The 108,119-nt window shown below is 35.9% G+C and overlaps 1 protein-coding gene and 1 long non-coding RNA gene across 4 annotated transcripts; both read right to left on the reverse strand.

Moving 5' to 3' along the window:
• Positions 1 to 28,204: 28,204 nt before the first annotated feature.
• Positions 28,205 to 92,375, reverse strand: LOC142339226 (mucolipin-3-like). Of its 3 annotated transcripts, XM_075389080.1 has the most exons (17): positions 83,632 to 85,079; positions 82,301 to 82,550; positions 81,375 to 81,933; positions 78,834 to 78,947; positions 78,360 to 78,520; positions 74,282 to 74,469; positions 70,911 to 71,061; positions 45,908 to 45,986; positions 44,025 to 44,124; positions 43,079 to 43,175; positions 42,305 to 42,404; positions 38,800 to 39,068; positions 36,133 to 36,234; positions 33,119 to 33,273; positions 32,316 to 32,490; positions 31,475 to 31,617; positions 28,205 to 28,653 (listed from the first exon to the last, which is right to left on the reverse strand). In XM_075389080.1, exons 1-17 carry the CDS (start codon positions 84,147 to 84,149, stop codon positions 28,581 to 28,583), a joined length of 3,234 nt encoding a protein of 1,077 aa, XP_075245195.1. In that variant the 5' UTR covers positions 84,150 to 85,079; the 3' UTR covers positions 28,205 to 28,580. The 3 variants fall into 3 exon arrangements, with proteins under 3 accessions (XP_075245195.1, XP_075245197.1, XP_075245198.1); XM_075389082.1 differs by lacking the exons at positions 81,375 to 81,933; positions 82,301 to 82,550; positions 83,632 to 85,079 and adding an exon at positions 91,210 to 92,375; XM_075389083.1 differs by lacking the exons at positions 78,834 to 78,947; positions 81,375 to 81,933; positions 82,301 to 82,550; positions 83,632 to 85,079 and adding an exon at positions 91,210 to 92,374.
• Positions 56,198 to 62,348, reverse strand: LOC142339227 (uncharacterized). Its single transcript, XR_012759013.1, has 2 exons — positions 60,301 to 62,348; positions 56,198 to 56,743 (listed from the first exon to the last, which is right to left on the reverse strand). It is a non-coding gene; the product is annotated as an uncharacterized LOC142339227 (long non-coding RNA).
• Positions 92,376 to 108,119: the final 15,744 nt, after the last annotated feature.

A 108,119-nucleotide genomic window follows, 5' to 3' on the forward strand; every position in this document is an offset into this window, starting at 1 on the left:
TTTGAGCTTTAAACTTTTTGTATTTCAAAAGATTTTCAAATTAATCCAAAATGAAAAAAAAAATATTTGGAAAATCAAATGATAAACAACCGATAAATTTTATGAAAAAGAGAACGCAAACACCTTTAATTTCCGTTTTCGTTGAAGCTATTAATGAAATTTTAAAACTGTCTATTGCAGTATAGTAAGTTTTTCTGATGCTTCTTTCCACACGCAATATCAAAATGAAGTGCTGTGATACTATTTGTATTTCAGAAAACTACAGAAGACAAATTTTCTAGAGAAAAACGAAAAAATTTAATGAAGTTAAAACATATTGTTTATTTTTTTGGTGGGTTCCCGCCCCCTCGAACAAGCTATTTTAGTTTTTGGTGAGGTTGAACTTAAATTTTTGTTGGTGGAAAAAATCTTTCCGAATTGCAAAAAGAACTCCTGAAATTTCTTTTGCTAAAAAACACTTGCTAAATGCAATTCCTGCAGTCAATTGCGGTTTTTCATGATAAAGTGAAGTCAAATTGATAAACTGCGTGGAAACTGTAACCACAATAACATAACGACAGTCACTTCAGAATACAGAAAAAAAAATAAAATCTTTGACAACACTGCAACATTCTTCCCAATTATTTCGTTTGGCTGAAAATTTGACTTCTACAGTTCACTCAAAATTAGATGAATCATCATCTTACAGAATACACAAGCATAAGCCAGGAAAATTACAATGAGATTCACTAATCCAGTGCAAAACATGAACCAAAAAGATTTTTTCTAACTTTTTTCATTGTTACGTAATTTTTGAAAAGAATAATTTTATATTTTGTTTGATAAGACTTGTTCTGATTTTGAAAATGGTTAATTTCAGGAGCAATGAATTGAAGATCATTCCATACACATCTTTTATCTAGAGGACAAAACTTGACATAAATAATACTAATTTTGTTATTTTCTTGATGTCTTTTATCACTTATTAAAATTTTTAATTGGATCAACTTGAATCTAGCTAAATGGTAAACATTTCATTAGTTAAACAGTTTTTCAAAGAGATAAAATTAGATGAGACAAAATATCAATTAATTTTTTGCTACTTCTAGCGTATACACCTACTTGTAGTGATGCCTTCACTTTTTGACATTATCTGTGTCAATTTAGGGGAAGTTCTCTTTGCGAATAAATGCTCTTGTTGAGTAATTAGTGAGGCTTCCTCAATTTTGTGAGAAACTTCTTTATGGTGCTACATATTTGACAGTACATGTGGTTTAATGCATCTTAAAATTATGTCAAAATGAGAGTTGTGGTTTTTTAAATTTCCATATTGATGAAAATTTTTATTAAGAATGCTCCAAAAAGTTTCTTCAATCTATGATTTTTATGAGTGTTAATCAAAAAAGAGTTTTTCCTCTCAAAACAAGAAAATTATGAACGTATGTTGGAACACTCTGTGCTACGCACGGTGTCGAATTAGCCGTCTTGTTAATCTTTACAGGACGATAGTGAATGAAAAATATATCAAAAGATACGAAAAATGAAATGAAGAAACATCAAGAAAACATCGATAAATATAGAAAAAAAATCAAAACAGGCAATAAATTTCCCAAACATATAAGAAAAGAATACCCAGGTTATGCAAAAAAAAAACATTTTAAAACTAAAATCACATAAAATACGGTTACTTGACAACATATGAACGGAAGCGGGACGCTAGACAGATAGACGCATGCCAACAGTTCTTCAGAGAAAGACTACAAGAGAGTTAGAAACTTCATGCGAGTACTGAGAAACACAAACAACACATCCATCACAAGGACACCATAATAATACATTGTGGGCGAAAACAAATTTATCAACAGCATTTGTTATATCACTTTCTGATACTGTAGCCACCTCTCACATACCCGGGCCGGTTATTTCCCCCAAAAATAACGGGTAGAAGAGTGTCAAGAGTTTAAAAAAAGTGAAATTTCCTCAAAATTACACTCCTACACTTCAAACTTTAAATCAATAAATAATTTAGACCAGACACTGACAATAAACAGCCGTAAAATCAGAACAAAAACAGCCATAATTCACAGCTGTAAAATGTGACATACCAAAAAATCAAAATACCAACATTAAAGTCACATTAATGCAAAAATTTTACGACACGTAAGAAAAAATACAACAAAATAAATAACCAGAATGTATATGCCCTGAAAACCACAAGCGCAAAAAATGAAATTAAAAAATATTATTGGAAAAAAAATCAAGCCTAGAAACACTGGAGAACATTCACGAACAGAGCAAATTGCCAATAGAGGACCAAACTACAGAACATCCCTGGCAGCTTGGCATCTATACGATCGAGAATCATCTCAGGCGCCCGCACGTATGTTAGAGAGGGGGAGAAAAAAGAACAAACTTTTGTTGATAGTATTTGTCGTTTTTTAGTCGTAAGGCTTATTCATGATAATGAATTGTCTCAATGGCTTCCTTTGGCATTAGGAAAACCCGTATAATAATTATAGCCGATAGCCGTTGGTTTCCTTGTTTTCTTGGAAGTTTTTTTCAAAGATATAATCGTATTTCTTTCATCTTTGCACTTTTTAGATTTTTTTGTAAGTTGCTACCTAGTCTCATTAAGGACAAGTCCCATATCTGTTCTGTGAATGAAAGATAATTAATTTGTTAAATCAGGGTTTAAGTGACGCTATTTCGACTTTGTTCAAGTTTTATTCAAAAAAAGACATTGAGCTTTGGTCGTGACTAAAGTTTGTTTTGTTATTTGATTGTGTTGTTTGTCTTGTCTTGTAGTCACATTAATGGCATCTCATCAACCCTCAAAAACATCTTCATTCATATGTTTTAATTGTTTGAGTTAAAGGCGTTTTTTATTCATACACCAAACTCTAGAAAATTTTCCGTCTCTTCCTCTTTTGGAAGACAACGAAATCAAAAATCAGGATGAGCGAGGTCGGAACGTGCATTACCAAGCCTCCTTGTTATCAGTTACGCTTTAAATAGCCAATAGCCAACTTTTTCCATTTGGTTCACAGAAAATTTAAGAAGATTGCATTCTCAAAGATTAAATTTGTTACAATGGGGGCCTTTAAAGTTTTTGCGTTTTTATTTTTTCCAATTTTGTGTGATCATTTTAACAACAATTTTTGTTTGTATTGTAAATTATTCAAGTGATGGAAATGTTTTATTTCTATATAATAAGTGATGCACCTGCCCAAAATAACTAAACTCATGCTTGGAAGTTAGTAAATATTCTATTAACAGCTGTCATTTGAAATATATTATAAGTTTCTATTCACTTCCTATTTACTGTCGTTCTCTAACTTTACCGCTTTCAATCTAATATCCTTTCGATTTACTACTCGATTACCCAAATATGGAGGTTTACAATATAGCGGAGGTATACAGGCACGTATACAAGCAGGTTTACAAGCAGCGGAGGTATACAGTAAATCATGCCTAGAAAAACTGGAGAACTTTATGCACGTGAAAAAAAACAGAATGAGGAAAATCACAATACTGCAAACTGAAAGTTCTCACAAAATCTAAAAAGAGGATTTCACGTCTCAAAAATGATAGTGCAATTCATATGCATATAATTAAGAGACAAAACTACAAAAATGCAGACTAAGGAACAGGTGTTGCATGCATTATTGGACATATCTGCTCCGTTCTCCTTTTAAATACAGCTCACGAACAGAGCAAATTGCCAATAGAGGACCAAACTACAGAACATCCCTGGCAGCGTGGCATCTATTCGATCGAGAATCCTCTCAGGCGCCCGCACGTATGTTAGAGAGAGGGGGAGAGAAAAAAACGAACTTTTGTTGATAGTATTTGTCGTTTTTTAGTCGTAAGGCATATTCATAAGAATGAATTGTCTCAATGGCGTCCTATGGCATTAGCAAAACGAGTATACTATTTATAGCTGATAGCCGTTGGTTTCCAAGTTTTATGGGAATTTTTTTCAAAGAATTAATCGTATTTTTCTTTATCTTTGCACGTTTTAGTTTTTTTTTGTAAGTTGCTACCTAGTCTCATTAAGGACAAGTCCCATATCTGTTCTGTGTATTGAAGATAATTCGTTAATTCAGGGTTTAAGTGATGTCATTTTGACTTAGTTCAAGTTTTTTTGAAACAGATTTTGAGCTTTGGTTGTGACTAAAGTTTTTTTTGTTATTTGGTTGTGTTGTTTGTCTTGTCTTGTAGTCACATTAATGGCATCTCATCAACCCTCAAAAACATTTTCATTCATATCGTTCAATTGTTTGAGTTAAATGCGTTTTTTATTCATACACCAAACTCTAGAAAATTTTCCGTCTCTTCCTCTTTCGGAAGACAACGAAATCAAAAATCAGGATGAGCGAGGTCGGAACGTACATTACCAAGCCTCCTTGTTATCAGTTACGCTTTAAATAGCCAATAGCCAACTTTTTCCATTTTGTTCACAGAAAATTTAAGAATATTGCATTCTCAAAGATTAAATTTTTTACAATGGGGGCCTTTAAAGTTTTTGCGTTTTTATTTTTTCCAATTTTGTGTGATCATTTTAACAACAATTTTTGTTTGTATTGTAAATTATTCAAGGGATGGCAATGTTTTATGTCCATAGAATAAGTGAAGCGCATGCCCAAATTAGCTAAACTCATGCTTAGAAATTAGTTAATAATCTCTTAACAGCTGTCATTTGAAATATATTTTAAGTTCCTGTTCACTTTCTATTTACTGTCCCGTTTCTGTATAACTATACCACTTTCGATGTAATATCTTTTCGATTTACTATCCGGTCCCCTAATTATGGAGGTTTACAATACAGCGGAGGTATACAAGCAGTTTCATTTGTGATAGCATTCCTTTTTTTGCAAACCGATTGTTATCTGTAAAATCCCAATAAAAAATAGCTGTGTTTTGTTTTGATACCACCTGCTTTTATTCCTTAATCGCGCGTTCTTACAAAAACCTATTCAAACAGAGGTCACGTATATTATTTTACAAATTGTGATGGCTGTTTTTATGGAACAAGCAAGCAACGCTTACCTTCTTAAACGAATAGTCGATGAGAAAAAATTAGACGCCAAAGCGGACGAAATGATACGAACTCGGTCGGAGCAAGCCGAACTGAAACTAGCGGAGTCGTACAAAAGCCAAAATGAGAAATATTTGGATGACAAATTCGACATAACCTATGACAAACTTGCCGAAATGCGGCGGGAAACAGAAGGTACGGATTGTACGGAGGAATGTTTGAAAAAAGTTGATCCGATATTGAGAAATGATAATAGAAGGCTGATCAATAGACTTGAAGTGTTCAAATTCAGGTGTGGGAACCGAGCGGACAGAACACATTGTTTGTTCAGCAAGATGAGACCAGTCGGCTTCAAAGATATTCGCACAGTTTCTCCTTGATCACATCATAGAGGAAAATTTAGAAAAACATTATGTCAAATATTGAATGTCGAATATTATTTCAGTTTCACTCCCCGTGAATTATCATCAATGAACAGTGACAATTCAGTTATCAAAAACCGCTTTCAAACATTTTCAACATTTCTTCAGCTTGTGTTATTGTTTTCGGTTGAACTGTGAAATTCTAAATTAAAACAATGTTGGTTTTCCAAACACTGATGACCCATAATCAGTTATACTTGAAATGTCTATTCATAACATAAATTAAACACAAAATCATTCATTCCCCATCACATTTCTTTCTCATTTTGCAGCGCTTTTTTCATTCCAACTATTCGTTTTTGATTTGAGAATTGATTTCGCCATTCAATTTTATATAATTGCTCCACTCTTCAAATTTATATTGGCGCTAGAAACTTTACATTTTGGTTGACTCAATCCTTGCAGAGACTTTTTAAAAAATTATATATATTGAAGAAAAAAATGAGCATCAAAAACGAAGAAAGGGTACCAATTGTCAGCTTTTTCTTCAAAGGTCATAAAATGTTCTAAACCAAAATAAAATTATAGGTAGAATACAAAATTATATTGTTGTTTAATAACAATGCTCGACATCTTAAATTAAACGTCATTAAGCTCACTATTATTAACAGCTCGAATTTGCTCTAAGGAGATCTGAAAATTTAATAGACAACGTCAGCGGGTTTCATTAGTTTACCCCGTTTTTGATCACCTGACTTTGGCCGCAACTACTGTTTGAAAAAATAATTTTCGCAACTAATTGTGAACCTCATTTATTCGAAACAGAAATGAGTCACTACTCAAGCGTAAAAAACGTGAATGGTGTGAACTGAAAAACGTGAGCTATAGGTAAAGCAAATTTAAAACATAGACGGAACACACTAGAATGGATTCAAAGCATAACTTGACTATAATCAAAGTCGGAAACCCTAATCCATTCATTCCTTTGAACTAGTTAGCGTTTTGTCAAAAAATTGGAAAAATGAATTGAAAACTCGAACACAAAACCCGATAGTTCTTATTACAAAATTACAACAAATGGATATCCCAAAAGCGTTAACTTGAACGAATAAATAAAAGAAATTTAATCAAATTTTGACAATGAAATAGGCAAAGCTGTAAACACGTGCTAGCTATTAAACGTTGGAAACGCACAAATAAACTAAAATCATTGAAAGTTAAATTAAGCAGGTCTCAGCAAGTTTCGATGACTCATGATTTGTCTTCTGATAACTTTTGTGACTGGTAAATAACTACCTATACAACACAGATGGCGCACTCAGCTAAAATAATCGCAGTTAAAATTATTTGTTCTTTGTTAAATTAAAAACGGGCCCATAGTAAATCCAATTATCTCCTTTTAGTAAAAAGAATAACTGAAAACATTTTTTCAGGACTTATGCAATGCAAAAACCACAAATAATAGCTAAAAATTGGTATTAAATCATAAAGTGAAATAAACCTTTTAAAAAAGGTTTATTTGTACACCAACGTTCCAGTTTGTACACCAAAGTTCCAGTTGCAGAGGCTATAGAAATTGCTCTAAGAGAACTGTATTCAAGCAACCTGGCTCTAGATATCCCATGGTCCGCCATGAAAAGTTTGTTAAAGCTTGCACTGACAAATGTTCATTTTAAATCTAATGGGATCTGGTATGTACAATCAGATGGTCTGGCTATTTGTGTACCATTGGCCGTAATACTAGCAAACGTGTGGATGAAAACGTTTGAGGCATCACTGCAAAAACCAGAGCTCTGTGAAAATATCTCCAGATCCGACCAAAACAGGATGCGCAAAGACTGTAAACAAAGAGAGACTTTCCGAGGAAGAGGAGTAGACAAAGGCACCCGTAGAACTTTTCCACAGGTTCTCCTTTCATTTTTTTTCCGAGTGAGAAACGTGTATCGATCAAATGTGATATTTCTTTGCTTCGTGAATACACCATCAAGGCAATCCCAAAGGATTTTTGTTGTCACTCTATCTATCTGGATATTCGGTTCTTGTGAACCGAATATTCGTCTCCCTTCTATTCCCAAGCTGAGGTATATTAGAGAGACTGCTTTACTATCGCAGTACTTCCAAGGTTTTTCTCCACATAGTATGCCAACAAGTTCTATATTTTGACATCTATTGAGCCACGAATTTTTTAGTTGCTCGTTTCTAGTACGTCGGTCTCGTTCACTTTGAGCCGTGCTATTTTCGACATCAGCTTCGTAAATGGGTTCTGGAGGTAGAGTGATTTTGTCCGGAGGATCGTCAAGGAGAGTGTCAATTGATATTCCTTCTTTAGCCATGATAGCCAGTTTTAACATAATCTGCCATCTCTCCCATCGCAATGGAGGTTCAAGTGTTGGTTTGTCCCAAAAGGGTTCGATTCCCAAGAGTGCACGTTCTTTAGTTGCTGACTGCGCCAAGTGATATCTCTGACTGTAGAGATACAATTTTGTGTCACTAATCCACTTAGATTTAGGTGAATGGATTCGAGGCGCGAATCCAACTTTTACTGAATTAGTGGATTACCACTTTTAGAATTAGTAGCAATCGTGTTGCGAATGCAGACCAAATTACTGAGAGTGGATTTCCTTCTCAAATCCAATAGGACTTCGACTAATGCAAAACAGACTAGATTGAATGCAACTTAATTCAGTAACAAGATTCAAGAGAATGAATAATAATCAAAAGTGGGTGATGTGAACAATATGAAATATTGACTTTTTAGTCGGCGGTAAAATACTTGTATAATGAAATGATGACTTTTAGTCTGACAAGGACAAGAATAAATTATTTAGTATAACTTAATGAATATGAACTAAAATAAAGTACAACCTTACCACAGAGCGCAACACCAAAAGAGCATCAAAAAAGCAAGACTAGATCTCATGACAAGCCAACAATTTTTCTACAATACAGAGGCAACCCTACGTAAAACTTTGCAAGCAAATTGAAGAAACTATGCGAAGTGCGAGTGGTTTTTATAACGCAGAAAGTAGGACCATGCCTCCCTACCCTGAAATCGTCTTTTGATAGAGACCTGAAATCCCACGTGGTATATAAATACACGTGGTAGATAAAATATAATGGATGCGGATCCATCTATGTTGGGCAATCAAGCCAGCATGTTACCACAAGGATAGCAGAACAACAAAAGAAGGATTCACATGTGGGTCAACATCTGGTTGAATGTTGTGGCGCCACGAATGACATTGAATGGAAAATTCTGGACGCCTGTCGAACGGTAGAAAAGCTAATGACTATCGAAGCTATATACATCAGCAAGCTGAAGCCGGCACTAAACACACGAGATGAATATAAGGGCTAGGAACTCACGCTAAAATATTAGTTCAAATCATAATTTTGACTAGATAAGGATACATAGGGCAAAAAACATTTTGTGCATGACAAAACAAAATTTGCAAAACCTCCAGAGGGATACTTAGGGTTAGGCCAAATTCGGAATACCCCTAAAAATACAAAAACATGGCCAAAATCGAAAAATCCGGAATAGGAATGTTTTAAAAGAAATTGATAACAGATGTAATTATGAGATGTAAATAGGCTAAATATTGTATTTGGAAAAAATTTTCGATTGAATTTTTTAGAAGAGTTCATAGAATTGTTTTAATTGTGGTCTCAGACAAATGTAAATAAATATTCATTTTATCCTTTAACAATTTGTGAAACAGTTTTAACCTGACGATGAACTTAAAGTTCGAAAACGTTTGTTTTAAATATCGGAAGTAATTTTAATTTGACAACTTGGTTTTTTTCACATTTAAAAATTTAATTGTCTGCAAACAACTCAAAAAAATTCAACACGAAATACCCAATTCAATCATAGATTTTCCTCCAGTTGTAGCGATGCTTCTTCTAGGAGCAAAAAGTATAACAAATATCTCGAAAATTTTGAAAAGTTGTTCACAATGGTAAAACATTGAAGATAGATCAAGTTTGCATATAAAAGTATGGTTACCCGTACCGAAGCCCTTCAGGCCTGATTCAGAGATTTTGCAGAGACCAATTCTTGACAGAAAGATGCCAAGACTTAGGTAGTGGAGCCAAGACTTGAGACCTCTCTGGGCAGCGTAGAACCCAAGTTTTGGGTTTCTCGGAGCAGAGTTAAGGTCGACATCATGAAGATCCGATGTTATTAATTTAATGAGCGCAACTCTCTTACAAAGTTGGCACTCAATTACACGTTTTGTGTCACAAAAAAATCATTTGCAGGGGAAATCCGTGAACTTCACCCCACGACTTAGGGCCTCTCTGAACATCACAGAATCTCCAATTGGTGCAACTAATTACTGAAATAACTGAAAAAGTCACTTCGGCCAAAAGCATTTGGAATACTGGAACAGAACATTCTTTTCGCGCCGCAGGCAACTCTTGTAAACCTTTTTCTGGCTTTTTCAGTTTAATGAGGGACAGAAACCGCTGTCGATTTCGAGAGTCGCAAAAAACAGAGCCTAAATATGTTAATAATTGTTAGCATCTGATTAGCCTATGGTGGGTTATTAAAAACGGTTGGTTGTTAGATTGGAGCGCTTCTTGCGCAAAGACGATGTCCGCTTGTTTTGGATCTCCCCGTTCATTGGGTGAGAAACACTTTATAAAAAAGATTAGATAAAATCATCTCGTGTGGCTGACATATGGGAACATACTATGCTCTGTTTTAAGATTTTTGCTTTTTCAAGGATCTTGCTTCGAGCAGTATTATACCTGATCCACGTACAGTCACCATAGATAATAACTGAATCAAACTGTCGAAAACAATGGACTGCCCATGTTTTTGACGAGAATTAAAGCCATAAACCCTGTGCATTAATTGCAGTAAAAAATGAAGTTTTTGTGAAACTTTCTAGGCATTCCAATGCAATTGTTCACAGTTTTCAAAACTTTTCATTGAAACAGTGAGCAGTAGTTTGAAATGCATAATAACACTGTTTCAATTTCTTAGGAGCCGGCCGAAAAGGCTGAATTCCAGGGTTAAAGTGAATGGTATTTAACGTGACTTGTTTGTTTTACGCTGAAGTGATCTATCTATTCTGTTTCCTCCCCCCCCCCCCCAGCTTAGTGAGCATAAATTTTTTATGACCCCCAGCTGCACGTGCTATTTTCATACATAGTAACGTGCTATATAATAACATATAATTTGTAACTGGGGGTCATAAAAAACACTGGGGGGGGGGGGTTGGGGGACAGAATAGATCCCACTGAAGTTATTGATCAGAACCATTTTTTGTTTCAAAAAAACTGTTAAAAATGCAAAATTATTTCAAATAGGTTTCTGGGTATTTCGTTTCAAAGTTTTAATTGAAAACGCTTCATCACTTTGAATTGAAGAAAGTGATTTAACAATCAATAAAAAACAACCAACTGAAACATTCGTTCAAGCTGTAACTTCGGGAACAGCAAAGCATTGTGTTAATTGAATTAAGAAGAAGGGTAACTCCTCTACCATTAAAACTCTGCTATAGAAGTTGCAACCCCACTCGGATTTATTTCGGTGACCATCTCTGTATCTGCTCATCTCGGGACATTGAGCTGGTTTTCTACAATCAGGTCTTACCTGCTGATACAGGTTGTTCCGAGAGAAAAACAAGTTTCTCTTCCACTACCACCATCCTCTCAGTTGTTCTGTTTAGCACTCGTCTCAATCTCTCTCAAACAGTCATTTCACCTGTACTAATCATCCTCTTGACATTGAAGTTCAAATTATCAATTAAGTTGTGATCTTTCAGTTTACGAGACATTTATGAAGTCACAACTGGACAGAATTACTTTGCATGAGACATTCATACAGTCGGACCAGTGGAACATGACTTGCACTGCTATTTTTAACAGGGCTCCACCAATGAGCATAACGGACGTTTTTCATGAACGCCATTCTTTCCACAATACGCACACAGCCAATGTCCGATTTTGTCATTATACTAACTCGATTTCGTAGAACTTTCTTACGACACTTGATTTAACGTTAGAGTTGTAAACATGTGTGGAAGCAATTGACACTAGTCTAATTTAACGCAAGTTCTCTTAAAATTACTGTTCAAGCACAAGCTTGATTTTCCTTAATTTGTTTTGATTGTTTTGATGACTTCTGATTTGTTTTGATTTGTAAAATTTGCGGGTTTTATGTTTTACCCACGTGTGCAACCTAGCAATTCAATGTTATCTGGAAATCTCTTGTGAATAAGTAGTAAACATTGGTGACCTTTTTTAACGACAAACACATTGAAAGCAACCAAAATTCTGAAACTGAAACAAAAAAAGTTAACAAAATCAGGGAGTACTTTAAAAAATTTTCTCAATACCATTTCCATTGTTCCTATAACTCAAAATGTTTGCTGTATTTTAGAACCTTTTAGAAAGGAGCCGTCACTTCGCGACAATAACGAAGAACCAGAATAAAGAAGATAGAGAGTTGAAAAAAAGAAGAAAGAAAGGAATAGATAAGTACAAAAATGTGTAACAAGAAATGACGTCTACAGAAGATTGTCTCTCAGCAACCAAATAGTTCTAATTTCATTTTCAAATCCTAACGAAGAACAAAGTTAACAAAAAAATCAAAGGGTCTTCATCCGAAGTAACATTTACATAATTATATACCTATAAAATACCTACTAATATCATATTTATATACTAATATCCTATTTATATACCTGTTATCTAAAATAAGAAAACTTGGTCCACGCTCCTGTTTAAAAACAAAAACAAGCTTTGCACTTTTTCGATTTGCAACAAAATATTCCATATTCCTCGATGAGATTAGCGTTCAACAACGTTTTTTAGTTCTCAGGAAGCGTGTACATTGTTTTCAACTCTGGAGTAGATAGTGTTCATACACATTTACACATATTAAAAAAAAATAGAACAACACTCACAATTTGTTTTTATCGTAGTTAATAATCAAGTTTCCGATTTTTCGATTCAAAAGGAATGTAAAGCAAGAAAGAACACAGCAATTACAGTCAAACGCCTTCTACTTCAGAGGGCACGTTAAAGAAAAAAGAAATTTCGGATTTAGGTTGTTCGTTGCAGAAAAGATTTAAACGTCAAAAAATAACGGTCAGCATCAAAGGCGATAACAAACACATTTTGATATTATTTTTTCGTAAAAAAAAAATTGACGTTCTCTGACAATCTGCAAAGTTCAACAGACCCAACAAAGTTTAGGTTAAAAGAAAAATCAGACCACAACACACTTCACTTCATTAAAAACAAAACAGGTCTGATTGCTTTTTCACTCAAATTTCAGAACAAAGGAGTTTTGTATCGAAAAGGTAAAACACTTAAATCTGTAGCTTACGTATAAAAGCAGTCATATCTTCCTCCCACAGAGCAGTAACACCCTCAAAACATTAACAGGACAACAAGAAAAAAGCGTCTAGAGCGGCTGTTTTAATGCAGCAAACAAACTGAATACTCTTACGCGAGTACTCTTAAGTTGCTTTTGATAATACTTGTTTCATTCAGCTGTTACAAAAACTTTATAAAAACTAAAACTGATAGATCAAACAAGAACAAAGTTCAAAACTCTTGCAAAAAGCACCTGTATCAATATGCCTGGCGCCAATAATAAGAAAAAGACTATACAACAACAGCTGCAGAGGAGAGAAGCAGAATGGGCAGTCAATGTCGACTACCTTGAGGCAATGATTCAAGAGGAGAATTTAGAGGGCATCAATTTGTCCTATGAGTCCCTTTCTCAACAAAAGCTGCAACTAGACAAACTCTGTGACGACCTTTTTAAATTCAACCTCACACAAAATGAATTGAAAGAAATAATGGAGAGATCAGCAGAACGAAGTCTAGTTATCTTGAAATGGAAAAAATATGGCAAAGACCATTCAAGAGAAATTACTACAGACTCCGATAGCCATTTGCCAGAGCAGCAAAGAAGAGCACAACCACATCAAACTAACACCCAAAATGACGAACCCTCAACAACTCTTAAACCCTTCTACAATAGACAAAAAACGTACAATTTGAGAGGCAGATCAAAAGCAGAGAACAGAACAGATAAAGTACCTACACTTTCAGATTCAGAAAAACAAAAACAACAAAGCAGCAGAAATCCCCAACATGGACAGAGATATAACGATGACAGAAAACAAAGTAACCAATTGATAATGAGCGCTACCCATTCAGATACAACGTCATTGGAAGGAGGAGACTCTGACAACAAAGACAGTAACAACCAGTGTAACCCGAATTCTTACATTGAGTTTCCTCTGAGAAATTTTGGGTACAGTCAAAAACAGAGACGCACCGATCCAAAAACCAACTTCACACAAGTCCACGAGAGAACATTACAGCTGAATGATGAGTCAACAGAATGCACTTCGTCAAAGATGATAGCGAGTTTTCCAAACAATAATGGTGACCATCACATAAGAGCAGATTAAGGAAAAGGCAATGGTGATGAGAACTCGACAAAATCCCGAGAAACAATTGAAGTTAACTACAAAGAGCAAAACATCGGACCAATCACCATAAGACGCGATGTTGGTACCACTACATCAAACGACAAACCCAAATTCTATAAACACGCTACAAGGAAACAAAAAATACACCAATCAGATGTAAGTACAGAATCTGATTGCAGTTCAAATCAGACATTTGATACTAACATTCCAGACCAACGGAAAACACTAAAGAAAACACAGCCACATCAGCAACAATCAAGACAACGAAACTTACACCCTTTCAACAGGAAACAATCATCAAATAAAATCACGCCTTTACACAGAAGAAATCAACAGACAACAGACTACGACAGTAATTATCTACAATCAACAGACGATGAAAGCGACGATCATCAACAAATCGACAACATCAGACTAAGCAGTAACCCAACGCGTTATGGACTACAACCAAAAATACAAGGAGCCAGAAAAAGAGAAAGAAAAATAGACAAGATCCATGATGTTAACCTTGCTTCAACAAATACCCAATTTCAGGAGACCCAAATTCAAGGTACTTCAAATATTCACGAACATGTAAAAAATCAAGAACAGCAATGTCTTCAAAGCATCGATTTCTATCAAGATGCGAACAAAATCAATAGAGGTAACCAATTAAATGACAGATAATTGAGAAGAAAAGCCGTCAACAACCTAATCCCAGAAACGAACAACAATCTTTGCAATTTTAATCTCAACGCACAAAAGCAAAGACTACCAAATTACATCAACAGAACTGTCCAACAACCAGACAGACAGTTCCAACATACACAGACAACAGAAAACCCTTTCTTGCCACGACAAGCACAACAACAACCCGTCACTTCCAGCATTAATCTTCCGAAAACTCAACTCAAATCCTTCAGCTGAGATCCATTACGATGGCACGACTGGTTTAGTTTTTTCAAAGCCACAAAATATGACAATATAATACTGACAGATGCGCAACGGATGACATATCTTCAAAAAGCCCTCAAAGACAGAGCCAAAGATAGCATTATTGGATACTCATACAACGGAGAGTTTTATAATGAAGCAATGCAAGAATTACAAAAACGATTCGGGAAACCACAGCATGTTACAGCAGCTTACCTTGATAAGTTGGAACACTGGCCCAGACCGACAATTAATAACCCCGAAAGTTTTGTATCTTTTGCAGCGTTTCTTAGAAAATTGGTTCAAACGTTTATACTTCACAATTTCACATCCGATCTTCAATCTTCAGCTATCCTTAAGATTGCAAAAGATAAACTTGCGCCAACAATGATAATCAGATGGAACGAATACGTCCTGAGGCAAGCTATTGTTCAACCTAATTTAATACATTTTAAGGACTGGATCGATAATTACGCAGAAGCTTGCGAAGATTTGTCAACATCACAAAGACCAACCAATCAAGAAAACAGTTCATCTAGAAGATCAAACAGACTCTTCCAACAGCAAAGTAACAAAAGATGTCCTCTATTTGGATACAGTCACAACCTAGGAAAATGCAACCAATTCCTCAATAAAGATATTAACGAAAGACAACAAACAGTAAGACAACTGAAAGTTTGCCCAAATTGCCTCACCGAACACCCAAGAGGACAGTGTAACAGTAATTACCGATGTCGAATCGAAAACTGCAACGGATTTCATCACTCAACAATTCACAGAAACAACTTTAACAGCTCACAGACATTTTCACCAACTCAACAACAGCAAAGAAACCAACAGCAACAACATCAACAACAAACAAACAACCAGGTTCAAAACCAATCTGCAAACAATTATCACAACAATCGTGGTCTGCAAAACAACGGACACCAAACACAGATAACCGCAAACAGATCACAGTTTCAACCACATGGATTCAACTATGGAAGAATGGCTGGTTACAATCATAACAACAACACACGTAATTCGTTTTGTCAAAACAATTACACTAACCGTTTCAATCAGAATTACAATCCCAACAACAACAATGGAAGCACCTTCAATAGAAACTATAACAATCCGAACAACTTCATGCCAAATACAAATTCACGACAACAGAACACCGGACATTCTCATAACCAAACAGACACACAAAATCAAAGCCAAAGGCAACAGAACTTTAACAACAACAACAGCAACCTACGACCACAAAATCACACATGCAGCAACAACCAAATCAGTTCGTGGATACGACCTCAAGTTCAAATTCAAGCCATTCCGGTTATCCTTCACACAGAAGACGTATCAATAGAAACATATGCTCTTTTGGATAGCGGGAGCGACAACACACAAATAACAAACTCAATGGCAAAAGTACTCGGAATAAAAAACACAGATCACATTGCAGTACCAATTTCTTCACTTTACGGAGAACATATCATAACATCAATTGAAGTTCTTCTGGGAATTGGATCACTCAACAGCACCCGACCTCTTTTCAACCTACCGGTGTACGCCACGTCAGCATCTGACTTTCAAATGCCGAATGTACCCGTTGAGATGTTGAACTCTATCTGCGCCGACTACGATCATCTTAACAACATCACATTTCCACAAATACGAGATAACAGAATAGGAGTTTTAATCGGAGCGGATGCCTTCATAGCAACAGTACCACTTAAATTCACAACAGGACCACCAGGAACCCCATACGGAGTCTTGACGCAGCTTGGATGGACCGTTACAGGACCAATACCACAGAAATACAAGCAAACCAGTAATAAACAAGAAGTCAATTACAACATCACGCTTTGCAACAGAATTAAGAACCCAGAACAGGAAATAGAGAACGACATGCTTCAAATGTTTTGAACAATGGAGTGAAAAAGTTTAGTGAGCGGAAAAAAGGACACTGACAGCAGATGACAGGAAAGCTGGTTTTCTACAATCAGGTCTTACCTGCTGATACAGGTTGTTCCGAGAGAAAAACAAGTTTCTCTTCCACTACCACCATCCTCTCAGTTGTTCTGTTTAGCACTCGTCTCAATCTCTCTCAAACAGTCATTTCACCTGTACTAATCATCCTCTTGACATTGAAGTTCAAATTATCAATTAAGTTGTGATCTTTCAGTTTACGAGACATTTATGAAGTCACAACTGGACAGAATTACTTTGCATGAGACATTCATACAGTCGGACCAGTGGAACATGACTTGCACTGCTATTTTTAACAGGGCTCCACCAATGAGCATAACGGACGTTTTTCATGAACGCCATTCTTTCCACAATACGCACACAGCCAATGTCCGATTTTGTCATTATACTAACTCGATTTCGTAGAACTTTCTACGACACTTGATTTAACGTTAGAGTTGTAAACATGTGTGGAAGCAATTGACACTAGTCTAATTTAACGCAAGTTCTCTTAAAATTACTGTTCAAGCACAAGCTTGATTTTCCTTAATTTGTTTTGATTGTTTTGATGACTTCTGATTTGTTTTGATTTGTAAAATTTGCGGGTTTTATGTTTTACCCACGTGTGCAACCTAGCAATTCAATGTTATCTGGAAATCTCTTGTGAATAAGTAGTAAACATTGGTGACCTTTTTTAACGACAAACACATTGAAAGCAACCAAAATTCTGAAACTGAAACAAAAAAAGTTAACAAAATCAGGGAGTACTTTAAAAAATTTTCTCAATACCATTTCCATTGTTCCTATAACTCAAAATGTTTGCTGTATTTTAGAACCTTTTAGAAAGGAGCCGTCACTTCGCGACAATAACGAAGAACCAGAATAAAGAAGATAGAGAGTTGAAAAAAAGAAGAAAGAAAGGAATAGATAAGTACAAAAATGTGTAACAAGAAATGACGTCTACAGAAGATTGTCTCTCAGCAACCAAATAGTTCTAATTTCATTTTCAAATCCTAACGAAGAACAAAGTTAACAAAAAAAATCAAAGGGTCTTCATCCGAAGTAACATTTACATAATTATATACCTATAAAATACCTACTAATATCATATTTATATACTAATATCCTATTTATATACCTGTTATCTAAAATAAGAAAACTTGGTCCACGCTCCTGTTTAAAAACAAAAACAAGCTTTGCACTTTTTCGATTTGCAACAAAATATTCCATATTCCTCGATGAGATTAGCGTTCAGCAACGTTTTTTAGTTCTCAGGAAGCGTGTACATTGTTTTCAACTTTGGAGTAGATAGTGTTCATACACATTTACACATATTAAAAAAAAATAGAACAACACTCACAATTTGTTTTTATCGTAGTTAATAATCAAGTTTCCGATTTTTCGATTCAAAAGGAATGTAAAGCAAGAAAGAACACAGCAATTACAGTCAAACGCCTTCTACTTCAGAGGGCACGTTAAAGAAAAAAGAAATTTCGGATTTAGGTTGTTCGTTGCAGAAAAGATTTAAACGTCAAAAAATAACGGTCAGCATCAAAGGCGATAACAAACACATTTTGATATTATTTTTTCGTAAAAAAAAAATTGACGTTCTCTGACAATCTGCAAAGTTCAACAGACCCAACAAAGTTTAGGTTAAAAGAAAAATCAGACCACAACACACTTCACTTCATTAAAAACAAAACAGGTCTGATTGCTTTTTCACTCAAATTTCAGAACAAAGGAGTTTTGTATCGAAAAGGTAAAACACTTAAATCTGTAGCTTACGTATAAAAGCAGTCATATCTTCCTCCCACAGAGCAGTAACACCCTCAAAACATTAACAGGACAACAAGAAAAAAGCGTCTAGAGCGGCTGTTTTAATGCAGCAAACAAACTGAATACTCTTACGCGAGTACTCTTAAGTTGCTTTTGATAATACTTGTTTCATTCAGCTGTTACAAAAACTTTATAAAAACTAAAACTGATAGATCAAACAAGAACAAAGTTCAAAACTCTTGCAAAAAGCACCTGTATCAATATGCCTGGCGCCAATAATAAGAAAAAGACTATACAACAACAGCTGCAGAGGAGAGAAGCAGAATGGGCAGTCAATGTCGACTACCTTGAGGCAATGATTCAAGAGGAGAATTTAGAGGGCATCAATTTGTCCTATGAGTCCCTTTCTCAACAAAAGCTGCAACTAGACAAACTCTGTGACGACCTTTTTAAATTCAACCTCACACAAAATGAATTGAAAGAAATAATGGAGAGATCAGCAGAACGAAGTCTAGTTATCTTGAAATGGAAAAAATATGGCAAAGACCATTCAAGAGAAATTACTACAGACTCCGATAGCCATTTGCCAGAGCAGCAAAGAAGAGCACAACCACATCAAACTAACACCCAAAATGACGAACCCTCAACAACTCTTAAACCCTTCTACAATAGACAAAAAACGTACAATTTGAGAGGCAGATCAAAAGCAGAGAACAGAACAGATAAAGTACCTACACTTTCAGATTCAGAAAAACAAAAACAACAAAGCAGCAGAAATCCCCAACATGGACAGAGATATAACGATGACAGAAAACAAAGTAACCAATTGATAATGAGCGCTACCCATTCAGATACAACGTCATTGGAAGGAGGAGACTCTGACAACAAAGACAGTAACAACCAGTGTAACCCGAATTCTTACATTGAGTTTCCTCTGAGAAATTTTGGGTACAGTCAAAAACAGAGACGCACCGATCCAAAAACCAACTTCACACAAGTCCACGAGAGAACATTACAGCTGAATGATGAGTCAACAGAATGCACTTCGTCAAAGATGATAGCGAGTTTTCCAAACAATAATGGTGACCATCACATAAGAGCAGATTAAGGAAAAGGCAATGGTGATGAGAACTCGACAAAATCCCGAGAAACAATTGAAGTTAACTACAAAGAGCAAAACATCGGACCAATCACCATAAGACGCGATGTTGGTACCACTACATCAAACGACAAACCCAAATTCTATAAACACGCTACAAGGAAACAAAAAATACACCAATCACATGTAAGTACAGAATCTGATTGCAGTTCAAATCAGACATTTGATACTAACATTCCAGACCAACGGAAAACACTAAAGAAAACACAGCCACATCAGCAACAATCAAGACAACGAAACTTACACCCTTTCAACAGGAAACAATCATCAAATAAAATCACGCCTTTACACAGAAGAAATCAACAGACAACAGACTACGACAGTAATTATCTACAATCAACAGACGATGAAAGCGACGATCATCAACAAATCGACAACATCAGACTAAGCAGTAACCCAACGCGTTATGGACTACAACCAAAAATACAAGGAGCCAGAAAAAGAGAAAGAAAAATAGACAAGATCCATGATGTTAACCTTGCTTCAACAAATACCCAATTTCAGGAGACCCAAGGTCAAGGTACTTCAAATATTCACGAACATGTAAAAAATCAAGAACAGCAATGTCTTCAAAGCATCGATTTCTATCAAGATGCGAACAAAATCAATAGAGGTAACCAATTAAATGACAGATAATTGAGAAGAAAAGCCGTCAACAACCTAATCCCAGAAACGAACAACAATCTTTGCAATTTTAATCTCAACGCACAAAAGCAAAGACTACCAAATTACATCAACAGAACTGTCCAACAACCAGACAGACAGTTCCAACATACACAGACAACAGAAAACCCTTTCTTGCCACGACAAGCACAACAACAACCTGTCACTTCCAGCATTAATCTTCCGAAAACTCAACTCAAATCCTTCAGCTGAGATCCATTACGATGGCACGACTGGTTTAGTTTTTTCAAAGCCACAAAATATGACAATATAATACTGACAGATGCGCAACGGATGACATATCTTCAAAAAGCCCTCAAAGACAGAGCCAAAGATAGCATTATTGGATACTCATACAACGGAGAGTTTTATAATGAAGCAATGCAAGAATTACAAAAACGATTCGGGAAACCACAGCATGTTACAGCAGCTTACCTTGATAAGTTGGAACACTGGCCCAGACCGACAATTAATAACCCCGAAAGTTTTGTATCTTTTGCAGCGTTTCTTAGAAAATTGGTTCAAACGTTTATACTTCACAATTTCACATCCGATCTTCAATCTTCAGCTATCCTTAAGATTGCAAAAGATAAACTTGCGCCAACAATGATAATCAGATGGAACGAATACGTCCTGAGGCAAGCTATTGTTCAACCTAATTTAATACATTTTAAGGACTGGATCGATAATTACGCAGAAGCTTGCGAAGATTTGTCATCATCACAAAGACCAACCAATCAAGAAAACAGTTCATCTAGAAGATCAAACAGACTCTTCCAACAGCAAAGTAACAAAAGATGTCCTCTATTGGGATACAGTCACAACCTAGGAAAATGCAACCAATTCCTCAATAAAGATATTAACGAAAGACAACAAACAGTAAGACAACTGAAAATTTGCCCAAATTGCCTCACCGAACACCCAAGAGGACAGTGTAACAGTAATTACCGATGTCGAATCGAAAACTGCAACGGATTTCATCACTCAACAATTCACAGAAACAACTTTAACAGCTCACAGACATTTTCACCAACTCAGCAACAGCAAAGAAACCAACAGCAACAACATCAACAACAAACAAACAACCAGGTTCAAAACCAATCTGCAAACAATTATCACAACAATCGTGGTCTGCAAAACAACGGACACCAAACACAGATAACCGCAAACAGATCACAGTTTCAACCACATGGATTCAACTATGGAAGAATGGCTGGTTACAATCATAACAACAACACACGTAATTCGTTTTGTCAAAACAATTACACTAACCGTTTCAATCAGAATTACAATCCCAACAACAACAATGGAAGCACCTTCAATAGAAACTATAACAATCCGAACAACTTCATGCCAAATACAAATTCACGACAACAGAACACCGGACATTCTCATAACCAAACAGACACACAAAATCAAAGCCAAAGGCAACAGAACTTTAACAACAACAACAGCAACCTACGACCACAAAATCACACATGCAGCAACAACCAAATCAGTTCGTGGATACGACCTCAAGTTCAACTTCAAGCCATTCCGGTTATCCTTCACACAGAAGACGTATCAATAGAAACATATGCTCTTTTGGATAGCGGGAGCGACAACACACAAATAACAAACTCAATGGCAAAAGTACTCGGAATAAAAAACACAGATCACATTGCAGTACCAATTTCTTCACTTTACGGAGAACATATCATAACATCAATTGAAGTTCTTCTGGGAATTGGATCACTCAACAGCACCCGACCTCTTTTCAACCTACCGGTGTACGCCACGTCAGCATCTGACTTTCAAATGCCGAATGTACCCGTTGAGATGTTGAACTCTATCTGCGCCGACTACGATCATCTTAACAACATCACATTTCCACAAATACGAGATAACAGAATAGGAGTTTTAATCGGAGCGGATGCCTTCATAGCAACAGTACCACTTAAATTCACAACAGGACCACCAGGAACCCCATACGGAGTCTTGACGCAGCTTGGATGGACCGTTACAGGACCAATACCACAGAAATACAAGCAAACCAGTAATAAACAAGAAGTCAATTACAACATCACGCTTTACAACAGAATTAAGAACCCAGAACAGGAAATAGAGAACGACATGCTTCAGATGTTTTGGACAATGGAGTGAAAAAGTTTAGTGAGCGGAAAAAAGGACACTGACAGCAGATGACAGGAAAGCTCTTGAAACACTAAAAAGGACGACATGCCAAAACGGTTCTCGTTATGAGATCGGACTACCTTGGAAAGATGACACTAAGCTACCGAACAACTACTTTCTTGCTAAAGCACAATTACAGTCACTTGAAAACCGACTTCAACAGGAACCAGACCTATTTTGTCGTTACAACCAAACCATCGAAGCAGACATCAAAAATGGATCTGTGAAGAGACACAACGTCAACCCAGTTTCATGAATTCACAACTTTGGTATCTCCCACACCACCCCGTTGAACATAAAATGAAGAAAAAAGTAAGACGGGTCACAAATGCAGCTTCAGTATACAAAGGAAATTCACAAAGGAAATTCACAAATTGTCCGGTCAAAAGCTCTTTTGACCGGACAAGATCTACTATGCAGCCTTGTTGGACTTCTTCTGAGATTTCGGCAGTACAAGATTGCAGTAACCGGTGATATCGAAGCGATGTTCATGCAAGTTGCCATCAGAACAGAAGACCAAGACGCACTAAGATTCTTGTGGAACAAAGATGGAGAAGAAACAATTTTCCAGTACAAGAGACTAATATTTGGTGCAACTTGTTCCCATTCATGTGCAATCTACATACTCCACAGATGTGCGGAAGACAACAAATTAAGTAATCCCGAAGCCTACTCAGCCATAAGAAACAATTTCTACATGGATGATTACCTTCAAAGTTTCAACACAACCGAAAACGCAGTAATCACAACAACAGAGGTAAAGGATACATTACACAAAGGTGGCTTTAAACTTACAAAGTTTTGTAGTAACGACCCAAACACAGTCATGAAAATAACTGGAGAAAATGCAGACACAGCGATAGAGCAACGCATTTTAGGACAAATGTGGAATGCCAAGGAAGATAATTTCATCTTCAAAAGACCAGACTTAAAACTGGATGTCAAAAGCATGCAACAACGTTAATTGCTCTCACTCGCCGCATCATTGTTCGATCCCCTTGGAATCATCACGCCGTTTTCCATTAGAGTACGATGCATTCTTCAATCAATAGTGAAACAAGGTAACAACTGGAACAATCAGATTCCAAGAGAGTTCCAACACGACTTACAGCAATGGGTCGACGAATATGAGCAGATGCCAGAGATTTCTATTAGCAGATGTCTGATCCCCAACCCAGATGGTAAGCATGAACTTCACATATTTTGCGATGCATCAAGTACAGCAATAGCAACGACATCAGATCAACAAGCGCAGAAGAAATAACAACTCAATATGTTGTTAGCAAAGCAAGAGTTGCCCCCATTAAAACAACAACCATCCCGAAGTCAGAACTAGAAGCAGCAGCTATGGGAGCAGAACTTGCTTCTTTTGTTCGAAGCGAAATGACAGCACAGTTTGACAAAATTCAGTTCCGGACTGACAGTATGGCCACATTAGGTTGGATTAAATCAACAAAACACAAAAAAGTTTTTGTAGCAAATAGAATTGCAAAAATTTTAGCCAACTCTAAGTCAGAACAATGGAATTTTGTACCTGGTAAAATCAACCCTGCAGATCACGGAACAAGAGGACTTTCTTTAACAGACTTGAAAGAAAAATGGCTGTCAGCGCCAAAATTTCTCCTAGAAAATCCCGTTCCAAATTTCCAAAAAGACCAGCAATTTACAGCGATAAAAGTTTTACGTACAGAAACTTCAAACACAGTTATTGACACTAATGATTTCTCTAGTTGGAATAAACTTATACGACGGACCGAAACAGTAATGAAAGCAGTCAATATCTTTCGAAAACGACCAGTCACAAACAGTTATGAAGACGCACGACACCATCTATTGAGACAATCACAGCATAAAACTTTTTCTGAAAGCATAGGAAACCTTGAACGGGAAAATGAACTAGACAAAAAGGACAAGTTATTACAGTTCACTCCCTTCCTGGACAAAGATGGTTTAATACGAGCAAGAGGCAGACTAAAGCACGCTAAAATACCCTACAGCCAGAAACATCCAATTATTCTTGACAGTAAGAATAATATTACCAAATTAATAATTGAGCAAGCCCACAACGACTGTAGGCATCTTGGAACAGAGTTTGTCCGAGCACACCTGCAACAAGATTTCATCATTATTGGTCTTAGACGATTTTTGAAACAACTAAGTGAAACATGCTTCATTTGCCGACGTTGGAGAGCACAAAATATCACCCCCCTCATGGCCGACCTACCCAGTTTCCGATTCGCAGAAGCATGAAAACAATATCCTTTTCTAAATGTTGGGTTAGATTTTTTCGGACCCTTTTTCATTGAGCACACAAATCGCAAATTGGAAAAACAATACGTATGTCTTTTCACCTGTCTTGTAACTAGAGCTGTGCATCTGGAGGTTTGTCAGACATTGGACACAGATAGTTGACTACTAGCCATTAGAAGGTTTATTTCGCGATGAGGATATCCCGAGTTAATCATCTCTGACAATGGATCGAACTTCACATCAGCGAAAAAAAATGTTGGATCTGAGCAAAATCAATGTGGACAACGATTACATCAAGTCCCAGTTACAGCAGCAAAATATTACATGGAAACTGAATCCACCTTTAGCCCCTCACTTCGGCGGGATATGGGAAAGGCTAATGCAGTCTGCTAAACGCACTTTGCTCATAATTTTAGGCAGCCAACAATTGAAAGCTGAAGTTTTTCAGACAATTGTAGCCGAGACTGAAGGACTTCTCAACTCCAGACCATTTACATATGTCTCCTCAGACACAAACGATGAAGAAGCACTAACCCCGAATCATTTCTTATTAAGACGCCCTTACAGCCCTTTAGCACCGTTGACATCAACCAGCCGAACATTTAGTAAAAAGGAGTTCATTTACGCACAAACATTACTGGATCATTTTTGGAAACGTTTGCAAAAAGAGTACACATCAGATCTTATCAGCCAACCAAAGTGGAGAACAGAATCAGAGCAATTGAAAGAAGGCGATTTAGTCTGGTTATTGCATGAGTTTACTCCGAGAGGTATTTGGCCAATGGGTCGAATTGCGAAATGCCACAATGGATCGGACGGACGAGCACGATCTTTCGATATCAAGACATCAACTGGAGTGCTCAACAGACCAGCAGTCAAATTAGCTAAAGTTTTACACAATACTTGAAACCATTAAATTTTAAATTTCAAACGACATATTGGTTTTAAATTTCCATAATCATCGTGTCCAAAGTCAGCGTATCGAATATTCAACTCACACAAGCTCAAACAATCGAGCACATGAAGAAGTAACAACACTGTGAATCTACAAAACGAAAAGATATTTTTACCTTCCCTTAGTCCTTAACTTCCCTAAAGCTACGCGGAGTCCAGCTCAAAGTTTTTTTTCCCTCACCGACAACAGTGATCATCAAGTTTTCGTTATTTTGCCCCCATTTGCTAGTTCGACAAAAACTAACGTCTCCGGAATCCAACCCACATAATTTTTGATCGACAGAGTATACAACTTCACATCAACAGAGTTTACAGTATATGCTGCCAACAATCTTCGATTAAACTTCAACTTTCACAGCCCCCATGAAGCCTAATAACTACTTTCACATATTTGTCATTCAACAACACAATATTCCAACTACCACGCATCAAATGAAAACGTCGAAGCAAATGTATGATCACCAATTTTCACCAACATATAGACGTGTATATGTGTCGCCCCGGAAGAGTGTACAACAAGTTTATACACACACACACACACACACACACACACAGAGAGAGAGAGAGAGAGAGAGAGAGAGAGAGAGCCAAAAATGCATTCAATTTTGACAGCAGATCATCTTTACAACTTCGACATTACAAAAGAATCTTGAAATTACAGATCAGCAAAAGAATAATATAAACTTGATTGTCGAAAATCTTAAATTGTAAAATACAACAAGAGTATTCAGTTTTACCCTCATGCACGCGGCCCGGAGTGTTCAAGCACAAGCTTGATTTTCCTTAATTTGTTTTGATTGTTTTGATGACTTCTGATTTGTTTTGATTTGTAAAATTTGCAGGTTTTATGTTTTACCCACGTGTGCAACCTAGCAATTCATTGTTATCTGGAAATCTCTTGTGAATAAGTAGTAAACAATTACCTCTTTCCACGGACACAATTTCTAGTAGTTACCAAAAGGAAAGAAAGCCTAATTGCTGATTAGTGTCAGAAATGTGCCTCTCAATACTAATTGTTGATTATGAGAACACTTAGGCAATCAGTCGTTTTGAAATTAACCACAGCCTTGTTTAGAGGAATTAAGTCGCTGAATTTGGCCTCAAGTAATTACTAATAAAATTAGGGCAATAAATTTTTAGGCTAACTACTTTCTCAAAATTGTTTTGTATCACCAAAAGTCAAAATTCATTTAAATTTGCCTTTTAGGCCATTTGCCACGTAATTCATTGTCTCATTTCCTTTAACATCTCAAGTGAATTCCTGCACAGAAGCAAAACCTGACTGGCGAATAATTCTGATTCGAACCATTTTGTTTTCGAATCCGGAGTGGCTTGCTCAAAAAACTTTCAAATCCATCTACCTCGTTGAATCTCTTAGCTGTGAAAACAAATGCTTGTTTTGTATTTAAAAAGCTAAATTTTAAATCTTTTTAGAGAAAACAGACTAAAATTCTGAGTTTTAGACTTTACATAAATTACATTGCTTTAGTAAACCATGACTGCACGGTGTAGTGATTTAGTGTGATAATTCCTGAAATTTTTATTTTTTTATAATTTAAAAATGGGTTGATACCACAAACTGAGCAGTTTTGAAAAACATCATGAATCATGAACGGAAAAGATTTTGGCCCTATTGGGTTTTGAAAAAATTAAGAAAAAAATGTTTGCTGATTTTGGCCAATGAACGGCGCGGTGCAAAAATGCAAATTCGAAGAGTAAAACAGCAAATTTTACCAATTTAATTAGGACTCTATTACACGGTTTTGAGTTAATCGGATCTATTCTGTTTTGGTTCCAACATAAGAGGCAAATACTTTTAAGCACCCGGGCGCGCGTACAATCGTTTACTGTGTAATTTGGGGAGTGGGGCGAAAAACAATCAGTTGATCAACAAAGAGTTTTTTTTACTCTGGCTTGTTGCTTTTGCAAACAATTTATTTTTTCAAAGTTTTCGGAAAAAAGTGAAAAAAATTTTACCAATCTTTCGGGATCCCGATGAATTCGAATTAGTTGCCAATGTGGTTAGCTGTCCTCTGCTTTCAAAAAAATGACTCCAACTAATCTATGGGCGAGAATTTTATAAAATTGAAAATTTGCAGCGATTTTCTCCGGGAAGAGTACGGTTAACCCCTCTTTTGTTTGCTCTAAAAACGTCAACTCAATATATCTTTCTATGGACATACAAATTTTTGATCAACCAACCGTTGGGTTTTAATATATTTGTTAACCAAATTGTAAGCCATTCAGCGGGAACTTGCAAAAGGCGGTAAAATTTAAAAGACAAATAGCTATTATTTTGTTTCTCATCCACTACTCTATCACATGGCAAAAAAAAATTAGTCCTCAATTGTAAAATTTGCAAATAATTTCGAATACGAAAAAACGCCACAATGTCTCCAATAATTCATTCGCTCCACTTAGTTTCGCAGCCCTAAAAAATAAGCAAGTACTGGATTCGAACCAGCATCTCTGAATTGATCGTAAGCTCTCGAAATTGGGTTGTTCTCTTTAACACAGGAACTTTATCAAAAGAATCAATTTCAACTAATCTAAATAAAATTTCAAGAGCACAGACTGCACAGCTACACATGTACATCAACTCATTTAAAATTTGTCTGAAAGATAACTAGAATGAAATCTAAAACCAATAATTGGCAAATGTGAAATAAGCAAAACGTTCTTGGCCATAAAAGTATTGAACAAAATTGTTAAAAATTATTCATAGCCTGAGCTATGATAGATCCAGAGTTATTGTGACAGAGAACTAAATTTGGTGACGGCGAGTCATGGACAAGGGCAACAACTGCTTTTTGGCATTAAAGAAGTCACTGTAGATTAATTAGGTAGTGGATTGTTGAGTTGTTCTTTGGCAGAAGAGGACGACTGTTAATCATTTGTTAAGCTGATGTGTTGTTGTTGTCGTTGTTTATATTGCTTGCCACGTGCACTGCCGCCAAGTCGTCAAAACCACTAAATAAGTTAGACATAAGATTAGCTGCAACAATATTCAGTACCATTTTTGCTTCACAGCATCATTGTGGTTTAACACGCTGGTGTTCCCTTAACAGCACCTTGATAATAAAATCTGACAAAAAGAACTTCAGCCAATTTTCGAGGTGATCCAAAACAACCGAGAAATAGACTTTTGTGCCGTAGAATACATACAAATAAGGACCTGAGTTGATGCTGTCACCGACCTGATCTGTAAAACCTATTCAAAACATTCTGATTTTTTAAATTATATTTTTTTGAAATACGAAGTGCTCATTACATTATAGCCGCGAGGCTTTATTAGTATCAACATTCAGTGCTAACCCTTCTCTATTGACTTTCAAAAAATTTAGAGTACCCTTAAGTCACCAAAAGATTGGTCTTAAAAGGTCCTTGGAACTCAAATTTATGAACATAAACCGACTTATGTAGGAAGAATTGCTCTCGAACGACAGACGAGGCAATTTAATTCAGAGGCCGTAGCCTCGACTAATTTTTCTTTCAGGGTGCAAAAATATTTAACCGCGCCGGGATTCGAACCAGGGACCTGCCGATCCCTCACCAGAAGCACTGCACACTCGCCTATCAGGCTCTTCTTGTTGCTATGCTGCAATCGATTTTATTCAGCAAGCTTTACTTCGAAGTGAGAGCAATAGAGATCAGTCAAAAATGGAGAGCGAAAGCGTCAAAGAAGGTTTTAAAAAAGCGCAAAAACGGTCAAGCAAAAAACGGTCAGGCCTACCCGTTTACATTAATTGCTACGAACTTCGTTCGAGAGCAATTAATCACAGAAAAACGTTCACGCAGTTCAACTAATCAATCAACCTGAACACGCAGTTCAGCTAAAACCCCACTGCCATCGAGTGTAACGAATGATGGATGACACGCATATAAAAGCAATTGGAGAGCGGCATAAAAAGATGAATCAAATTGCTCTGGTCTGAAGTTTACGACAAAGAAATGTATTAAAAAAATTAAGCAGCAACAACATAGCGGGACAGTAAAAACAGTTTAATTTGTTGTATGTGAAGAAAATACCACTATCGAGTAAAGCCATCCACTTTTTTGTTCCAATTCCTGATGTGGTGTGATCAAAATTACCATCAAGACAGCGCTCCATTAAAATCCTAATTCTTTGAATTGCAAAAGGCCATGATGCGAATAAAATAGCCTAGCATCGCTTCACAGCTACTGAAAAAGAAAAACATAGCTAGTAGATTGCCAGAAAATAGCCGCCATAGCTTTCTAGACCTGTAGTCTCAAAAAGAGTAAAAAGACAGACCAAAAAGAACTTACTCTTTTCATTATGGGCTGAGATGTTGCACTTTGATTACGAATCTGTATAACTTATTGCTGTTACCAATAGCTGCCCTTAGGTAACCTTCAATTAGAGTGACGAGCACTCATTTGAATTATCTCTTTGAATTAAAGCAAAGTCAATTCCAAAGTGAGGAAGTCATTTTTGAGAGTGAGGTAAGTCACGTGTGACCAAAAATTGAATCACGCGAAAGAACAAAACAAACCTCACTCCACTAAGAGCGAAAGATGACGTCACGAACGCAATTCGGTTGAAATTGCATGAACGAATAAACACAAAGCAGATTTGAAGTGATTGTGACGTCATATGGTCGTAACAAAAATCTTGACGACGAAATAAAAAAAACAAAGCGGGACAAGTCCTGACGTACAATTCAAAAAATTTCCATTGACTTAATAAAAAAAACTAGACCTAGAACGGACTATGCGTGAATTGGGAGCACCATTGAGAAAAAAATCAGATAGAAAAATCGAAAAAACAGTAAAAATCAAAGCGAAATTCCCATATGTGAACAAAAAACCACTAACGAGAAGTGGAAATTTGGTTCAAGCAAAAGACTAGGCCTAGAACGAACTATGAATGGATTGGGAAAACCATTTAGAAAAAAAATCCGATCCAAGAAATCAAAAAACACTAAAAATCAAGGCGAAATTGAGGCATGTTAACAAAAAACCACCAGCGAGAAAGCGAATTTTTGTTCAAACATCGTTTTCTCACTCTATTTCAAAATTAGAGCGAAAAAATCTTACGTCGCAAACCCACTGGTTTTTTCGCTCCACTTCTTGTTTCGGCCTGACCAAAATCACTACTCCAATTTGACTTCAAAAATCAGGAAAATGTGTGAACAGATCCTTAAAAAAAGACAGCGCCGCAATACAATTAAAATTCTTTGAATTGTACAAAACCGAGAACAATAATAGCCTCAGCTGACGCTTCGCGGCTACTGATAAACAGAAAATCGTGGGATGAATTGTTCTCGAAGGAGGCAGGCGCAACTTAATTTAGAGGGGGTGTAGTTTAGAAATGTATTATAGGAACGAAAAACCCCTCCCCACAGGGGGTTCAAACCCTGGCATCTTACCAACTCAGTCATAATGCTTTCGATAACATTTCGCTCACAATCACTTTTACTAACGAACTCTATTTTAGAAGAGCAACTTAGATCACTCAGAAATCAAGAATTAAAGTGTGGAAAAGTCACTCAAGAAGTCAAAGAATGTTCTAGAACAAAAACGATCAAGCAAAAATTTTGTATAAAAAAGACCAACACGTTCACAACAATCGCTTCAAAGTTCGAGAGCAATAAATCAGATATTAATTATGGTGATATTACTTTTGTCCAAGATAAATTCTACTCGCTACTTTTCAGATTAAAACATGACATTGTTTGACAGGATCATTGAATAATCAGGAGTGATCTAATTTGGTGAAATTGAAATTTGAGCAATTTCATTCCATAAAATAGATAGTTGATAAACTAACTCTGGCATGCAGCATATGCATATGAAGGCCCTGCTGTGTTTCATCTTCTTGATTGATTCTATGAGGTCTTTGTCTCTAACTGCCTCGAGGAAGAACTGTTCCATCTCAGTCAATTCAGGATGGCCACCCTTCTCACGAGAATTCTAGACAAAATCAAAGGCCACATAACAAACAGGACGCAGTATTAATAATTTGGGTCATACCCCCAAACGCAACTCTAATTTTGAAGGAACGAAATCCTCGCCCCTGGAAAAAATCTGTACGCTAAAAGGAAAGACTGAGAAGGTTTGTGAAATCATAGAAAAACATTATCAAAATATCAGTAAGATAAACATATCATTACAATTCAGTAAACTGCAAAGTTTGGCGCTGTTGAATTTATACGATGGTTTGCTTACTTCGGAATCTCGCATCACTGTAAACATTGATAAACTTACTCGTAAACTTCATTCATATGTTTTCCAAAATGCTTTCAGTCTCTCATTTCATAAAAATTTTCCTAAATAGACGTGTACTCCGTAAACCTTGTTTGATCAGACCATGGAAATGCGCAAAGGGGGCTGAGCTGTGTTTAAAATTACACAGCAAAGAATAATAATTTCACTGCCATAATTTCTGATCTAAACTACTTTTGAAAAAGTCAAAGTCCGGTCATACGACAAACTGAAAAGCTTGATTCGAAAAAATACTTTTCGATAGATTTTTTAAAAATTTTATGAGCTTCACCGCTGGCGCGCAATGAAACAAGTGCCTCGATTCAGAGTTAGAAATTGCGACAAAAACGACGGAAACGACATTACATTGGTCATATATAATGCCTATATAAGGGAATACAACTGACCCTGATCTGTTCATATGTCTCTGTGATGATACCGATGAATAGAGAGAGAACACAGTAGATGAAAAGTCCAATGAACACATACAGCCATATCTGGTTGAAGACGTACACTAGTGTGCTAACTCTCCTCATCTGAGCAAATGTCTCGAACATGTCATCTCCGTTGATCAAAGAGTACCTCAACAAACAACACAATTCCCTCACTCTGGCCTCTTGTTAAGAAATTGTATAAAAAAATTTCAAAATGCGGACGAGGTTTTACCTCTGCAACAATTCCGTTGAATTCTGCTGCAGATTCTAAACCATCGTTATTGTTGTTAATTTGTTACCACGCGGATTTTTCAATTTACTAATTCCAAGATTTTGCATAGATTGTGCGAATGTGCATGACAAGCAAGGAAAATGCACAGCATTGTGTAATGATAATGAACCGAATGAAAAAAAAACCTATCTCTAATCAATCAAAAAAAATCAATCATACCACGATGCAACAGACATCAAGTACAGTTCCTACGAGTTCTCAACTAAATACCTCTTCATAAATGTCCACCAAAAATGTATCACCCTCAAACCGAAGACAATATATCACACAGGGGGGGGGGGGCAACTGTACTTGATGCGGCAATCTCTTCCATTAATACCTGCCCATGTCTTATAGAAAAAATCCGCCGTTGCCTGCTAGCAATATCTACAATTTATAAAACGACGTGAAATAACATACACAAAGGGGTTAAAATAGTGCAGGCCTTAATGGACTACCTTCCATTGTGCATGAATTATCTTTTCAGTGCAAGAGAATAACTTACATGGTCTCCATGGTAGCTACAAATGTGCGGAACTTGTAGTGGAATGGTCCAAAGACAGCCCATCCTGCCAGAGCAAATCCAAAGTAGATGAAGAGACAACAGAACAAGAATCGCAACACATTCGGCATCGAATACTTAAGAGTCAGTAACAGGGCCTGTCAACACATGATGGAACACAAATGAACATTGTCCACAACTGTCATAGAAGGCAAATCCAAATGAAAAACAGTAAAAAAGACAGATAAAAAAAATTGTCTTTTGATTGAAAGCTTATCTGTTATATTTTGATTAAAAATCTGTATAAGTTATTGCTGCCTCTATTAGCTGATCTCAAATAACCTTCATTTAGAGTGACACACACCCATTTGACCTTATCTCTTTGAATTAAAGTAAATATAAGTCAGTTTCAAAGTGAGGAAGTCATTTTTGAGAGTGAGGTAAGTCAAGTGTGACCAAAAATTTAATCACGCGAATGAACAAAAAACTCGCTCCACTAAGAGCGAAAAATGACGTCACGCGTGCAATTCAGTTGAAATTGCATGAACGAATGAACAAAAAGTGGCTGTGACGTCATATGGTCGTAACAAAAATCATGACGACGAAATAAAAAAACATAGCAGGACAAGTCCTGACGTACAATTCAAAGAATTTTCATTGACTTAACAAACAACTAGACCTAGAACGGACAATGAGTGAATTGGGAAAACCATTTCGAAAAAATCAGATGAAAAAAAAACAAAAAAAAAAACAGAAAATCAATTTCAAAATGCTGCTAGGGAGAACAAAAAACCACTAGTGAGATATGTAATTTTGATTCTAACAAAAAGCTAGGTCCAGAATGGGCAGTGAATGGGTTGGGAAAACTAGTTAGAAAAAAATCCGATCCAAAAAATCGAAAAAACAGTAAAAATCGGAGTGAAATTGCCGCATGTGAACAAAAAAACCACTACCGAGAAACCGAATTTTTGTTCAAACACCGTTTTCTCACTCTAATTTAAAATTAGAGCGAAAAAAATTCACGCCGCAAAACCACTCGCTTTTTCGCTCCATTTCCTGTTTCGGCGTGACCAAAATCACTACTCCAATTTGACTTCAAAAATCATGAAAATGTGTGAACAGATCTTAAAAAAAAAAACAGCGCCCCAATACAATTCAAATTCTTTGAATTGTAAAAAACCAAGAGAAGGCCAATAATAGCCCTAGCTATCGCTGTGCGGCTATTAATAACAGAATTTTTTATCAAGTAAGACTAAGTTTGAAAATTTTTATTGTACAGTAACAGTTTTTGCCGCTGTTTTTCTCGCCAGTCGATTGTCCGTGCTTATGAATCTTGCGTGAGAAAACTTATCCCCAGTCAACATTTTATCGTTTTTGATCTGAAGTGTCAAATATGAAGTTTCTTCATATTTTAAAATTTTGTCAACTACAAGATAAAATTCTTTTATCCGTATCTTAAACTATAAAAAAAACGATACCTGACACAGTGTCGAACAGCCTTTGTTAGGCCATACATAATCTTATAAGTGCCGATAATACATCTTTGTCAGATCTAAAATGATGAAAAATAACCGAGGATAAACTTTTTCATACAGGCGTCATAAATACTTCTAGAGTTCATGGGTGCGAAAAAAAACAATGGCAAAAACTATTATTACGAAGTTTCCACTTTTTTCACAAATTGCTTTTAAAGACGAGGGGATGGTTTTCGTAATCGCTAGCTAAATTCGCTTCTTGGTGTTCCGGTCCCTGCCAGTGGGAAGAAGCGCGGAAAGCAAAACCCGGAGCAATGCGAGGGAGGGGAGAAAACAACGCAAGTCGCGACCGCGACACGTTGGAAAACCCACCCTTCATCAAAGCGTGGGAGAACAGCCGACCCCCACGTTCATCAACAGGCTATCAAAAACTGCGTCTCGAGTTTTCCGACTACGACGCATTGAAACCCCTCTCTTAACGTGCCCGAGCGTGGGACAACTTAAAGAGGGGGGACGCTGCGTCAGAGACGCAGCACCCAGGCCCAACAATGGGCGTAACGGGATAACAGTAACAGCAGCTAGCTAAAGTCTAGGGAGCTCATTTTCACTGGATAAGGAAGCACGAAAGTGGAAGTGGTATCCCAACCACATTAAAAGTTCCCTTTACGGCGTAAATTGGCTACAACACAAAAGAGTTCCAGGGGGGCCTGGCCTAAAGCTCCCAAGAATTACTCTTCACTCCCTCCATTTATGTGTCCAAAGGAGTATCCGCAAAACTGGTATACAGAGAATAGTAAGGCTTTTAGTGAACTGCTCGACTTGATGCCATCGGGATTTAACAGATTATCCCGTTTCTCAAGGCAAAAATTCAAAATTTGTTGATCAGACGAAAAACGGGCAGAAAAAAAACGGCCGAAAAAACCTCAAATACCAACAAAATGAAAATAGATTTTGTTTCAGAGCTGTTAATGTCAACCCATCAAACCAAAAAATACAATCTGGTGACCAATCTAACCCAAAATACATTTTGCAGAGAGTTTTCATATTTTTTAAAATCAATGGTGAGTTTTATTCTGATTGTTCAGAATTAAATATTATAAGCTAGATCAATAATGAATTGTTCTCAAGCTCGTAGTTGACATGAATTAGTACAAGCGACTAATGGCGTACAAATTAGTAGCGACATCAAAAAAGAGTTTTACTTGGTTGCGTGATACCTTTGTGAAGCTATCAAATTTACTGATTATTTTGACCAGCAGCAGGAAGAAAGATTAAAGTCGGATCAACCCACTCATTTTCGACACTGATTACTCAATTCACAACCTACCCACTTTTGCTGATTTGTTGTCATTCCTTTTCTACGAGACTTTCTACAAGACAATTGACCAAATTCTGACCATTGTAGAAAAATGCAGTGACTATGCAGAGGCCATAGTACATTTTTAAACATTTGAGTGCCTTATATAAAAAACACACAATATCTTTCCCCGATTGCGTTTCTTCTCACGTTCACGTTTGTGAAGTTATCAGAGAATTACTCACATTGTACGTGTGAAAGTAGTTGAGGTACTTGAGAACTCCGATCCACACAATCATTGTGGCACAACCCAGCAATACTGCACACACTGTGTACACCTGTGTCACCTAAAACAAAAAGTAGGCTACCTTTACGCCGTGCCAGACCCACTCCTATTGAACAAACTTGACTTGGGGGCATTTCCTAATTAGGAGAAGAGATAATATGTAGATGGTTGATGAATATATGCACATCATCAGCACAAAGAGATAGCTCACTTATTTATTGTACAGTTTCACAATCTGCCAATCAAATGCTTATTGTTTAAATTAGCTTCTATAATGCCTCTAAATTTCTACTTAATGTTAAGACCCGACATTAAAATTGAAATTGCCTGTTGAGAAAAACACTTACGTTGAGACTTAAGTTATAAAACTACTTTGACCATAAATAGCTACTTTAGCCTTTAATCCGAGCTAAAAACTAATTGAACGAAGGAAAATCTATGTTATAATACAACTATGAAAACGTCCAATCAAAATGAGATTTGTCTATTTTCAGAGACTTAAATAAACCTTTTGAGTTACTTCGGGCAAAACAGGCAAGCTTGTTTATTAAGTAATTTCAAATTAGCAAATACTAAAAATTTGACAGTAAGTGTCATGAGAGCACTTTCTGCTATCAACCAGGCCAAAATTCCCCCAAGCAAACAGTCCAAAATGATGAAGCGGATTGTGACAACATCGAATCAATCAATAGCTATTTAAAACTCAGTTTCTTTAAACTAAGCATTTTTTTAAATAAAAGAGCATTTTCTAACTAGTCCATAGCATACACAATTTTTCACATTACGCCAAATTCTGCAGGTAATACATTTAGTTCTGACCCCCTTACAAAGTTTTTTTTGAAATTTTTCTACGAACTAGCAGTCAAAATGTCTCAGAAATTTAGCATACAAAATAACTCAACCAAAACATTTGCGACTTTTAATAATATTCCGCACCAGGAAGTTTTAAACAAAAATACTTAACCAAACGAATCAAAATGAAAAGATAACTGACAAACGTCGAGTGAACTGCTCTCAAACGACTGCAAATGACTGGCGAGAGGTCTACGGCTCTGATCTGGTCTGCGGTTTACGGCGTGAAAAAATGTAATACAAACATCCAACATCCGACGGAGCAACAAAATAAAATAGCAGGACAAGTCCAGAACTACAATTCAAAGAAATTTCATTGAGCAGCCATAGTACACCTAAAAACGACTAGGAACATATTTTGTGCACCATTTAGAACAAAACTAGAAAAAAAAACATTATGAAAAATTTCAAACATAACTGTTCTCAAACGACAGGCGAGAGAGCTTGTTTTCGTCAATAGCTAGCTACGATTTAGGGAGGCTGGCCCTAGTTTAATTGGGGTGTGGTGTGAGCGCGTCGAGGGGGGGGGGGCTCACGGAGGGGGGGGGGGGCTCATGGAGAGGGGGGGGGGGTAGGGGCGAGGAGTAGCGCACGGATGGCTTGAGCGCTCTGGGTTACGGGTGGCACGACGTGTGCGGGAGGGGGGGGGGGGGGGTGCGGTGGGCTGAAGCAGGCTGCTGTGCGGGCAGAGGATTAAGTCTGAGAGGTAGTCAAACAACCGACCTTCACACCATGAATTTATGTCTCCACATCAGTTTCGCTGAATTGCATACTCAGAATCCAGTAAGCCACAAGGCTCTAATAGCCATTAATGCCCTCCGGGTGTTACCTGTTTATTACGTCGAAAGGGTCAGAAAAAAACAGTCAAGCGAACAATCGCATAAGACCTTTGTTTGAGAACAATTAATTAGCATTCAATGCTACCTTATTTGTCTTTTGATAAACACCCACTTCTGAAATTTAGCTGACGAAAAAACAAAAAAGCATTGAAGAGAAAAAACAAGAAATTTTGGCTTGGATAAAATTCCAACTTTGTTCAATATGATTCACATGATACAGTAGCACTGAAAAGCTGCCTTTAAAATGACTGTAGCCTATTTAATTCTCACAGTTTACTGATACATAGATATATATACAGTTCTACAATGATTTACAAGCTCGACAAAAACTAACGAAGAACGTAAATACATTTCTTCTCGTCTAGTAACTTCATAAAACCAAAGCTAAAACGAACTATGTTGCAAAAATATGAAAATTTTGATGAAGAGAAATGCGATAGAAATCGCTGAAATAACCTGTAAAATTAAATCGAAGAAAAGTTGAAACGCCAAGTAAATTCCCGTGAATAATGAAAAACCAGGGCAAAATCAATCTTATCAAAAGAAATCTACAAGAAGAGAACTTTCTGGGGGACACAATGAAATCTTCAATTACAAAAATTGATATTTTTTTAAACAAAACGGAAGTACAAGAAAATTTTTTATCTTTGCAATGAAAAAAAGTTGTCGGAAACAAACATATCTCAGTGCAGTTTAACCGTTTTAGCGTCGCAAATTACATTCAGCGTCATTAGCTCAGGGAAGTTAAAGCAAATGCAACAAATGGTCGGAAAGATTAGAAGTTCTGTATATTTCAACTTGGTCACAAATTATAGTTGGGGTAGAAAAAGTGGAACCATGAGATCCTTCCATTGTCTGTTAATTGTCTGCACCCATCCTTAAACAACTAAAATTATAAAATTATGAATAAAGGAACGGAAGAATTGTTAACTCACCCTGAATGTGACGAAAATCTTAAGAAGAGATCCCGCAATGAGACAGCAGTCGCCCACAATTATGATGAAGTACCAGAACTGGACAAACTTGGCCTCGTCTTTCTTGCCGAGAGGCTTGTTGAACTTCTTAAGCCAGATTGCCTTTGTGACTCTGCGCAGGTACCAATTGTGCTGCACAGATCGGACACAGAGTACGAATGAGAACACAGCCAGGGCAGTGATACAACAATCCATTATTGTCATCAGCACCATGTACGACACGCCGTCATCTGAAATTAAAATAACCAATTATACTCAAGAAGTGAGACATTTCATGCCAGCCTGGCTATTTGACTGGCCAAAATCTTTTGGTGACATACAAAAATGGGGCCTACCATTCAGAAGTTGTTTAAAACAGAACTGACCGTTTAAGCTATTTTTTTCATACTTTTACTAGGGAAAACAGTTAAGTTTTCTCACTTTTCACCCAGTTAAAGCGCTTTAATTACTTATCAATTATAATTATTAATTCACATTCATTCAATTTTTGACACTGCATTTAGCTCAGCTGGCCATTTTTTCAAAAACTGGAGAGGCAAAAAGGAAACTATATTTAGCTACGGTTCGCATTTTGAAAAAAAAAAATTAAAAAATTACAGAGAACCATTGAAAATTTGTCGGATTATATCGTGTTCGTAAATTACATTGATAAAATACATATTCCACTATAGCTTATACTTCCAGAAAAACATATATCAACAGTACAACAAGCTTCTTGGAAACAAAGTATTAAAAAGAGTGCCACTGCCAATTATTCTGGCTACAATATAGGATCGGTTTACACAGTATGGAAAAGTTCTAGCACAATTTGGGCTTAATAAAGGCTCGAAGAGAAAAATAATTCAAGAAACAGTTAAATTAACACTCCTGAAAACTCCTGAAAATGACCTTTTGACCTTGAATTAAGGAATTCCCAGCAGCTGCACCACTCCAAGCACTTGAAGGACCACTGAAGTCGGCTTTGGGCCTCCAATGAAAGCTGTTTCCCGTTTTGTTTCCCTGTTTATTCCGTTTTGAAAGATCAAAGTCATGAACGATGTGTTAAAACATCTTACCAAAAAAAGGCAGAGCACAAATGCAATCCCATCTTGGATTGTAAAGAAAGTGATGTCATAAGTAGATGGTGACATTTATTAATAAAGTAATTGTTTTTTCACAAAAACACAAAAGTATGCGCTATTTTCATTAAATTATTGATATGGAAGTTAGACTTACTGCTGCTCCCTAATGAGATAATATAACTATTATGAATATCAATTATCATTAAACCTGATAGCCAAGATTAAGTTAACATAACCGACTATCGTAGGAAGAAATCTATTGCAGCCTGCTTCACTCGGGGGAGGAGAGGGCACAGTAACTATATCCATTGAGGGGGCTTCAAATGACGTCATTATAAGTTATTATATACCATTATAATCACTAATCACTAATAAAATTTCGAGAAATTACACCAATTTTGGCGCGCTTTTCAAGACATTTAATAGTACACTACCGCCACCTGATTTCAACTGATGACACTTGTAACAGAGAAAAATCCATATCACGCAAGACGAAAAAGTCAAGGGCGCCAAAGTCACTCGAAAAGTCAAAACGGTCAAGAGAAAAATTTGCATAAAAAACAAAGCCCGTAGAGTACCCGAAACGACTTGAAAAATCTTGCAATGTAAACTCTTACTAGCCTTAACTAATTCCAAAATATCTTAAAGAAAAACTTATCAAAAACTCGAAAATTTGAAAAACAGTTAATTAGACGCAATTTTGGGTTATCATTCTTGGTAGATACGTGCAGGAGGGTGTGTGGTGTGTATGTTTGTGTGTTTTTTTGGGGGTAATGGGGTGTGCGTAGTTGGGAGGGAGGGTAGGTAGTTGGGGGGTGTCGGTAGGAGATGCGGCGTGCGATGTTGTAGACAGGAGTAGATAGGTGCCCCGCCCAGAGGGGGGGGGGGGCAGGGGAGAGGTTGGCGTTAGGTAGGGGTTAGTTAGGTAGGTAGGAGTCTGTAGTTTAGATAAGCAGGGACTTATAATGGATCAAAAATTCACAAATGGCCTCAGCCATGAACATTACAAGAAGCTCCGAGTTACTATACATTACAAACTAAGCTGCAGTGAAAGTCCGATGTAAAGGGTCTAATAAAAAGACGTTAAAATTCAAGTCAAGAACAAACTCTCAGTTAAAAACCTGTAGAATACCAATATTCTTCTTCGATTATTAAAAAGATCAACACGTTTACAATAATTGCTCCAAACGTCGTTCGAAAGAGTTAAAAGAATTGAAATAACCGGCAATAATCTCTGACATTATGGTTCCATTTTTAGTTTCCTTTTCCAACATTGCCTCCGTTCATTTCAAGTTGATTTGCTTAGTTACTTTTTATTAAAAAAATCAGATAGAGAATACGAATAAAAATTGACAAATTATTGTCCGACAAATAAATGGAAAAAGTCGTGAATTAATATTCAAGACAATTTCACTGAGAAAACCAAAAATTTTGAATTGGACTTGGAAAAATTTGGAAAAACAATTGGAAAAACAATTACAAAACTTGAAAAAAACAGTCATGATCGAAGCCAAATTGCGGCAAATGAACAGAAAAACACTATCAAAAATGCGAAATTTAGTTTAAACACCGTTCTTCACACTTTAAAATTATATTGCAAAAATTTAACGCCTCAAACAAAATTTGCGGAAGATTACCAAATGAATTCACAGTTGCAAAATTTCTACGCTATTAGTCTTTAAGAAAAATTTCAGCTGTGGAAAGAAAAATTAAGGCTTTACATTTATCGTTTTTATAAACTTATGTTCGAACTGCAGATATGTTCAAACTTTACGCCCGTACTTATATGGTAACAACCTTTCATATAACAATTTTTATTGTGCAGTCCCTTAACATAGAACTTGGGAATTACTCTCCTTTGTTTTGGCCGTCAGTCTATTAATCCTTGTATATCTTGAAACATTAATTTTTTAATAGCGTTGTGGTTGAGGTGTACTTGCACATTCCGCACCTACTTTTACAAAAACTGCATTTACTTTCGGATAAGGCTGTTTTATTTTGATTGCAAAATGTTCATCGACATACTTCTCTAGTCGGTAATTTGAGGCTGCAAAAACAAAAGAAAAGAAAAAATGTTGAGCTGAGTTGCGGTTGACTTTTGGCAGATTTAGTTTTTGTTTTATTGAAACTACTGACTGATAAGCCCGTTTATATTTCAATAAAAGTAACTATAGAAATCAGAACATTTTTGTCTCTCCCTACCAACAACTTTCAAAAATGTAGCAAAATTTCGCTGAAATTTTAATTATGCAATACAAACCATTATAAGTGCAAAATATTGCATTGGCTTGTTGACACAAATACATAAACAAAAATTTTGTTCAAATTATGGGGGAGTTCCGTTATGTCATTTGGTATGTTGCATGATATTGAAACTAATCTGGAGCAGAGTGTTGGTTCCTAACCAGATGACTCGTAAGTGATGCTGACACAATCAGTCGTAGAGTCAGTGTACTTGGAATTGATGGGTAGCTTGCCCGTGTGACGACTGTTGTCATACGTAATCTACAACAATCAAACAAAAATATTTCATATCTTGACAGTTGTTCAATCATTACCAGTAAATCACCCGTCCCACAGATTTATTTGGCAACCAAATATCAAACCCTGGAGGGTGTGCGTGTATTCTATTGATAACAAAAGCAAGCAATATTTCAAACAAAACAGAACCGCAAACTCAAAACGTATTATATGGAATCTGTATTTGTGTAAATTTAACTGATGTAACCTTTTCATGAATGATATCACTCAGTTGTTACAAAAATCGGTAACAAATCAACAATTGGAACAATTTTGAATACAACCCATTGATGTCAAACGAATTGCTCACAAACGACTATTCGGCTTCGGCGAGGCTTCGGCTTCGATGGAAGCTAGATTGAGCTTAGTGAGGATCACATAGGGGGTAAGGGGAAAATAAAGGTAGGTGATAATATTGTGCCTCCATATCAGCTGAATAATACACTTAGGAGACTGATAAAGCTCTTAAAAACTGAACAACGAATTTTATCCCGTTTTTAAAGACGAAAAATAATATATCAGTCAAAGGCATAAAACCCAATAGGACTAAAAGCGACTGAATTTATTTTGGGAACAACTAGAAAAGTAAATGGCCTGTTTAGAAACTAAGTTTTCAATGAACTATGAGGAGAACTGTGACTGTATTTAACTGAACTAACTGATATGTTGAAGAGGTAGCAAACTGGCTTGAAGTATGTCCTGCTAGAGCCAATGTGTTGATTTATCAGGCTGAACTTGATCTCAAAAGAGAGCAAACTGAAATACAATTGAAACATTTCAATGACAAAACGGCTGTTTGTCTGTACTTAGCCGGACCCATCAGATTCAAAATATGTAGTAAAGCACTCAGATCTCTCCTATCTTATTCAAATAAGGTTTGTCTGAACAACTAAATTGAAAACTCTGATAGAAACTCTGATAAAAATTATTAAGTTGATGATTTCATCGCGCTATCAACTCATCAATCGAAAGAAAACTCAGCATAAAAATTTGTCAGACACCTGAGCTTGCGTTTATTTCCTAGAACTCTAATTTCAAATTTTCAAATATATTCGGCAGATTGCAGCAATTTAGCCGCGGTGTACCACCTTGACCTTTATTGGGATTGAGACAGTAATAGAAAAGTGCAAAAAGTAGTTTTTTCATAGGTGAAATAACGGGCTTTTTGTTATACTGTGTATCTCCACTACATCCAACATGAAAAAATTTTGTTGCATCGAGCAAAACATTCTTTGTTAACTTACAGCTCGCATTTCCATGAAAAAAAAAACAATATAGTTACAAGATAGTTAACCATGACACAATCATCAGTTAAATGTTGAAATCAAATCATGTCATTCTGTATGACTCAACCTATACAATCTCAAATACAATCTCAGTTTTTAATGTTAGGCAATCTCTGCTTTGATATTGGTGCAATTAACTATTATTAACACAAGTAGCGAAAGTTGAACCTAATTAACATGAAAAATTTTACTAGAAAAGTCTATTGTCCCAAGTTTTTGCAGACAATGTTTCGAAACTTCCATTTTAAAGGATAATTGAAAAACAATTGAAATAAAAATATACTCCCTACATTGACATGTTTAGTGTGCAATGTTATACCTGCTCCAGTTGAGGCTAAAGTCGTTGTCTTTTTGACCTTCCCAGGTGACCATGTCAAATTCGCCATTCACTGTGTCCGAATAATACACATAGTAGTACTCTAAGCACAACAAAATACATTACCATAGTTGCCTCATTTATCTAACAGACATAACATGCAAATTGAAATCTGCCCTCAGTGATATACAACTACTAAATTAACTGATTAACGTAACGTGATCTGATCTGAAACCATCAAAATTTGTATAGCTAAATTAACCTAACCGATAGCAGCTCACAGGATAAGGGGGTCCAAACAGCAAAATTGTCAATCATATCGCTGAAATTTTGCTTCCTCAACAGCTTCAGCGAACCATATACTTACAGCTGTACAAGGACTTAATGCAGATGTAGAGCAAAATCTAGTTTTCATAATATTAATAAAATTTTATACCCAAATTCCAAAAAAAGTTATAAATCGATCAGACAACAAATTGCATACAATGATGGACAGGGGCAAATAGTTGCTTAAACATTTGTTTCAGAGCAATTATTAACTCTTCTTCGTCTCGGCTCTCAGGAATGCTGGCTAGTGAAGATCTAATATTTTTCCATGAACTTCATTTGTTCCAGAAAAGCAGTGATATTAGCAACTGTAAGTGTTACCCCCAATAACTATTCCTCATAGTTTAATACACTACCATGAATATACTCGAGAAATTTTTTTGTCTAAAAAATGCAGTACGGCTATATAAAAATATGACAATATGAATTTATGATAAAAAACACTGTCGTTTCCTCCGGTTAATACGCTAAACAGCTTTGTTCTTTAACAAGTTCTTACGGCACAAATCGTCTGATTTTCAAGGACAAGAAACAAAAACAACAAATCAAAATCAAGTACATATCATGCTTACCAACGTTAGTCCCATATCTGACGAAAAATCAGAGAACGATGAGCAGAAAAATCCGAAAAAACTACTAGAACCCATCTAGCAGAATGTTATTTTGTAGTTTGAAACTCGAGTTTGAAACTCATTCGAGTTTTCTAACCAGATATTCAAAACAAAACTTAAATTCAGAAAAGCGATCTTTTACTTTTTGTTGTAAAATAAATCAGATGAGCAGAAATCACTTATTAGGTGCCCAAACAAGACAATGATTTCATGTTATTTGGAGATTATGAAAGCTTGCGATGAGAAAATGCATTTCAGTGACTGTTTTTAAGATAACGCTCCTGGGCATAAATCACGATTGTCACCAACTTCTTCCAAGGGAAAATAGTGGGAGATACTCGAATGGCCAGCATATAATCCAGTTCTGAATACAATTTAAAGTTCATGGTCGATTGCAGCGAAGTTATGAACATAATTGACTAACGTCGGGCGAACTGCTGGGTTAGGGGTGAAACGATGTTCAGGGGGTGGGATGAAGTGAGCCTTATGATAGGGACGGGAGCATTGGAACGATATGATGCGTTGGAAGGGGGTGGGCGTTAAATGGGGGTCAAACTCTTTACATTATGAATTTATGTCTCCAAAACAGTTTCGATTAATCGCATATTTAGAATCTAGTAAGCCAAAAAGCGCTATGAGCACTTAATGCCCCCGGGCGTTACTTGTTTATCCAATTTTTGATTAAGAAAATCCAAAAGGATCAAAAGAAAAACTGGTCAACCGGAATCGCGTAAAAAGAGCACAGGACTATTATAATTGCTACATTTTTTGGGAAATTGTAGAAAGTGCTGGCGATAAACAACAATTTTTAGCAATAAAATCCGGTATCATGCTCCATAAAAATTTTGATTTTTATCAAGTGTTCCCAATATATCTTTGAAAATTACAGATCATCGCCTTTATTTAGTAAATGAAGGGGTAGATGAGTACGACCATAGAATAACTCACTGTCTACTGGGTCTCCTTCCAGCTTCATGTGATAGGGCTGGTCTGGATCTGGCTCCACTTCGTAAAATGTCAGCTTAAACTGAAACATAAGCATTCCCTCTAGCGATATGTTGTGTTCCTAAGAAGTTATTGCGAGGACGATTTCGCTTAAAACCTTAATTTCTAAGAACGTCGAACAAAAGTAAGCAAGATTCATTGCAATAAGCAGCTAAATTAAGGAGATTTAGGGACAAAATAACGAAAGACGCGAAATATAAGGTAAAGCAGAACTCAAATTTAGAACATGAATCTCGCTGTTCATAACCAACAAATTTTCCAAACGTACCTAATTAGATACTGCTCTCATGCTCGTATAGAGGTTTTATACTTTAATTAATGGTTTTGAGTTTGATACTACAAGTAATTTTCATAACAATTCGGTGCCCATTCTTTTGTGGTGTCACGTCACAAAATCATATTAATGACAGGTCCCAATGGCGGATTAACACAGTTTGTCATGGCTTAAACACTTTTTGCTCACGAACTAATTTCAATCGAATTTTTTATATTTGCCTATGTTGCCATTCTTTCTGTAGTTGTTTGACACTCTCAATAATTGCAAGTTTCAATTGCTTCCTGCGGATGTAAATGGGAACTAATTAAAACTTTGAGTTAATTACTGATAATTGTAATGGCCTTGATATTACTTGTTTTCAATATATCAGTGTATTTTTGAACTAATTAATTTCGTTCTGATTTTGTCAACTTGAAACTTATTCTCATTTATGAATGGTCTCATCCACTTACTGTTTCAACTAACTTCATTAACTCTTTTGGTGTCATGCTTTACCTGATAATTCTATTATTTCGGCAGTTTCAAAAAATGGATTTCCTGGTACTTGCCGATAATTTTGGTTCTTTTTGTGGTCTTTTCACGCAGTCCCCTCAAAAATGCTTCATTGATCATCAATTGAGGCCCGAGTGAACTAATATAGAATCTTTTCATTTACTCGCTTCTCGTTTCATCGCCTTCAGCCACTGTTTCTGTAAATTGTTTGTAACGTTTTGTGTTTTGCCTGTATTAGTTGCTATTTTTCAATATTGTGACTTAATGACAGGTCTCATTGTCTTCATAAGGAATTACATGCGAACTTACTGTCTATTGTTTTTTGAGAGCTGATGTCTCGAAAACGTCGATTGACTTTTGAAATTTTCCACCTATTGATCTTGCTGTTGTCAACTTGTTACCTAGTCTCATTACAGAATGTTCGCATCTGCTCCGTAGTGACGCCTAAGTTAATTTGTTTACTTTGTATTTCTGCTGAGGCTGTTTTGCTTTTCTTGCTAAGTGACTTTAAAAATGGACATCCAGTTGTACTCGTAACGAAAGATTGTTGTTTGTCTTGTAAATTTATTTTTTTAATTATTTTTTTTCATTTAGTGGATTGAGTTCATTAACATAGAGTCGGGCGAATTGCTCTCAAACAACCAGCGGGCCGTCCAAATCTCCGGATGACTGAGGGGGAGGGGGGTCAAACTGAAACTCCTAACATTGAGAACCGCTCGTACTTCACACCTTAATTTTCGATAAATCCTATACTTAGAGACTATCAAGGCGTAATGCTCTAAAAGAGCTGCTGAGGAACTTAATGACTACCGGGCATCACCTGTTTATCCCGTTTTTGAGGAAGAAAAGTTAAAAGCGTCGGACGAAAAACTGGTCGAGCGAAAAATCGCCTGGACCAATCCTTAGGACATATATAATTGCTTCGAACTGCGATTTGAAAGCAATCAACGATCTTTTTTAATCATGCACCATTATTTTTGTTTCTTATCAATTGTTAGACAATTTAGTCGAAAATTTGGATGCACATAAACGAGGCTCCTCGTTTATTTTTTAGCCTTCAACATTCATATTTTGAAATGCAAAAAAGACAAGTCAAAAGAATTTGTTCGGTTTGAAAATTTTACTTCTCATAGTTTTATTTCAGTTTGACAACGGAGATTTCATTTATATCAAATTTTTTTCTCATATAGAAATGCAGAATTCTCAAAATAGGTGGCTTCAGGTCGCCAAAGAAAAAGAACTAAGTTAAAATTAGATAGAATTAATTCCGCTTCAAAAAGTTTTAAGAAGTTTTTACGCCGCATCACAATTTCTCAATTAAACTATGAGCTGTACTCCAGAAAACCTTCTCATTCCATAAGGACTATTGTAACTTGAATGACAAAAGATGAAAGACATTCTAATGGTCTCTTGATTATAGCTGAGACTCCTCCAGTGATTTTTTAGTGCTCGACTTAATAGACTAAAAATGAGCTACTTAAGAGTTCTCAAACCAGTTTTGTATCTCAGAACCGGCGAGCAGCTGCTACTCAAAAACAATCGCACCTGAGCAGTTGAAAAGTATTGAAATATTGTTGAAATTGGTCATTTTTGGTCGACAAAATAGCGAACATTTTTTCAACAAACAGTATCAGACGGTTGAAATTGATCATTTTTCTTAAGGAAAAAAAATATTAATCCAGAATCATAAATTGTTATTCTCTGAACAAATTAGCATTGTCGTCACAAGATATGCAGCAATTCGCGATTTATACAGCCCGTGTAATCCTGAGAGATATAGTTTAAGTCAAAGGAACAAATTTTATATCCCGATTTCTCATGTGTGCAGATTATTAAATCAATTAATTTTTGTTAAAGCAAGTACTACAAAGCAGGCCAGATAAACTAGGGCAACTATGCAGAAAAACAGGATCATTTAAACCAACCGAGTATCTACTGGGTACCTGACCCACCTGTTAAAACTACTGTTAAAAATAAAAATAACATTGTAATTTTAATATATCAACTCCTCTTACGTTGAAACGAAAATGAACTCTCATTCAAGGTCAATTGAGGACAGAACGATTCAATGTGCACGCAGGTCGTGAAAATTGGTGCTAACAATGACTGAACTACTTTTCACAATTGTGTTACTGTTCTCTGCTTAGCCAAAGAACTAAACAAAGTTGAAACAAAAGGAACTTTAGTTGTAGATGGCACAATCATAAGAGCATCAGATCAACAATGTTTACTCATATTTAGCGCATCAATCTCTCTCAGCTCCCCAATAAATTTTCTAAAACATGAAGCCAGCTAATTATGTCAACATGGACCGAATGGAACCCCAGCGCATTTCCAGCAACGGACGCAAATAGCCATTGTAACCCATGGTCAACTTGGAATGGTTATCTCCCAAAATCTCTCAATATCTAAAACGGCAGATGATCTTTTAAGACTACCACACGGGTAAACAGGAGGAAAAAAATCAGATATCTCTTATTAAATGGAGAGACTCATTAACATAGGCTTGGGAGTGTTGGGTTATGGACTTTCGCAAGCGGAATAAAAAGCGTTTTTAACTAAGTAAAAGAATTAAATTCTCAAGAATGAGCGAATAACAAAATGATATTTTACAGTAGAATTTAGAGATTTACAGGAGAGATCTGATTATTAGATCAAGATGGTGATTTGAATTTGGGGATGAAAAAGGACTCAAAAATCAGCTGTATATATACCCATTATCAGAGTGAAAAAGTCCAGATACAAAACTAATCTTATCACCGTGATTTATAGTGGGGGTCGCAAAGGTCGCAATATGGTTTGCTTCTGCAAATCAGTCGCAAAGGGAACCATAAATGGAATGCATTTGCACTTTTCTAAGAATTCATTCACACTTCCGGAGATATCATCATCATTTAATACATGCTGGGAAGATTTCACATCAATTAATCTAACTCTAATAATAGTTATCTAGATTCACCAATTTGAACCGAATATTGATTCTAAGCACATTTCTTGACGATTCATTTATATAATTTCTTTGATCGAAGTCATATTGCTTGTCTTTCTAATCTGGTAAGTCAAACTTTCTTTCTAATTCTCACTAAGTTTAAGACTATAGTTTGATCGATATTCTAACACCCCCACTCAGACTTGAGCTGATTGCGTAGAGTCTGTTCCCATCAAAACTGCTCTGAATGTTTCCACTTTCGAAACGGGTAAGGACTTTGTGAAGAAGTCCGCTGCCATTTTGTCTGTAGGGACGTAATGAATTGAAATAGTCCCATCCTCCGTCTTGTCCCGGATGAAGTGAAACTTTGTTTCGATGTGCTTGCTCCTTTTGTGCATGACTGGGTTTTGGCAGAGTCTGATACAACTTTGGTTGTCTTCTCCAATTGCTTTTGGACGTTTCTGTTGGACGCCAAAATCCTCTAGAAGTTGTTTCAGGTAGAGTGCTTCCTGAACTGCTGCTGCCATGCCCTGATATTCTGCTTCTGATGAAGAAAGAGCAACTGTGGCCTGCTTCTTGACACCCCAGCTGAGTGCTGCGCCACGTCCGTTGAGCTTGAAGTAATAGCCCGTTGTTGATTTTCTGTCGTTCACGTCTCCAGACCCGTCTGCATCACTTTCCCCCACTAAATCATAACTAGTCTCTTTTGTGTAAGTAAGTTTTAAACCTTTTGAACCTTGAAGATATCGCAGAAGTCGTTTTCCGCACATCCAGTGTTGATTGGTAGGTGCATTCATGTGTCTGGACAGAATGTTGACTGTGAACATGATGTCTGGCCTCGTCTGTTTGGCCAGATACAGAAGTGATCCAACCAAGCTTCTGTAGATCCTCTGGCCCACTTCTTCGTCTCCGTTCTGTGCTGTCTGAAGTTTCAAATTCAAATCAGCTGGAGTTCTTGAGGGTTTGCATTGATCCATTTGAAACCGCTCAAGCATTGTTTCTATGTAGCGTTCTTGGTCGACTGTGACTTTGCCCTCCTCGTCTGATTCTTAGACCCAGAAACCAGTGTAGTCTCCCTCTGTCTTCCATGTGAAAGGTTGCTTCTAGTGCCTTCTTGACATCAGAGAACACTGTCATACTTCTTGATGCTACTATGATGTCGTCAACCCAGACCAAGATGAAGGTGTGATCCTCTGCCTCTGATCTTGCGAACAAGCAGTGATCGTTCCTGCTTTTGGTGAACCCCTGTCTCAGTAGGAAGTTTGCCAGCTCTTTGTACCAGTTGTTAGCAGCCTGTTTCAAACCAAAAATTGATTTATTTAGTCGACATACTAACTTCTCCCCATCTGATCCGCGTTTTACAAACTCCTGTGGCTGTTCCAGATACACTTCTTCCTCGATTGGTGAGTGCAGGAAAGCAGTCTTGACATCAAATTGGTGCATCACATGGCCCTGCTTCGCTGATAGCTGAAGTAGAATCCTGAATGTCTCTGGCTTGCAGGTAGGCGCAAAAGTCTCAAAGTAGTCCAGTCCTTCCACTTGTCTGAAGCCTTTCGCCACATAGCGCGCTTTGTATTTGTCCACTTGACCACTGGGTCCCAATTTCACTTTGTAGACCCATTTGCCCGGTATGACGTCCCTTTCTGTGGGTGGTCTCACTAGGTTCCAAGTCTCGTTGTCTTGGAGTGCCTTGACCTCGTCTTTCATTGCCCGGTGCCACTGGTCCCAATCGTCACCTTGCTTGGCTTCGTAGACTGTTTTGGGTTCCACATAGTCGCCCTCAGTCACAGCAAGATGGGTCCTGAATTCTCCAAAAAATTGCGGAACATTCCTTGCTCGTGTCCCTCGTCTGGACTCTGCTGTCCGCGTGTTCCAGTGCATCTTCATTGAAGCCAACTGTCTCTAACTGTGAGAAGTCTTCTGTGTCACTGTCTTCCAGTGACTCTGAGTCTCTCTGTGACTCCCTCTTGTTGCAGTAGATCCTTCATCTAGTGCTGTTTCTCCAACATCCGAGGCCTCTTGTCTCAGTGTTGTTTCTTGAGAGTATTCACGCTCCCTGCGTCATGCCACTCCTCCTTTATTGCAGTAGATGTGTCCTGTCGTTCTCTGTTGTCATCGTCTTGATGACCATCATCTGGGTGCCAGATTCCCAGTTCCGACCCATCATCTAGTAGGTCAGCATTTTCTTTGTTGTCAGGGATTGAGCCCACTTCAGACTCCTTGATGATCACATCTCGAACTGCCATCACCTTGCGTGTGTTGGGTATGTACACCAGGTATCCGTTTTCTCCTTCAGTGTAACCCACAAACTTTCCTTCCAGTGCCTTGGGTTCAAGTTTGCTGACTTCTGTCCCTCTTCCTCATGAAGACTGTGCAACCAAAAATAGATAATTTACTAATTGGAAGCTTAGGTTTTATACCTCTCATCAGCTCTGCAGGGCATTTTTCTTCTCTTCGTCTCACAACCAAGTTTCTGATCCTTGCTGCGTGAAGAATTGCTGCTCCCCACATCATCTTGGGAAACCCTGAGTCAATGAGCAAACATCTTGCCATCTCCAGCAGTGTCCTGTTGCACCTCTCAGCAAGCCCATTCTGTTGTGGCGTCTCTGGTCTGGTCTTCTCCTGTTGAATGCCTGCATCTAAGCAGTACGTCTTGAACTGCTCTGAGAGAAACTCCTTCGCATTGTCTTGCCTCAGCTTCTTGGGCGTCCACACACTGAGAACAAATTTTTTCAGGCTGGCAAATGCTTCACTCTTTGCCTTAAGCAGTTCCACAAACACAAACTTCGTGTACTGGTCTGCAAACCCTATGCAGAACCGGAACCCTGACAGTGACTACTCTGAAAGGTCCCATCACGTCTGTGGACACCCTCTCCAGCTTCTCTCTGCCACTTTTGGTACTGGAGTCCTTGTGATCTTGGCCAATGTACACACATTGCATACATCATCGAGTTCCCCCACTGTCTCTGGTGCATTCCTGACCACATCCGCTTGATTCAAATGACCCAATCGTCTGTGCCACTTCCTTGCACTGTCAAGTTTCACGCTGTTGGAACTCATCTTGAATTCTAGAACGCTGCAGGGTAAGTAAAACAAATTATTTTCTTGGGTTAGTTTTACCCGAGTTCCCTTCTGGAGTTTCAAGCAGCTGTTTCTTCTCTCGAAAGTGAAGCTATGTCCCCACTCCGTGCATCTTGAGACTGATAGGAGGTTTGAAGAATAGTCCGGCACACACAGAACATTTTTGAGTTCGCATTGGAATTCCCCTTTGTTTGAGGGTATGCTGATCCTCACACAGCCTCTGCCCACCACTCTGGAAGCCTCTCCGTTGGGATTTCTGACCACTGATTGAATGGGCACAAAGTCCAGGAACGCATCGATGTTCGTCACTATGTGATCTGTACAACCACTGTCCACTAGCATGCCTGCTGTCTTCTACTGGGTAAGAGCTGCCCAGCATTCCTTGTCTGGTGTAGCCAATGTTGGACCCATTGCCACTGACTCATGTTTGCCTCCATCTCTTTGTCTCTTGCATGCCCTTTCTAGGTGACCCTTCTCACCACACTTGCTGCATTGTGCTGTCTCCTTCTTCCTGCAGTCCTTAGGCAAAGTGTCCAGGGATCCCACACACAAAGCAGTTTCCTTTCATGGGTCCCTTCTTGAAGTCACGCTTCACTGCCAGTGCCACTGAACCGCTTTGTCCCTTGTGTCTCTGCACCGTGCTCGCATGAAAGTTCTGCAGCCTTTTCCTCAACTCTGTGAAGTTCGTTGCCGGGTTGAAGCTTTCCTGTATAACAAAACTTTCATACCTCATTGGCAGACCATTGAGGACCAAGGCGTTGAAAAGGGTCTCTGAGACTGCTTCCCCTGCTTCTTGTAGCCTTGTGAGCAACTCCTGTCCTCTGATGAAGAAGCTGTCCAAATCCTCAGAATCCTCAAGCTACAGTCGAGCAAGCTGTGCCACTAAAGTCACCACTGTCGGCGTCTCCACACTCTGAAATCTCTCTTGCAAAAGCTTCCAAGCCTTTGCTCCATCTCCAATGCCATCATCTCCCACACAGTCATGTCTCATCAGCATGAGGGTTGTTGCATCTAGAGTCAGTGCCAGATGGCACCACACATTGTTCCGTTTCTCCTTGATGTCTGCAACTTCCTTCTCATATGAATCCTTCAGCACCTTGTGGTTCTTCTTCTCATCATTGGTTGCCCCATTGGCCAGTGGCGCAGGCTCATTGGGTTGCTCCTCTGTCCCCAGTAGTGATTTGTAGAGTCCCTTCGTCTGCATCATCGCCACAAATCTTGTGCTCCAGATTGGAAAGTCCTGTGCCTTTCCTGTGTAGGTCAGCAGCTTCACTGTCTGTTGATCCATTGGACTTTGAGCAGGCAAAACAGTTGTGAAAAGAAAAGGTACTAAGCAGAAAAGGATTATGACTGTCAACAACAAATTAGTTTTGTTTTGGAAATTAATTTTATGACTTAGAAAATTGCTGGGCCCATAACCTGTTGGGTTATGGACTTTCGCAAGCGGAATAAAAAGCGTTTTTAACTAAGTAAAAGAATTAAATTCTCAAGAATGAGCGAATAACAAAATGATATTTTACAGTAGAATTTAGAGATTTACAGGAGAGATCTGATTATTAGATCAAGATGGTGATTTGAATTTGGGGATGAAAAAGGACTCAAAAATCAGCTGTATATATACCCATTATCAGAGTGAAAAAGTCCAGATACAAAACTAATCTTATCACCGTGATTTATAGTGGGGGTCGCAAAGGTCGCAATATGGTTTGCTTCTGCAAATCAGTCGCAAAGGGAACCATAAATGGAATGCATTTGCACTTTTCTAGGAATTCATTCACACTTCCGGAGATATCATCATCATTTAATACATGCTGGGAAGATTTCACATCAATTAATCTAACTGTAATAATAGTTATCTAGATTCACCAATTTGAACCGAATATTGATTCTAAGCACCATTTCTTGACGATTCATTTATATAATTTCTTTGATCGAAGTCATATTGCTTGTCTTTCTAATCTGGTAAGTCAAACTTTCTTTCTAATTCTCACTAAGTTTAAGACTATAGTTTGATCGATATTCTAACAGGGAGAAACCTAGCCTTCGCAATTCATTTAAAATGATCCCGTTTTCTTCTGCTGTGAAAAGACGCAGTTTGATGGAAGCTTTCATATCGGTAGCAAAATAAAGATAAAAACCTTACACTTAACCGACTAAGGTCGGACAAATTCCTCTCAAACAACGGGCGAGGGATTGATATGCTAAAACTTTGGCTTAACGAGGATAACCTATCTATGTGTGTGGGCGGAGATCACAGATTCTAATAATGTCACTTCACCATAAATTTCTGTATTCACATCAAAATTTTATCGAACCTCACTTAATGCCCTCGGACTGTACCAGTTATCCCCCGTTTGCTACCACGAGAAGCCAAATCGCAGGACAAAAATCCCATTAAAAAAACCCACAGAACTAATATAATTGCTACACACTTCGTTTGAGAGTAATTAACTACAAAACTTGATTGATAGCAATTAAAAACAAACAAACTACAGGTGGACGAATTGCTCTCAACACAGGCTGATGTTCATATTACAAATCAAGTTTTGTCCGACATTACTTGGGTCCCTCGAGAAATGTAATATATGGTCAGATTTCTTGGAAGGACATCCGATTCGCAAAAAGAACGAACTGATTTTAATGATTAACACTACTTTAATTTTCTTTGTATATCAATAAGCATTTATGTTGATATAATGTATACTCTGTAGTAAAATTACACTACCTTTTCCATATTCCGATTATCTAATGTGGTTTTGGAAATTCAGTGTTTCTTTTGATTCAATTTTAGCCCGCTTCATCGGGGGAGTAGCCTGTTAAGATGCCATTAGAGTTCTCTGTAAATCACTAACATTTAACTGACAATGAAACGAATTCCAGAGCACTTATGATGACACTCTTAGTAGTTTACTAAATTCCGAAAAAGAGCAAAGTAACTTAAAAAGTCAAACTACTCAAGCGCGCGGAAGAGTTCTAGAACATAACGGTTAAGCTAAAATTTTGAAAGACGCAAACACGTTAAAAATAACTGATTCAAACTTGGTACGAGACCAATTAAAAGGACTACCAGGAAGCAAGAAAAAATACCAAACTTATAGAACTTATCATATAGAACGACGTGATTAAAAAAACTTGATCCTATGAATTTACTCGGACGCGTAATTGAGGTAGAATATCATAAAAATTTGATGGCAACTAAACAAAATCTCGGTTTATCACACAAAAGCAATCAATTACGATAATTTGAAATAAGACACCTCGTTATATCACACGTTTATTCAAATTGGAGGCCACTCTCGCAAATAGGTCCTCCATGCTACCAGAATAAATGAGATATTATCGTTTCGGAAAACGACTAATATTTTCATAGTTGAATGTCCGACTCGAGTTGTTACGACTCATATTACCAACAACTCATTAAAAACAACTCATTTACGAGACAAAAACGAACCGCTCAATGTATCTTTGAATTGAGTATTACAAAAGGTATTATAATCAACAGGCGGCGATCAATTCAATAAATACATCTCGCCAGTTACAGCACAATCATTCAAATGATTTAGCATCTTCCACAACTGAAATAATTCTTCTTCCCTCGTTATTTTGATGTCGTCGGTGACATTTGAGTTTAAGATTTTTTGGTGAATACAATTTGTGCTCTTCAGACCCACCTCTACCTAGTCCAAAGGCTACCCCGTTTGCCCGTTCTCCCTAACAGGTATCCGGTCACGTGTGCTCGTTTATTGTTCTTTCTCAAAAGATATGACGTCATTACAGCTCGCTTCGCCGTACTTGGAAGCGTAGTTCCGATGTTTCCCTCTTGGGGTGATTGTGTTAGGTCTTGTTTCTCTACGGGGTATTTTGTAAACTGGCGCATGTACGGCAGCAGAGATTTCAAAGACGATGAGTAGGTTTTGGGTTGTTCCACGTTTTGACGTTGGAATGTTGTAAAGATGTCAGATGGTAGCAAGTTCAAATAATCATTGTCAGCGTAGTCAACCTTAAGCCCGTTTGAACGTAGTTTAAAAAACAGACAAAATTGTTTTTTTTTATGAATGGCCAAAGCTTACCGACTGCATACTGCTTAGAGGTTTTTTAGAGGTTTTAAGACGCATCAACGAAAAACTGAACGGAACCGATGACATCGGTGAGAGAGACAATAATAGTTCCCCTCAACAATAATTTACAAATCTACCCCTAGTCAGAGTTACAAGAAATCTGAAATGAAAAAAAGGATAGGAGTTCGACTGATGTATCTACTAACAAAAGTTTATTGTATAATCACAACTATGACATTAGAAGACGGAACAAAATTAGCAGAGTAATAGAAGCAGAGCAACTGATATCCCGTCACTTGTCACTTCAAATTCAAAAACCAACACTTGGCAAAAACCTTTTTATACATCCCTTATTTCCGAAAATCTGTGTTCAATTGATTAGAAAATATCCCAGAAAATTTTTAGAGAGCCAATCTATGGTCAATAAATAAACGCATTGAAAAACTGCCCATTTCTACTAGGCGTCACTTGACTAGGACCGTAAGAAGATTGAAATATCATCACCCAAGGACGAATTACTCGTTACAAGAACATTAAAATTACAACCAAAATAAAACATAATTAATTGCTAAATTTAACTGCTGTCTCAACGATGTCTTGACAGCGTTTCACACCATTAATCAGATGGAGCAATTTTATATCAATAAAGTTTTGGATCCTATATGTTATGTTGTACGTTTTTATACTACTAAAATTCAATAAATTAAATGTGTGTTTCATTTGTAAAAAAGATGATGCAAAAGCTTTACTGCTCTGCTTTTTTATTGAACAAACAAAACTATCCATCAAGCTGTTAGAAAAAAGAAACACAGAAAATTATCATAACTCGTGTAAACAAAAAACTATCGAAAAGCAAAAATACGTAAACTTCTTAGAAATTTCTTAGATTAAAAAATAAGATGAACCGACTAACGTCGGAGAAATTGCTCTCGAACGATAGGCGGGGCAATTTAATTTGGTGGCTGTATGAAATCCTTCACAGGAAAGCATTAACCATTCGGCTATCAGGCTTGAGATTTCCTATTCGCTGTTTCGGCAAGAAACCTTACTTCGGAGTGAGAAAACACGATCACTCAAAAATGAAGACGATAGCGTGAAGAAGTCACCTCAGAAGTTAAAAAATGTTCTAAAAGAACACGGTCACAATAGTTGCCTCAAACTTCGTTCGAGATCAATTAAAATTGTTTCAATTTATAGATAGAAAAATTTGTTCATCGAATAAATCATTCACCTCTCAATACATTGGAGGTCTTTAAAAAATGTAAATTAGTATAGGTATAAACAATTGGATTTGAGGAAATAGCTATGAGAATTTGCTCAAAAATCCAGAGGATAAAGAACTTCAAAAATTACTTCAAGGAGCAAAAATATAGCATATCGCCCTTCAATCCAACGCACATAACCGACCAACGTCGGATCGAAATTTTCTCGAAAACCCGCGAGCGGTTGGCTTCGTCAGTAGCTAGCTACCGTTTAGTGAGACTGGCTTGAGCTTAATTGAAGGGGTGTGAGGTGAGTTCAGCTGGGGAATGGGGGGTTCTATAAAAGCAGCCCTTCACACCATAAGTATAAGTCTGCAAAACAGTTTCTGTGAAACGCATACTTGAAGACTAGTGAGCTGAAAGGCTCTAAGAGCACTTAATGACCACTGAGCGCTACCTGTTTATCCAGTTTTTGAGGACGAAAAGTCAAATGGGTCAGACCCCGAAAAGTCGGTCGAGCAAAAAATCGCATAAAAAAGACCGACAGGACTAAAAATAATCGCTACAAACTTCGTTTGAGAGCAATTAAAAACTACAGACAAAATTTGTATCATATAAACAAAAATTCCAGGAATCTAAATTATAAAAATCGTACGGCTAGAAAACTAAAAAAGTTCTTCCAGTACTTGAGATAAAAACCAAAATTGCGAGATAATAATCAAACAGCTCAAATATTCGTAAAATAAAAACCAATTGGAATCACTCCGACAGAATGAAATTGGCAACAGATCTTTTCAAATAAGCTCCTCGACAAATTCAGTTATTTCTGAGGCTAGAACTAGCATTTAAATTGTAAATATTTTTTTCTTTTACTGCCAATTTCGAAAACTTAAATTGCAGTTAAAACAATCGTGTCTTTTCCACTAGATGCAAAGCAATCTAGGAAACTTGCAGCATAAAAAAAATCCAATTTTCTATCGTTAATTTTGTATCGTCAAAAATTCAATTTTGTATCGTGTAGAGTCAATAAATTCACTAAGAATCTTTCAAACCACGTTGTTAGTTACAACCATAGAAAAACATGAGATTTAAAGTGAAAAATGAATTTTTGGATCACATTTCTTTGCCTTTTTGTAGTTTACTGCCCCCAATTGAGTTGAACCAATTTTGAACGAGATAGGATTTTAGATCAAGAAAAACGCAAAGTAAAGGACGTAAAAGTCGGCGGGAAAAGTCACGAGGACGTTATGCACGTAAAAGGCAGACAACCAAAAATACAAACCTCTAACTTTATTCGACAGCAAGAAAAATAAACCGACTAACGGGCGAATTGCTCTCAAAGGAATGGCGAGGTAAAGAATTTAGAAAGCGCATAGGCTAGAGAAACTTTTATGGTGCAATTTTTGCTTTCTTCAGAAAAGGGAGGGTTTCAAACTTGCCACCACTCGGACCATTCGCAGACATTAACCACTACGCTACAAGGGCTTTAACAATCAGTTTCATTTTAGCAAGACATAATTTCTAGATGTGCGCAATTCAAATCACTCAGAAAAAAATCAAAAAGTCAATAGTGAAAAAGACACTCGAGAAGTGAAATCGAAAGAATGTTCTAGAAGGAAACGGTCAGGTAAATATGTTGCATAATAATACACGCGTTAAAAGTAATTGCTTCAAGAGCAACTTCGTTCGAGAGCAATTTAAAACAAATACCCATTTTAGGTTCGTTAAAACCCGATACAACTGAAAAATGGAATTGCTTAGCTAACACGTCTCGGCCATAATAGGCGCGTCAGAATGTTTAACATTTAACAGCAAATTTCCTCGTCAGTAACTCAAAAGCTTTTTAACGATACCGTATAATTTAGGTTTAAACGTGCCGATGAGACAAATTTGTCCCAAAAATGCGGAGGATAGTCAAACGGGCGCGGAGCAGAATACAATCAGAATTAAAGCGAACTTGTCCCTCTTTAATCTCTGTACTTACATCTACTCTCATGTGGGTATGAAGAAGCCAAGATGATGTAATGATGCCACGACAAAATGAGTCACTCGCCTATTTTTTTACATTTGTTATATTTTTAGCGAACTGAACTCAATCTCGGTACCCATTCGTTCTAACTCCTATCGCTAAAAAGACACCCCCCCCCCCCCCGCCAACAAAAGTTTGCAAGAACGACCAGAAACTAACGGTCATTAAAAAAAATCAACCAACGTAAGTAAAAAAAAAACCTTAAACTTCCGACAAAATTTTGCGGAAAAATCCTAGTTTTAAAATTGGTTCAAACGGGCTGCAATACGTTGTTGTGAAACCTCGCATCGGCTGCGATGGCTAAAGAGGTAAGAAAGAATGCCATGTGTGAAATAAACAAAATCTGTTTCAACGGGGATAATTGTTCAATCTTCATTTTTCCACTAGTAACTGAAGGGGGCACTGGCCGGTCACCGAGTTTGGTTGATTGAATGAATGAAGAATAGCAATTTGTCAGAGAACAATTCAAGCACTGCTAGATGTAACAAAAATCTATACAGATAGAGATAGATTAGATAGCGTTTGTTTTGATGCTACGGCCGCCACAGCACTGTTAGGGAGAAGGAAAATAGAAAAATGATGAAGAGGAAAGATTCAGAGGTATCTGCTTGCTAGGTTTTATAATTTACTAATTGACAAATTTTAGAGCAAATTGAAATAGTCAGCTGATAATATGAGATAAAAATTGTTTCTGTTGGTTGCTACTTGGCTGTTAGAAACACAACACCGCCGTATTTACCGCAGCTATTTCACAATGCTCGCTAAATCCCTCTATCCTCTTTACGTTGAGACACAAGATGACCAGTGTTGATAATCTTAGTATAATGCTTTTAACTAATTGTTTTGCCTTCAATCATCAATTTCAAATTAGCTAAAATTTATTCAACACCTGTATTTAACAATCCCAAAATAGGTCTTGAGATCCGTGGGAAAATATCCACTTAAGATCCACTGTCGTACGTACATCCAATAATAGTGAAAAATTACAAGATAATTGGTTTTTTGTTAATCCTGGGGAAACGCTCAAACTAATTCCACTCAACAATCCATTTACAATTTGAATAAATTAGCCAATCTTGGTATGAATGAGACATGACTAGATGAAACAGCATTCGAAGCCCAGAACAAAAGCGAAAACACAAAACGGTACTAATTAAAGAGCTTGGCAAAATGGTGAGCCAAAATTAGGCAAATTTAAAATTCATGAATACGGAAACAAACTTTCATAACAAATCCTTTTGTCAAATCTTTCTATTTACAAGCCCAAATAATGTATAATTAAAGTTGCGGTCTAATCAAAAAATCCTCCCACAATTTTTCTTCAAAATTGGCAACTGACAACATGCACTACCATAAGTAAGAAAACGGAAAATATTTTCCTCATTAACAAGAAACTGTATATAATGTATGTTAAAATAACCTATCAATTGTCTCTAACTGTCCCAATGCTGATAATAGACAGCCAATGGTTAAGATATAAACAAGAGATTAATATAATTTTCTTGCTTTCCCTAAAAATAAGAAGGAAATGTTCATCTATTTTGCACAGGTATCTTTGATAATCGACAATTTAATATCTTTCATACAGAAATTACAATACTTTCATTCATTTGCACACGGACTCGCTTGGTTACATTTGGTAAACAAGACTGGAATTTATCATATTTGGTCTTCTGATCAAACTTTGATCAACCGAAGGGGAAAATTAGATTATGCTGCGCTTTGAATTTGGTGGAAAAGTGAGTCAAGTAATAACGCATCACAAATATGAGATTCTGGTTCAATAATTGTAAATCATATCTTATCATTTCAAAGCCATCCAAAAAGGGTACTGCGCAATTTTTAAACAGTTGGTGGCTTCTCGACTTACATCTCGACTTGATCAAAAACTTGATTTCACAGAAAAAACTATAGTTAGAAGCCCAAACCATTGCAGTTTGTTATAACAAAAAAATTAAGATCTAATGTGCAAAATAACTAACATATCAACTAACCTTTGAATGCAATGTTTCAACAGTCTTACAGCACGGGTATTACATCTATAGTACAGCTGAAAAACCAAGGTAAACGATAAATGGATTCTAAGGTTTAGGATTTTCCGCTAAAATTACTGCTGTGTAGTAGAACTACACGTGTACGAACTACAAAACCTAATTATTAGATATCTAAAAGATATTTAACAATAAAAATTAAGTCATGCTAAAGAATGCAGAGAAAGTTTTGATTGATATACCCATTAGATATCAGATCTGAGCAAAAAATACTTTTTACAAAAGAACATACAAATTGAAAACTTTCAAGAGCAAAAAAAAAATTGGAAAAATTAAAACTTCAACTACGATTTGTTGAAGAGATTACAGAAATACCTACGTTAGAATGCAAAGAATATGCTCATCGTTTTTGCTATATTTTCATACTTTAAAGAATGGTAGAAGGTTTTTAAGCACAATTCATGCCTTTATTCATTTGAGTCTTTCCTTATGTTGACTATAAACTAACCCTAGAATGGAATGATGTTTTCGAAACGATCTAATTTTCTGCCTTTTGGTGTTATCAGATTTATCAATAAGAACTAATTTTTCTCATTTGTTGAAAGATTTTTCCATTTTTATTATCTGAAAACATTAAGAATTTGGGATGATACTGGATATGATGCTCATACTCGGACAGCATCGTAAAATGGGATATTCAAAAAGATGAAACTTATTTGTTTCACATTTAAGTGCATGCTTCTATCTCTTAGTGGTAACAAAAAAATTATTTTGAATTCAATCGCCCAACATGCTAGCCTTCAAAGTAACGAAACAAAATATAAGAATTTCAGAGCATTTAACTAAAAAACTGTATAAATTAGAAGCATCCGACTAATCTCATCGAGGATTAATTATGTTGAATGCCATACGGATACGATGTCAAAAATATGATATCCATTAACAGTAACAACCCTAGTAAATGATCATCAACAGAAAGAAGCACACAACTAGCAGAGTTTCGACCGGTGAATCGAAATCAGAAATTGAATAAACGTTACGTCACACAAAATTTGAACTTTAGGACAAAATAAATACATCTTATTTCAAGTTTAACTAGAAGTTTAAAACAAAGAGGCTCGTCAAAGTGCAGAAGAACATAATTCCCCTTTAATTCCCAATCTTCGTTAATTTTTTTCAATCTGGAGGACAGAGAGCGAACGTTCAAAATTGAGAAATTGATAGCAAGTTGTTTGACTGCGATGTTGGAACCCAAATCGGTGTTATCACGAATAGAACAAACAGAACATAATTATGGAGTGTACAAATTATGATATGGACCTGTCACCATTTTCAAGACGCAGTATTTTCAACATTTTGGCGCAGCGAAATGCCGAAAAGATTTCATTTCGAATGAAAAGTTATCTAATTATGAACCTCGTAATAACACGAAGAACAAAAATCTGTTCATCACATCCCGTAACAAATCAATCAAAATTTGCAAACAAGCTAATATCGAGGTAAAACTGTAAATTACTGTCAACTTTCCTTATTATTATTATTAATATTATTATTTAAAGCTGACGCATCTCTGGAACATGTTTAAAATTTGCACAAAATTAATCAACTTGAAAAACAAACCAGGAGAATCCATCATGTGCGTTCACACATGATATTCCGACGCCGCACAACCACGTTTTTTTTTACTTAATTATCCCTCAGATGAGATAAAGTTTTCAGAAACCCAAATACGGTTCAAAAACAATTGTTGTATCCATTTAAACCCTTTAGGTCAAACCGCTATACAAATTTAATAATTACTCGTTTGAAAGCCGATGATGCCTGCCAATAAGGTGAGCAAGAGACAAGAAAAACAACAAAATCAAATAAAAACAACAACCAATATTTAAGACGAAAATTCAATGTGTATCTATTTAAATAAAAACTTCATGAAAGAGTCAAAATAGCGACAAATAAAAACTAAACCAAACTATTTGACTTCCATTTCACCAGAAAATATATGGAACCTATCCTAAATGAGAAAAATTAAAAAAAAACAGACCAAAAATGAAAAGGGGCAAAGTTAAATACGTTTATGATTTATGAAAACAATTATGTTCAAAGTCATGGGACCCATTGGCTATTAATTGAATTCTTGGAATGGCTCATTTATATCTTGATATGACGCCACTGAGAGCTGTAAAAATCCAGAATATCTTACGATTACAAAAAGAACTGTCAAAAATCTGAATTTCAGTCAAAAATCAAAAAGTCAATTCAATTTTTCAAGGAAACGGTGTCGAAGCCTATAAAATAATCTATTCACTAGAGATATTAAATAGAATCAATTGCGTCATCTATTGACGCCATTAATGTGATATATTACTTGTCATTAGGGTGGTAATTGAGCACGACAGCAAAATAAAATCTCAAAAATAGAAAATTATCCAAAAATTTTTAAGTTATGAAAACTCGTCAATTCTTCAACGGAGAAAAACCATTATTTAAAAAAAACAGCCCAGAAGAGTAACTTCTGATTCATATGAAAGAGAAAGCGGCCTCTCTCAATGCCGAAACCACGGTAAATGGTGCCAGAAATAAGATGACAAAGCTAAAAGAAATTTTTCAAAACAAATTTAAAACCCTAATTATGAACAACTACGATCTTTCAACCTGAAAAAGTTAAAAGATCAATTTGTTACTAATTAGGAAGCCAATTGGACATGTAATTAGTGACACGAAGCCAAAAGACTATATAGAAACAACGAATACAGGAAGAACCCAAAAAAGCAAACAGTGTTGAAGCCAAAAAAAACCATAATCATTGACCTTCCTTGTACACAATCACTGGCCTTCTTTTTAACAGAACGCATACTAAAAACGATTTTTTAAAATCCTCAAAAAAATTGTGTTAAAAATGCAAAAAAACATAAGTATTGGTTGTTTTTGGATTTTTTAATTCTTGGACAAACAAATTATTTGCATGCAACAAATGTTTTTAACTATAACTCAACCAGAAGAAAACACAGGTCACTTCCTTCTGATTTCTTCCCACTGAGATATTATTCAACAATTAAACACCTTGACTAATTGAATTAGTTTGATTTCCGAAGAATTAAAACTCAGGACAATTTGTAGATTATAGCTCACTATTGCAACTTATTGTTCCCGCCCATTTGTGGGGAGAGGAACTATAAATTCAAATAGGTTTCTTTTCGTTCAGTGAATATTGGCCAATCGAAATATTCATCATAAGAAAGCCCATCCAGCGTAGATTAGGGAACTAAAAAGATTTCGAGATTCGCTCTTTACAATGAGTTATCCGGGTTTAATTTTTTGTGAATAGTAGACGATACTCTGTTGTTTTTGTTCAAATTTTTGACCAAACTTTCGACAATTTTGCCTAAATTTGTTAACTTTGTAGACAAAAAGTTATTGATATTACTTCTAAAGATAGAGAACTCTTGTCGATTGGTTTTATCCGACATTTTGGTTAATATTTTTGGCCAATTTTTTCGAACTTCAGAATTTTTTAATCAAATCCAAATACGCTTATTTATCCCACTTTTTTAAATATGCCGGAAGTATAGACCTAATATCCGCTGTCAAACTCTTTGAAAACTCCCAAAAAATGCTAGTTCTACTTTCGTTTCCTAGGAGTCATCCGGAATTAAAACTTCGCCAGTTTATCGAAAAATTAACTCGATATTTATACAAAATGCATAATTTAATTTTTTCAACGAAACATTTCATTTACTATTTTATATTTTTGCAAACATAAAACGTTTTGTAGCTTTTGCATACTTGCTTACATTTGAGGTTATAACAAGCACACTTTTCAAATTTTCACATTACACGAGGATAGCTCTGACATTTTGAGAATGCGTAGAAGAACAATTTTAAAGATTTCAGTGAATAGATTACAGTATTAACGGCTGTGAAACCCTTCCCTCGCAAAATTTATGAGAAAATTTGACGCCTCAATTGTCGTTCCATTTGTTGTGCTACGGCTTATATTTGACAATCAAAAACCCTAATTGCTTTTATTGCTTGTTTGAATGAATCTATTTACGAACTTCGGCTAACGGCTTTAATGACTATCAATTAATTTACTTTCTGAAAACATTTTTGTACTTCTCAATTTTTGTTCTCATTGTCGTAAACAAGTACTTTAGTCTAATTATTGTCAGTTCTCATCAACTGTCTTTTGCTCCAAAGAATATTTGCACTATTGGTTATGTTTTGACTGATGTCTTCAGAGCTTGGAAATGTGTTTTCATAAGAAGTTTTCGATACTGGTAGACACTTGTGATTCTTGTTGCTGTCTTTTTCAAAGAATTTTTCTAAGAACACCGATTCATAATCAAAGTACACCCAAGCAAAAACTTCAAATACATTTTCAAGATTTTCATGTCCTATAGTTTTTAACAAATTCAATATTGTGGTTTCGATAAATTGTTTGTGAAATTTTACTTGTCCCACTTGTTGTTCTTGTGCCGTCTTATGATTCGGTGTGACTAAGAACAAGCACATTTAGGCTCCTCGTCAGTTTCAAGTTAATATGTCAGTGTTATAAGTAGCAAGATTATGGTTTAATTGAATTTTTGAAAAAAATTAAAGTGTTTTAAAATCAGTGGATTTTTGAGCTTTGTCACATTTATCCTCTTTCTGTCAATTTTGTAGATCCACTTTCTATTGAACCAAGATCCCATGTTTATGATGGTTTTATATTGGCCTAATGGTTTCTTGGCTTTGGTACTACAAATTTTTATAAGAAAACTGTGATTTTTGAATATTTGCATTTTTGAATATTTGTCTTTTTGTTTCCTTGCGATATCATCAAACTACAATAATGCGGCAGCAGTCAATTGTCAGTGAGCAAATGTGCAATTGAAGATAGTGAATATTTTCCACGAATAGCTTATCATTTTAACGGTTTGCCGCTTTCTTGATAAATTTAATTGAAGTTTTTTAGTTTTTGCACTTCTTTTTGTAGTTGTCTGACTTTTTATGGAAAATGACAGGTCTCAATTGCTTCTTATGAGTTGCTGAGTTTCTTAACTAACCTTCTTAAGGAGCCGAGTTTACACGTATTTGTTTTGATGAAAATGAAAGTACATATTTTCAAAATTAGAGAAGTATTTTTGAACTTAGCCCACTTTTTGCTCTGCTTTGTCAACCCTATTACGGAGTCCCAATATTGCCAGGTGTCATAACTTATCAAAAGAAGAATAGGTTAAATTGGTTAGTTCAGTTTTATCTGAGTCCATTTCTTTAGTTATTACGTGCCTTTTTTAAATATAGACATCGAAATTTGGTCAAAACTAATGTTTGCTGTTATTTAACTTTTATGTTTGTCTTGTCCAGTATAAACATAAAAATGGCACATCTCATCGGCCCTCAAATTCAGCATCATTTTTGACTTAGTTGTTTGTTGAACCATAGGTAAAATTTTGGAAAGTTTTATATCTCTTCATTTGGTAGACTATTGAATTAAAACAAGCCTGAGCATGGTTGGAACATCATCTGCAAGCACACATAACGGAGCCTCCTTGTTAAAACTCAAAAAAATAACCAACTAACGTCAGGCGAATTGATCTCAAACGACGGGCGAGCAGGTCCCAACGTCAGTAGCTAGCCACGGTTTAGTGAGGCCAGCTTGAGCTTAATAGAAGGGGCGCGAGATGAGCGCAGCGGGGGAGGGGGGGGGGGGGGGGGCACCGCAGCGGGGGCAGCCATGGTGGGAGGGAGATTTTTTGCCTGACGGGGCCCTTACGGCCTGGAAAATGAGCAAAACTTGAAAATATTTAATTTGCACAATGATTTCCTAAAAAGTACAAGTTTAATCATTTATGATAAAGCATTTCTACTATAATTCAGCGCTAATAAGGGTTATAGATGATGACAACACGCCACATAACAGCAGCTGAAGTGCGGCATCAACAAAACAGTTAAGGAAAGAGAGAGAGAGAGTGTGTGTGAGGGAGACAAAACGTGAACGAGAAAGAAAAGGAAAAAGACCTAAACTGAGAGAGAGAGAGAGAAGATATTGCATGATGAGATTCGACTCTGCAACTCCTAGTTCTCTAGTCTTGTTAGCTGTTAAATCATATAGAAAATGAAAAGTGCTCAAATCAAAAAAAAAGTTTTCAATTTTCGCAGTGGAAAAAAGTTCAAATTTACTTTTGGTCATTGGATTTCTGCCATGTATCCCATCTGCAAGACTTAAGTTTCGTTGGCAAGAAATGATCGTTAAACTCTCATCTTGTTTAAATTTGTGATATTAGCACCTTCCGAACCATTTCATTGTCTCAGGACACACAATATTTATCATCTCCATTCCAAGCCCAAGTAATTTCACTGGCTCAAAGATCCATAAACTTGGAACATGGCATTTTCCAAAAATTTGAAAAAAATTCCGGTAAAACTCGACTCATTGAATTATTGATCACCATTCCATTATATCTAGAAACTATGCAAGACTTATTATCAAACCTTGGAGGTCTCTGGGCACCTGGTGCCGGAGAAATCAAAAAAAAAAATTCAAAAAAACTTGAAAAAATTGCGAACGTTTTTAAAAAGATAGCTTTAAATCGTGATATTAAAATCTTGAAGAACATTCCATTACATCTAGAAACTATGCAGTGAGTTATTACCAAACCCTAGAGTCGGTTGCTCGGCTCTTGAGGCTGGAGAAACTTAGAAAATGACAAAAAAAATTCTAAGTTTGTTTCTAAGTTTGTGTCTAAGTTTTATCAAAAGTTTTATCAAAAAAAATTCAAAACATGAAATGAAAAAAGCTGAAAACTATTCCATGGCCAATAGAAATATTTGAGCAAGTTATTAAAAAACCCTAAAGGATTCTGGGCCCCTGAGGCTGAAACAAACCTGAATAATGACAGTAAACGTCAAAAAAAAATAAAAGTTTTGTAAAAAAAACGCTAAAATTCGTGAAGTGAAAAACTTGAAAAACATTATACAACTGGAAACAATGCAATACCCTATTATTAAAATCTTAGAGGTTTCGTGGCTCTTGAGGCGGGAGAAACTTAAAAAATGACAAAAAAATTTTCAAAAAAACTTAAAAATTAAAAGTTTTATCAAAAAATTGCAAAATATGTGATAACAAAAAATTGAAAACTATTCCAAGGCCAATAAAAATATTCGAGTAACTTATTCTCACACCCTTAAGTAGGTTTTGTGGCCCTTGGACCGGAAAAACTTGAATAATGACAATGTCAAGAAAATTGAAAACTGAAAAACTTTCGTCCAAAAAAGGCTAAATTCGTGACGTTAAAACGTTTACAACAATTTACAATACCACTAGAAGTTATGCAGTAACATAATATCAAACCCTAGAGGAGGTTTCTTGACACGTAAGGCTGAAAACACTTAAAATATGACAAAAACTTTCAGAAAGGTTGAAAAAATTTGAAAATTATTATAAATTTGCGTGTTTTTGTTTGGAAAACAAAAACAAATAGCTCTTAAAATGACCATAAAAAGTACTTATGATTTGCAAAAGACCTTTATCAAATTTAATTAAGCTGAACTTTAGACGACTCTAACAAAAAATGACGACTTGAAAAATGACGAAAAAAAATGCAACATTTTTGGCTCAAGAACTCCTTGAAATGACCTTTTAACCTTAAACTAAGGCCTTCCCAGTAGCTTCAACACACTAACCACTTGAAGGACTACTAAAAGCAGATAAGGGGCTCTAATGAAAGTTAATGCCCGCTGGGCGCTACCTGTTTATCCAGTGTTTAAAGACCAAATTTCAAATGGGTCAAGAAAAATCGGTCAAGCGAAAAATCGCATGAAAAAGACCAACAGGACTAATATAATTGCTACAAACTTCGTTTGAGAGCAATTAAAAATCAACGTTCGCCTAAATATAGTTAAAATATAGTGGCAATCAACCGAATGTTAACAGAACTTTCAACCTTTATAACTCCTCCAAAAAGACGAAATTCCAAATCCTCTCAATCGGCTAAAATTGACTAAACAGAAAAACAAGTTGAGTATCGTCCCACCAAAAAAAGTGTGGGCCGGGAAAATAACTCAAAGTTTATTGTGGTCTTCTTTAGATGCCACTAAATGTTTTAGAAACGTATTGGTATCGTTGTAGATTCTATGGTAGTTAAAGTTGACCAAAATACCATACATTTCGCTTTCAGAGCTCAGCAGTTCAATCCAATTCAATGTCCTTCACTTCAATGACTTACCTTTATTACTTGCTGTTGAATGGATCATTCTACAGACCTTACTGATACACACTTGATTGAAGGTAACACCCAATCATTTATGTGACACAATTATATAAATTCAGTGTTCCACTCTCAATTCCAACCTCGAGCATAAGACCAATCAGCATTACTTTATTGCGTCCTATTTTGACAAAGCATATGACAAAATTGCAAGCGATAAAGATATAAATATATGCAAGATTCGAATATCAAAACAAAAGCATTACGTGCCTAGAACCCATTGCTTAATCATTACAAGCCAGCTCTCAAAGAGATGAGAGGCTACCAAAAATTGACAAGCAAAAAAGTTCAAGGAAATCAATCGATAGTTAAACAGACAATTACTAGGTCAGGATCAACTTAAGAGACATCAAACCTCTGTCAGGTATATGCTCTTGGCTCGCCGTTAGAAAACGTAGAACGTTTTCGGTAGAGGTTTATCTCACTTGCACTTAATTTCAAGTTACATTAACAAAAGAAGTGAATGCAAAAGTAGAATAATGAAAAACAAACATCATTCAACAATAACTGATTTAAGATTAACCGAACCGAAACGGTTCTGCAATACTCTAAACTAACCTTCATTTAGCTGAGTTGTATCGGCTACTCCTTATACCAAAATTATAACTACATAAGGACATCGTAGAATTAAAACTCACAATAATTGGAGGTATTTCGTCATTTGGTAGATTAGCTGCTGGTCCCAAAGCACTCCCTCCTCTGTGTTTTCGTTTGCCATTGCCCAATTCCCCATGATAATTTACAGGATAGCTGAAGTTTCCCAGGGCCTTGTACGTGAGCGTGAAGTAGCTGAAATGGCATAGATAAAGTTTTACAAGAGTCAGATGACAAGTATGTTCGTTGCCTTTTGGGGTGGGTTGGGGATATCGACTTTTTATATGGGGTTTTGTTTAGAAACTGCTGTTCTGATTTCTTTTAGTTGAATTTGACAATCAATTTTTTTTTGCACGCATGCTCTTTATTGTCATTTGAAGCTCATGCTTCAAAACCTACAAAAAATCAACGGTTATAACAACTGAGTGGTAAACACCTACAGTTATGATAGACTCCACTAATTGTTTAGGATGGGTTTATGGTAACAACATTGTCTGAGCAAAACCCTAATGATTGATAAATATTACCACACGTGGTAATTTTTTTAATCAACACCTGTTGCGATCATGTTTGTTTTTTTAGACTTAAAGTTTATCAAACTGTTTCCATCATTAGACTACGAAATTATCACCACCCTTTTATCGCCACTGTTTACTTTGTAACAGTGGCGACAAAAGAGTGTGATAAACTCGTAGTCTAATGCTGAAGTGTTTTTCCAGTGTCGATCGGGCATTAAAATTTATTACACTGGCCGTTTATTTAACTTCTATTATCGCAACAGGTGTTGATTAATTTGAATTAAGGTTACATTGATTAGTTCTTTGAGTTCAAATCTTTTGTTTACGTTCAATTTCCCTTACATTTCGATTAGGCAAAGAAGTCACATCCGTTTGTGATGTGAGAGTAATGTCAGTGACATCCTCCGCGCCAATTAAAAGACTGTATTATCGTAGTTGAGCAAAAATAATGAAATTGATCAAAATGAACAAAACAAGGGAAAAAAATCTAAAATGTAAACATGCACAGCAGATCGCCGAAAAATAGCCGCAAATGATTCCCATTACCGCGATTGGAATTGAAAGAACAGAAACTGAAAAATGGTTTTTGTACAAAATATCTTAAAACTATTTTGATATCAGTCCGTATTTAGACTTACTCCTGTTTCTAAATGAGGAAGTTGGTGACTGGAGATAATAAGTAGCGGGCATCCAAAATGGGACTTTGTGGGTTCATAGTTTCTATTCCTGATTTTGTTTTTATGACTGACTACGTTCGTTATTAATTGCACTGCTGAGCAATTGTTTTCTAAAAGCACTTTGAGCAGAATGAGCAAAAAATAAACTAATCCATAAAAGTCAAAAAGATTTCACGCAATATGTTGAAAAAGCCGTGAATTACGATAAAACGAAACAAATTTTTATTTGACGAAGTCTGAAAATTTATCCAGAAGAATTCCGGAAAAGACACGAATTAGAAAATTAACGACCCTAATTGGCATAAAGAACTTTCTGATTAACTATACTAATCATTTTGAAATAATAACAGAGAAAAATAAATAATGAAAAGGTATCTGACAAAAGAACTCATGGAGCATCTCATGGAGTAAAAAATTCTTTAGAAGTCGCGACACCAAAATAATCAAACCACTATCAATTGAAGGCCGAATCAACAACAAATAAATTACCACAGAACTCCTCAAATGCTGTAAAGATTTGAAGAATACAAAACTATCAAAAACGCCTACAACACTGCAAAATGGTAAAAATGGATTAAAAATGACTAGTCGAAAAGTGCACTACTTTCTTCAGATGGTCAAAAATTATTCTCAACCGCTATTACTTGTTCAAAAAACTGAGACAAACACGATTCCAGAGAGAAATTGGAGTAAAAAAAAAGAAACTGCTTTGAAGAAGCCGAAAATTTTGTTACAGCTACTTTTCTCGATCTCTGGCAAATATGGCATGAACAGAAAACTACTCTCTCTTCTTTCTACTCTTCTCTCTTCTTCAGCACTTTGACCTAAACACTTAGATTTCACGCATTACATTTCCCGTTTCAAACACTCCAACAAAATTGCAGATCAAAAAAGATGCTCCACCAATACTTCTCTTCGATTCGTAAGAAAAAAAATAGCTATAAACGCCGGATGAGACAATGAGGGCGGCCGTTATTGATCAGATAACAGACTCGGTTAACAATAAATTATAGGAACAGTTGGAACAGTTAATAAAAAACACCCAACGCAAAATTAGTATTTCGAAAACCAAATAAAGAAATCGCGCTCAAGTAGTCCGTGGTAACTGAATTAAAAAACGAGCCCATCAAAATTCTCCGCCTTAAACTGATCACAAAAAAGTGAATAGTCAGTTCCGAATATTGAGCTGATCGAAAAATTGTTTACTGTGTCTATAATCATCGTAAGAAAGAGCTGACCAAAAACTACGTGCAAAAAATATCGAGAACTATTTGGAAGGTTGATAGTTGATAAAAGGAACAGACTATATGACCTCATGCAGTGTGAAAATCATAGGTCATATGCAATGACAGCAATTAAACAGACCTTTAGAAGTGCCATTTTTCATTCGGTTTCTCGAAGTCATTCGGAGTTGAATATAGTGCTCAAAATGATATTTCAGCTAGTTTGTACTCAAAATGATGTTTGCTGATTGGTAAAAACGAGCCAACACTTAGATAGGCCGATGATCACAAAACTACTTAACACTGCTGACCTTAAGCTGACTAAGACTTTCCTTAGTTTAATTAATGGTCCCATTTTGTGCCCACGTGGCGTTTTCAACTTAACAGCGCGAGTTACGCCATCGCAGCCTGGATAACAGCCAAGGGACCTTTCAGCGCAAAAACTCAGAGGACGAGGGTTAGCAAATATCTTGTGTGTCCTGGATCTAATGACTTTCTACAGGGGTAAATTAATAATGGGACCAGACTCTCGCAGATTCCACCGAAGTGTGGAGCTGCAGGGAGATTGAAAATCCCCATTTCATCAACATTTCCAATTCGCATCTGCTCATGTGACATAACTTCTGTAGTAATGACTTCCGTTTATCTACGCGATAAGGGTGCAACGGGGTTTAAGCTGTTTTGTCTAAGAAGGCGCAACTACAGCGTAAATGGGCCAGTAGCAGATTCGAGCCATAATCTCTTACTACCGAACCTAGTGTGCTAACACCTACAGCTCTTAAGCTGTCACACTTGGGCATTTCTGAAAACCAATTTTCTTGTTTCTCAAGGCCTCATCTCTCTAGCCAAGTAGACCAAGTAGAGCTTCTTGCTAGGTTTTTGGTCGGGCTTATCTTACGCACAACCCACATTTGGCTGTTCTCTCTCTCTCTCTCTCTCTCAAACTTCTAACAGAAGGGGCGCTAAAGAGGAGTGACCGAAGAGGTTTTTAACGCACCTTGTGACAGTGAAATTGACAGATGCGTAGAAGTCATCAATGTGATACACGGCATAAGGGTCAGGCACTCTCTGCACTGGATCGCCATAGTCTGCTTCCCAGTTCAGAAGAAAGAGATGGTCAAATGTCTGGAAGTTGCCGTCTATGAAGAGACGAAAGTCGAACTGATATTTGCTGAATAGAGACAACTAAAATCAAATAATACCTCACTCAGTTTCAGAACAGGGAGACGAACAGGGAGACATTAACAAAAACAATTTAACACAACTTTCCAAGTAACATATTTAGATCAATTATTCTGTAAGATACCTAGAAAGGTAGTTTTGCTTTGTAGAGTGGTGTATCATAAGAACGTTCACGTTGACTGATGTCGATGTCAATGTAAGCGCTTAATCATAAATAACGTAGTCTCAATATCATATTGTGATTTTTAGAAACAATTTTAGATTGTCGGGATTTGAAGCTACGGATACAGCAATTCGTAAATAATCAATTATCTACTGAAAGAATGAAACTCAAATTTATCATTTCCGATAGAGGCCGAAATGGTCATGTTAAGAATGTGTTTTATCTAGTTTTTAACAAAATTGTGGTAAACATTTAAAACCCAAATCTAGACCACGACTTAATATTATTGTTCCAACATTTTTTATACGGGGGAATATATATGCGAGGCTGGCTTTTTTACTTCAGTCAAATTTTTACGTTTTGTTTACGCATCGTAGAGAAAAAAGAAAAACACCATTTTGTAGCTCACAGGATCTAGTATTAATTTATATAAAAAATATCAGAAAACTCGAAAAGAATTTTCAGATGAAATAAACGCAGAATTGTTTAACAAATTAGAAGGTTAACGGGTGTTTTGATTTTCAAGAGTAACATTGTACTGTTTAAAGCCTAAAAGTTAGCGATTTTGACTATTTGGCCAAAAATTTAGCAAAAAATCGACTTCGTTTGTTTTTCTAAAAATCTTGACTATAATTTATTCCGTCTCTCTCTGTTTCGGCCAATGAAACTATTCTTAAAGCCAATGTTTCTCAGTATCGAACCGATTTTTGGGAAAAAATAGACTTCAGGCAATTTAGAGCTCTCAAAAAAGCTAAAATCAACTTTGAAAATGTGAACAAAGCAGTAAAAGGTTTTTTTTTAAATTCAAAAGAGTTTTTTAAGAAATTCTTCTTATTTCACCAGAACAAACAATTTCAGTATTTTCCAGACCGTGGAGACAAAATAAAATCGTTTCCATTGAATGGACATCAATTGAATCAAATTAAGTTTTGAAAAGCATAGTTGGAACTCCTTTCTATCTTTTTATAATTGCATTCCTTATGTTGATAGAGCCGACCGCTCGCTCTAATCTTCTTTAACATAAAAAAGATTTTGAGAGTTAGAAGGTTTATTGATTCCCAGGTTAAAAACTCAATTTTATATTTTTATTCTTCGAAAATTAGAAATTTGTTTTTCAATACTCTGTACTTTGAAATTTTATTTCGAATTGATCGTTTCCAGAGTGTGGATTTCTGTAAATAAAAAAAACTAAATAGTTGGTTGATTCTGAAATTATTTTAGAATAAACGAAGTGTTTTTGGAAGATGCAAAAAAAATTTCGTTTTTACGTTCTTCTAAAATTATTAAAATTTTCCATTAATAAATAACAAATTTTCTTTATTAGTTCTAAATAAGAACAGTCTTTTCTTCGAGTACAGCCTCTAACGATGCGTAACATGATATTTGCTACAAATTGTGGTTTTAATTATGTCCAAAACAAAGATTGGGTTCATTAATAATGGCTGGTAGTATATTTGCGAAATTTTTTTAAATAAACGAATTGACCCATTATTCTCATGAAACACTCAAATGAACGGTGACAAACTATGAGATCATTTGCCAAAACAAAATTTTTAAAATTTCTTTTCAGTGCCGGGGTTTACATTTGTTTTTTTTTGTGTGCGCATGTGTGGTTGTATGTATGTGTGTGAGTCTCTGCTATGTAAGTGGCATGCGTGTTTAAGAGAAACACTGAGTTAGTCTGAGAGTTAGTTCAAATGTTAGACAAAAAAGGAGGCATAGTGCAACTCAAATAGGCATAGTCAAATGTTACATCAACGATACAATTGGCTCATGAATTCCTCACCGAGCTTTCCAGATGAAGCAAATAAGACATAAATGAATGAGGCAAGCTATGGTGAAAATCGATGGCCATAACGAAAATAAAACTAAGTTTTTTTGTATCGGGGTATTATTTTGTGGGCATGTGTGCGTAAGCTTGTGTCTTTGTATGTGAGTGCATGTGTACGTAACAAAAGATAAATGGTATGTGAGAGAAAGACAGAGAAAGTTAGTCTGAGAAAATTCGTTCCTGCAAATGTAAGACAACAATATAGCCAGAGTGCAAAAAGTATAAAAAACAGAATTATCAAAATTACATACTATTTCTTACAAATTGCAGCTCTAAATTTGTCCGATGCCAAAGTTTTTATTTTTTTTTCAGTTTCGGGGTTTACATTTGTTTTTTTGTTTGTATGCGTTCGCTTGTGTGGTTGTATGTATGTGTGTGAGTCTCTGCTATGTGTGTGGCATGTGTGTTTAAGAGAAACACTGAGTTAGTCTGAGAGTTAGTTCAAATGTTAGACAAAAAGGAGGCATAGAGCAAAAACTGTTAAAAATTGCGTTTTTAAGTAAGTTGAAAACAAAAATAAACTTTTATTAAATCTTGCTGGTTCCACAACAGCCAGACTTCGCAAAAATAGAATTAGCCCATTATGCACATGAAAAATGACAAAATTTTCAGAAAAAATTTAAGATGATTACATCAGATGATAAATTTTTGTGTCAATTTTACAACACCGATACAAATGGCTCAAGAACTCCTAACCGAGCTTTTCAGATGAAACAAATAAGACATAAATCAATGATTGGAACTATGGTAAAGATCAATTGCCAAAACGAAAATAAAAAATGGGGTTTTTTGTATCGGGGTATTATTTTTTATGTGTGGGTGCGCTTGTGTGTTTGTATGTGAGTGCATGTGTACGTACCATAAGATAAGGGGTATATGTGAGAGGGACAGAGCAAGTTATTCTGAGAAAATTAGTTCCTGCAAATGTAAGACAAAAATAGAGCCAGAGTACAAAAAGTATCATAAATGAAAAAAAATTATAAAAATTGCATATTATTTCTTACAAATTGCATCTCTAAATTTGACCAATGCCAAAGTTCATTTTTTTTAAAATCTTGCTGGTAACACATGTGCAAGATGTTTAAAAAGTAAAACTTTCATGATCATGAGACATCAAAAATGACAAAATTTTTCGAGCAACTTAAAAAAGTTTGAATTCAAAATTACAGTTACCGGAACAATTTCCGTGACCAGTCCACTTCTAGTTATATATAAAGAAAAGAGAAATCCTAATTGAACGTAACGAACCTTGAGTAAAGATCAGCTTCCAAAAACAAAATTTGTTAATGTTTTTTGGTGTTGTGGTTTGTAATTGTGTGATTTTCTTTGCGTGTGTAATGTATGTGTTTGTAAGGTTTGTGCCCCTCAACTTGTTCTACATTTATCTTTCTAGAATGTGCTAAGGAGTTTTCCTTTTTTGTCTTCCAAAAAAGACGTCAAATTTTTTGGCTCAAACAGCACAAGTTGTTTTCTCCAATGCATATGAGTTGCTTTCGAAGACTCCCAACTGTTTCTCTGACAGAAATTAATGGTTTTTAGCCGACTTGAGAGTTATTTTGGAAGATACTGTGCCACGCACAGACCCGCACGAGCCATCTTGTTTGATGTCTAATACGGGAGGAGCAATTTTGACTATAAATACACGGTCAAGCACCCTAGTTAAAGACAAGCTGACTACTTTTCATGTTTTGAGAACATTCTAATCATACCATTTATAAGTTTGTTCATAGACCGAGGAAATTACATTTTGAGATTAATGACAGTCTTTTTTTCATTAATTTCTTTGCATCCTCGAAGCAACACCTGCGAAGCAACACCAAAATGGTAATTCAACGTGCAACCCAACGTATGAATCTGGGTACAACCCGTCCATGAGTGAGACGTCACAAGTACACAGACCTGCAAAGTAACGAAAATGATCTTGATGACCTGGACCATCATCTTGATAGGCTTGGTGCCCTTGACTCTGAACTTCCAACATGGGTTCTGAAAGTGGTAGTAGAGCTTCTGCTTGGTCAGTTCAATCATCCTGTCATCCAGAGTCAGGTTGTGGATCAAACCTAAATTCAAAAATAAGTAAAAGTAAAAAACAATTATTTCGCTATTTCCCGTACATAACAAATTACTGCACATAAGAATACTTTAAAATTCTGTTCAAGAACACGCAAAACAGGCAAGCATAGTAAAAGTGATAGAACATGCAATGTACAATTGAGAAAATATTGGTAGGAAATCGCGTGCAAAACACTAACACAATCATCAAATTTCAGCTTTGAAATAAATTCGAGCCTTGCACTTCGGTGGTTTAAAGCTGAAGAAACAATTTTAGTCGCATAAATTAAGCACTACTGCAGCTCAGTGACATGATCTAACTTTCAGTAGCAGCTGCTGCGTTAGGATTTGAGGTTGACGGTCTCCGACTTCCACCTCCTGATCCTCCTCCTCCACCTGCCGCCCCTCCCCCTCGTCCGACGAATGGAAACCCACCTGCAAATGCCCACACAACAACATGCACTCTCATGCAATGTATAGTCAGTCATTCTGTGTGCCCTTTCAATTTGAAACCGAGCAAACATTCTACATGCTACGTTTGCTTTCGTCTTAAATTTTTACCTCAGTGCATCGTCAGTTCTACGAAGTTGTCATACAACCATAGGATTCAAACTGTCTGGTGATACCTCAAAGGAAGTACCAACTCATTGCATGCAAGCGAAAGGTGGGTGATAGGAATCGCTTTAACACAACATTTTAAACAGTCAGTTAAGCACAATTTCTTAATCACAAACCATGCACAAATATCATCAAGAAAAATGTTCAACCATTTTGATATTATGAGCAATAAAAAAATTCCGAAAAATAGCCACCGTTGACCCCCTCGAGGCATATCGGGATTGAAACAATAAAGATAGAAAATGACTATTTTTATTTCGAAGTTTCACAGACTTAATGACCCTTTCACTTGATTTTGCTTTATGGACCTTGACCATATCCACTATAATGAGTAAATTTATTTGAATGAAATCTAAACTCTATTCAGTTGAAATAGTGAGTGATGTAAATAAGAAGTCAAACGCGAGAGCCGTGACTTATTTAAAACGAATAACATTTTAAGAGGTGAAAAGAGTTTTTGAAAAATAGCCGGATGACTAAGGAATTGGCACGAAGTAAAACATAACTTATAACCAAAGCCAACCAATAATTATGCTCATCAAACAATTGAGATAATTATACCAATCAACTTCAGAAAACAAACGGAGGACAAAAAATAGAACTGGAAAGCAAAATGTGATAACATACTCATGGAACCTCATGATACGTTGCTACTCCAAAACCATTGTTCATTACACATTGTCTGATACAGTTAAATTAAGTCAACAAAGCACTAACATATGGTTAAAAAACAAAACAAATAAAAGGAGACAAACGGAGCAAAAAAAATAATTGCTATGAACTTCGTTCAAGAGCAATTAAAAATTGAAGAGCCAAATCTAAAAATCTGTTAACAAATTATTCTCAACAGAACATAAGAAACCGTTTCTGTTTAATCATCGGGTACACACACACACAACACCCAAACGCTGAACAAAATTAAAAAAAAGCAAAAGCTAAAAACTATTTAAAAAACAGCATCATTTAGTTGAAGAAAACATCGACTATCAAAACAAGGAAAACTCTAATAAGAAGTGAAACAAAAAAAATAAATGTAAAAGCCAGAAAAACAAAAAATTTAGGCAAAAACTCGAAAATCGAAGAATAAGCAAATTTTCTCTCAAACATGTGCTATGACAAAAAAGCACTTTCTTGTTGCTCTTCAATTCGTTCAGCGTTTTGACCAAAAAAATAATTTTCAAGTTCGGCATTCGCTTTTTTAAAATACACTCCAAAAAATTATCGATAAAAAGACGCTCAACCAACACACCCCTTCAAGTAGTTAAAAAAGGAGAGCGCCGAATAATTGCCGTTGAGAGGCTGAGCGCTGCTATTAACAAGATACAAAATCAAGAACTGGTCAAACACCGACCACCGATACGTTTCACATGCTAATGGCAACCTGACAAAAATTGAAGAATTCTACACCAAAACTATCCCATGCCAAGCGCCTAATTGTTCGTGAGAAAACTCAAATCGTATGACTTCATAAAAATTTTTTGTGAATTAATTGAGAACTAATTAATTTCAGAAAATATCAACGAGCCTATCGATATCCCCAAGGCTAAGTGTGGAAAGTAGTTTGCGATTTTCAATGATTCTGATCTGATTGCGTCAGAATAATCGCTCATTGGTTACTAATGCTATGAATGCAAGTTTAAGTAGCTGCTGTTTTCCCCATTACATCAAATAAGAACAATTTATAGAACTATAGAAATCCTTATACCTCATTACCACTTGCTTCAATCTAATTAACACTAATTGGAAAACCGTCACTTGGAGCGGGATGCTAATTTTTTTTCGAGATTTCGAAATATAAGAAAATAAACCGTCCATTGCCTTCAAATGACAAGCGGTGTCAGATTAATTTAGAGGGGGTGAAGCTTAGAAACGTTTTATGGGTGGAGCAAAACGCCGACCCCACAGGGTTACAAACACATGACCTCTAGAATGCCAGCCCAACATATTAACCACTTAGCTAAATAACTTTGATCACAATCGCTTCTATATTAGCTATAAACATGATTTCAGACCGCAACTCAATGAGAGCAATTTTTATCACTCAAAAATGAACTCAATTGTGAAAAAGTCACTCAAGAAGTCAAAAAATGTTGTAGAACACAGGCAAGCAAAATTTTTGCGTCAAAAAGACACACACGTTTACACTAATCGTTTCGAACTTCGTTCCAGAGAAATGAAGAACCTCACAGCAACTAACATAGAAGAAACGTAATCTTGTTCAGAATTAGAAATCCTAACACTAACTGGAGGAAATGTCACTTAGCGAGCCACCAAATTTAGCCAATTTAGACTTCATAACCGAATCGGGAATTCGCAGAGCATTCCCCTCGTCTCCATCTTCATCATCAGAGAAGGTCAAACTCAGTTCTTGGCTTATTCTGTAATCACTATTGTTCACGTTTCCATTCAGTTTCTTCGTGTTTTCAGTCACAGTTTCAGCTGCTAATGGTTTAGCATTACTGACAATGTTTTGATTCTCAGAGCTGACAACATTTTCCGTAGTTTCCAAGTCGTCCAGCTCTCGACTCAAGCACGAATGGAACCTTGTTGCATTTGAGTCTTCAGTATCGCACAAATTACCACTTAAATTACCCACGCCCAAAAACCCTTGTTGTGCGTTGTAAGAAGGCGAATGGACCGCTGGTTTGAACTCGTCTTCACAGGATGTTCTAGAACTTTCCACTGATGATGAGGTAGTGCGGCTTGATGACGTCACAGAATCATGGGTTTCTTCTTGCGGTTCTCCGTCGTCACCTGTGTCCCGTTCACCAGGTGTCAAATAATCATCAATCGAATGGTTGTCCTTCAAGGCGATAAGACATTTTCGTTGCCAACCTTTTAAAATATTTTTGCAGTTTCTCGGAAAAAAGAATATCGGAACGGTTTTTTTGTCCCTTGCTTTCAAAATCCTTAAGGAGCCCACAAATAAGAATATGACTTGCGCAAAAGTGTTAAGATATTTATAGTTGATATCTTTACACCTTTATAATGCTATCTATTCGTTGTAACTCCTATTCCAACCTCCCTTAAGTCTACAAAAACCATTATCAATGCAAAAACGAATTCAGCTTGTTCACACAAGCTTATGAACACGAAAACGTTGAAAAAGCTTATGGAAAGATAGAACTGTTTAGGGTGGCATTCCACTTGGCAACAAAGATGCTTAGCACCTGTCCAAACTCTTCCGTTGCACGTGGGGATTCTTCGATCTCTTCAATTGTGTCTAAGGGAAGCATGAATCTTTGTCTACTACTGAAACTGCTTTCGTCCGTAGATAAAGTGTTGTCACTATCTGTAGCTCGCTCATCGTAGAATTCCTGCTGAGCTCTGTAATTGTCCTCATAATGTGCGAAATCAGAGGGGTAAGTGTAGCTGTTGTTTTCTAGCACTGTTCGTAAGTCATAATAAGGACCGTCATCTCTATTAATAATATGCAAAGAAGTGCTTGCCCATAGTGTTTTAGTCTTTCCGAAACGATTCAGAAAAAAAGTGATTTTCCTAAACAAGAGAAAATACGTCAATTCAAAAGAACTCAAGTATTGAAACCCTTCTTATATGTTCAGGATGCAAAAAAGTCAATTAAAATTTAAGAAACCGCTTTTCACGAAAAGTTCTCTCTTTTAAGGAATTTTACTTAAACCACCAAGTCAACAGTTGAAGGGTTAAAAATGAATATTAACACTCAGCACATCAAAAACTACTGTCACTACAATGCAGACATTATACCGCACAAAATTAGCAAGAAATATCGAAAATTTTTAAAATTAACACATCAAAACTTTCTCAACAAGCACTTTAAGAAATGGCTCTTCCAATTATTTATGAACTGTCAGACATCTAAAAAATTCTAACTTCGTTTAAAAAGGTTAACATTCCAAAAGCTTCCAAAAATTAGAAAAAAAACACTATTGAATTTCAATACATCAACCTGTTATGAATTAGGAAACATAAAAAAAGATTCGATTCATTTATTTTGTCTCCATATGTGTATACCTCTCTACAATTTGACCAAACAAAATAATACCAAGATATTTCAAATGTCCCATCCGCGTAAATTAATATGAAGGGTTGAAACAACACGCATTTCAAATTTGGCATATAAAAGAACTAGAAACAAAATGGCTCTTTTGAATGAATAAGTAAAAGAGCGATCTGCTATAATATTTTCCAAAAAAAAATATTTTTCTTCCTAGCATAAAAAATTCTCCAACATATCTCGAAAAATAATGTTACAAAAGTATATTACAACGGCATTATCAGCATATTATACACACAAAAGTACGACCTGCAAGAAATACAAAAACAATTCAACCAACACAAAGAATTTTTAGCAGATCGCTCGAATACTAAACAAAAACTTTTTTTGTTCGTCGCTTAACAGACCTGCATCTCATTTTATTTGGATGCAAAACACACAGCCACAAATTATAACAGCACCCCAAAGCTTTCCACAAAGCTTTCCCCACAAAGCGATGGAGAGCAAGCAATTCAAACAAGTCACCTATCAGCATATTCAGTTGGATAATACTCCAGAACCGAGTCTTCATCTATAAAACCTGCCTCTGTATCACTCGGCACGTTTCCAACAGGGCTATTATCACTATGATTGGGTAACGATGATAAGTTTAACCGGTAATACACCTCATTTGCTCGACTGGCACTGGGTGCCAGATAGTCATAGTAGTTATTCTTGAGTGGCTGATCAAAATCAAACCGAGGCGAGGCAATGGACCCCCCTTCTGAAAACCCAGGTGAAGTTACATCCTGGCTCGATTCCACTTCCGAGATCCTTCCGCTTTCGTGGGAATTCGTGTCACTTAAGCCAACATTGATACCAGGTAAAGTATCACCAGCATCATTATTATTATTTGATAACTCCTTTGTAACTTTGTTCATTTGTGAAACTGTAGACCGGGTTTGTGATTTTGATTCGTCAAAAAAATTGATGGCAGAATCTGAGGTGGTAAGAAATTCTGCGGAAGTACTTGGATCTTCAGGAATGTCAAAGCTGAACGACATTTTCCAGCTACTTCAACTAAATAATTAATGTAAAAAATATACGTGTTTGTTGTGTTGTAAAACCTATGATATCACATACGTTTTCGAAGCTTTCGTCATGTGAATGAAATTGAGTCGCGAACGCATTTGGTTGAATGAACACATCATTTTCATCACTACGATTTGAACTTGTAACTGAATAAATGCTCACAAATAAAAACAGACTGCCACAAATTAAATAAGGTTCACTCAACGTATATAAACTAAAAGGCACTCATGAAATAACATCTCTGCAACTACGCGCAGTCAAAATAACAACATAAACATTTCTCAAGACCATCGAAACATTCATATGGCCATCGATAGTTGGGATCATATTTACAACGAATAAAAAGTACGACCAGCGTTTGATCATGCAGAAATCGATCAACAGTATAATGATTCTTCAAATGCCACAGATGCAAACTATAATAAGCTGCCTAAGCTATAACTATTGAAGATCAAACAAATAGTATTTGGGTGGACCCGGTCTTAACTTGAAATATATCTGAGTAAGCTAAGAATGATATGAACTCTATCAAACATATCAAGCTCTATTCTTTGTTTGAGAGCCGTCAACTAACTCAAAACATTTCGAAATCATAATGAATGACAAGGCATGAAAACGAGGTGTAAAAATAAGCTTAATTGTTAGAGAACGGTAATCATAAAGTGGATTAAGGGACCCCTGATATTCATGAAATTTTGCAATTCAGTTTATTTTTCCGAAATTTTTTTCTCATATGTCGAAAATGATACACAGCAGCCAGGTTAGCTTATAGGTCCTTCTCAAATTACATGAGCTCGGAACAAAAAGGTTTAACATGAGCAAGCTAGCACAAGGAAAATGATCTAAGTACCTGTATTAAGGTATCAGAATTGTTATCAAAATGTCCACAATTTTTATACTTCACACTGATGAAAAGGTTTTTCAAAAAAATTAAAATGCGAAATAGTGCGGGGAAAAAAGAAAACTGAGCTCTTGGAAAAAATCAAACCTCTGCACAAGATCAATTGCGTCATATTTGAAAACTAAAGCCGTGACCGGTAGGAAAACTTATGAACACAAAAATTCGGGGAAAACAGTTAATGCCAAAGGGAACATAAAATTCTGATTAACAAAAAAATTCTGAATCCACGATTTAGACTTACTATATTAAATATCTTCGTGAAATCAAACCTTCGTCTCTACAACTTAGTTTTGATTAAATTTCAGGAAGTGTGGGATCCTATCAAAGCAAAAACCAAAAAATTTAAAATTGTTAAGAATTGTTAAGATTGAGAACAGGAATCATAAAGTGGGTTAAGGGACCTTCATTGTTTTGGTAAAAATTTAACCATATTTTAGTCAAAACCAATATTTTCTAATACCTCATCATCTATGCAATAACGAGATACGAGTAACACTTTGGGCAAAATGTTCTACTTTCCAGGTCTCTCTATAATTTCGCATAGAATATTTCCTTAATAAGGATTTTTTGATTTTCGTCTTCTTTCGAGGAGTTATCGAGGTTTAAAGTTGTGAACATTTGGCTGATTTCCGAATGTAATTGTTTTGCTCAAATTTTGATCAATTTTGCTTTAAAAAAGCATGTTGAAATCCAAAAATGTTACTGGTTTTACCGTCAATGCTACAGGAGGTGCTTAACTATTTGATCCGATTCTTCCGATTTGATCCGATTCTTCAAGTTCAACCTTCTTCATTAAAAATGCCACCCCAAATCATATTTATTTAACCGAACTGGTCCAAAATTACTGGAAGTAAAGACCGAAAAACTGACAATCTTCTTTAAAATTAGATGAAGGCTAATTTTACATCTAATTTGTAACAGAGAGCTGTTAAATTAAAATTCTGCCGGCTTTCCGCAAATCTAAATCGATATTTATCCAAAAAACAAAACTTATTTCACTAAATTTGACTAATTATTTTTGTCCGATTGCTTCATCTTAATGATCAATTGGGTTGCTGCTCAGGTCACGGCTTTTCAAGTTTTATTTGGATTGTTTTTCGAGACTTTAAAATTTGTCTTCAGATTTATTCACACTATTTAACTTCTTGATACCAATGAGAAACCAAAATGGACTAGTAATTTTAGTATCAATGCAGTAGCAAAGAAAGCAAAAAAGTAAACAATCTGATAGAGTTAAGATCTTGGAAATGTTTTTATGTGGGAGAACAACAGTATTTTTCATCATAAAATTGGGAACTTTGAAGTTGCAGTTTGACCGATATTGGTTGTCTGTTGCTGTCTGGTCTGATTAACCACAGATCCTATTGATGCTGACGCCCTAATTAGAGCCTAAGATAATCATTTCTAGTTTTCAAATAATAACTAATGGCTTTTGAGGCTTTTACACTAAATTCGTAATATAAAAGCAATTTTCTGCGTTTCGTCATATTTTTTGTTGTTGTCTAATCACTAAGTCACATAAATAGCAAGCCAATAAACCCTCTAAAATGACAACATTAACCATAATAAAAAAACAATAGCAAACACCAAAAGTCAAACTTTTCATTTTTCAGAAAAAAACATCTCATCAACTCGCTAAGGCAACGACATTTAGGCAACGGCATGAACAGTGTCAGATTGCAGAGAAAGTTATTGGCCAAGACACATTCGTTCTCGAAAAGTTTTAGTGATTTTTCAATCAATTTGTTGTTATTCACTTGCCACAATATAATTTTTGCTGCTTAATTGAAGAAGGAAGCAATGTTGGCTGGCCTCAAACATCAAATGTTAGAAAGTGAGGAAGGATGCCATAATATGGTTACGTGTTTTAGTAATTTTGTCGCCTATCAAAAAATATGACATTTGCCTTTAATTTCCTTTATTCCTTTTCAAACAAAGTTGATCCATGCTGGTCAAATCTCGTGTGAATTTATTCAAAACGCATTTGGATGCGAGAACAACAATAGTTCTTGATGAAAGAAGTGTTCAAATTTATAAATATTCCACTTTACTTCGTAGGGTCACATGCTTTAATGGCAATCAAATTCGTTTTTTTAGACGATAGAAAACTGATCACATTATTCATTCAAATTGGACTGTAATTGAGAACCTGCTTGATATATTTACAACCCAAAAAATTCAACCGTACTGCAAAGCTGTATTTTGTAAAGTCTGTTCACATTTTTTGAACTTCTCAATGTCAAATAAAATTGTAGCAGTGACTTTATTCACTTCAGAGTAGAACAGAGCAACTACGGGAGACGTTTCAGAATCAGTTAGCGCTCTATCATATTAATGACAATTTAATGGTTTTTCCCAATGAGGCAAAAACCTGCTAATTTTTCCAGTTGATAACTTATGGTCTTTCGGACTTCATGTGACTTGACACAATATTAGTGAATTTTTGAGCTTCGCCGACATTTTTTTTATTTCCCCTTGTTGTCTCACCACTGAATCTCAATAATGACTCGTCTCATTACCGTATAATTGTTTCCAAAGAGTTGCAGTGAACTTAATTCTTAAAACTATTTCGTTTGTTGGTACTTTTTTTCACTGTGTCCCCTAGTGTAAATCAGAAAAGAATCTATGAGCTTTTTAACGTTAAATATTTTTCGTCGTTACTATGTCATTATATAGTAGCGTTTTTTAATGACTGACGTCAGAAGAAATTGATAAACATTCTTTTAAGAAATTAATTTTCTGCTCTGTTTTCTTTTGCGTCTGCTGGGTCATGCGCTTTATTGTCCATCAAAAACTAGCTCGTATAAAACTGTTTTTCGTCAGGCTATCAGTTCTTGTTCAGTTCATTAGATTGCAGTTCAAGAGTTGTCCTGCTCTTTTCTTGTCCATCGTCTTCTCGACAAAAAAAACATGCAACCATATTATAGTATGTAATCTTCCCGAAGTCACATCTGATGTTACAGGCCTGTCATTGTTTCCAATTGCAACTAAGCGATACAAAATATTTCTGTTACGAACAGCTGATAACGCGACAAAGAGCCAAAGTGTGACTTTTTGGTACACTTCTACCCCTTTGAAGCTAAATTTTTGTGATTACAAAATTAGGTGCTTCTTTGATATAAAATTGTTATTTAATGAGAAATTGGCCACCAAAGATTTCGATCAGTTCATTTTTGGCCAATCTCGTGAAATGAAAAAACCTCCGTTAGTATAGATGTCTACCATTTCAGAATCCGTCACGTTTAAAACAACAAAGCTCGACCTAATCTTCAATAACTTTAAAAATGCCGATCTATGCAAGTCAAAATTAGGATGATCGGTGTCGAAACATTGTGTGGGTACGCACATTAACGAGTCGCCATGTTCTTTTCTTTAAAAAACCTTCCCTAGAAACCATAAAATAGTCGGTAATTTCTAGTGAAGAAATTAAAAAGCAATCTCCATGTTTTTTTTTCTTTTGTAAAGGTTAGAATCATGTTGCTTATAGTTATTCACAGAAGATAATGCTATATCAACAGTTCTGTTCTTTTATGCGTGATCATTGAGCTTCTTAGTCAGATCAGTCTACTATCTTTGCTTTAGTATCGTCGCAACTGTTCTTTACGCACTTGATTCTTGAAACAGCTTTGCTTTATTGAATCTCGACGTCCAAAAGATTGCTTTGCTATTGGGCGTCTGTCTCTGCTTCAATGCTTTAAATCTGACAACATTTGATATTACAAAATGAAAACTATTCTGAGGCAGGATTTTATGATGTAATGTTTGCAACAACTTCAATATTATCGCTAAAATTGATCTGCTTAAGGCCTTTTAATCGTTTTAGAACTGATACTTGTCTTGCAATTTTCTATAGATCGATAATGTTATACTGTTAGCTGAAACTATACATGGTAAAAATGGAGAAGTGAAAGAATATGGAATAATTCTGAAATCGCTCTGCTCCAACCATTTATAGAAAGGAGTAGTTAAATTGAATGAACTTAGAGTACAGTCCTGAGGTTTCGTCTTAACACATATGACCCCCATAACTCATTATTTTTGATCCTTCATAATCTCACGCATAAAATTGAATGGTTAGTCGCTATTCACATAATCCGTTTAAAAACACGCATTACCAAAAGCCGTTTCTTCAAACATGGCAGTGACAGCGACAATTTGTTCACGCGTGAAGGGTTGCACATCTCAAGCGATCATCATTCACCAAATGTTTTAACTTTATTGAAAAGGTAGTCCTGGCAAAATCAACTGATGATATAGAGAACAGTTTAAACAAAGTACGAAATTTATGCATGCGTACTCAATAAGTAAACTAATATAAACGAAAACACACAAACAGTTATGTGACATGACCAATAAGTTCATTCATGCAACAATTAGACGGAAAAACCGACATGTTAAGATCTGAAATCCCCATGCAAACAGACGAGATAATAATAAACAACACCTGCACGCATTTAAAGCAGTAAAACAGAGCTAAGCAAATGAGATAGATTGATTTTAAACAGTTAAAAAAGAATCTTAAACCAACTTGACTTATCACAGAAAAAAACGGGTTGATCAGATTTTGAAAAGTAAATCGGCCGATCAACGAAAAGACATTTCCAAATGTACCACAAAAAATCATACTTCCTTACTTAAACAGAAATGTTTGTAGATAGAGGAAGAAAAGGAGATTTAATTGTCAAGTTTATGAAATCACACGTTGGCAGTACATTCTTGCAGTTCAAAGAGCTATACAGATATGGATTCTGCAGTGAACCAAAAGACACTTGAGATTCGTATGTACTATGTTTAATTTCTTTGCAGCTGGAAGGTAGAGATAAATCTTTAAAAATCGGCAAAGTTTGATAAAAGTTTTGGCATCTTATTATTAAATAAAGATAACAGCTCCTTAAAACGCTGACAAAATCTCTTGGTACTAAATGAATCTGTAGGCCAAGAGCGCGTTAGCCTAAATGAGGCTGCACTTAAACGGTCTGATATGCCAGCAAAGTGACCGGAAAGTATCAATTCAGTTTTTCAGTTTTCTTATACCTTATAAATCCACGAAAGATACCAATCCACCAAACCTGATTTAACAAAACGACCAAGGTGGCATTAAAGTCTTACCCCTAGTTCAAAAGTTTTATAATAATTAGGTTACAGAATGCCTCCAACACGCCTTTATTAATAAATAAAAAATGTTAATAAGTAGGATATAATAATTGTTCATAGAAAGTAGGATATGATCATTACAGTAATTAACCAAGCTACAACAAACACAACCCACTATTTTGTCAGCTATTATTGGACTATTTTCTTTGAGACTCTTTTGTCAAGGAATATTATGCAATTTGGGAATGTTTTGTGCGGACACGGTGCTAAGGCGTATATAGGGAAACTAAAGCGTAAGAAAATCAGGTGAAAAGGTAAGAAGGAGAAATCAGTGTAGATCAGCATTTTACATAAAACTTAACAGGACAAACTTTTCTCATTATTACAGGTTTATTCCACACCATTAATAAACTGTTATAGAAACATTTTACTAATTACCCCCACAAAAAACAAAGTAACGGTCCCAGGACAATTTACCCAATTCCATTTTACCCAGTGGCATTATACCCAACCTGCCAATGATATTTTACCCAATGCCAACTTTTAATTACCCTAGTGTGTAAATTACCAGAACAGCTATTTAGCCTATTATATAATTTAATGGCCCGTGGGAGTCGATATGAAACTATCACAACCGATTATCGGATAAGTTAACGAAAAGATCAAAGAGCATTAGTTAAGTTAGCATGGGGTAAAATGGAAGGTTGGGTAAAATGGCACTGGGTAAAATGGCATTGGGTAAAATGGCATTGGGTAAAATGGAATTGGTTAAATTGTCATGTAACCAAAAGTAACACACAACAGGGTAAACGTTGGAAATCATTTCTCTTACTCTGAATTTCAATGAAAAACAACAGGGCTTACATTTAAAGTTCTTGAATTATACCTTGCCGTATAATTGTGTTAGGAATACAGCAAATTATCCATACATACTTTTAATTGAATAACTCGAAATGATTAAAGCATGCATAAGAGGTTATAAGCATGCATTAAGTAAGGCAGATAAACTGGCGATGCTGCAAATTTTGTAGACTTACCTCGAAATGACACGTAGTTGTGAGGAATGAGCAATTCACTGTCGGAGTCCACCGACCTACTCTCAGACATCGAGTGGAATCCATACTGAGATTCCGCCCTGTGATCCACTTCCGTCGACTTGCGCACCCTTCTGCTGTGCAGATCTGCCGAGCTCAAAAGCAATCTCGTATCTTCACCAGGGGAATCACTCGAGTGTGATTGGTTGAAATTTTCCTGCCGTCTCTTTTTAAAGCTATTGTTTGCACTGCAGTTAATACTGTTTTGAGCGAACTCTCGATTCGGCCAATCACTGTTCGCGGATTCGGAGACCCGATTTAACCCGGCGGCAGTTGAACTTGAAGATGATTGTGGTTCGTACGAGGCAGAACCCAGATCCGAAGTACTCCGTTCTCGCTTTTGATCACTCGTTTCCACATCTTTCAGTCCATTTTGTGTTGTTTGTAGCAACTCTGGGGTCTCAGCGGCGTCCGAAATAGTTACATAAATATGATCATCACGTCGATTTAGAGATGACATTTTGAATTTGGAAACTGAGTTAATGATCGAATGGGTTATGTTTTAGCAAATTCGCGAAACATTAGAACGGAAATGAGTCAGGAAGCAACGTATTGTAGTAGCGAGACATTTTATATTTCAATGCGACTTGAATTGAAGTGCAAAAGTTGATCAAATGTAAAGTAAGCGCCCAGGTTCAGACGCCGAAAGATCAATGAACGACTACGTGGCAGTGAAATAGAGTCAAATTTAGCAGCAATTATGCTCTTTAACAATTGCTTAATAATCAGAGTGAATTTGAGCGATATTTTGAGACGCAGCTGTGGCTAAATATATCAAAGACAGAATTCATATTCTAATAGTTGTGATCGTACTTGTTCATGGACACACAGAGCAGAGGCCATTTTGCTCGATAAGCAAGTCATTACTTGCACATAATGGTATCGCTTTGTTCACACTGTACGTTAATAACAGCAGCTGTATTGTATGGCTGTAGTCTTAACAGTGGCCATATATCTTTGCTGTGGTTAGAAATGTAAATTGGGTGTCTGGATTCCAATTACGCCATTAATCTGAAATAGCCATTCTTGACACGTGAAAATCTATTTTCTGAGGGGAAAAAAATTTTCGTTTCGCCAACCAAGAATAAAAAACTGTTCACATAAACTGTTTGAGGCATCAAGACATTAAATTTGATACTTAAGTTACGAGGACGCGCATGTTAGCTAGCGGTGGCTTTTCAAAATAGACGTTCTTTAAATTATTGCAACATTTTCAACCTGAAACAATCAAATTGAACAAGAACTAAAATATTTTTTTGAGACAAAGTGTGGTACAAAATGTTCCAGTACTCCCTTAAGACAGCAGGTGCTGTCTTTAAAAACTAAAACCACAGGTGCAAAACTGAAAGAAGAGTGTCAGGAGGTTAGGGCGGGCAACAACATAAATGAATTGCGCATTAGCTTAATATTGCTCGGCAAAAGCTCCACTTGTTCAACGTAGTCTTCGACCGAGATAAAACTGAGAGGAAAAGATTAAAAGGGTGATAAGAGTTTCTCAGATTTGAGAGCTAAACACCTGTTGGTGGTGTAGTGGATCGCACACTAGGCTGCGTTCAAAAGTCCATTCCAGTTGACATTTTTTCCAGTAGTTGCGAATTCTTATACCCACGCCACTAACACGACCAAAATATGGAATTGCGTGACTTTTCTTCAAATCACTCGGGAGCTTTGAAATAAACTATAACTAGAAACGAAACAAAAAAGAGAACAAAATTTTGCGTGGTTTATTATCGTGCTTAGGTTTAACTACGCAATTCCATGAATTTAAGTCTGGGCGATACATCGGTGGCATTAATTTCTGAAGAGAAAACATTAACAAAACGAAGCCAAAACTTTAGAATGTTTTCCCTAGCGCTGGCATTATTCTGATTAACTGATTAGTTTCTATATAGATGTGACATTTACTTAGTTTCACTGAAATGTGGTCACTGAAATATAGCTTCACTGAAAAGTTACACAAAATTTGGTCGGAAAAAACATAAAAGTTTTAACTCCTTTGAGCCTAATTGTTCGGCATTCAGCCAGTGAAGCAAGGGATATCTGACGATAAGATTGAATGAGAGTGAGTCTTGATAAACCATTTACGGAAATTTTGAAAACCCTGATCAAAGAAAATTTCGCCAAAAACGCACGAATTGCGAAATATTGTCTGAGGTGGCACAAATGTAGATAAAATTTTATCAACTCGAGAGATATCAAGAATGTTTAATTTTTCGTAACGTGCCGTTTAATCCAAATGGGAACTACCTCTCCGATGTCATCGACTTAATCGAAAATGTTCGAATGTCAAAAAGCAACCGCGTGATCTTAAAGCGTGCCAATCATTAGGCAGAGGATCGCATTTCAATCCACTACTAGTTATTGCAAAGTTTGTGTATTTTTCCCTGCAGCAAAGAATCGACCAGGAAAAACATGCACCGAAATAATAGAAATCTAAACAATGGAAAGGCAGTTTTTATTCTAGAGCGATTGAGCAAGTACGCTAACACATTGCAAGAAGACACTCAAGCAAGGCAATTAAAAGCAAACAACTAAAAATCAGCAAAACTTCTCAGATCCAGTCAGATCGGATGACACGATATCAAGAACTGAAATCAAATCAAGATATTGTCGAATTGCAGCCTGTTGCTAGTAAAATTAACCACACGTATAGTTTTTGAAAATCAGTAAAACTAAATACAAAACTCCTATTCTAAAGCCAACAAAGCGACTAAATTGGGCTCCTAGTACACCATTATTAACTAGAATGCCTTCTTTGAAGCGTACGACTGAAATTGTTAAAAACAATAACTATAGCAATCTACCGGAGGAGATTAAAAGCAGGAGAGCTGATAAAGACGAATTGCCAGATTCTGCTATGGCTTTCATTAGTGATTCACCAAATGTGAGATATTTCTTGCTGACTTTGAGGAGCAGCCGTTTTGGAGCGAAAAGTACGGTCAAGTGTTCACCCAACAGTTTGAATGTCACCAAAAAAGATCTGCAAAAGTTTGTTGGGTGCAAAATTTTACACTAAGAAACTCCATCAAAAAATCATGAAGACGTAGAGGCACTAATATCTTATTGTGAGCCTCCACCTTCCGTCATGTGTTAAGAATCTTGGCTGACAGAAAATAAGGAAATAAATTTAATTAAAGTAAAAATTATAGTCGTTGCTTGTAAATATCAAGGAGTAGTAGGGGTGGAGGTAATATGATTCAAATAAGTGACACGGTGAACTTGATTGAGCTGAAATGCAACTTAATGAAAGTCTTTTCGTCAACCTGAAATTTACAGATTTAAAAATTAATTTGTTAGTCACTAATAATGCCGCCAGAATGACAAAGCAGAATTTCAACTTTTAGGTACATAAAAACATTAGAAAACCTCAGTGAAAGTTATGACAGCATAATTATTTGTGATTACTTCAACATCACTGTGCTAGATAAAAATCTGATAGCTTCGTCAAATCAATCAACCATCCAATCGAACTGATTTAAACTGTGTTCTCGTGATTCAACTCGCGTCAGCCATAATACATCGACTTGCTCTATCATTTGTACGTGAAAAATTCAAAATCCAAAAATCTTCGCAATGGAGGATCAAAACCATTGCAATCATTCATAGTATTACAATTTGAGAAGAGTAGCAAAGCTTTATCATAAACTGGCTTTGTAATACCATTTTTTTAATTCAGTGGATAAAGTGTCTTCCTTTCTTAAAATGTTGTAGGTCACTGGCTACAATAGGATACGAGAAAGAAAAATTGAACTGTGCGTTTGAGAGATCTGAAAAGTACAATTTAACAAATGATAGCAAAGTTTGCAGGTCGAGAAGGCCAGGAAGACATACAACGGATTATCCTAAATGGTTCCCCGAGATGACATACAACGGCATATCATAAATGGTTTGACAAAACAGTAAATTGAAGAAGAAAAACGATCACAAAAATCTTGGGAAAATGACAGACAAAACAATGAAAAAATTTAGAGTATTACGTACTAAAAAGTAGACGACCAACTTCGTCTCCAGCTGAAGCTAGACTGTGTGTTCCACATGGATCAATAATTTCATTCTCAGTCTACTCATTTTTTGATATGCATAAATGACCTTCCAGACCTGTGCAAAGTCTGAAGAATTTTTCTACGTGCAGATGATACCAACATAACAGCAGATAATAGTGATTGTGAATGAATACAAAAATATTTAGTCAATGGCCAGAAATGACTCAACGCCATCATGCTGTCCCTAGACCCTAAAAATTTAACAAACAAAAAATTTTTTGAAAAAAATCAAATGAACTTAAAAAAAATAATTTTAATAGCTTCCCTGTTTTAAAATATTAATATAGTTGAATAAGAAACACGCAAATATATTGGAGTGTGTTTACATTTAAAAAATGAAAATCACGCAGCAAAATGATGAGGGAAACAGAAGTTATCAATTCAGTGCTCAATAGAGTCAAAATAAAGGCATTATGTTCCAAAAAGTGTTTTATTCCAGTTTTATTCATCGAAAAACAAACTGATCATTCAATACGGTGTGTTGATATAAGCATGTGTCCACTCTACCGCCCTCGAAGCACTTAATCTGCAGTTTAGTACACATCAAATTTTTTTAAGTATCAAAGTGCAATAGGTAACTTTGATAGACATTATCTTGAGATCAGCCTGAGTGATCGAAAAATTAATCAAATTGAAAAATGATCAATTTTCGGATCAATTAGTCCAAAACTTAACATAATTTCTATATCAAAAAAACTTCTTCGAATTGCTTTCCTGCGTTCACGAGTATTTCTGAGCCTATGAAAATGCAACTTTGATAATCACAGAAATTCATATAGTTTCTGTTCATATAGTTTTTATTTGTTTCGCCTCTAATATTGTTTCGCAGTGTCCAATCTTTTGATTTTTTAGTTGCTACACACGGTACAACGCTGTCAAACAAAATCGAAGTCTTAACGGTATAAGCTTAACCGGTCGCTCCAAAGCAGTTCGGTCTGACTTGTCTTGTTCAGAAGGAAAATTTTCGACTGATCAATTAGTAAGTCCAAATATACACCGACCAACATCGGACGAATCGCTCTCGAATGACTGGCGAGGCAAACAATTTAGAAGGGACATGGTCTTGAGAAACTGTTTATGATACAAACACATCTGAATGGGAAAGGGTTCAAATCCGCGACCTCTCGGATGAGAGTCGAGAACATTTACCTCTATGGCTATGTACGCTTAACGCTTACAATCGACTTTATTTTATCAACAGACTTAATTTCTGAAAGCACGCAATTTAAATCGCTCAAAAAATTCGAATAGCCGAGAGTGAAAGTCACTCAAGAAGTGAAAGTTGCAGAATATTCCATAGAAGCAAAGAGTCAAGCTATAAATTTGCATTAAAAAGATACGTTGTTAATAATTGCTTCAAACTTCGTTCCAGAGTAATCAGAAAACATAAATCACAATAACAATATGTCATGGTACATGAACTTATGCTTAGAAAATTTAAGTTGCACAAAAAGGTCTCTGAAGATGAATACAGAAATACAGTGTTCTTATATAAGAAGCTCAGGTAATACTCTATGGGCCTGAAAAAAATGCGTGTCATATATTTCTTTTGGAGCGATTGAAACACCGAAAAAATCTATTTGAAATCAAAGACAATGTATATTTGCAAATGCCTAATTTTTTGGGTCAATTATTTATTGATATTGAAGACAATAATATTATAACAAACTGGGTTGTAAAATTCAAACTCAAAACTTCAACTTTTCATTTCGGATATGGATAATAGGCGTAGTGAATTTTATTATGATGTACTTTTTGTCTACAAGATGCGTAAAATTTCGTGATGTTTAGAAGAAAAAGGAAAACCGGGTTTATAATTCTTCCATTTTCTGAAAAGTTTGCAACAAATTATGAAGGCAATCATTTGTAGAGTTTACATGTACCTAAATTTTCTTGAACTTTTAAAATGTGAAACAAGATACTCGTGGAAAGTACCAGTCATGGTTTGCAGAAAGTGACATCAAAAAGCAATCGTCTGTGAAAGTGACATATTTGTATCAATTAGATAGCCAAGCCATAAAATCTTCCACTGACAGTTTTTCAACCAGAACAATTTTGAATTTAGTTACAAAAATTTGTGTGTAGCTCTTTTGTCAATCTTTTGTTAACGATGTTTAATATGGTAATATGGCCTTGAACTTTTTTCAAGGCTGCATATTGCAACAACACATTTTGCGTAAGCACTCATATTGTGTTTCATATCGCGAAGCACTCCTTAGCTCAATCATTTGAATTTCAAATCTAAGATGGCAATTTTGAATTCTCAACTCTTGTAAGATTTGAACTATAATTTCCTAGAACTTATATGTTTCCCGAGTGGAAAGCAAAAAGTAATCTTATTAGATTCTAACAAGAGGTTTTTAAATTTTACAGACAAGAATCTTACAAAAATAGCTTCTGGTCTTGACTCGGATTTCCTTATTTAAGAATGTTGGAACAGCTAACTATCTTACCCCTTGAATAGCAGGCTATTTTGTTCAGAAGCAATTCAACTCTTCTGAAAAATTATCCTGAATCATTGGACTCTAATACCACAAGAGCTCGCCTTCTAAAAATAACACCTAAACCATCAACAAGCAAGCACAAAGTGAACCGCATGGAAGTTTATATAGAAATATCGTTTTACTCAAAATGCAAAAATTAGCGTGAGATGGACAGCGTTAAGATGGACAGCGTTAAGGATTGGAGAGAAAATTGAATCACTTGAAGGATTGAATAGAAAATTATCGTTTTCAGCCTCCTAACTTCAACCATAAACTGAAATTTATGTTTCGGCTGTTCAATTTGTAGGGTTTAATTCGATTGGCAGTCTGTTGTAATGAAAGTTCTATAGCGTTCCTGTATATGTTTTTACTCCGGAAAAAAATGGTGAATTTTTCTTTTTGGGTAGAAAATTTTGTTCTCTATTACCACAAAAAACAGACGTTCAAAATTAATGTAGTAAAAAATATTTAAAAATTAATGTAAAAAACATTTAAAATTTGAGAACGTTTTCGACAGCCTGATCTAAAGTGATATCGAAATAAATTTTAGTAGTCATAACAGATTACAAAGGTGTGGTTTAATTTGACCCCATTTTTGCTCATAATCAAAAAGCATGCCCTCTATTAAAAAATGGAGAATCCGTGGTTGCACAAAATATTGCTCAAACTCAAAAACTTGATGATAAATTCATCATTAATTTCAAGGATAAGAAATTAGGAGCGCACTTCAAACGAAAATAAATTCATCGTTGCTCAAATTGCCCTTTGTGCTGAGCTAAATGAAATTTTCATTCTAGCTCCCAGTGTCTGGGAGTCTTTGGTAAATTATTTATGTAAAGATTCAATCTCAAAATGCACGATTGGCAATTTTGAAAACAAACGGTACAGCTGAAGTGCCATTTTTGAAAAAAAAAACATTTTTCTTCAATAACTCATTTTTAAAAACATTTTTTTTGAAGTAACATGTCATGCTTCTTTATACAGCAAGCCACCTTACATAAATGGAAAAATTGTTTTTAAAGTTTGCAACTTTAAATATATTCGAGCATTCATATTAGGTTAAAAAGGAGAGGATTCCCCTATAAGAATAAACTATTGAAACGACAAAAATCAATTAAAACATTATTCGAAAATTTCACGATATTTCTCTCCATAGCACCCAGTTTAGGCTTTTACTTTTTGTAATCCAATAAATTTCAAATTAACCAACTCAGAAAAACTTCATAGAACATGGGAACTAAAAAAAAACAGACGATAAACTTTAAAAAGGAGAAAAACATTAAGCCTTTTCCTTTGAAGCCTTAAAAGAACAGTTACAAAAACTTACTGCCTCTTAATTAGTTTCTAAAAATCCATTTGCCGAATGTCCTACTGAGAAGTACAACAGTGACACCCGTTATGTACAAGAAAACTACAAAAAAAAATTTCGAGAGAAATGATCTGAATTGTTAACAAAGTTGAAAACTTTCTTTATCTTTTGAATTCCTTCAGCCAACTCGAATAAAAAATTCAGTGCGTAAATTAGCGCATCTATATCATAGACTATTTAAATTGACGGCAAAAAGGAGTTAAGAGTAACTTGCAGGGTGTTTAGATTTTAAAAAAAAAAAATGAAAAACACGCAGCAAATTGATGAGGTGAAGAAGAAGTTATCAATTCAGTGCTCATGAGAGTCAAAACTAAGGCATTATGTTCCAAAAAAAGTTTTATTCCAGTTTTGTTCATCAAAAATCAAACTGATCATTCAATACGGTGTGCATATATGAGCCTGTGTTAACTCTGCCCCGTTGAAGCACTCAATTTGCCACCCTTGAAGCACTCAATTTATAGAGACAAGCTATAAATTTGCATTAAAAAGACGTTGTCAATAATTGCTTCAAACTTAGTTCCAGACCAATTAGAAAAAATAAACTACAGTAACAATATGTTATGGTACATGATCTTGTGCTTTAAAAAATTATGTAATTTAAGTAATCTGTGAAAGTGACATATTTGTGTCAATTAGACATTCACAAACCTTAAATCATCCAATGACAGTTTTTCAACCACAATAATTTTGAATTTAGTTAAAAAAATTGTTTGTAGCTCTTTTCTCAAAGTTTGGTCAGATGGTCTTACTTTTTTTCAAGGCTGCATATTGCAAACATATTTTCCAAAAGCACTCATATTGTGTTTCATATCGTGTAAGCACTCCTTAGCTCAATCATTTGAATTTCAAATCTACGATGGCAATTTTGAATTCTCAACTCTTGTAAGATTTGAACTCTAATTTCCTAGAACATAGTTTTTTCCCAAAAGGAAAGCAAAAAATAATGTTGTTAGATTCTAACAAGAGGTTGCTAAATCTTACAAGATCTTACAAGACTAAATTCATGTAGCAAGAATCTTACAAGATCAACTTTCGGCATTGACTCGGATTTCCTCATTTAAGTAAGAATGTTGGAACAATTAACTACCTAACCCCTTGAATAGCAGGCTATTTTGTTAAGAAGCGATTGAACTCTTCCCAAAAATTATCCACAATCACTGGACACTAATACCACAAGAGCTCGCTTTCTAAAATAATACCTTTGTCACCGACAAGCAAGCACCAGGTGAACCTTAAAAAAAGTTAATACAGAAATTTCGTTTTACTCAAAATGCAGAATTTGTGTCATAATTTTGGACGCCATGCTTCCATGCATACGTTCTTTAAACTTTAAAGCTGACCTCTTTATAGTTGAACGAGATTGATAAAATCTGCCATTTCTTGCAGCATTGGTCAACAGCGCTCCAAGTTGAGGGACGGGGCAAATAGGGGAAGGGAATGGGAAATGACAGCTGATTAGAATGCGGGCAAAATGACGAGGGTATAAGATAGCACGCGAAACAAATCCCCTGGGAGCTAAGGGAAAGTCTTAGGGCAAAAATCTAAATGACGATCCAAATCGTGAACAACTTTGATTATTCAACGTCACTCCCGTACTATTTTAGATCTATAACGGGAAAGGGAAATAGAATAAATGGCAAATTAATTAGTTTAAAAGTACGAAAAACAGGATAACGCCGCAAAATAACGCTCAAGGCATTGCTTAAAACAGAATGTAAAAATAAACCGTATATGAACAATTGAACTATAAAATAACACCATTTGCAACACTGTGTTGATTGTATTGTTTTAACACACTTTCGCAATATGTGCGTTTCAAACTAGAAACATCAACCGTTTGAAGCATACAGTTTGTTCGCTGTTGGGGAGCAAAAAATTCAAAGTTGAGTCATTCATAACGGAAGAATCCATTGAAAACGGATATTAAAATAGCATCCAACTATACAAACATAACTTTATTCAATTCCATTATTCTACGAATTATTTTTGCTTCTATATCGCCATTTTTACGGAGCAATTTTGCTTTCTTCCGGCCTTTTTCCATAGAACCATAGAAAAATTCAAGAGGAAAACAAGAAGTCTAATCAATTTGAAATTGACAGTCAATTATGTTAAAACTGTTCAATTGCTTTGCCTTGAGCAATAACTAAATAATAAGACTGCTACATAATAAGGCGGACATACTTCTCTGCAAGGCATAGAATGTTCTTATATTCCCATTTGCAGCATTCAATTTATCAAATCACGGCCTTGAGAAGGCTAAAGCAAAAACTGTTTGCCAAATATTTTTTGAATTTCAGAAGCCCGCTGCAAAAAAAACCCAGTGCTTTATCCACCGAAAACTATCCACCTAATTTTAACAACGGATACAAAAACTATTACTAATACCATCATAGTTCTAAAATTTTTTTTTAAAATTCCTGACATGGTAACGAATCTGCTTCCTAAGTTCCCTTTTTGTTCTCCGATTTTGAAAAATTGAAGACTTTCATGGATGATGGTGAATGCGTCCCAGACATTATATACTTGTTGAAACATCAGAAAACAGTAATATACGGTTAAAAAGAATATTTGGATCTGCGATCGGACAACTGAAACAGCCCCTTTGCACGTTGAAATGTTACGTACTAATTAAAAACGACAAAAATTGCACTTATTAGGTCACCAAATGAAAAGACACATGGTTGTTTTCAAATAGACTGGAGTCTTCTCAGTTTGGTTTTCTAACTTTTACACATTGCGTTGGATTTTTTTGAGAACAATTAGGTTAAGTAAAATTCCAAGGAATTCAGATTTATTATCAGTCAGTATCGATGGGAATCAGCTCAGATTACTAAGTCAAGTTTGATAGCGGTAGTTAGATGATTATTAATTACTGAAAAAAGATAGAGAAACTGCAAAATTTCACAAATTTAAAAAACATTTAAAAATTATTGTAAAAATATTTAAAATTTGACAAAGTTTATTACAACCTGATCTATACTGCTATCAAAAAGAATTTTAGTAGCCACGACAGATTATAAAGGTGTGGTTTCATTAGACCCCATTTTTGCTTATAATCAAAAAGCTTGCCCGTTGTTAAAAATTGAGAATCCGTAGTTGTACAAATTATTGCACAAATGCAAAAAATTGATGTCATAAATTCATCATTAATTTCAAGGACAAGAAAATAGGAGCTCAATTCAAAAATAATTCATCGTTACTCAAATTGCCCTTTGTGTTGAGTTAAATGAATGTTTCCTTTTAGGTCCCAGTGTCTGAGAGTTTTCGATAAACTATTGATGTTTAGATTCAATCGCAAAATGCAAAAAACAATATAGCTGAAGTGCCATTTTGGAATAACAACTATTTTTTTCAATAACTCATTAAAACCACATGAAATAACATGTGATGCTTCTATATACAGTAAGCCACTGTTGCAGAAAAAGAAAATCAATTTTTTTATTTTCCATGAAAACAAGAAGCTATAAAAGAGAACTTTGATAACAACTAGGCAACCACCAGTTCTGAGCTCTAAAGCCCATTATCCTAAGCTATTGAAAACATTAATTCACTAGATTTTTTATCAAATTTTCCTCAAATTTTAATATCAGTTCCAAGAGTTAGATAGGTATACAAATGTCTGCCAGGAAACACCTTTCGATAGAAAATTAAAAAAAAAAGAAATTGTTTTAAGAAAACCCAATACACTCATAAATTTTTGAGTTCATAGCGGTCTGGTTTACTATCACGCTGTAGCAGCATTGGGCCGAATTTTAAGCGAGCAGAACCAAAAACTCGATTTGTTGCTTACTGTTCCAAAAATTTATTCAAACTGCGGGAATATATATGCGAGCCCAGCTTTTTCCTTCAGTCAACTATTCACTTTTTGTTTGCAAATCGTAAAGACTAAATTTATAAAAAAAAACTACAAAATTCATTTCAGGTTGGAAAAGGGGAGCTGTTCTAAAAAATTGATAGGATAACAGGAAGAAGGGAAAAAGGAAGAGTCGTGGGAGTGGTGGTAGAGGAAAAATACAAAAATATTAATAACAAAATAACTATAAAAATTGTTATTAAAGTTTGTAACTATAAATATATTCGATCATACATATTTGTTTAAAAAGCAAAAAAAAGAAGATTCCCTTATAAAAATTAAGTATTTAAAGGACAAAAATCAATTAAAACATATTTTTATAATTTTCAAGAGCTTTCTCTCCATAGCACCCATTTTAGGCTTTTACTTTTTGTAATCCAATAAACTACAAATTAGCCAACTCAGAAAAACTATACAGAACATGGGAACTAAATAAAAGAGATGAAAAAAATTTTTTTAAAAAAGCAGATAAACATTACGAGGTTGAAAAACTTCTTTCTCTTTCGAATTCCCTCGGGCAACTCGAATAAATAATTCAGCGCGTAAGTTAGGGCATATATATATATATATATATATATATATATATATATATATATATATATATGCCCTAACTTATGCGCTGAATTATTTATTCGAGTTGCCTGAGGGAATTCAAAAGATAAAGAAGTTAAGAGTAACTTTTTTCGTTTAAAAGAAAGATCGAAAGTTTTAAAAAGAAAACAAAATTATTGTGAAATTCTAATGACGCCTATGCTAAGACCTCAAATTAACCTCATAAAATTCATTTGAATCACTAATTGATTAATATTCCACGGAATGGACCAAATATGGGATACATGAGACAAAAACAACAGAATGAAGTGAGAAAGGAATTTCTTTTACTTCAGTCCTATTATCTGTTGATTTTTCATGATGCTTCAAATATTGCATTAAATTTTACTCACCAATGGAACTCTTCCTCGTTCTAACCCTTCATCATTTCATGTTATAATACAAAGCATAAAAGCTGGTTACTTAAGTGTCATTCAAAATCAGGGCCAACCGAATGTCAACCACTTGAAAGATTGGCGAGAAAATTATCGTTTTCAACCTCCTTACTTCAGTCATAAACTGAGTTTGATGTTTCCGCTGTTCAGTTTGGTGTAGGGTTTAATTCGATTGGCAGTCCGACAGTCTGTTGTAATGGCAATTCTACAGCGTTCCTGTAAATGTTTTCACTCCGAGCAAAAAAAATTTAATTTTTTTTTTGGATAGAAAATTTTGTTATATATTACTACAAAAAACAGACCAAAATTCAGTCCCATCTGTAATTCGGCGCTCTATAGGATTATGACTAGCAGAAATCAGAAATGGTCAATTTGTAACAAGAAAGCGAAGAATATCAAATTTGAGAACACTTTGAGAACTCAACTTATGCCTGGTTTACTTTCTCCAGTTGACTAATAGTCGACCGAAACGTCATAATACAGAATTGTCCTGCAAGAGATAATTAAAATAATAAAACTTTGGTGTTTCATTACAAAAAAGTAAACAAAATTAATACGACTTTTTCGGTTTGTCCCATAAATGTTAAGTAATCATTTTTTCTGCTTTGAATGATCTGAATTGTTCATTGTCAGATATTGTCAAAATATAGGACAAAAGGATAATCGTCAACAGAGGTTTTACTGAAAAGAGAAAAATTGACAGCAACACTAATGTTTGATTATTTCTTCAGAATCGTTGACATTTTTACGAGAAAAGTTTTCAACTAGATTCAGATTTTAATTGGTTAAGGCCTTCTTTACTAATCGGAAAAGAATGAGTTATATATTTGTTTGCTACTTCTAGCACATAAACTGATCGCTTCCCTTTGATTTTGAAGCGATCGAAATTAGTATCTGTTTGTTCGAGGTAAATTTTGTTACCAACTTTTTCCTCTCGCTGAACTTGAACTTTCTGAGGCGTTGCTTGATGTTGAAATTTAATTAACAATGCAGGTGGTTTATTATCTGTTGAAATCATATCAAAATGGAGTTGTGATTTTTGCTCCAAAATGATTCGGATCACTTTTCCCTTCCGCCAGATTCTCACGTTTCATATCTTTTAATCTAATATCAGATTGTTTAAATGTTACAACGCATATCAACCTTTTGTGGAGGTTTCTTTACTATTCAAAAATTCGGTATGATCACATCTGACGTGAAAAAAATTCTGATTCGGTATGATCACATCTGATTCAGTATGATAAAAACTGAAGGAAAATTTTATCGGAAGCTTACCTTATCTTGCACATTGCGTTTTGCTCCCGATCTAGATTGGTGAACTCCTTATTTCTGATCTGAGAGAATTATTTTCGAAATATTCTTATAGAGCTAAACAATGAGGCCCCTCATTTTTGTAATTAAAAACGAATTCGAACAATTTGTCCTGAACTCGGAAACAATTCAGGAAAACTTGGGGGACTTTTTTAAGCGGGGGTCATCCACTGCCCTACACCGTCACCAAAAAAATCGCATCCGAGCATTAAAAATGAGCAAACTTGCAAACAACTTTTGAAAACCCATCATGTCTTCACCAATAAGGACTTGGTTTGTTTTACGGTACCTAAAAACTACAGTTTTACAAAGACAATTTTTCCCATCCTGTAGCTTGATGAACAGCAATGGCGAGACTGATCTTGATGTTCGGATGAACTTTTTGCAGCCCATTGTCGTTCTTTTGTAAAAGTGAAGGAAAAGGTTAAATGAAAATTACATGGGTGAATGAACGTAAGGTAAAACCCCTCTTTGTCGGTTAAGTGCTCTCTTCATTGTAGTAATAATGCTGGCAGATACCGCTTCGATCAGACGTATTTAATCATTATTAGACCCCTCCTCGCATCGTAGACAGCAGTGCCAATTTATGGCAGTGGGTGGGCTTAGGGTGGAGCAATACCCACTTATCAAAGAAGGTAATCTTCAATTAGAGTAGCTTCTCTTTATCATGTGCATTACTATTCAGAGTTCTCCATGTATAAAGCAATCTTTCAAGAGTCTCCCGCCCGTTTTTCAAGATTGAGCCGAGAAAGTGTTAGACACGCTATGAATAAGTAACCAGGAATTCTTTGAATGTGAGATATTTACCTGATAAGGCAGCGCACAAAAAGAACTAAATGGAAGAAAACAGAAGGTTAAGAGGGTGAAAAAATTGGATACTGGGGAGGGTGAGAGAGAAGTAGAATTAGGTGGCGAAATCCCGTGACAATTATCTTACACACTGTACTAATTTTGCGCAAAAATGAGCTGCAATTGTGCGGTTTGTGTGCCTTTATTCATGGTTTGTAGGCTCCTCTAATCATTAGCATCATTTGAGAAGGCAGCTTCAAACCCATTTACCCACTACTTGCATAGTCTCATGCTGTCCCACTACTACTACTACTGCTACTAACATTACCGCTACTACTACTCCTCAGTTAGAACACTCACTCACTCCCTCTTCTAATCTTAGTCTACCCCAGGTAGGGAGGAAAGCTGAGAGGGGTTAGGTTCCCTTCCTCTCTTTCTCTCAGAGGACAAATGTCCCAATGAATCGACCACCCATTAAGACGAATTCCTTCACACTCCTTACCCCAAAACTCGAATGATATTATTCGGATGTAATTCGAATGGCTTGAACATAACAATCATGTTGTTTTCTCCCTTGACACTCTACAATTTAATGAAGTTCTCGTTCTCAGGAAAACTGTGAACATAATATACATCAGAACGATACAAAAGATTAAAAAAGAGATCACTCCGGCGGGAAAAGGGTTCGCTTTATCAGATTCTCTCCACTTGATGAAGTCAAAAAATGTGGTAGAGTTTTAAAAGTTGTCCACAAATTATATGCTGACAAAACTTAACTAGACGATAAAAACTAAGAAAGATGGTGTTTCAACCAGTAGTTAAAACGATTTATGATTATCATTAAAAATGAGCTCAAAAAGGTTCCAGAGATGTTCTCGAAGTTACAAACTAACCTGGTCTGAGACAAAGATTTTCAATTCAGTTCGGTTTGCTTCGAGAAATACGTCGGCTAATTGGTCATAAGAAGTGTGCGGTTGATCAGTTATTTGGTAAGGAAAGGTCTGCAGTGTTAAAACTAAATTTGCCTATTATAACCCACTTCAGTAATAACTATATGGAAGCTATAAAATTTGCCCATCAAACCCACGGCGTGCATAAATTTCCATTCCCAAATTAGACCAACCAATGTCACAGACTTCGCAGCTACTTAAAGAGAGAAAAAAGTAGAGAGAGAAAGAAGGGGAAGAGATAGCACACTCTGCAGCACATTGTTTCGGATGCTTACCTTAGCTTACAGGGTTAATAGACTAGATCGGAAGCCCTTTTTGAAGCACTATGGGGTCCTTACTCCTTTTCCAGCACCGAAACAGAGCCCTTAATAGCCCAATTTCTCCTGGGGGATTATTTCAACATTCCCTCTCTATCTATCTTCCCTCCATCTCATCCAGGTCGCTATAGTTATACTTATACACATACCATATTATTTCACAGTGGACCCGGCCCAGCCAAATTACGGGACAGCACCCACAACAAAAACCCAATGACAGTTTGAAAACGCTCTTTTTAAATGCCAATTTTTCAAAAGAGTGCCGCGAACATTTTGCAGAAGAGGAGCTTCTTTGTACTTGTTAATCCGTCTTCTTATTCGTTTCGTCTTCTCCTTAGAATTGCGAGGATTGCTGGAGGTGGTAGTTGAATAACGACGCACAGCAGAATTTGGATCGATGCAATATTCTACTTCCTCTATTTCTAATAAGTGGATGCCAGGTATGGCTGTGGTTATGGCTGTTGTGTTGCTAGTGCAGCACTGCTGATGGTGGTAAACTGTTTACTCCATTCCAAATTTGCAAATATTTCACTCCCCTAATTTGATCCGTACATTCATTCAATTTCAACCTTTTCCTGTTCCTAAACCATTTCGACGCTACTACAAACACCACTATTACTGCTGCTGCTGGTGCCATTGTCATTGCGGCAGATTTAGGCATCTATAATAGCTTATAAAGAGTGAAAATAGAACTATTTAGAAACTACAATCCGGGAAATTACACTTTACTTTGTGACATTTCGGGCGTT

Source organism: Convolutriloba macropyga, chromosome 5 (assembly GCF_964194025.1).
Source record: "Convolutriloba macropyga chromosome 5, txConMacr16.3, whole genome shotgun sequence".
NCBI lineage: Eukaryota > Metazoa > Xenacoelomorpha > Acoela > Convolutidae > Convolutriloba > Convolutriloba macropyga.

What these genes read in the sequence shown, in the direction of transcription:
- LOC142339226 (XM_075389080.1), bottom strand. Translation starts at nt 84,149, where the DNA reads ATGTCGTTCAGCTTTGACATTCCTGAAGATCCAAGTACTTCCGCAGAA. An exon ending in TCATTTTCGTTACTTTGCAG is followed by an intron (nt 74,470 to 78,359) that starts GTCTGTGTACTT and finishes ATTTGATTTTAG; the next exon opens with TTGTCTCTATTCAGCAAATA. An exon ending in ACGAAATACCTCCAATTATT is followed by an intron (nt 45,987 to 70,910) that starts GTGAGTTTTAAT and finishes CTTATGTTTCAG; the next exon opens with TTTAAGCTGACATTTTACGA.